Source organism: Temnothorax longispinosus, chromosome 10, assembly GCF_030848805.1.
Source record: "Temnothorax longispinosus isolate EJ_2023e chromosome 10, Tlon_JGU_v1, whole genome shotgun sequence".
Classification (NCBI taxonomy): domain Eukaryota; kingdom Metazoa; phylum Arthropoda; class Insecta; order Hymenoptera; family Formicidae; genus Temnothorax; species Temnothorax longispinosus.
In genome coordinates, this window is record NC_092367.1 from 1 (window position 1) to 120,189 (window position 120,189).

A 120,189-nucleotide genomic window follows, 5' to 3' on the forward strand; every position below is an offset into this window, starting at 1 on the left:
AGAAGTAGGTTTTTTTTCAAGAAAATTCTACTAGGAAACGTATATTCACGTATGAATACGAGAATTCTCTTCAATTTTATGTAAATTCAATCAGGTTGAAGCTTATATTCTTATAAAATAATATATATTCTTAATGATCACATAAATAATCTTATTTATAAAAATACAACTTATTTAAATTTCAGTTCTTTAAACGCAAACATAATGCGCATATCATGAAACACTGTATCATGTTTTTAAGTGATCACATTTAGGTATGTATGATATACTTTATTCTATCATTTTTTTTAGCACATATGGTAAGTTTGACATTTATTTTATACGTACTTTGACAATTAGGCGTCTTGAATGAAGAGTTCATGGGAAGAAAATGATAAATTCATAATTAATCCATTTTAAGCACAATTTTATGTTTAAAAGTAGAACTTATAAAACTTATACACCATGTTTCTTGATCTTTTCGCGATTTTCTGCCGATGTTAAGGTCCGTATTCATATGGCAGTTTTATAGATGTTAGCCTTAAATTGATAGAAATAAAGCTTAAGTCGTAGGCAAATAAACCAATCTTCGATTACTTTAATATTTGAGATAATTTTTCGTTTTTTTTTTCGTTTTTAAGACTAATAATAAACCAACAAACGCTAAAATTAGACCAACAATCATCAGCATACGATTACGCATCGATTAGGCTTTTTTGAAATTAAAAATAAAATTTTTCCGGCTAACTTAATGCTAATTTTTCTTTTTAAATTTAAAAAAAAATTAAGAACCAACAAACGTTGTAATTAGGCCAACAATCACCAACAAACAACCAACAAACGATAAAAAAATATGAAAATTAATAAAGTCGAAGTTGACCGGCTAAAGGCCTTCACACATAAAATGTCGTAAGGACGTAAAACGTAGGCGTAAGAAAATCGATCAATCCCAATCAAGTATTTCCCCCTACTGTGGTTACGAACAGCACAATACTTGATTGGGATTGGTCGATTTTCTTACGCTTACGTTTTACGTTCTTACGCGATTTATGTGTGAAGGCCTTTAGTTTCTCGACGTTGGCGACACTGAAACGAAGTTTCGTATTGTCACCGCGCGAGGTCTCCAACATCAATTCGGAGTTCGGCCGTGACTCCTGTCGACCCTTAAGGGGATCCTGCAGTGACTGGCGAACTTCCTCGATGTCGATAATGTCAACCTTTCTAATTTTGTTTTCCCTATATCTGTCTTTGTCTAACGAAATGACATCTGTCCTTTTTTCGATTGCTCGCCATCTCTCGCAAGATCCGGCAACTACTGTTGCTGCTCTTCTTGTCATTTGCATCCGTATTTGCATTACTAAAATAATTTTTCGATGGATCTTTTTTTGTACGCATTGAATCTTACTTCTACTTGCACGATATTATTCCTACATGTTTTCCCAAGGGCAGATGATAAAAATTATGTATGTATAAACTGCAGAATTTTTGTTTTGAGCAAATATTGTCGTCAGGTGACAGCTGCGTATGTGCCCAAATAAGTAACATTTTTAATTTTTTGGCGTTTTTGATATAAAATCGCGTTTTCTGCCCTAGATTTTTGTGCGTACTTTAATTCTAGACCAAAAACTTGCAATTCTGTAAAGCCAATTAAAAGATCCATCGAAAAACGATAATGTCGGTAAATCATACGGCTGCAGGATCCCCTTAAGGGGATGCTGGAGCCGTAGCCGAACTCGATCAGCGTCCATAAAGAATTAGTGCTCACCGATTCTTACATATACATACAGAGCGCAGCTGAACTCGATCAGCGTCGATAAAGAAGTGCTCACCGATTCTTACACATACATACAGAGCACCTAACCTTGCATCTTCCACTGGTCTAAGGTCTAAGTAATATCTTTTTTTTTAGGCTTCAAATCTTACTTCTAATTGCACGATATTATTCCTGACAGTTTTTTGTAGAGGGCTGTATCACTATTTTCTATAAAAAAAACTGCAGAATTTTTGTATAAAGCAAATATTGTCGTCAGGTTAGGACAATATTTATAAAAATAATTTTTTTTTAGTTTATCAGAAAAAATGATGTACAGCCCTCTACATCTTTGTGCGTACTTTAATCGTGTAAAAGGATTTTCCATTCTGTTCAGCCAATTCAAAGATATTGCTTAGACCGATAATGTCAGTGTCGCTGTCACTCCAGGATCCCCTTAGGCCCGGTCTACAATGGATGTCGGAAGTCGGAGTCGTAAGAAATTGACCAATCACAATCTATTATTCTCCTTGCAGTCGAAAAATAATGAACTGTGATTGGTCAATTTCTTACGACTCCGACTTCCGACATCCATTGTAGACCGGGCCTTAAGGCTTAGGGCTTAAAACACCTATTGTAGATGGGCACTAAGACCGTCTTAAGTATGATCTTAAGATGTTATGAACCAATCACAGAGCCGTATTAGCATCTTAAGACATTACTTAAGATAGTCTTGAAATAAGATTCGACTATGAATACGGGCCTAGATGCCTTCTAAATAAGGGCCCGGACACACACTTTTTCGTAACAGTAACCGGGAACGTACGGCCGTACGTTCCCAAATCGAGCAACGCGATTGGCCGAAACTTTACTGTTACTGTTACGAAAAGTGTGTGTCCGGGGCTTAAGGCCCGGTCTACAATCAGTCGTATGTTGGAGTCGGATGTCGGAACGTAGCCGATGGTCCAATGGAGAAAATTCGTTTCCGAAAAAGAAATTCTCTCATTGGACCATCGGCTACGTTGCGACATCCGACACCGACATACGACTGATCGTAAACCGGGCTTAAGGCCCGGTCTACAATGGATGTCGGAAGTCGGAGTCGTAAGAAATTGACCAATCACAATCTATTATTCTCCTTGCGGTCGAAGAATAATGAACTGTGATTGGTCAATTTCTTACGACTCCGACTTCCGACATCCATTGTAGACCGGGCATAAGAGCCACCGCACAGTCCATGGGACCGCACCCTAAAGGTGAAATTTCATGGGCAGTGAAAAGCAGCAGCAGTTCGTACTGATTGGCTACAAAATAGAGAAGTTCTAAAAACTCGAGAACTTTTCTATTTTGTAGCCAATCAGTACGATCTGCTGCTGCTTTTCACTGCCCATGAAACTTCACCTCAAGACAGCCAGTTTTGATTGGTCCGCCAGTTTTGTCAAAAGCAAGGGAACAGAAAAAGAAAGAGATATAAGAGAGAAAGAGAAAGCGATATGAATATATAGCCTTCTCTCTCGCACGATTTTGACAAAATTGGCCTTATGGCCAGTTTATTATTATAGGGTCTCTTTATAGTTATACTGTGATTCTGTGATTATATAGAGGTATACTCTCCCACCCACATGGGGACTCTATCTGCGATCGCTCGCTGCGCGGCGCCCGCGGCGGTCCGCGGTGGCGCCGGTGGCGGCGATGCGAATATTGCGAATGATGCGATATTGCGATCAGTCATCAGTCTTTCACGCACTTTCACGAGTTTCACGACTTTAGGTGCGTTTTCACTCATGTCGAGATGTAGGCGACATCATATATCGGAGTCGCCGACATCGTATATCGTAGCCGCCTACGTCGTGTAACGTGGTAGCCTACGTCGTGTAAGATGGTCGCCGACAACGTGTAACCATGGTCGCCGATACCATGTAATCATGGTCGCCGTCATCGCCGTTATCGTATATGTATTAACATAGCATATAAGAATTTTGTAAAGTGAAAGTTAATAAAGTAATAAGAGTATTAAAAAAGTATTGAAAAATATAAAATATAAAATATAAAAAAATATAGAATATAAAAAATATAAAAAATATGGAAAGGACAAGCGTAAGTAAAAAAGTAAATCTGTAAAGCGTAATAAATACATATAAATATAAATATAGATATAAATATAAATATAAATATAAATATAAATATAAATATAAATATAAATATATAAATAATTTTTTAAAATTAAAAAAGAATAATAAAATGTCGGTAATTGTTTAGGAAGACGAAATTCAGCAGTATTCCTGCGGTGTGTGGTGCTAAAAATCTGATCCCTAATGAAGAAAATGAAATCGATCACGAATGCTTAAATGGTCTTTCAGTATCTGTTGATTCAAATTTTGTTATGCGTCCACGAATAATAATAACGGGAGTTATTGCGGTAATGAAGGGAAGCAGTTCAGTACCTGGTGGTGGACGTGAAATCTCGAAAACAACTCCAACGATTTCTTTTAAAAATCTTTTATAGGTTGTTGAAACCATATCTAATAAGATATGTCGGAAACAGAATTTCGAAAAAAATTCTTTAAAAATATTTTTTAGTTGCAAAAAAGTATAAAATTGCATTTTCAATTTTATTAGAGAAAATGCAATTTTACACTTTTTTGCAAATAAAATATTTTCTTTTAACAATTTTTTTCGAAATTCTGTTTCCGACACATCCTTACAATTAGATATTGTTTTCAACAACTTATAAAAAATTTTTGAAAGAAATCGTTGGAGCCGTTTTTTCGAAATTTCATGTCCATTACCAGCTACTGAACTGCTTCTCTTCCATTACCAATAACTCTCCTGTTATTATTAATATTAATAATTTTTTTTAAATAATTATAAAAGAATATAGAATTATATGTGCCAAAGTTTCAAATACTCAGAATTCTTTATTTCTTAAATATTTAACTCAGAATTCTTTATTTCTTAAATATTTAACTTAAAAAAAATCTATTTTTTCGCTTGTCAAGGCCGGTTGTCTACCCCCTTAAATATTATTATTATTATACATATACCTATTCGTGGACGCATAACAAAATTTGAATCAACAGATACTGAAAGACCATTTAAGCATTCGTGATCGATTTCATTTTCTTCATTAGGGATCAGATTTTTAGCACCACACACTCCGCAGAAATACTGCTGAATTTCGTCTTCCTAAACAATTACCGACATTTTATTATTCTTTTTTAATTTTAAAAAATTATTTATATATTTATATTTATATTTATATTTATATTTATATTTATATCTATATTTATATTTATATATATTTATTACGCTTTACAGATTTACTTTTTTACTTACGCTTGTCCTTTCCATATTTTTTATATTTTTTATATATTCTATATTTTTTTATATTTTATATTTTATATTTTTCAATACTTTTTTAATACTCTTATTACTTTATTAACTTTCACTTTACAAAATTCTTATATGCTATGTTAATACATATACGATAACGGCGATGACGGCGACCATGATTACATGGTATCGGCGACCATGGTTACACGTTGTCGGCGACCATCTTACACGACGTAGGCTACCACGTTACACGACGTAGGCGGCTACGATATACGATGTCGGCGACTCCGATATATGATGTCGCCTACATCTCGACATGAGTGAAAACGCACCTTTTCACGCTTTCACGAAAGCCGGAGCGCCCGGAGCACGGAGCACGCTCGTCGGAGGACTCGGAGCTCGGACAGTCGGAGCTGTCCGACAGGTTATACACCGCAGCTATGAGTGATGTTCTCGTGATCGGTTTTGCGGGACGATAATTCGCACTTTCCTATGTTCTCGCGAACCGCCGCGATTGCGTCACCATGATCTCCAGCTCCACGGTCCCATTTGTTTCGCTGTTTCTCTTCCTGCTGAACGCTCGGGCGGGTCCCGTGCCGGATGCTCCGAAACTGTTGATCGTGTCTTACGATGCGTTCAGGTGTGAGAATATTCGTGGTAACATAAAGACATAAAAACGAAGTATAAGATTTAGAAAAATTATTGTTACACGAAAAGAACGGTTCTGCTGAAGTATATGTACAAATTAATGGCTGCAGATATAAATCTGAAAATAATTATAGACCATTAAATTAATTATATAGCACGCTCAAGCATGATCCCAATAAACGAATAAGTAAATTGTCCATAATAGTATGACAACAGATTTGCTCAGATATTGCAACAAATCAGTCTGTATTAAGGATGTATCACGTATACCTTCCCAGCAAAAAGCATAGTAATCTGAGAAATCTAATATATATCGGTTGTATGCATACTTTAACGGTTGACTATTATTGCATATCATAAACAAGGACTTAATATTACTGATATTTAAGTGATTTTAACCATTTTTTATCATTACTGGCAGCGTATTTGTAAATATTCTTAATAGAGGTTCAAAACTTTTGGCTGGGAATCTTGCCTGAATCCAACTGCTAGAAACAAAAGTCATACATATATAATCTGGATAAAGACAGAAAGTAACGGTTAAATATACGGTAAATAAATACGCTGAATAAAAAATAAAAAGAAAAAATATACGGCATTGATACACGGTTTCCGATAGATTAAAAATTTTATCGCTATCGCCTAGCATTGTGCAAGGGGCTTAAATATCGGAACATAACCATAATCTGACAGTATAGATTGTCAGCAGAAATGTGAACAGAATTTGTCAATTTATAAATATTTAAATGAAATACATTTTGGTAGATTCAAAAATATTGTAGAAATACAAAATGGTAGATTCTGATCAATTTCTGGAGTCAATCTGCTATGTGTCTGCTGAACACGCCCATTATATTCTGTTATAGAGTCTGACTGAAACAATCTTTTTTAATTTCGGCCGAAACTTTCATGGGAATTCTAGAAGGGCCATATGTATACACGCACACAGATATACTATACACTTTTTCTTTGTATAAATATCATAATTTAATTATTAAAATAATTACACATGTTATAACAATCCTACTATTACAATTCTATTATCACAACCTGTAGTATGTTATATATTATCCGTAGTATCACAGTCATATTATTGAAACAATAACAAAATTTCTAAACATAAAGTAAAAATATTTTTTAAACATGTCTGAAAAATATGGAAAATAAACAGTCTTGGCTACATCGCTGAAACTTTCTTCCAATTTCAGCCGAAACCAAAACCGAAACCGAGTTTTCGGACTCTATTCTGTTATATTTCTGTTGACATTCTATATATGTAAAATTTGTAGTGGACGCTTTCAATATTGGGATGATAATGGTGCAAAAAGTTTTGACATTCTAGTAACCAAACGTCATATATAAATATTTAGACGGTACCACATGATTATTTTTAAATCTATATCTAGCTAAATTTTTAGATATTTCAGCAACCATTCTTTTCATATAGGATCTTATTTGGATCTTACAGAATGACTGAAAGCATCAGTATTGATTTATTCTGTATTGCTATTTACTTATTGAAATGTGGAAGAATACATATGAAATGAAAATATATAGGATTTTATTTCATTTCTCTTTCTTCTGTATAGATATGACTATTTCGAGAGAAATTTGACACCTTTCATGAGCCACTTAAAGGTGGAAGGCACTTACACGGACTATATGATGAATATTTTCGTCACCAAGACCTTCCCCAATCATCATACGATGGCGACGGGATTTTACGCGGAAACACATGGGGTTATAGATAATGAATTTTTTGATTCTAGGAAAGATAATATTACTAAGTATTCTTACGAACTGTATCATTACAACGACAATATTCTGCCTATTTGGGTATGTAGCAAGATGATAATTATATTTTACTTATATACTTAAGCATGTTTTACATTTTATTAACACATTTTTCGGTTTAACGATTTCAGACGGTTAATGAAAAAAGTGGCAGACGTAGTGGCACGATGATGTGGCCGGGTTCTGTGTTCGAATATCAAGGAACGTCACCTACTTTCGCACAAGTGTGTTGAATTAACATACGGAATAATATACCTAGCCAACACACATATTTCAAATCAGGACATATGACGTCTTTAAGACGTCTTTATGATCCCAATTTGGGACATTGTGTTCACTGGGTAGATATACTTAGATCTTAGAGATATCTATCGATTATATTAATAAAATATTTTAGGCTTTTAATGACACGATTTCCTGGGAGAAACGAGTTGATGAATTATTGTCGTGGTTTGTACATCCCACAAACCCGATAAACTTGGGGATATTATATATTGAGGATCCAGATTACCATGGTCACGCTACAGGAATAAATAGTCCCGAATTTAATGAAATTCTCAGAAAATTGGATAATATTACAAAATATATGCACGACAAAATTGATTATTATGGTTTGACAGATGATCTTAATGTGATTCACTTAAGTGACCATGGCATGGCATCAGTCACGATGGAAAGAATAATAAATTTAACAAATTACATCAATGCTAGCGATTATATATTCGTGGGAACTTCTCCGGGATTACATATCTTTCCACATCCTGGTAAGGCTGGTTCACGATACGATTTGTGTGGAATTATTGTCTTTGTTAAAACTTTGTCTTTTTTAAAATACGTCACTTAGGGAAAGAAGAGATGATTTATCAGAAATTGAAGTTTGCCGCGGAACAAACGAAAACGTTCAAAGTATATAAAAGAGAAGATATTCCGAAGAAGTATCATTATGGCGATAACACTCGTGTAGGACCCATTTTTGTCATAGCTGAAGTTGGATATGCATTTCAGAACCTTTATGATACCATAGAATATTATAAACGGAAATTTAATATTACAGGTAATTTTGTACTGGCCACACACTTATTGCTATATATGTACTATTTTTATATAACTTTTAACGTTGTTTCCCATTCAGTTAACAATCAGACAGAGTTTGGGCTGCATGGTTATAATAATGAAGCTAAAGAAATGCATCCATTCTTCTTTGCGAATGGACCTGCTTTTATGCCAAAATGTAAATTGGAGCCTTTTAACAATACAGATCTATTTCCCTTATTTTGCGAAATACTTAATTTGAAGTGCCCCATAGTTAATGGCACTTTATCTCACATAACAAAGTGCCTTAGGACACAATCGAAAGATATATCAATATCTACATATAAAATGTTCAGTAAGTATTTCTTTTAACAATGTATGTAAATAATAAATAAATTATTCTTTTAATAAAAACATGGATTTTACAGAATCTTAATAATATTTTTGTTTAGTTGCAGTCATCATAACCACCATGTTAATAGGAATTTCAGTAGTGGCGACAATAATTTATAGGAAAAAACGAAGATTAGCATATAATTATAGGTAAAGAACAAATACATGATGATAAATATTAATGGATCGATTTTCTTGACTTGTAGCAGTTTTAAAAATTTGAATTTTTTTCTCTTTCTTTTTTATAATAAATTTGCTACTCTTTTATTTTGTTTTATCTAAATAACAAAACTCTTGTAGCATTAATAAGATTTAATAACAAAATTATTTTTATTTTTCAGGGAATCGTATTATACGTTGGGCGAATAAGATATTACAATTTATAATAAACATAACATTATACATCTTAGTTAGGTTTTAGTTAGTAAATTAATCTAATATATGACAGGGATATTATACACGAAAGTGATATCTATATAAATTATTATGTTTTCAACAATGAATAGTACAAATATAATTTTTTATCTCCTTTTGGATCTCCTCTATGTGTAAGGAAACATGTTCACTAGATATAATTTAGACATTAACGTAATTATTTAGTGTTGGTACAGATTTTTAGACATTTAAAACGTTAAGAATTTGTTAAATCATAAAATGGCATCATAGAATAGCAAATTCAAAATAATATTTCTCATTAGTATTTATAAATATAACTTACTAAACTACGATATGTGATCTTATTATTATAAATGTAACATTTCTGAGTAAATTACAATTATTAACTCCGTTTAACTTTTATTTTAGAACATTACTGGATGAATATGAAACTCAACAGCTTTGGGACGAAAGTTTAATACCTCATTTATGAAAAACTTTCTCTCAAATAAACACATAATTTTTAAAAAATAGGAACGGATTCATACTTTTTGAATTATTTTCTTCCTCTAAATAGTACACAATTTGTCCTTTTCTAAATATTGCATCACAAAATAGAAAACCTTCGCGTTGATTTACGTCAAGGATTAATTAAGCAGTTTTTAAATCTCCTTTTCCATTTATTATCCGATAATGACTCGTGTTGTCGAACGGATTTATCGCAGAATTGATCGCGAGCAAGACACGTAATGGAGGCAATTTGCATTGAGTTATTCCACGTGAAAGCTCTTACGATCCTATTTGCAAGATCTCCTGACAGGTGAAGCGAGATGTCATTACATATTTGAGGCAATGGCTTTGAGAAGATATAAATAGCGAATATTTTAATATACGTATATTTCATTTGTAGAATTGCATTAGATAATTTCCCAGCAAACACAGAATACACCGAGTGAGCAATTTGCTATCAAATTGCTCACTCGGTGTATTCTGTGTTTGCTGGGTTTGGGTTCTCAACAATCAATGATATTTTGCAATATTATTCTCCATTGTTATAGATTAATTCAAGTACATCGTAGCGAAAGTAAGCGAAACTATATCAGATGCTTTGTGTTAATAAAAATATATAAATTTAGAATTGTACTTGGAGAATTGGAATTATGCATTTACTGTATAAAATTATGCATACACTGAAATGTTCCCCGACTGTAAAACGTTCCCTGATGAATAAGATTAATTACGTATGCAGAACAACATAGTCGTATCGATTAGAATTATGTATGAAACATGTAGATATATAATGCTCGAGGCTCCGTTTGATTCATTTATTTCATGCCAAAGCGACTTTGTACAATCGTCATTAACGTGGATATGACGGAATTAATCGACGAAGAAGGATATACCTCGCATTCCAATTTTACTTTTCTTCAGCAGCGAATAACATATTATCATCTTGTCTGCCCAGCAATTTTTGTATAATTGTACACTATAATAAAATTTTCATTATTATACGTAAAATATTGTGTATGTGAATAAGACTTATTTGGCCTCGTAATATGAGTTGTTATTTAGCCATTTATGTCGTTCGAAATGTTTATATTAATTCCTTTCATGACACCAAAGTCTTAAGAATTAATTGATTTTTTGGTACGAGAAAGTTAAAATGCATATCTTTACGCCAGAAAAAAATTAAACCGCATTACCGAACATATAAAGAAGAATTATGACTTTGAAAATTCGATATTTATAAGTGACGTTATCGAAAAAGTCTATTTTCCACATTTCAATGTAATAATTTGTTTATCAAATATCTTAAGATATTAAATATTAACTGCGCTACATATTCGCTAAACTCTATACTTTCGATAGTGCCGATGAAAATACAGTCACCAAATATTTAAACAAAATGTTTATGTTAAAAGTTGACCTGAAATGTGGTTTATAGATGAATATTTTTAATGGCGACTTTCAAGGAATTATTTGGCAACGCTGCAAGTTAATTGTGCGCTCATGTCACATTTTAGTTCATCACGTACGGTTTATTATCAACTATTTATTATGTTTAAAAAAAAATAATCCAAAAAATTGCCCCTTATTTTTATCCACATTACTCCTCACTTTATGTTTCTTATATCACTCATTATTATTATAAAATCTCTCTTTGTGATAAAAATAAAAGAAAATGTCACAATATTCTTTGATTAATGAAATTGACACTTACATTATTGACACTTTTGTTATCAACTTCACATTTTACAATCGGCGCCCTGTAAAGCGCAGCGTTGCCATATTATTGTTCTGGCAGTAAAATTTACCAAAAAATGAAAAATTTCTAAATACACATAATATTTTCACTTTTTTCTTGTAATTAAACATAATAATTAATTATACCTTGATTTTATATAAGTTTAATGCAATATACAAGAGTTTGCTGAGGCCCTGCTTAAGCTATCCTACAAAATACGCTCCTCCGTGAAAGGAATACCTTAAACTATCATGTATTTTTTGCTTTAATTGGAAATTGTCATTACATTTATATACATAAGACAATTATTGGCAATTATTATTGCATTTATATCCAAAATTTATAAAATATATTTATAAAATATAATTTATTCACAATTATTGTAACTTATACCATACGCATTTCCAGTGCTTTTTCGAAAGAGTATTGTAAAATTAACGATGTTCTTTGTTCTTCAGAGTATAAGATCTCGAATGCTCAATCAAGGAAGCGGAAAGTTTTTTTATTAGCTCCCAGTCTTGTATATAATATTGCGATAAATTGCTCGCGCAAAACAGCGCGAAATATTAAAATGGAGAAATTTAATCGCATCATGACAATTACTATCGTATGTAGCTATAAGGCGTAAATTAAATTACCCATATTTTCAGCCTACTGAAAACGTTGTAATTACGATTAATAATCGCAAATGTAGTTACAATTACAAATTGAAAGAGTAAAAATTCTACGCGTCACTCTATAATATATGTGATGTCTTTGATGCATATACATATAATCGTTTCTTTGCAAAATTTTTTTATCTCTTATATCGCACAAAAACAATCCTATATCAATGATTTACCTGCCTAATATTATGGGTGTTAAAATCCCGTGATAAACAATATGCTACATGAGCTTTTTGAAATAAAATATCGAATTGTGCAGATATAAGGACTGCCTTTTTTAAATTGCTTTTGAGATTGCTATTGCTATTGATGACGTAAATGGAATATTTTTGTAGCTCTGAAAATATATGATACAAGAATATATATTATAGAAAACTATACAAAATGAAATTGTGCCAACCACGATTTGATCAAATCAAAATGCTGATTAATATCTTAAGTATAAGTGAGAACTTTGCGAACGTTATATATCTCTTCTGACTCACCGGGTCAATTACTTCATATTTCTCGACGCAAGCGGAAATATATGTTCCTCAGAATATAAGGTTTATACATGAAACCACGAATGGAGTTCTATGTCAGCGGATTTCATAAATCGTATCTTTATCAAGCGGGATTTACGAATCCGCATCATCAGGAGTGATTTAACGTTCGGGCGTTTGTATAAAAGTGACGTTTTCTCTTTATTTTCGTGCACACTCTCCATCGGCAGACAGATCTTAGGAATCGTAAAAAAAGTAAGGAAGTAATAATTTGGTCACGTTAATCGTCACGTAATTATGATATCCTTCACGTGGAACGTTAGCTAGATTTCAAACAAAGTCTTCTCTTTAACAAGAGTGATTATTTGACCAAACTGATGTTTAATATCGTCGAGTTACATTAATTTATTTGACGTTTCGACATTAGTTTTGTGTCCTTATCAAGAGTTTACTAAAACAACGAAGTCATTACATAAAAAATATATCGCACAAGGAACAAAGAACGTAGAAAGGGAAATAAATACCTGTCCCATATTAAAGATTCTTCTTCTTCTTCTTCTCTAGCCTGTTTTCATCCACTCCTGGACATAGGCCTCTTCCATTTCCTTCCATGTCTTTCTCTCTTTTTCTCCATTAAAGATTATAGCCGCACATATTTTTTGCAGTTTTAACACTTTGTCAAATTTTAATGTGAAGGATCCGCGACCCATCCCCCATCCTTAATTAATCGTGCGATGTAGCACAGAATACATAACCAGAAAGAGACGTGCGAGAAACGTCGTCGTTCCGAGTCGGAGGACGGAGTCTAACTTATTTGTAAATACCGAATACGCGATTGCCAGGTCACCGGAAGAAAAACATACACTCGAAAAGAAAACTATTATGTGGATCTTATAATTCGGTCATATAACGGGTTAAGATTTTCCGTGTTTTTTTTTTAGATTGATCGTATTGTCGTGTTTTTTAATGTAAAAGATCTCCGCTATCTCCCTCTTCCTTACATTTCTCTCTCTATGCAAAACCTCATATTATAAGATCCGCATATAATAGTTTTCTTTTCGAGTGTATGTTTTTCTTCCGGTGACCCAATCGCGTATCGGTATTTACAAATTAGTTAGACTCCGTCCTCCGACTCGGAACGACGTTTCTCGCACGTCTCTGTTCTGGTTATGTATTGTTTCTGTGCTACATCGCACGATTAATTAAGGATGAATCGCGGATCCTTCACATTGAAATTTGACAAAGTGTTAAAACTGTAAAAAATATGTGCGGCTAATCTTTAATATGGGACAGGTATTTATTTCCCTTTCTACGTTCTTTGTTCCTCGTGCGATATATTTTTTATGTAACATGACTTCGTTGTTTTAGTAAACTCTTGATAAGGACACAAAACTAGTGTCGAAACGTCGAATGAATTAATGTAACTCTACGATATTAAACGTCAGTTTGGTCAAATAATCACTCTTGTTAATTTTCACTGACGAAGAAAAGAATTTTATATCTTTTCTTTAAGTACAATAAAACAAATGGTATCTTTTATCAGCAACAATGTTATATAATTTTCTTCGTTTTTAATTTTAAATTGTAATTTATGCAAACAGTTTTTAATTGTACCTTTGGAATTCATAATTATTACTATTTTACATATTATTTTTGTCTAATAGGAAAAAGTTAGCAATACGCTAGCAGTTTATCTGTCGATTCAAACAGAATATCGTAGCAGATTGACATCAACTGTACCCATATATATTAAGAAGGTTGAGACGCGCAAAAGTTTAAAAAATTCTCTTTAAAAAAATCAACGTTATATATACAATTCTTTCGTTATACGATATATGTAGATATGTAGATATACGATATAGGGTGTAACAAGATCCATGAGATAAACTTTAGGGAATGGTAGGTCTTACCAAAAGAATCAATTTTTGTTAAGGAACCCTTGTCCTATATACGACGCGTCTTTGAGGGTTAAAGCTTTGGTGTACTACATCACTCCAGTCGATATTAATAGGAAGAAGCTAATTGAAAGGATCATGAAGGCTTTGATCAAATCAGGAATAATATTACAATATTTCAAGCAGTAAGAAATGCAATATGCTACACAGATATGATAAATATAATCAGGTGCAAGGCAGGTACTTTAAACACTTTTTGTAATATATATACGTTTATTGACTCCCCTCAGGGTTGCAAGGCGTTTTGAAGGGACGTTCCCAACAACTGCCCTTTACAAACTTACACAACTCTTATTCTACCTTATCACTAGTCCTTAACACTTTTTGTAATAAAATGTGTAAATAAAATTAAAAGAAAAACAGCAAAAAATACAAAAATAAAATTAAGGAACGTGTCGACTAATATACTAATATATTTAATTTTATTTTTGTATTTTTTACTTTTTTTTAAATTTTATTTACATTTTTTATTACAGAAGGTGTTTAAAGCCTGCCTTGCACCTGATTATATTTATCATATCAGTATGTAGCATTGAATTTCTTACTGTTTGGAATATCTGGAATATTTTAATATTAATTAAGAGCCAATCGATGTTGACGGTGCGAAATTATATTTATTCTTCATGGAATTAAACGACGTACGTTTCGGTCCCTAATCGGACCATCTTCAGCAACTAAACAGAGTATTATTACAAATTGAGTAATGGATAGAAATCGCAATGCTTTATACATGTAGATTTCAATACATACTGTGCTGTGTGAGTTGTAGAATGTAAATGTGTTTAATTTGACACGTCGGTGGGCACTCATTCACAGGTGACAAGACATTCTATGTGTGGTCTCCTCTAGGTGCCAGCCATAAAAAGGAGCACTGGAGTGAAAATAATCGTTGAATTTTATAAATGTGGGTCTAATTTTTTATGGAGGCCACTCACCTTCTCCATCCGTAAGAGACAACCGTCTGTCATGAGCGTTCGATAACGACTGACCGTTAGTGTAAAAGAACAATGTCACGGAAGTTTTGTATAAATAATAAGTTCTAAACAACACGTTACAGTTATACTTTTGGAAGCTTGTTTATAATGGGAAGGTACGCATGGTGGAGACTCTCTGCATCCGTTTGTAAATTAAGGCCGTTAGTCTGTCTTTTTATAAATATCATTTCGGAGACTAATCTTTTCCCATATGATATTGTTCTTCATCCAAGACTTCGACGTTATTCCAGTCAAATTCATGGTTGTTTAGTCTATGTTCTGTCACTACGGATTTCTGTGTAGTATTTTTGTTAATATGTTTCCGGTGTTCAGATAATCTCGTTTGTAAAAGCCTTTTTTGTTTGTCCGACATAAGGCGCATCGCAGTCTTTGCAAGAAATTTTATACACTACATTATTTCGTGATCCGGTAGGAATATGTACCCTTATAAATCTTCTAAGCTTATTTAAGCTTTTGTGTCAGCTATTTTTGTATCTAGATCGCGAATTATATTGGGAAATTGTTCTGATATTGTCGGGATGTACGGTACAACGAAATATGCTTGACGTGGTACGTCCTTCACTGTCGTTAGTTGTTATGTCAGTGTTAGTATGTTTATTCTGTAACGCGATTAAGCTTTTAATGCGTTCTTTTAGTATGTTGGAAATGAAAAGTAATGGATATCCGTTAGTTAACAAACAGTTAATCGCGAACTCGAGATTTTTTTTGGTGGAAGCTTGGATGAGACAAACGGAAGGCTCTCTATCTATAAGTGAAATGACTGTGCCTCTTTTTTGACAAAGGAGATGTCGAGAGTCGTAATTAAGGTATCTCCCCGAAAATGTAGGTTTATGAAACCAGTCAAAAATTATGTAGTTCTGTAAAATGAATGTAACGTCAAGGAAATTTAATCTAAACAACAATGGAAATATTAATCGACTCTACTGGCCAATATAATCGCCAAGACAATACGACCACAATTTGGTTCGATTATCATCATGTAATCTTTGATACTTATATATAAGCATCTCATTTAAATAATTAAATTTATTGCGAAAAATATTACCTCAGCCAGGGTTCGAAACTGGAACCTCTCTCATTCCGTGATGGATGTCGTACCAATTCGACCACTGAGGCATGTGGTAATATTTATCGCAATAACCTGTATTATATAAAGTAAACAATATTATTCCAAACATAGTTACTGCGCGCCGACAAATTGTCAGACTTGAAACACAATTTTGGTTAATATAAGTATCAAAGATTACATGACGATAATAATCGAACCAAATCGTGGTCGTATTGTCTTGACAATTATAATGGCCAGTAGAGTCGATTAATATTTCCATTGTTGTTCATTATTTGACTGGCGAAGTAAAAGTGATTTATTCAAGCATGTTGGATGGTGCCGCCATCGCAACGTCGTCCACATATCTACAGTAAAAAGGGAGAGATACCTTAAGAATCCCTAACGGTTTCTTTTCTAAATCTTGCAGCGTGGTATCTGCGATAGTCGGGGAAAGCGGAGAGCCCATCGGCATGTCGAATGTCTACCTATAAATTATTTTGTTAAACGTAAAGAATGTAGACTCTAAAACGAATTTAAGAGCATTCATAAATTCAGCGCGAGGAATATCTCAAATATATGAAGATATGGATTAATTCGCAAAGAACAATCTCGAAGATGCTTTTACGAGTGCAATTTCTTAAAAAATGCATAGGTGGTAGTATAATTTTACCACATTTGAATCGATTCTCACAATACAGTAGGAACTTACACTCTAATATTTCTGTTAAAAAATTTAAGTGCATTACCATTAGGTTTTACAAGAGTATGATGCGCAACGAAATTTATGATGCATATAGCTTGATACGTAACCTGCGCTCACAATGCTATAATAGATTATATAGACTCATTGCGCACACATTACCTAATTCTTATTGTAATACGTTTTTTTAACACACAACATAGATCAATGTATTTCCATTTTGTGAGAGAACGAGATAGACTTAATAACAAATTTGACTGGTTATTTAAAAAACATAACGATTCATTAAAACATAAGATACGTCCGGTTCATTACACATATAAGTCAAATCGACTTGGTGAAACGGTATTCAGACAACACAATGTAACACCCAACCTTGACATGACCCCCTCCCATGCAGTTTCGATTTATCCCTCTACATTTAGGGACCCCCCACGTTCACCTCTAAATATCCAAAACAATTGGTTTATTGTGAATCTTTCTTCGTATGACATTCCTCTCGAAGTACAATCAATTTTGCAACTGGGCGAGAATTTCAGCCTACCTACGGTGAACAGATGCGAGATTGTAACTGAGCTTATTAAGAATACGGAAAATAATATCCAAAAACTTCCGACTAACATGAGGACCGTAGTCCGTAATAGAATATCTCAAATCATGGACAACATTACGAATTATTCATTCAAGTTGTCACCACTAGATTATTCTTTTATCGATGCTTCACATTCGGTTAAAACTTTTACTTTTAAGACAATTCTAATGTGTTGTTCACCAGAGTTGATAAAGGCAATGTAACTGTAGCCCTTGATAAAGAAGATTATATGGAAAAAATGTCAAGTCTATTAGAAGATACGAACATCGGCATGCCGATGGGCTCTCCGCTTTCTCCAACTATCGCAGATACCACGCTGCAAGATTTAGAAAAGAAAGCGTTAGGGATTCTTAAGGTATCTCTCCCTTTTTACTGTAGATATGTGGACGACGGTTGCGATGGCGGCACCATCCAACGATCCAACATGCTTGACTTTATTTTACAAACGTTCAACTCCTTTCATCCCAGACTACAATTTACTCTAGAAGAAGGAGTTGACAACAGATTATATTTCCTTGACGTTACACTCATTTTACAGAGCAACTACATAAGGAGGATGTTAAAAAGAGGCTATTTTTGGCCCGCTAGTGCAACGTGAAAACGTACTAGAGAATTGTTATTTGGACCATTTAAGAAAGGAAAATAACATTTATTTCATTCTGAAGTGGTGGGAACATGCGGTTAGAATAAGCAAAGTTTAGCTCGTTTTACCCTTTGACGACAAAGCATGTACGCATAATTTCTGAACCAGATTAGTGTGGCAACGTGGGAACTTTGCAATTGCAGGTGTGTCCAATAATGGCATCAATTCCAGCCATTGTTTTATCGACAAGCAGGTAGACAAAATATATACTTAACAAAATTAGAGTGTCTAGAACGTAAGCGAGCTTTGAATAGATTGGCATTCAAAAAGTCTACATCTATTCCGTATTTACGGTAGTCAATGTGTGCAGTTTCCTTAGCTACTTCAAACTCAAAATCTCCCGCTTCATTCAAGTGATCGGCATAGTAACTCCGCGCCATTTTTATTTGATATGTGCCACATGTGTACAATTGAAGCTGAGAATCGTCAAGTTGTGGAAAGAAGTCTATTTTTAAAATATGAGAAGAAATTATGTGTACATGCTTTGCCGTCAAAGGGAAAAACGAGCTAAACTTCGCTTATTCTAACCATGTTCCCACCACTTCAAGATAAAATAAATGTTATTTTTTTTCTTAAATGGTCCAAATAACAATTCTCTAGTACGTTTTCACGTTGCACAAGCGGGCCAAAAATGGCCTCTTTTTAACATCCTCCAATTTTGACTGGTTTCATAAACCTACATTTTCGGGGAGATACCTTAATTACGACTCTCGACATCTCCTTTGTAAAAAAAGAGGCACAGTCATTTCACTTATAGATAGAGAGCCTTCCGTTTGTCTCATCCAAGCTTCCACCAAAAAAAATCTCGAGTTCGCGATTAACTGTTTGTTAACTAACGGATATCCATTACTTTTCATTTCCAACATACTAAAAGAACGCATTAAAAGCTTAATCGCGTTACAGAATAAACATACTAACACTGACATAACAACTAACGACAGTGAAGGACGTACCACGTCAAGCATATTTCGTTGTACCGTACATCCCGACAATATCAGAACAATTTCCCAATATAATTCGCGATCTAGATACAAAAATAGCTGACACAAAAGCTTAAATAAGCTTAGAAGATTTATAAGGGTACATTTCCTACCGGATCACGAAATAATGTAGTGTATAAAATTTCTTGCAAAGACTGCGATGCGCCTTATGTCGGACAAACAAAAAAGGCTTTTACAAACGAGATTATCTGAACACCGGAAACATATTAACAAAAATACTACACAGAAATCCGTAGTGACAGAACATAGACTAAACAACCATGAATTTGACTGGAATAACGTCGAAGTCTTGGATGAAGAACAATATCATATGGAAAAAGATTAGTTTCTGAAATGATATTTATAAAAAGACAGACTAACGGCCTTAATTTACAAACGGATGCAGAGAGTCTCCACCATGCGTACCTTCCCATTATAAACAAGCTTCCAAAAGTATAACTGTAACGTGTTGTTTAGAACTTATTATTTATACAAAACTTCCGTGACATTGTTCTTTTACACTAACGGTCAGTCGTTATCGAACGCTCATGACAGACGGTTGTCTCTTACGGATGGAGAAGGTGAGTGGCCTCCATAAAAAATTAGACCCACATTTATAAAATTCAACGATTATTTTCACTCCAGTGCTCCTTTTTATGGCTGGCACCTAGAGGAGACCACACATAGAATGTCTTGTCACCTGTGAATGAGTGCCCACCGACGTGTCAAATTAAACACATTTACATTCTACAACTCACACAGCACAGTATGTATTGAAATCTACATGTATAAAGCATTGCGATTTCTATTCATTACTCAATTTGTAATAATACTCTGTTTAGTTGCTGAAGATGGTCCGAATAGGAACCGAAACGTACGTCGTTTAATTCCATGAAGAATAAATATAATTTCGCACCGTCAACAGCGATTATTGGCTCTTAAGGTGATTGGGCCATGTACCATGTGAGTCAATATAAGGGCTAAATTTTATTTTAAGAAAAACCATTTTTATGGATGTATTCTAGACACTTGTATAATTACTGGTTTTATAATGTAACTTTTCATTCGATTACGTATCAATTTATCTACTGATAAATGTAAACAGTTCAAGATTTGACTTCAGTTGACATTCGTACAAGAGAAATGTCGCGACATTGCATCTCTTCGATGTAGGCAGCTATCATGCCAGTGCCATGTGTTTGAGTGAGGTTATGTATTGTGTTTATGTTAAAAAATAATGGAAGGTAACAAACAATTTCGATAACGGGAGATTTGCTTGCCAAAGAATAGTGCTGTGGAAAGAAAACACTACACGGCGCGGCGTTGCCACATGTTCACGTCGCGTACAGCTGATCGAAAGGCCGACAAGAAACGCGACGATTCATCAACTTTTGATTGAATTTTTGGCCTTATTACACGTCAACGTCGTTTTGTCTTATACTTAACAAGTGCTAGAAGAATCAAATGATGTTATTTTCAGTTTTTTGAACTTGTTTCTTTACAGACAGTGAGTGAAATTCTCGAAAAATGTATGTTTTCGGTACAATTTCCCATAAAACCTATTTAAAATTGCCAACTTTGAGATTTAATATCTTAAAAACTAGACGTCAGATCTTCTCAAAATTGCAAATTTAAGCGTATTTAGGTTTTTTTTATAACATATATTTAATTCGGATTTTTTTCTTTAACATGCTCTGATGGCCCAATCACCTTAAGGTAGTCGTCTCGTCAGGGCATGTATTAGATAAAGTTTTCGATTTCGGATTTTATATCAAATTATATGATCAGCTTTGCAGTCGATTTTTTCTGTGGCTCCTTACCGACTATTTACTCTAGAAAATCGATCTCGAAAATCACAAATTTTGCATTACTTCATACAGAAAAGAAGGCTCTATCACGGTTTCAATCACATATTTTCGTATTTTTCGATTAGATGAAGTGAGAAAAAAACATTGCTTTTTGTACATTAGATTTCGAAGAATCCGATGCAACCATAAAATATATAGGTTACCGGAGATTTCGCTGCTAATTTTTTAGTTTATTTTAGTGAAAATGCGGTAATCGAGCAGACATTTTTTGGTCGAGGTGAGGTTGGGAAGACTTGGCAACGCCGCTGGCTAATCACTGTAGTTGCAGGTTATGGGGCTCGTCTTTCTTAGCCGAATTGGATAGTGATTGACACCCCTGTCATGCGTTTTGAAACCCTTTCTGAGTAATTGTCAAAATTCAATCGAAAAGGAGATGTAACCTCACTTGTAACCTTTCTCGACGACTCGCATGATCAGCTGATCAAAACGGAGTCAAATGAGAAAAATCACATAATTTGGAAAAAGTAACATACTTTGTCACGTATGAAATTTTACACCATAATTCATAAAATTATTTTTTCCTTAGCAAAAATTGCCTGAAATATATTTCTGAACGTGAAAACCTACAAACAGTCACATGACTAGCACGTAGCGAGACGCCTACCTTAATTAGCCCGTTTCCTTCCACGTGTGGACATCCAACAGAGCCTTATCTCTCCAATTTTAATATTATTTCTGATTTGATCAAAAACCCTCATGATCCTTTTAATTTTAGCTCTTCCCTAGTATCGACTGGAATTATATACACCGGAGCGTAGCTCCTCAAGAACGCGTCGAAGGACAAAGATTCTTTAACAAAAGTCAATTTTTTTTTGTGGGACCTACCATCTCTTAAAGTTTGCTCTATGGATCTTGTTACATACTGTATATACGCGAGTTACTCATTTTATAATGTTACAGTTTTAATAAATAAATTGCTCATCCAAACGATCAACTACTGCACGATTGCAACGATTCAGGCAATTCGGCACGATCGATAAATCACAGTGATAAACTTTCAGATTTGTCTCCAAGATATTTATATAAAACTGATGCAATCCAGCGATCGCACGGAATCATTCAGCTAGATGAATTTACGATTATCTGAAGTCGCGATTGCTCTCCTGCTCGAAACTATAATACATACTCTGTATAAAACAATCATCTTATTAAGCATGTATATTCTGCTAGCAGAGTCTGCCGACATAATCTGATAGCAAATTTTATTAGCAGAAGTTAGGTAAAATTTGTTATTTCGTAATTTACGAGGATGTTTAAAATATAAACGGGAATTTGTTTTCTATATATGTTATGTATACAACACTATACCGAGTACCGGAATGTTTCACATACTACTTTTTATTATAATTCTCCTCGACTGCAGTGTCTTGTCCCATTATTCTCGAAACTTTCTAAATCAAAGAAAGTTTTAGGTAGCTTGTCAAAACAACTCTGCACAGTTTCAATGACCTCGTCATTATTGCGCATAGGTATCTTCGCACTGATCGGATACTTGTACTAACTATGATGACTAATTTTGTACTATTTCTCTTCATTTAATTTCTTTCTTTGTTTAGTTGCCACTAAGCTTGGTAAGTAAGCATAAGTTCCTTTTATCATTACAACATATAATCTACTGAACATTATAGTTCCTTTTACTTTTTAGACTTACAACATGTGCTTTTCAACGAAGAATGCATGCAGTGTTTGTTACTACAGTTATTTTTGATGAGTTCTCATCATAGAAGTGTACTTTACTTTTGACATCTCAGTTATTTTTAAATTCTTGACTTATCATGTTTGACTTTGACTTCGGCTTTCCGATTAATCATTCCAACGCTTTGAACGTAAACCTCATTTCGATTTTCTTTTGTCAATAGGATGTAATTATTTTATTTTTATTCTTTTTAATGTGATTCCTCTTGGTGTTTCGTTATAATGTTCTGAAGAAGTCCAAGTATGGTTCGAAACGTTAACAGTTTTATGCAACTTTTAAATTTTTAATAAACAACTAGGTTTTAATTTATTTTTTACCATCCTTATTTATTGCTCGAAAATTCGCCGTCTGTCACTTTTATTAGCTGTTATTTTTGTCGAGCGTAATATAATTCTTTTTATCATTGTGATATATATTTCTTGCTTCCTAAAAATTCCTTTAGTGGTCCGATTATCATCTGTTTGGCTCGATTACCTCCGTTATACTTATGTATGTGCAAAGTTGGTTTAAGGGTGTTCTAAAGAGTTAGTTAAAATGTAACGAAGTTGACGAAAATTTAATATCATATTGTGTATTCTCTTTCAAAGTTCGGGGCTAAATTTCAAATCAATTCACAATTTAGATAAAAAGTTATCAATTTTTGAATATCCGTTTTACAAAGGGTTTTACAGAGAAAAGTGTAAACATTAAAAAATGTAACCAATATAATAATATTTTACACACAAGCAGATCATCAACAAACAAAAATATAGCAACAAAATTTAAAACAATATACAATTTTTTTTGGAAAAAAAAAATAGTAGTAGGGAACAGTTATTTACAGTCACTAAATCTACGTCTTTTACGTTCTATTAGATGTTCCGTAACTATTTATATACATTTTTTTGTCTTTAGATCCCTGGAGAATTAATATCAGAGTTTTTAATATTTCCTGCATATACTTTTGGTTGGGACGGTACCTATAGAACATCCTTAACAAGCTACTTAAAAACATTATTTAATCTGTCTTCGACAGATTTGGCTATTATATCTAGGTAATTACCATTAGTTTTTCAAAGCATCTCTTTATGCTTTATCTGTATTGTTTTATGTTACGTATTATTTTTCTCAGTTATTCCGAATAGAACTAAACCCTAGAGTTTAACAAACAATCGTAATAATAAAAAGAAAGATTATCGCAACACGTACCCCGTACAATTAATTCGTAGTGTCTCTGGCGCGTAGTGTTTTAAAGCTATATTTCTAAGTGGACATTGCGCGTTAACCAGGGATATTCAATCGATATCCAAAAATACCCACCGCTTGTCCATGCTATATGGAACGTGCGCGATGCTGGAAAAGAGAAGAAGCCAACGCCGGTGGTTTGAGCATCAGCATCATCAGCAGCAACAGCAGCAGTAACGGACGAGGGCGATCGATGTGATCCGTGGCGCGTTCAATGCCACACTTGGAGAACATTGAATTGTGTTCAGTAACAGAGCCGCAGTAGCAGCAGAGAAAGAGAGAGAGAGAGAGAGAGAGAGAGAGAAAGAGTGAGAAAGAGAGAGGGGGTATACCCCACGGTCGATGCCTATATAGCCAGCTACGAACGCAACAGATCGTTCCAGTCGTTGTCTCTCGTCTCAGGATTTGCTAGCTTCCTTTTTTCGCCTATTATTATACATGTCCTCGGATTAGCCTCGATTCTTCCGAGGCCTCGCGCGATACATTCCCACAATGTACACAGTCACAGTTTAATCAAATGATCATCTAACTAGCCAATTAGTTTCGCCGTTTTGGTTATCGCGATCGAAGTGGTGCTCGTTGTGCTCGAAGAGTGGCCGGCGATAACAATTCGTACCGTCGCAACAAGCAAAGATTAGGGAATCTCCGATATGTTCTCCGTGACGTAGGACGGAGTCTGTTCGCCGTCGCCGAGCGGAAGCTGGGGAAGAGTTTCGTAATAAATAAAGTGCATCTGTTTAGCATAAGTATTTCGTTGCGCCGCGTCGCGCGAATTGGCCGTTTTAATTGTGCGCGCGTGGCGCAGCATCCTGAAGGCTGGATCCGAAACGCGCACGCAGCACGAAGAAACTGTTACCTCCCATCTTCTCCCGGGGAACATCGGAGGTCTCGGTCGACAGTGATATGCCGCCGCAGGAGAAGTTTCCAGTGTCCGCCGGGGTTTCCGGGAACTTGTCCCCGCAGGATGCGAGCCCCGACGGGGGCCTGTCAGCCTCGGCCTCATCCGACGGGCTTTCGTCCGTCAAGGGCCGCAAGAGCGGCGATGATCAGGATGACCAGGAGCAGCCTAAGGACATAGACTTCGACGACTTGCTGCCGCACGTAGGCGAGTTCGGCACCTATCAGAGAATCCTGTTCGTGCTAATGATACCGTTCGCCTTCTTTGTCGCCTGGGTGTACTTCTCGCAGATATTCATCACCCTCGTGCCGGAGAAGCACTGGTGTCGCGTGCCGGAATTGGAGAACCTCCCAGTCGAAGAAAGGTATAGAATGGAAATTGAAGTCATCGTCGCGTTTTTATGCTTTAGCGATGGAAGAGAAAAGTGTACTGATTATTTCGAGAGAAACAATAGAAAGCAACAAAAAAATTATAGTGATATTAGCGTTTCTCGCCGAATTAAATCTGAGAGGAAATAACGTACAGATCAAGAGACACGGTAGTGTCTCGCGCCAAGTACCTACACGCGCAGCGCGAAACACTACCTGTATATTTACGCGCGAGTATATTATTATTATAGTTTCGTCGGACAAATTTTCCTCTCACTTTCCTATTTTTGACACCAGAGTAAGAATTTACTCCAAAACAGATTTTGGATCGTTGAATGAATAGTATGACAACTCATTGTTTATATGATATTATCATATTAAATATTTGAAGTAATTACATGTTTTTTTTTATGAGAGAATATTATTACTTGAGATAGCATAATTTTTACACATGAACTATTTTGATATTTGAATATTTCTTTCACGCTTTGGCACATGATTATTTGAGCGTGTTATAAATTACTTATCTACCGCTTAAAATTCACAATTTTGCGTGAATATGGTTCGTAAATAAAGCGCAAAATGAATACAGCACTTAGCAGTATCAACGTGATCATTGAATGATAATTCATACTCTTATCACATCTCCTCTCTTATCACTACTTGCATTGCTTAACATAAAGCATGAAATCATTCAAGTTTATCGTGGTAATCGCCTCTTGTCGATTCATAGCAGATTAGAGCAACGGTAAAATATTTAAGAACCATTTTGATATGTGTTTGAATATTTCTTTCACGCCTTACTATTTGGCACGTGATTATTTGAGCATATTATATAAATTACTTATCTATTACGATATCCGCTTATTCACATTTTTACGCGAATATAATTCGTAAATAAACCACGGAATGGATGTAGCACTTAGCAGCTGTATCAACATGATCACCGAATGATAATTAACAGTCTTATATTTCCTCTCTTATCGCTACTTATTTGCTTAACACAAAACGTAAAGTACATCGTGATAATCATCTACTTGTCGATTAAAAATAGATTAGTGTGAGATATTAATTTGATAAGGTATTAAAACAAGAGATTTCGATAACGTTTCTTGTCTACCAGGCGACAAAGTTCTTGATTAGAATACAGGACAAATGTTTTTTTTTCGATATAACAATATGTTCACATTCTAACTTCGCTAAAGAATAATAGAGTTTGTTGTAAATGCATAACGATACAGATAGTCTCCTTACAGTGACCGCGCATGTATGTACGTTAACACAATAGGAGACGAAACTTTTCATCAGTTCATCAGAAACGCGAAGAGCGTTCGCGATAACTGGTTTTAGAATTTTTAAATACTGCTTTGTCTCTTCATTATGCTTATGCAACTGCATTTTCATAAACATTTCTCTCTTCCTTTTCCTGTTATTTTTCTTTTTAAAAAACTCGAGGACCGGTCTGTCATAGTTTATTCTCGCATTTTGATATACCATATATCTGTAACCACTTTTGCGGCAATTCGAGCGGATTTTATTCTGCGTTACGACTACCGGTATTCCGCAGAGACCGCGTTTTCCCGCGCGGTTAATTGTTCACGCGAACAAATATACCATGAACATTCGAATTACCCGGAATACGTAGAACCGGTGATTCACGGCTTGCGATTTACTATATATTTTCTTACTGCGAAAGCTTGGTCAGCGCGTTTTATGAATTATCGAACACAATGCTAGATGTAAATTATTTATTACATAATCGACTATGCATTTGCCTTGTTTGAAAGTATTCTTTAGCCATTTCCTAATTATTTAGAATCATTTTTTCAATTATAAAGAAAAAAATCTTTCTAAACGCTATGTGTAGAAGTGTCTAGAATGATTCCGAGATAAACAGAAAAACACGAATGGAACGCTATAGTTTCACTTAAACCCACTCTAGACGCGGTCTGTAATTTCCGTCAAATTTCAAGCAAAGTATATTTATAATTTATATTACATTTATAATATACTATATTATATTATATATTATATTATATTTAATTCTCCATATTTATATATGTAATTTCAAGATATATTTCATATGTGATTGTATTTTTGTCTTTTCAAATGTTTTACGTATTACGCGACAGATAAAACTGTAAGTCGAATTCCATCTTAAATTCTGTCACGAATTATAGATCGTCTAAAGAGTTTTGCGCGATATATTCACGGCGGATATGTTTAGCCGCTGCAGTGTATGCAAATCTGGGCTATAACGACATAATGTGAGACGCGCTAATAACTCGTAAAAGCGCTCCTAATGACCCGTTATGCTGCACTTCAAGTAAACACGCATATCTCGTGGATTTTTTAAATAAAAAAAAGTAAAAAAGAGAAACAAAAGAGGAAATAAACGCGGCGTATGTACAACGTGTAACGCTATTCTCGGCTATTGTCACTGATGCATGTGTTTTTCCACATTCGCTGACAGCAAGCGTCGGCGATTTTTCATCTCCGATGATCGCAAAAGAACGGATGGAAACTGTACGGCATGAAACGTATCGGTGTTTGTAGAAGTACGTGTCAGTCAGGGAAAGTATGGAAACGACGCGCGACGTCGAGACCTTCGCAGTCACAATTCGATTGCACGATTCGGCACGACAAGGATTGTGCGATTAGTAATACCTGCGTGTTGGTTTAATAGCCTCCTTTTATCTCTCTGACGTCAGTTTAATGACGAGATAAATGACCGGTTGATGCCAGTTATTTTTTTTTCTGCAGAAATCCATAAGAAGTATACAGACATCGGACGTGACCCGCGCTACTTATTATTATTACAGCACTTTCAACCGTTTTCAAATGGAGCAGCGATCATGCCACTTTATCCATCGATCCGCATAATTAATAGACCGATTGTAATGGTAGAATGACGTTTGTATTAAATGGAGTGGAAAAAATTTTTTAACGTGTCTGCGACGTGTACTTCGAGCGGAGAAGATTAGCGAGGGAGATATAATTCGCAATTATAAGCTATTATCTTTCTCCCACACATATAAGCCATAAATCGCGGCTAATACTTATTAGCTTAGCGCTTTAACGAGAATAAATTTATTACGAGTTATCGTCAAGTACACTCTTACCTCACTTGAAATTTTTCCGTCGTTATTATATTTGTGACGATCTTGGGCAAATTGCACGCACAATTTCGTTGTGCTCGTGCTAACGTTTTTGTAACTGTTAGTGGCAATTAGAAAATCAATAAGGCAAATATATAGATTTGCACAACGCCCCCGGCTGCCCGGAGGCCAGCACGAGTATTCGTGGATAATGAATGATAAATTTGCACGAAACCTTCGTATGAGCAATGAGAGCGTGAACGTGAAAACTACTTGTGTAAGCCTTTCGACATAACGCCGCGCTAAAACCACACTGATTGCACGTGAGCGACCAGAAAGACGGTCCTTAAACAGGATGCCTCTGCGATGCATATTTCGATATATGTTTAATTAATACATACCATACATTACATTGCAAGTAAATAAAATTTGTCTTCAAATATTTCTTGAAGAATCCATAGGTAAAACCTCTCTGTATATCAATATTACATGTGTTATTTATCTTTGGATAATAAATTATCGAATATTTTTTTATAATTATAAATATAAATTATAACATCCTTTAATTGCTCGAGTTTGGCCTCTCAATTCTCTTTGTATTTACATTCAACGAGCTTCTGTATTTTTAATAAAATAAATTCTAAATGGCACAAAAATTGATATTTGTTGATCTTATAGAAGTTTTTGTATGTAAAAAAATTATCTTACGACATTTAACCTGAAATAAAAAACTATTATAAGTATTTTCAAACAGAATATGTTGATACGCAATGACTTTAACTGTGTAATTTTTTTTCTCAATAATATGTGCCTCTTAGCGCGTATATTTGCAGATTTACGATCCAATGTCGTAACTTTAATATTTTCGCGCGGCCAGTTACTAACTCGTGCAGAATGCTAGAGAGATGCTCGCGCAAGGATATTTATCAAGGATGAAAAATGTTGTACGTGCATTGCAATCGATGTCGAATGCGTCCGTTCGTTCGTGCAACTCTCGCCTAAAGGTCAGATTGCATGCGTTTTATTAACCGAAGGTATATGCACGCACTCGATAATTGGGGACCTTTATACGCGATAATTATTGCCGGCTTATAATCGTTTTCGATTTCCCGTCAGGATAATCCCTTCTGACCTTTTTGTTGGGTCAATGCTTGACATTTACTGGACATTTTCTTATTATATCGACCGTCTTTTATCAGAACTTTCCACATCTGCGTTGATTTCTGCCCTTGAATGGTATTTTTATTTTGTCATTCGATTTTTCAGAATCGCCCTGGCGATACCGGTCGGCGAGGATGGCTATTCCAAATGCACCATGTACGATGTGAATTACACGGAACTCCTATTGAACGGGATCAGAGAGGCGGATCCGAACTGGCCGACGAAGGGTTGCTCGCACGGTTGGGAGTTCAATTTTACCGACATCCCCTACGAGACCGTGGCGACCGAGGTAAGAGGAAAAGGAGAAAGCAGCGGAGGATGAGGATTGTGTGGGATAAGAATCATGACGGAAGAACGACGCTCTCTTCTCAGGGAGCGACGATCCTTTCGTTAAGCGTCAAAAACGCTTGTTCGCTTAATTGTTGCGCGAATTAGATATTTCAAGGTGGCTCGAACGCGTAGCAACGTGGTAGCACTGGTAGCGAACAAGTAATGGAGTTAAATATACGATGTAACGACTAACAAGCATTCATCAGCCGTTCGACAGCCAAAGCAAAAGACAGCCGTATACTTGGCACGCATATCGCCGACGTGCAACAGATGTTTGCGTCGCGTTGTCACGCGAACTCGCGGCACGTGTGTGTATTCGCGCGGCAAGGACGGATCGAGAGTATATAAAGATATAAAGAGATACAATTTACACGCGCGATTGCACTGCGGAATTAAGGTAGTCCTTTCGCAGCACCTAGTCAAGTAACAGTCCGTCATGAGGTAATTGAAAACAAACATATTGCAACATCCCAATAATTATAATAATATAAAATATGATTTTACACGCACGATTTAATCGTATTTAATTATTTACTAATTAAAAAAATATTACAATAGTAGTGCGGTTGGACTCGATTCTAGGACTACATTAAGCAATTTCTCGCGCTTGTTGGACGGATTCTCGCGTTGCCTAGAAATGAGATCGCACTGCCGGTGCAGGTTTGAAAGCAATCGGCCTTTATCTCTTCCATAGAGAACGTACCCGCGCGGTTCCTCTTGCGTAGATCTTTGCACGTTGGACGCCTGCTTCCAAGCGCGGAAACGAACTAAGGACTAAGGAGATGTATGATTTAGGCTTTGCCGGCCAAGAGGCAAAATCGAGAGTATTACTAAGTACTCTCTTTATATGTATATGTATATATAACAGAAAAAAAACAAATTTTTCTATTGATAAAATATTCAATATTAAAATGTAAAAGAAACTAGACATTTCGACCTTTTTTGAGATCATCATCAGTGGTATTTAAATATTACGATATTTATATAATTAAAATGTATGGTGCTTGTTTGAACAGAAAGAGTCATTTGCGCAGCAATATTTCTTAGGCGTTGAAATGAGGGTACGGTGTTGATTTTGTAGGCATGCGCTGGATTTATTGCTCGCATAACTCATATACATCAATATGCATGTCACTGACGAACGGAATATGTTGAGATAACTGTCATCGACAAAAAAGGGAACACTCGTCAATAAATAATTATATTATGATACAACAACAACAACAACAATAATAATAATACATATAATCCTAATAATTGTAACATTATAATATTAATAAATAATAATAATATTGTACAAAAACAGGCAGGGGCCTATAATTTGCCGACGCCTGTCTTACATCTCCGAATAACAGAATTCATTTTCGAGCGTCGACGCCGGGAAGTAAATTATTCGATCATAGATCGAATTATTCATTGCAGTTGGGATGGGTGTGCGAACACAGCGCGCTGCCGACGACCGCTCAGAGCGTCTTCTTTGTCGGCGCGATCTTCGGCGGCCTGATCTTCGGATGGATCGCCGACAGATACGGCAGAATACCGGCGCTGGTCGGCGCAAATGTCACCGGCTTTCTAGCGGGCGTCGCGACCGTTTTGGCCGGAAGTTTCTGGGAGTTCGCGCTGTGCCGGTTCTTCGTCGGCTTCGCCTTCGACAATTGTTTCACCATGATGTACATACTGGGTACGTATGTGTCGCGAGATCTTCGTACACTCAACTCTCCTAGAAACGAAGATTTTAAACGTCGCAGAATTTAGACATTTTTTAAAAGCCCAAGCGGTGCTTTTTCAATTTAATCTATCGCACGTTAACCATGAAGATTTTTATTTTTTTCCGACGCGATAATTGCTTGCTTGTTGATGATAAGCGTTATCAATCCTTCCATGTAATTTGTGACCTCAGCTGGAGGCGGAAGAAATCGCAGAAACCGCGCTCGTCGCAACAGGACATGCACGATTAAAGGCTAATAGTCATGATTTTTCGTTAATCATTAAGACGGTGAATCATATTTGCGAATAATAGAAATGGTATAATGACCTTATCAAAGAAACGAGCCAATTAATATTTCCGAGCCGATCTGAAGACCTGATTTGCTAAATTCCGCGATTAACTTTTACGACTATATTACCTACTTAACTATGTAGACTAATTGCCTATGTATACTATAATTAAGAATCAATAAATTACCTTTTATTCGCAATATATCATTCGCTTAATTACTGCATGCCAAGACACAATCGTCGCATCGAGTCTCGAACTCTTGGCCGCCTGTTGAAACCTACAACTAAGTATGTAGATTTTTAGCGACGTACTGGCACGTTGTCGTCAAACAAGATCGGTGGGATTCCAGACCGGAATTGATCGTGATCAGTTTTCCTTTCCACCGCGCTTATTATTAATTAGCGATTAATGAGAAATTCCGCTCGCGCGTTCTTTCTCGTATAGGCGTTCTTCCCACGTACGTGGTTATCCCAATTCGAACGTAAAACAATGCCGTGCGCTAGAAACGCATCTCCTTGTATTCACTAAAGCGTTACGTCCAACCTTAACCCCATCAGCTATCGCGCTACAATCGTCGTTATTTCAGCGCAATTGTAATTAAGCTGATTAAATCGTGACATGATTAAATGTTTTCACAAGAGTTCTGGGATATGACTGATTTGCAGACAATTACATACGTTTATATATACATTCTAAATCGATATCGCTGTAAAAAGGGAAATACGATTCTCTTTGCCTTTCTTGTCCTTTCTTGCGTAATTATCTCGCGCCCGATTATCGCCGCCTGGCCTTGGCGATAGACCTGGCAATCCGGCCCGAGTGATTGTCGGTCTGCCCGAATCGATCTCTGGAGCGCCTGTTGAGTCACGACCGATTACGATCGCCGGATTCAGCTACCAGGTCAAGCTCGCCCGGTTTGACTCACGTAAGTCACGGTTATTGCACTCGCGCGTTTTGTCAGTTCCGTTTCGCCGATCTCGTCGGTCGGTGGAAGCGTAACCAATGTCAGAGGCACGTGCCGTTATCCACTCGTTAAAGAAGCATTAAGTCGATCGTGTCTCATTGTTTTTCGAGAAATGTATTCGTTACGGGAAGTTTGATATCAATTTGCCTTTTTGAAGGACGAAGGAGATCGTGAAATCGCTCGATTCGTGTTTCCGCCGAATTCCTTACGCGTTTTACACCGCAAGCTGTCGTCGCGAAAAGTGTGCAAGTCGACACAGGTTTCACGATATAGTTACGCAAACAATTTTGTTTTATAAAAAATAAACTTGATAATGATTAATGGCATTTGACTTGATAATGATTTGACGGCACGAACATTTGTAATTTAGCTTCCGTAAATCAGCTTGTTCGTAATAAGAGAGGAGATTCGAGCTTTCAGAAGTCTTGAATATTAATATACGTTTTTTCTTTGACTACAAAAGTAGTCACTACTATTACTCAAAGCGTTTTTTTTTTAATTATTCAAGGAATGTGCAATCGATACATTTTGAAATCTGCAAATCGGTTTATATTGAATCTTGTAGCCTTGCGACTGTCGCTAAACACGCATAGATCAGTTCACTGATAATTTTACGCTTCACAGATGGATGGTAGCGTGAAGGTAGTGCATTTGAAAAAATGACCGCTCGTCGATCTAATTAAGATAATGTAAGTCAACAATAATGCGTTATCCTCTTAGCAAACAGGAACCACATTTCGTGGTTTAATGTTCAAGCTGTTACATGACGAGAATGATAGGAGGTCACGTTTGTCGGCTGCAAGTATAACGAGAAGTTTGCGTTAACTATTAAGCTTCCTTGCGCTAACAACCAAGTATTATCTAAATTACAAGAAGCGAGAGATAGGCAGGTTTCTCGATGCATTCTCCGGGTTTCATCCTGAACGGCTCGCGCAAGGTCAGGGCGAAGGATACCATTATTCGCAGCATATAATAATTTAATATCATAAATCTATCCCGAGATTAGAGAAGCAACTGTCCGACTGTCCTCGAGAAAGCGTTCCCAGGTAGCAAACACAAGTCATTTTGATGTCAAATACTAGTCATGTTTGTACAAATGACGTCAAATGACCAAAAAGCGACTATGTCTTTAAAAATGACATTATACTGACGTTATTCCATAACGTCATTATAACGTCTATTTTTAGTCATTTTTGGTCTATGACATCGGCGACTAATAATGGACGTTTATAAGACGTCATTTCTTAGACCATCTAAAGACGTCATTTTAAAGACGTCTTAAAGTCGTCCAAATAAGGTCTTTTTGTAATATAACTATTTTTACTTCTTAATATTGTATAATAAAGTAATAATAAAATAAAAACCACAAAATTAACTACAATATGTTTGTTTCGCAACTTTATGATTGAAGTGGCGAATTTATGGTATAAGTGGATGTAGTTGCGTGTGATTATAGTTTTATGATAACTATTTCATGCAGTGTTATAGCTATCAAGAAGATTAATTATCATTACAAGATTTTTGAACACTTTAAAGATGTACCTGTTATAGACAAGTACAGTTAATAAGAAAGCATCAGGGTGAGAAGATCGTCACTGTCCACTGGATCATCGAAGTCAAGCGACTCGGGCGCGGTACTGTACTAGGATAGGTGACCGCCTTGAGAGCGGCTATACGCACATGGCATGTAACGAAACAGTTAAAAAAGCTTTTTTTTCTTAGATAAAGAAAAAGAACATTCTTTTATAAACGTTTATTAATTAGACATTTTAAAATTTTAATTTCATAAAAAACATTTCTGGAAACCGGTATGTTGTACAATGGACCTATTTTTGCCGTCAATAAGACGTCAGAAAATGACGTCAAAATAACGTATCCGCTATGACGTCAATTGTCTGTGACATTAGACCGTCATTTTAACGTCATTATGCCGCCAGTTAGTGACGTCAGGAATGGTTAGTAGGACCAAAATTTGACGTCAAAATGACTTGTGTTTGCTACCTAGGGGTTCAAGATGACTTTTATTTAGAAAGTAAATTGTTACGTAAAAAGACATCATTAATATATCATATACAGTGATTTAAATGCAGATTTTACTAGCATGATGTGCGTCACATGTTTTTTTTTAATAATTTGTGCGGTACATCTTCGATTTCGAGATCAGAGTTAGCGCATCGCAGGTCGAACGCGGCGTTCTAGATAAATTCTTCTTAAATATCTGATCTTTTCTTCTTCAGTACTGGAATACGTGGGACCGAAATGGCGCACTTTCGTGGCGAACATGTCGATAGCACTCTTCTTCACGTTCGCAGCCTGCATCTTACCTTGGATCGCGTACTTCCTAGCCAACTGGAGGCTGACTTGCATTACAATATCCGTCCCTCTGGCTCTGGCGGTGGCGGCACCCTGGTTAGTACCAGAAAGCGCGAGGTGGCTTGTCAGTCAAGGCCAAGTGGAGAAAGCCATTGGGATCTTGGGTAAATTCGAACGCATGAACGGCACGAAAGTACCCGAAAACGTCTATCAACAGTTCCGCGTAAGGATCGTTGCTCCCAGACAGCACGCATGTCTAAAAGATATCTTTACGATATTTTGGATATGCATGCTGTCTGGGCTCTTTTTTGTGAGGAGAAAAAAATTACGTCAAACTCATTGAAAAAAATTCACGTTGTAAATGACTGCTTTTGTTGGTGTAACAGGAAACCTGCGCCAGAGTATGCAAAGAGCAAGAAGCGGACAAGACTTACTCCGTGGTGGATCTATTTAAGAGTCCACGTTTGCGAAATGTTACGATTCTCCTCATTATTATCTGGTGAGTTATCCACATAATAAAAAATGCTTCTTCAATTTCAATAGATTCTGAGGCTGTCAAGTTGGAAATGCTTTAATAAATAGCGTTCAACAGACATTTCAGTATTATAGATTATAAGAGAAAATGTATGTAACATTGAATAAAAGATAATCATTTTTCGATATAACTATAAAGAATAAGAAGGTAAGGTTGTTCTTTATCTACATGTACCGATTATGTCCCGCAATGTAGGATGGTGATATCGCTGGTATTTGATGGCCACGTAAGAAACGTGAATAATCTCGGGCTCGACGTCTTTGTAACGTTTACCATAGCGGCGTTTACCGAACTACCCGCCGACACGTTCCTCACCCTCGTTCTCGATCGATGGGGTAGACGATGGTTGGCCTGCGGCACCATGGTAATTTCCGGAATTTTCAGCATTTGGGCAAGCGCGATTTCAAACAGTGAGTTATCTCTCTTTTTACCTAATAGATTATTAAAACGCCCGAAATAATAGCGTTCCAAAAAATTCATAAAATAGAACAGTCATAAAAAATTTTGGAAATTTTAAAATTAAGAAAGATTAAAATTAAAAATTAAAATTAAAGATTAAAATTAAAGATTAAAATTGAAGATTGGGATGACACATAGCTCAGAGCGAAAATGATCGACCCATAAGTCGCGACTGTAGCAAGTCGCGGGTTTGATCCCTTATCTCGCATGGATATTACATAGTGCTCTATAAAAAGAACGTTTCAAAAATCCCATTGCAAACGGCAATGGACGGTGATAAACTACTTAAAAAAAAAATAATTAAAAGTAAAGATTAAAATTACAGACTAGCTGTGGAAAATTACAGTTTTTCTTCTGATTTCCGTTTCAGATATTTATTCGGCTACCCTGGCGATCGTCGGTAGATTCTGGGTCAACATCTCATACAACATCGGTCTTCAGTATGCGGCCGAAGTGTTGCCGACAGTTGTAAGGGCTCAAGGGGTTGCCTTGATCCATATAATGGGATACGTAGCCAGCATCCTTGCACCCTTTGTCGTTTACCTGGACACTGTCTCGCCCATTTTGCCATTACTGGTTCTCGGCGTCATGGGCATTCTGGGCGGTCTTTTGACACTTCTGTTACCGGAGACACTCGATAAGGATCTGCCACAGACTTTGCAGGACGGTGAAGATTTCGGAAAGAATCAGAAGCTATGGGACATGCCGTGTCTCTCGAAGTAAGTGTCGAAGATGATTTTCTTTCACATTATTTCGTTACAACTTTTACAATACTCGGCACTTTTTTCCTTCGATAAAATAATTGCGTTAAAAATAATTATCTTAATTATATATAATATCTATATTAGTTATAGATATTATACTTTAAAAAATATCTTCTCTCTAATTTTTTTTAAATGTTTATTTCAAATTGAATATATTTCTTATTTCTTAATTTCTCCTTCTTACCAAATATAATTTTTTAAGAAAAAAGTAGCGCATATTATTTCCTGAGAGATATCGTATTCGTATATTCCTAGTTAGCTAAATCTGAAAAAAACATATTTTGTCAAGCGTCTGCAACAAAGAGTGGCCCCAAAATCGCACGTTTTTAGCCTATTTTGGTGGCCCTCGAAATTCGAATTGAATTGTATGCTAAACGATGCTATATGATGGGACATTAATCTAAAAAAAAATTTAAAGTTGAGCATAGGGCTAGTTTTGGAGATACGGGGGGTCAAAGTGGCCAAATTCCCAATATTGTCCAAATACAATAGACACAAAAAAGAAGTTAAAACTTCTTTGATAATAGTGGTATTTTGAATAAAATTAGTCCGAATGGTTCTCTGATCACTGTATTAAAAATTCACCTCTTCCATTCCTGTTGCATAATTTTTTAAAAGGGTAAAACTACCCTTAAAAAAAGTTTTTGCCGAATTTCTGGAAAACGGATAGAGATACAAAAAAATGTTTTCAATGGAAGTTGTTTGTCTAGGAATTCTGCACAAAAAAAGTCAACATAAATATTTATAAAAAAATCATGAAGTATCATAAAAAAATATTTCTTTATACTTCTCTTATTTTATAGCACAGCCATAGCTTCATGCATTAATATCTATAAAACTATTAATATATACCTAAACTAGATAGTGATGTAATAATTATTTGACACGTTTACGAGACAATGACTTGCTTATAATTTATAATGTGCTAACAAGGAAACCCACGAAAGTGTCCCTCTCTGATTTTGATGTTGACTTTTAGTATGTTGTTCTCTAAATGAAAATAAGGGACACGTATTTTTTTATACATGTCCATACGTGTGTTTAGGGGATAAAACACCCCTTTGAAGAAAATCAGTTTTTCTCTTTTGGGTCGAATACCTCCGAAACTATATAAAAGGTAGACAAAATTTTTTTGAACAAAAATTGAATGGTTTGAAAAGCACTTTAGAATAATGACAAAATAAATTTTTTTATTTTAGCTTTTCTTATTTTTATTAAAAAATAAAAATTAAAAAATTTTATGTCACACGTGCATGGAAAGTGGCCCATTACGCACGCGACGCGATAGGCCACTTTTCACGCACTTGCAACATAAAATAGGGTATGCAACACGTGCGTGAAGTTGAAAATTTCCGGGTGCGGAGTTGACGCACGAGCCGAAGGCGAGTTTTCATCTTCCAGCACTTGTTGCACAAATAACTATTTTGTCATTGTTTTAAAGTACTCTTTAAATCATTCAACTTTTATTAAAAAATTTTTTTCCATCTTTTATAATTTCGGAAATATTCAGCCCGAAAAAAAAGCCAATTTTTTTAAAGGGGTGTTTTACCCCTTAAACGCGCGTATAAGCACATATAAAAAAATATGTGTCTCTTATTTTTATCTAGAGAACAACATACTAAAAGCTCATCAAAATCGGAGGAGACACTTCTGTGGGTTACCTTGTTAAGTTATGTTTCCTTGACTTTAACATTGACTAGCAAACAGTAAGTAATCTAACATCAACATTAAAGTGATATAGTGACTGCTGACGTTTAAATCCCCCATCATCTTTAACTAATTTAATGGCATTCTTCATCGAATCAACTAGGTGTGAATGTGCCATTCGTCGTCTTTCTGACTCGGTTTCTGACCATGATTCCTGTAAGAGGATGTAACAATTACATTAATAACTTTAAATTTTTATCAAAAAATAGTGTTAAATTACTTAATGTATGACAGGAAAAAAATTACAGTGTCTCAACTTGCCCCACGAAAATTTGTCTCAACCGACCCCACTATACAAATATTTATAAATTTATTCAATACCGCTATAACTTGTCATTCAAGTGCGGATCTCAAAGACCTAAAATATGCAGAAATGTCCTGCCCTTTTAATAAAACTTAAGTTTTCACTGAAATGATAAGAATTATGACCAATACTAAAGAAGGCGTGACACTTAAAACTTATTTTAACTATACCTTTTGATGGTTCTTAAAATTGAAAGATTTTTGCGCCGCCATGCCCGGCCACAAACGTCAGTGTGAATATAAAAAATTTTGCGAACAATGGCCCTTATTTATCGGCGCTGGTATCGATCCGCTGGCGATCACCTTTTTCAAGATATCGATAAGTGTCTTAAATCTGCCCCATGTCTCAATCTGTCCCACCATACCCTACTTTTAAATATGTTATACTTAAGGTAATACTTAAAAGTATAAGCATGGTTGAATGACCAATTTGCCGTTGTGTTATGCCGTGCATATTTTTGCTCGGTTTTTACCGTCTGTTTGCTGTTAAATTATGCTAGCAAATTTTGTGCAGTTTTTGGCGCCAATTTGCTCTCATTTTATGAACAGCAAGTTCTTCAAACAAAACACTAGCCTAACGAGAACACATCAGATGGTACAGATAGTTTTGATGCAAAATTTTGATTGAATTTGTTGCTAATTTGCAAGCGTATTGTTATCACTTTGCTCAAGGGTGCTTTTTCTTTTTAGAAAAAAGCCTGACGTGGAGGCGCCGCCAGTGGCCGTCTTCCGGTCCTTCGAACGCAGCAGCTTCCGAAGTTCAATGAGAGCATCTATTCGCGGTGAGACCCTGAGGAGCAGCATGATACAAAGATCGAGCATAAGATCACGGAAAAGCGTAAATGCGGCCACGGAAGAGAGCAAGTGCGGAGAGCTGAAGAGAGCGAAGAGCAAGTGAATACTTCGAGACACGCTGCCCTGATTCTTTTTGTCTCTCTCTCTCTCTCTCTCTCTCTCTCTCTCTTTCTCTCTTTCTGTCTCTACCGTTGTTCTTTCCTTCAGAATTGTGTGATACCGCGGAGCTATCAAAATCAAATTATGCATACACCTGTATCTATAACCGTCAATGGCAGTTTTAAATCGACGAAAAGACAAAATGGAACGTTACTTTCTAACCCGTTACTCTATTAAAGTTTACTTAAATAGAGGAGGGGAAGGTTGTTGCAATTAATTTTAAATATTGACAGTAGAGAAGTATAGAAATGTCAATTAGAACTTAATCAGAATTCAACTAAAACGTTCTAATTGGCCGGTCTATTCCCACTCAGCAGATTATGCCCCTTACGATTTTCTTTATTATATTATTCTAAATTCTATATGTGTGACGTTCTTGAAATCTGACTTGGATTTCAAGTAAATAGATAGGGACTCTTACTCCCAGCCATGTAGTATTAACGCGAAGCTACAGATTTTTTTATTGCGATTCATACTTACATATATATTTTTACCACGCTTGTATTTAATAAGAGGAAGAAAAATCGGTGTCGTGAGAGCTTAGAAACACGTGACGTTTTGAAACTCTTATCTGTTCCTTACGAAATGCGCGTTCTTCGAGGGAAAAAGAAAGAAGAGAAACTTTCAGATGCGAGAATATTTTCAGACGGTGCGTTCCGATTAGATGAGAAACAGATGAAAGGCAAATGTGTACTCGAGACAATGCTGAGAACGGTTCGTGTGCATTTTACATAAATTGATCGCGTTGCTGCAGCTGCGACACATCACTGTTGCTCACGTACACACGTATAGTATGTAATACAACAATGTACATAGCGGATGGGAATCAAATTTTTGAGTTATATCAAACGAGTGCGATGGGCTGCGCATTGAATGCGAATTGTAGATCGCGCGTCCTGAATGGGAAATTTTCGGATATAGCAGCTTTATTGTGATAATGAACACGCGTATCGACGCCGACGTCTTCCCGCCGTTCAGGAACGCTCACCTAGAAATGTTTTTCGCTGAAATTCATCAGAGATCTCGAGATTTGTGTACATATACAGTATTTTATAATGTAAATATAAGAATATTAAATTAATTTGTATGTCCCGCTGATCTGTGTTAATAAATGTAAACTGATATTCAGTCGGATAGATAATTACCGCCATTACCGGTCGCCTTTGATTAAAAGGCGCTGGTATTGCTCTGTGACGAAGGTGCGATCATTAATGAACGGTAACAACTATCGACAGTTTCTCGATCGCAAATGAGAGAGTTATATATGTTATAGTTTAATTGTTCCATGCTATTGCATTGCAATTGACGATTATCGTCGACTCGGCAAATGTATACGCTAATGTAATATCGACGAAATGTTGAATACAGACATTGGGGTCATTCATAAGCCGTGTATGCGTATAATTTAAGTTATCTTATCTGCATTGCGGTCGCCCGACAATTCATCAGTGCGCGTGAAATTTCAGAATCTGTTCAACGAGACCACGATTCGTCACATTCTAACGCTTAGAACCCGAGAAGCGCGCAACTTTTCGTGCTATCTCGATTTTTGTGACCTTGAGATTGATAACGAATAACGATCTATATAACGCGCGTCTTATTAACGTTACAAGGTATTTGCGATAACGTGGATCGCTAATATCTGGCACAATTGGCATCGTTCAAGAAATTTACACAGTCGTACAGGATGGCTCGCGTAATCATATTAAGCCACAAAAAAAAACGAAAGAAATTATTTTGTTTCCGAGAGAAGCAAGTACTCAAATCGTATTTTGTTAAAATTTTTTTATCAAAATTAAATGGAAATTTAAATTACGAAAACCTTTTCATTTAAAGAGTATTTATTTTTTCTTTTCCTTCCTTTAAATGTACGATATTAACGTCGTGGGTTTCACTAACGTCGCATTGTACCCGACAAATTATAAATAAGGCTAGTGATATGCTACTTTTCTTCACATATAATAACAATAATCTTTAATACATTTATATAATCACTTCTCACAATTTTTTAATTTTAATTTATTAATTTAACTTATTAAGGAGGTATTCTGGTTTGAAAGGTCGTAAAAAAAGATACTTTTCAGGAATTTTTTATAGGAAAACGAAAAAAGCGAATAATGTTAAACTTTGCAGGTTCTTTTAGCCTTATTTTAAGAATGGTATATATTTATTTTTTAAGTAACAAAAATGCTCTTCTTTTTTGTTTGCTTATCCTGACCACTATCAGCTCGCAAAAAAGATGGCACGGTGTAAATGATTCTAGCTATTTCAGGTATTCAAAATGCAAAAACCAAAATTTTTTTATTCAGAAAAAGTGTGGCTACCGTCTAAACTAGAATAAACATTATACGTTTATTAGATTTTTTGTAATAAAATATTAACAAAATTTTTTTTTAGGAAAAACTAAAATATTTTTAATAAAAAAACCGCCATTTTGTCTAAAATAAAAATATTGGTTCAGTTCTAGTTTAAAATAGCCATATTTTTCCTAAATAAGAAAATTTTTTACGACCTTCCAAAATATGCCCTTAATGGAATTTATTAATTAAATTAATTAATAGTAATTTTTTAATTCTTTGTACTCCACTGCCGTCGCTACAGCAATATGCATAATTTAAATAAATAAATTCATAAACGTTTGTAATCTTTTTCTTTTAAAACAAAACTTTTGGTTTTTTAAAGTTTTGTACAAGTTTGTTAGAATTGCTGATTTGATCGGATCAAAAAATGCTCGAAGTGCAAAGAGTTAATATTAATTGTAATATTAATTTAACTAATTTTCTTATATTATTGATAGCAAAGATGGTTGCGAGAATGGTCAAAGTTAGATGAAACGTCCTGTACTTCTCGCGTTTCGCTGCAAATTCGCGGAAGGAATTTCCCATCAAATTTGTCCTAACGTTATTACAATTGGAATAGCGGTTTTATCAGTCAAGGTTTTATGCTTAAGTAGCAGGACGCCTATCGATCACCGGCCGCACGTAGTTTATTTCTGGCTTGCGAGTTTGGCTCATTCGAAACGTGAGTTCCAACAGCGCGCCAGATATTGTTGCGAATTCGTAGGTAGCGGAACAAGAATTGCGCGGTTGTCGACAACCGGTTTACGCGAGTGATATTCTACGCAGATTTTATTTGGCAGATAGTACAAATACGATAGTACAAATAAAAGTGATTAAAGTGCTTTCGACACCGCGATTAATAAAAACTCACGGTAAATATAGAACAATAAAGAAATTGTGCCATGGACTGTTTAATATTTATGGTAGAATTATTTGAATAAAATAAGAAATTTATTATTACATCGGAAATTATTCTTGGTGGTGTTACCTTATTTCGATGTTGCAATTTAACGTAGTTGTGCAAAACCGTCAACGTGTAATTTCATCCGTAACCAACAGTGGAAGCTAGATTTACCGGTAAGTCAATGAAGTTACAAAGCGGCTTATAATCCAATTTAATAACTATATCGTATACTATCCGATCAAAAATTTTTTTTTTTTTTATTATAACGATCATTTAAATATGAATTGAAACAGGACCTATTCTTTTACTAATAATTTACGCTAATTTACACTGTTGTTCATTAATTAATGTCTTTATCTTTTGTCTGGGACGTCAAGTTCCAAAGGCTTTTTTTCCTTTTAAAGACTAAAATTTATATAAACTAAAAAAAAGCCTCTCCAAAAAATATTAACTTCAAACTGTAGAAAATGTAGATCCATTGCTGACAGCAAACTCGTATGATCGCAAGTTTCCGCACTGTCGTGCGTAGAACTTCTATCACTCGCGTGTATATTACAAAGGTCGTATTGATTTTTTCCTCAGTGCTCGAACGGCAAATTTACATACAATTTCGCCCCGGGGAGAATGCAAGTTTTCTATGTACACATCATAAGTGTGTCGAGCGAATCCTGTTACGAATGAATCTTTTATGCAGCATGATTAACGGGAAGAAAGTTTGAGTTTATAGTTGCGAGACATGTGTAATGAGGCGATATATTTGTAAGGAATATATATATAGTGTGTTAAACTTGATTCTGTGAAACCGCGTATTTTCGCAACAGGATAAATTTTTATTTCTTGCACTTCTTCGTTTCGGCAAATCGTTTTTATCAGCGAGATTTTTTTCTGCGAAATTTGTTCCTTGCGTAATTACAATTTGGAGGAGGTGCAAAAGTCGCCATTTTTCGCCCTCAACGGGAACCTGTAAAACATTGCTTTGCTACCTTATGTGAGGTTGAAAGAAGAAGAAATAATATTCTTTTCACTAGAAAACTGCAGGAAATATTTTAGAAGCGATAATGAATGTCTTTAAAACGTGTGTCACTACATTTCCATTTAATAAATTCTACACCATGAAATTGTATAGAAATGCCTGTAGGGTAGGTAGTCCAACAATGAACCATGTAAATTTCAGAAGTTTATATCTCTCTCAATTATTGAGTTGGAGATCTGTGTTTTTGCATACAGTTTATGAATTTAGTTGGCTATATACTGTATAAGATAACTTATAAGTCATTTTTAAAGTTTAGCCACAATTTCGATTTTTTTAAAACAGTCAAATGGTTCATTGTGTACAGGGGTGTGTATATACACACAATGAACCTAGCCATTTTTAACAATAAACCACATGTTTTAAAATGTTTATTTAGAGAAGAGATAATTATAAGACATGATAAGTCAGATTAGGATATTGTATGACTTTAAATTAAAGCTAACTTAAATATATATGTTATGTTTTTATTATTTGAAGCTTACAATCAAAATTATTATTTTTAATCAGACTTTTTCTCACTTACAATTAGATTATTATTTATTGTAATAACTAGTCAGTTTAATCAGATTTATAACACAGATAACTGTAGTAAAAAGCAAAATGGTTCATTGTAGACCATATATAACATTTTTTATAATAATCTTAAAAAAATACGGTAAAATAATGCAAAAGAAAGTTTCTTACAGAATTATAAAGCCAAATATACACATAAAATTATAGAATAATGAAAAAAATAATAGATATAACAACAAAAACTTGAAAAATACGTAAAACTTACGAAAAAAACTAAGTTTGTCACCAAAGTATCACAAAATATGGTCTCAAACAGCCGTTTGAACGCTTCGCGCGATTTGCTGGCCGATTGGGGAGCCGAAGAGGGGTTCAAATGCGAGAAGTTGCATGACAACAAGCACAATCTAGCAACACTACATTTATGAAATATTGCAATGGTTCATAGTGTACAACTGGTTCATTGATGAACTACCTACCCTACATACAACACGAGCGCATGCACCATTGCTGATATCATATGTAAATACATTCATATATTGACTGGCGAGGTAAACGTTTCTTATTCTGTTTGAATATTTATATATATTTTTGTCAAAAATGATACATTTGTAAACACCGATTCTTACTATCTATACACAAATGTACACTCCCACCTCTACTCCTTACCTTCCCCCACATACACACACGAAGCACCAAGCTACGTCCTTAAAACATAGATACCTAAAGATAATCATGATGGTTCATCTGAATTAGAATCTGAAAACTAAATCTCCTAATCTTTGGTAATTATTTAGTATGGGGGATCCAGTCCCAATAACCTTGATCTTGACATATGTTATCAAAGGCATGACCCTGAGTGACTTTAATATACTAATAATTACCATATTGAGACAGGATTTTTTTTCGCCAAACCCTTTCACCCGACGCGGCTTGGGTCAGAGCTGTCGGGGCTCAAAATGCAATTAATATGTCTAATATGTTGGGCGCCAGTTAGTTTTATGAGAACTAACAAACTCTGATTTATTCAATAAAATGGTTCGATTGGGTGACCCAGGAAACAGGAGATACCAAGAAGTGGAAATAATTGACGGAACTGAAGATTACTACTTACGTTTTGATAAGAATTAGTTTCCTTTATTATTTTACCTGGCAATCACAACTCTCAGAGATCGACTCTCCGTGCGATCTTTCGACAACTTTCAACGACGCTTTACAAAATTGACCCTCCGTGCGATCGCTTCTTGACAAATTGACGACGTCTTACAATACAATTTGACGACGTCTTAACAGGTTAGATTTAGACCTTCTCGCACGATGCTCACACAGAGTGTTCGGTCGTGCTTTTCTAGGGGCCTCCTGTGGTGCGGCCGGTTCGGGAGAGGGGAAAATCGCCACCGGCGCGGCAAGGCCGACGCTCATTGGCCGCCGGACGATACATTGTTACCCTAGCGCTAAGTTTAATTCTAATGTTAGTTAAATATCGTCTTATTCTAACGCGAATCCCCGAGAGTTTAGACTGCGAGACGTTGAGTTCGGAATTTCCTGTCACAATATAAATATGAAAATATAAAAATATATAAAAATATATAAAAATATATAAAAATATATAAAAATATATATAAAAATATATAAAAATATATAAAAATATATAAAAATATATTTAAAAAAACTGAAAAATATAATAAAATTAGAAATAGATCGATATCTCCAAATTTTCGGAAATTAAAGCATAAACAAACATTTCTGCAAAAATTCAAAATTTTATTAAAAAAGAACCCCTTGATTATTAGCAATTTTTATTAATTCTATTATATTCTTCAGTTTTTTCTACCCCTATTTCATATATAATTCGTTAAGATTTGGTTGATTAGTTCTGGAGTTATAGAAATTTCGGTAAATTTGGCACATACACACACACATACACACATACACACATGCATACATACAGACATTTTTTAAATTGCAATTTTTCGACGTTTTAGAACATTCTGAACACATTCAGAAAAACAAAAAAAATTTTTTTTACGAAAACAAAGCTTCCTCTATGAGGAAGCAAAATATATAAAAATATATAAAAATATATAAAAATAAAAATAATGGAGGCAGCCATGTCCTCGTTCGTTGCCTCTGGGTTAGACGCGGTAGAGTTCTGACTTATGAATTAATTCTACAGTATTTTTTTAACGAGGGTTCGTGTAAATCTTCGAAATACACTAGAAAACTTGTACTTCGTGTTAGATTGTTATTCAATAATACCATCTTTATATAAATTATTATCTTACATATATGCAACACTTATTTTACACAAATGCACTTTAACTCTCATTCATGCGTTTCAAAACTTTTTATTTTTTATTAAACCGTTCAAACACAGCTATTTTGACACACGTTTTAAAGACATTCATTATCAATTCTAAAATATTTCCCGCAGTTTCCTGGTGAAAAGAATATTATTTCCTTCTTCTTTCAACCTCAAATAAGGTAGCTAAGCATGCTTTACAGGTTATTTCCGTTGAGGGTGAAAAATGCCGACTTTTGCACCCCCTCCTTTAGGTAACATGATAGCAGGATAACATAATTTCTTCGTGTTCACATACACGTGAAGAAGATGAAGAGACGTGAAGAAAACTCTGTATCCGATTCGCGAATGTAGAAAACAAAGAAAATAATATTTCAGACTCTCTTTTTCGAATTTTGGAAATGTCTTTTCTTCAAGATTTTGTCTTCAACCAAAGACAAAATTCAAGAAGCGTGGAGGTCTGTTTGATTCGTCCATCTCTCGTTATTCTTCCGCGACGCGGTGATCAGTTTTCTCTCACCGTTGTTCTTCCTTTCTTTCTCGCTACTGTTGACATATATATATATACGTGATATATCACGTTCTGCATGCCGAGCTCTCATATCAACGATACTCAATCGGGTTTCCTCCTCAGACAGCGAGTTGCACTTCGCGTGAGAGCCTCGTCATTACCGTCGCTTAACCACAATCGATCGTAAAAAATACCGCCGTAAGTGGTAAACATTAAAAATTATCACATAGTGTAGTGGCATCTGGATTTACAATTGTTGTAATTACGAATTACGAATTATTTATAGTCAATTTGCAATAATTTCTTTGACAGTTTGTGTAATGCTCACTGACTATAGTTTTTCTTCGCTAAGTTATTTTTCCTGCAACGAATTATACATTACGTAAACAAATTGTAAAATTTGCTGACGTTCGGTGATACAAATCAAAGATTAAATATACGAAAAGATTAAATATACGTAATTAGTGCAACAAAAAAATAACAGTGTAAGTATTAACAGTTTTAACACGAAGACTACATGCAATTAAGTTTTGGATACATGACGTATTAAAATTAGAAAATTTACAAGAATTCAAACAGTAGAAAAACTTATTGCAATAGGTTTAAAGGTATAGTGTCGAAAGATATTAAAGTTTTTCTAATTGTAAAAAATAAAAAAAGGAGAAAGATTGATCAAAGATACTATAAATCTGTAATAACTACAATTAAAGATTAAATATATTATGAAAAATGTAAATATCGAGAATAAGCTCTCCTTAGACACCCTGTGTTTAAGATGAAACTTGAGCTGCTTGCTGCTTGAGCAATGTTAAAAGTATGAATCATCGATCGGATATCAATGACCAACTTCGGGGAAGGCATATTAACATATAGGCTCATCGCGTTAATAATTAATTGCGGACGTTAATATGCAGACGTGACAACGACGCTTTCTACGCAAGAAAATGTTTATTTTAATAAGAAGACAAAATAGCGAATAATCACACAATCGCAACCGCGAAGTTGTTCTATATATATTCGCGGAATGCCTTGGCTAATTAACCTTAATGAATGGTCAGCCGCAAGATATTCGCAATGTGAGTACAATACAGTGTATATACGCGCGACAATTTCCTATCATCATTTTTTTTAATTCGGTCAAATGCTTATACGAGTACAAATTACGTACACGTATAAAATTGTAGATTTAAATCTATTCTTATATGACTATTATTCTCATGCTTGAGAATAGTGCAAAGTCGTGCAAAATTAAAAGCATAATGGTCTTGCAGAACGCATTGTTGCGTCTGCCTGTTAAAAATTATTTTTATCGCGTTATCAAGCTGCGTCGGACCATTTTGTGATCTGTCGCGCCGGTATTTACATTTGACATTGACCCTTTGCCGCAACTTTCGATATCTCATCGCTCTTGAACAGCAATTATTATGTATATTTCTTTTGGGGCGTTTGTCGCAGATACACACAATCATCAAGTTATCGCGGGCACGATATTTTTCGATTTTCAAGAATAAAAAGTAGTAGTCGTGTCAATCATCCATGAACAAAAATCTCAAGCGTTCTTTACAGTCAAAGCAAGCGTTAATTTTTTGGAGAGACGAAGTACTATACGTGCATGATATCGATTATCTATATGTTAAGGATTCCTGATTATCAAGTCTGCATTGACAGTACGCTTACAATTAGCGTCACACTTGGTAAAATTGTGAAACTAAAAGGCATGAAAAGTAACGTTAAAAAGCTAATTAGATACAGTTACCTATATAATAAGGAACCAAACGCCATTTTCGCGATTTTTAGTTCCGCATTGTAAAGTGATCATAAACAGGACAGGAGATTTTCTAAAAAAACGCGTATAACACATGGAATTGCACTTGAGGAAGATTATAGTTCGGTCATTATATTTGAGATAACGTTGGCACATAATTTTATTTCTAATATTTCGTAAAATTTACTTCAGCGAAAAGTAAAGTTTTGGAGTTGGTTCCGCATTGCAGAACTGCGTCCAATTATTCTTATAAGTTACGGCGTCATTTTTGTTTTAGTGTAGTGTAGTTTTATATTTAAAATAATTATCGTAGTGTAAAAATATACCGAAAACTCTCATTTCATTTTAATTTAATATGTAAAAGTAAATATTTTTATTTCAATTCGGCAGTTGTCAAACAGCCTATTTTTCATCCTTGATTTGATTATAATAGGCACAATTCAATTCGACATATGTGAGTTATTTATTGATTATTCGAACGAAACGAAAAGAGACTTTTCGATATATTTTACAAGTTTATTCGGTAATTCTTTTACAATAGGGTCTTTTCCGAATTTTGATATTTTCTTGCGGCTTTCTTGGTAAAAACTAAAAACCTTTGTTGTGACTCCGACATCCGACATAATCAATCGGGGGAGCCCGAAAAATATGTACCCTAGCTATTTTTTTAACCTATTTTTACCTTCTTTTTTTTCCTGTTTTTTTTCAACATGACTTTCCGGATTTTCCGACGTTATAAATATAGTGGCCCTTAAAAGGACCGATTATCTCCGTTCGTATACTGAAAGAAAGTGTCGTATATTCTCTATTATCCAAATACAGCAGTCAATGTCTTGTACTGTTGTTTTCATGAAGCCGAGTAGAAGCGGGAGGAAAGGAAGAAAGGCTATTCTATACAATTGCGTAAACGTAGAGTTGTAGGAGTAGAAGTAGTAGTAGTCGTGAATCTTATACAACGGATCAATCTACAATAGAGTAACGATACATTGTAAACTTGATTAAAGCAACCAATCAGAGTACAGTGTGTATTTCGAGTGCACTCTGATTGGTTGGCTTTTACGTTCACATCTGGCGTAGTCGTGAAAGATGAAGTTCAACCATCTTCCACAACACGCTTTACAACCGCAGTACCGCTTTACAACCACGCCGTACAACACTCTTACAACTACTTACGACCATGTTTACGCAATTGTAGAATAGCCTGAAACGAGGAATGTACTACGCGACGAATAAAATTATAACAAACAACGGTATTTATGCGTAAAAGGGGCACACACACATACATACACACACGCGCGCGCGCGCGGGGGGGGGATGGGAGTGCAAGGAGGGGCCTTCGGCCCCCTTATCGCACCCACCTCCACCGGTAGGCAGTGTGGACCTCGCTTTACAACTTAAAGTACATGCTAAGGCTGCCGTCCAATTCACGCTCACAGCATTGTAAATAAGAGCGAGCGATGCTTTCAGCGCTGTGAGCGTGAATCGGACCGCAGCCTTAGCATGTACTTTCAGTTGTAAAGCGAGGTCTACGCTGCCTACCGGCGGAAATGGGTGCGGGAGGGAGAGCCGAAGGCCCCCCTTGCACCCTTCCGCGCGCGCGCGCGCGTGTGTGTGTGTGTGTATTCCGGCATGTTGGAAAAAATAGGTATAAATGATTATCACTGTCGGAGTCACAACAAAAGTTTTTTACCAAGAGAACCGCAAGAAAATATCAAAATTCGGAAAACGCCCTATTGTAAAGAATTACCGTTTATTCTACCGATTACAAACAATTATTTTATTGGAAAACATTTTTATCTTAATGTACGTTGCAAGAATTTTTATGACAAATTTTCTCGGTTGTGATGTCACCAATCCAAGCTGTAATGAGTGGATAAGAGTCTTAATGGCATTTCAACGTTATATAAGCTATTTATAATTTGCTTACAGTGCCAATAAATGATAGGATATTAAGCATCTAAAAGCCATTTACATATTACATTTAAATTACTTAAATAAAAGGATTCGGGATTTAGCAAAATCCTATAACAGGTTTAACCCATTAAGTCCTAGAAGGTCTTTACACGCTTTTCTATTTCAAATCCTTGTAACTCGAGTTCTAATCAAAATTTTTAGACCGCAATTGATATTTAGAGGTAAAAAGAGTTGCTCTTTTCGAAAATCTAGTTAGAATATCTGAAGAAAAACATATAATGGTTGAAAGAGTAGAGGTAAAAAAAGTAAGTTACTCCTATCTACTGACCTATATGTATATACTGACAAATATTCAACTATAATAAATGATTTTGTCTACTTTTTTGAGCGGAATTTTTGTTATAGATCATTCAACTAATAATTATATCAATTTATTTTACTTAAAAAGGTAAACGAAATCATTTATTAGTTAAATATTTGTCATTAAAACCGTAGAGGTTACTTATTTTTTTACCTTTACTTTCAACCTTTACATCTTTTATCAGATATCCCACTTTATCACCGATTAGATTTTCGGAAAGAGTAAATTTTTTGCCCCTGAATATTAATTGTGCTCTAAAATTTTGATTAGGACTCACGTTACAAAGAATTAAAACAGAAAAGCGCGCAGGGGCCTCCTGGACTCTTAAACGAGTTAATTTAGTAGGTACTACGTTCCCGAAATTCTCAACGCCTAAATATTCTTATTATATATTTTCAACATCCTTCGATATGATGCCGATACATTTATCTACGTAATATCTGATATTATTTGCATTATCATTGTCATATTAAGTGGGTATAAAAGTGACGTTATCCAACATCGTTAATCGTGCCCTGGGTTGTCAAACTTGTGCTTGATCTTCATTATCTCGATCGAGACGCGCGTCACGAGCCACTTGATCCCGTCACGTTCGGACAACACTGGCTGCTCAGATCGCTCCCACTCAAGTTGTCATTTGACATTTCCACTAGGATACGCTTAAGCTGCATGGACAAGTTGATTGTAACAGAAGTACAGAGTCCGCTCATTTTTATATTCGATGTTTACTCGATTTAGTTAAGCCCTAGCTCGTCACCCTCGCCACATTCTAATCCAGTGGACCGCTGAACGTTTTTCTAATTTTCACATAATAACATAATTTTCTAGTTTCTTTGTAATAAATTCAGTTTAAACTCAAATCATTTTCTTGACCTTATATTATTATAAACATCTTATTTATCTCTGTATTTCAAATTTTACATTACAAGCTTAAGAATATTAATTAGAATGAAAATGATAAAACAACAAAGTCGAGTGATCTCACGGATCGTAACGTGGCAAATTAAGGTGGTTTGGTTAGTACCGTATAAGGCCTAAATTTTTATTTAAGAAAAACCATTTTCATGGATATATTCTAAACACTTATATAATTACTGGTTTTATAATGTAACTTTTCATTCAATTATGTATCAATTTATCCACTGATAAATGTAAACAGTTCAAGATTTGACTTCAGTTAACATTCGTACAAGAGAAATGTTGCGACATTGCATCTCTTCGCTATTAGGCTAGTCATATTAGACATCGAACCTTCCAATTAATCTTCCCAGGTTGCAACCACCATTAATCGCTTTGATTTGAGGTGCTATAAGTGGGATTTATTTTGCTTCGCAAAATTAACGTGCAATAAAAAGTTATTAACAATATTATCAACAAAAAACGCGATTTTTTTTATTTTTTTTCAAATATCTCGAAAACTAAGCAAGATAAGGTAACTAACTATACGTACCTTTTTTGTAGAGCGTAAAATTATCTACAATAATGATCTGAACAACATTTATCGTCAAGTCAGTCGTTTAGCTTGCACGCGCCGTCAAAGTCCGAGACTCGGATCCCGAAAACCCTCGATTTCATCGTTTTATTGATGTTGCGCCAGTGATTTTTTTCCGTCATTTAAAATAGAATTAAAAATCCCCAAAAAATCACACATCATCTGAAAACTACAAAGAATACTTTTCATGGTGTAACAGATTTTTTAGACCCTTTTTCTTTAGTTTGTAGGTATGTAAGCAAAAAATTTTGATTTTTTGGAATAGTCTTAGTTTTTCGCTGTTTTTAGGCCTTAGAATTTATTTGAGATGAATTTTATCGTATGCATCTTGTTGTGGACAAAATTTGCAACAAAAAAGGACCCTTGTATTTTTTTCGTACGACAAACGCTGATTTTTTTTATTGACGCAAAGTTATCCAATATTGCGCACAGGTCGGATAACGTTTGTTTTACACTAAAATAATTATTTTTTATTAAAATTCATGTAATTTTTTGCATTATTATTGAACCATATTGCAAAAAACGACTTGGTACCCAAGTCGTCTACAGACGATTCCGAGTCTCGACATCAAACTCGCGAAACTCATGTTCGACCGTTAGACGCCGGCGCCGCGCCGCCGCCGTGCCGTCGTAAGCGGTGAGATCCCGACGACGGGCAGAGGCGCCGTACGGCAAACCGGGCTCGTGCGACGACCGGCCCGCGAGGACCGGCCGCCTAGTAGTGTGTCACATTGTTTTGAGCCTTTCGACTCACGAGACTCCTAGAGATATCATTGCCACCTTTGACTAGAGAGGATACGGCCTTAGAGGCGTTCAGGCATAATCCTACGGAGCTTCGCACCACCAGCCGCTCGACCGAGTGCGTGAACCAAATGTCCGAACCTGTGGTTCCTCTCGTACTGAGCAGGATTAATATCATTTTAAGTCTTTAGTATTCTCTGTCAATTGTTTATATAGGTTTTTATAAATTATTTGTAATTTTTCTTTTACTTTATAATGTTGGATAATAAGGCTGCGTTCGAAAATTTCACTCGGATGCACACCAGCATCATTCTGTCCTTGTTCAACTTTTAGTAAATAACAAAGATAGAATGACGCGGTGTGCACCCAAGTAAAGTTTTCGAACGCAGGGTATGTATATACCTGACAACGATTCCCAAGTCGTTGACGCTCTCATACTTCGGCATATATTTGTTAATATTCTAAACACTAATAATTTACGAAAAATATAGCACATAACTAGCATCCACAATTCATTATACTAATATTGCATATAATTCGGAATCGCTGTAATGACATTATTATTCAATCGCATTTTTGACTTTAAAGTATAGTAGGCGAACCTCCTTAAATCGCGCGCACTTTGTTACTTATAAATAATATTATAGGAGAAGAACGCTAAATTGTGCCGGGTTTCTTTCGCCGGAACAACAAATATTGCGATCTTTTTGTAAAAAAAATACACTGTCTACCAGCTTCAACTTTGCATCTATAATTATATATTATATAGTTAGTTTATATTACTCTTTTCTTTATAGACATTTTTTGAACCATCAAGCCTTTCTCTGTAGTTTCAAATTAAAATATTCCGAGCGATTTTAAAAGTTTTTTCTTTTAGTTTGAGTTACTTTTGGTTGATAAAACCGACTCTATTTTCTTTTTTCTTTTCCTCAACTTGGTTTGCTGAGTGTAAATCTAGCGTATCAAATATTGGCATCCCTTAGAACGATGAAGAACTCAAACGGCATGAAGAACCCCACAGATACCGTAGATCCGAACGAAAACACCACACCGAGGCCGAAGTTGGAGACCTTCGACGATGTCTTGCCGTACGTCGGTGATTTTGGCAGATATCAGTGGCTGCTTCTATTGGCCTTGCTTCCCTACAGCGTGGCTTACGCCACTTTATACTTCTCGCAGTTCTTCCTCACCCTGGTGCCGCAGGAGCATTGGTGCAAGATAGAGGAACTGATCCCTTTAAACCTTACGCGGGAAGAAAGGTAAAATTTCCGCAACAATGTTACTTATTAAGATCCTATAAATCAAAATAATATATTTTATCATGCTCTAAATAACATATATCTATATATTTAAATTTATATTACATAACTTAAATATTATTATTATTATTATATTAAACATTATAAATCCTGTAATTTATCAAAATAATTTTGGATTGTAAAACAGTCGAGTTGTTGTAAAAGTCGATTAATTGTTTAAATCGTTTCCTTTTTCTCTTGACGTATTATTATCTTTTTGTTATCTTCTGTCTTTGAAGAGATATATTTCGTATATTTGGAGGTCAATGTTTTCAGAGTGAAGATCGGCGTACCAAAGTCGCAGAATTATCCGTACTATGACCAATGCCATCGGAGGGATTTGGATTTTTCCGTTATTCTAAGTCACGGGAAAGACATTCGTTCGGTCGAATTGAAGGCAAACAAATCCGTGGACTGCAGCCACTGGGAATACAATTTCACGCAGATCCCGTACGCCAGTATAGCAGCTGAGGTGAAGTATCCTTGAATGCATCGCTGTGCGTATAAAATATACAAAAGACACAGAGAAAGAGAGTCAAAATTCACGAGTACTCTTGTCTAAACGGTCGAGCGATTAACTGAGATTACGCGCGATTTCTTCCTCGTAATTTAATTCAATCGTAATCCGCAGACCGATAATATGCGAATAAACGACGAGAGATGAAGAAATAAAAGAAATCAATTTACGTAAATACACAAATATAGCGTTGCGTTTCTCGCATAATTTTAATCGTAATCCATTTCAGAATAATAATATGCGAATAAGTGACGAAAGATAGAGAAATAAGATAAAGATAAATCCGCATAACTCCCCGTATGCAAAAATGTGACAAACGTTGCGTTCCTCGCGCACTGATTCTGGATCCTTTGTGATTAGCTAGATTGGGTATGTGACCAGGAATACCTCATATCGACGGCACAGTCGATCTTCTTCTGCGGCTCCATTGTCGGCGGTTTGCTCTTCGGATGGATCGCCGACCACAGAGGTCGGATTCCCGCCTTGATCCTCTGCAACGGCATCGGGTTCCTGGCCTCGGCCGCAACTGCGAGTGCGAATACCTTCTTGTCTTTCGCCGTCTGCAGATTCTTTACCGGTCTGGCTTTCGACAACTGCATCAACATTCCGTTGATTATCGGTGAGCGATCGACAAGAGATGATCGGCCGTGCGAGGATCGTACGCGTCGCTCGCGGCACTAAATAAGAGAATCTATTCCGACGTTCCGTTCAAAATTACATGCAAAGATACGCGCGGTCACATTTTTCATTTTTTTAAATTTTTCTACATGTCACATAAATCTGGACTGCGGATCTTCTCTACGGCAATAACGCGCGCACGTGTCCATACATAGTTTTCATTACAAAGAATGGTATTACGTGCAGTAGGTACCCGGAAAGCTCGACGGAGATGAAAGATCATTGTATTCGATCGGTGACGCGTTTTATGAATATTTATAGGCGTGAATGTTACGGCGCACAATTCATTCTGTACGTAACTTTATTGTTAACTTTTACGTAAGCTATAAGCTATGAATTGAACGTACCACGTACTATTAATTAATCTGTTAAATAGAACTTCGGGACTTTTTTTAAATAAGTAATTTTTTATATAAGTAATAAATCAAATCCCGAATTTTAATCTCGCCAGTGCTCGAGTACATGGCTGTGAACAGGCGAACTCTCGTCGTTAACGTTGCCTTTGGCATATACTTCGCCGTTGGAAGCACAGTTCTACCATGGATCGCGTACTACGTCGCAAATTGGAAATTCTTCGCCTATGTCAGCGCGATCCCGATGGTGAGCGCTTTTATCACACCATGGATTCTTCCCGAAAGCGCTCGGTAAATAAATATTATGCGCATCTTCGATTTGTTCTACTCAATCATTCAAATCACACACACACACACACACACACAAACTTTACTATTACATATAATAATTATTTATGTAATTTTATAATTAGAGCGTTGTAAAAGGATTTCATATTTCTCCGAGTTGAATTAAATAAGCGCGGTATTTAAATAAAGTTTAAAGTTCTTAAGTGGGCAGTGTCGCAATATCTAGAAATTCATGTTGCTCTTAGAAATTCATACAGTTGTAAGCTCGTTTCACTGTTAGCCTCGTCCTCCAAACTTTCCGCTGAAATAGAAACACTGTTTCGCTATTAAGATGGTTCGTCGCCAACGGCAAGTTAGACAAAATGGTGCAGAAGCTGCAACGGATAGCGAAGATCAACAGAAAGAGCCCTGACACACGCATCTACGAAGTCTTTGTCGTAAGTAAGATTGATAACGAGACGCAAAGCTGTGAGACGTGTGAAACCGTGATGCAAACAGCGCATCACTCATTGTCCACCTTATCGTCTTTACAGAGAAACTTGACCGTGACCAATACCCAAACAGAAAGCGCGAACGTCTTCGATATTCTCAAGTCACCGCGTCTAGCGAAGAACACCATTCTGCTAATCTTGTTTTGGTGAGTGAGATGCAACTTTATATTTCCCGCTGTCGCTTTGTCGCGTCGTTTTTCCTTCCTTATTCGATATATTGCCTCTTCAGCTTGGCGGAACATTAGTTTTTTATGATCGCATTTCCATCTTGCGAGAGGATATATCTTGACTTAATTTCCTTTCTCGAAAATAGCTTCAGAATCTGATGACACATCTCAGATCTTATCTGCTGAACTAAATTTATACCGCGCTGTTGCTTTTGAAATCGGATATAACGTTATATTCCGCGTCGCGTACGGCAACGAAGTTACGGATGTACTTTCGGGTACTTTCTAGGTCCTTGACGATGATAGCTTTCGATGGCCACGTATACTCCCTCAAGCTGATCCAGAGCTCGGTGTTCGTGTCCTTCTCCCTCGCTTGCGCGACCGAGCTGCCGGCCGGGCTGTTGCTTACGTTGCTATTGGACCGCTGGGGTCGCCGATTCTGCGGATTTATCACTCTGGCCATGACTTGCCTCTTCAGCTTCGCCGAACTGCTGTTACAGTCGAGTGAGCACATATACACATGGGCTTTCAAATAATATATGTCTTTCGAATAAAATCAAGCGGTCCGCGACCGTGCCGCAATCCCTTATCTCATGCGTTTTTATTATTCAGTCGCAGCGAAACTGACGATGTCGGTGCTCTCGCGATTTTGCTTGAATATGGCAGCCAATGTAGGCCTCCAGTACGCCGCCGAGTTGTTGCCGACCCCCATTAGGACGCAGGGCGTCGCATTGATCCACATTTTTGGCATTGTGGCCCATTCCGTCGCGCCGTACGTGGTGGATAGCGTAAGTAACCTTTTGTATTCTTTACTTAGGAAAAAGACGATATTGTGGAACAATTGACACAACTATTCTGCATTATGCATGACAATGTAATTAGTAGTATTATTAGAAAACTATATTTTTGTAATGGAGATTCTAGCAGAGAAGTTTAATTACATTTAAAATATATCTTATTATAAATGGTCTATTATTGTCAATCACAAATAATTAAAAAACTTTAAGAAATTTAAGAAATTTTTCCCAATTCAATATAGACTTCGGCAGGCGAATATTGAACACCCTATATCGCATATTGCGTCCATTATTTAATTATTTTTTGGTGTATCGATTTAGAATGAACACATTAGAACTTTCGTCGAGGACAAAAATGCAAGCTTTATTCGCGTTGCTCGGTATTTTTAGTCAATCAATCGAAATTGTTTTAGGCCAAGGTTTGGGACGGGCTGCCGATGATGATCATCAGCGTCGTGTCATTTGCAGCCGCTACCCTGGTATTGTTCCTACCGGAGACGCTCGGTCGCGACCTCCCGCAGACCCTACGTCAGGGAGAGGACTTCGGCAAGGAACAAAGCTTCTGGACGATGCCCTGCTGCGGAAGACCGTGTCCGAATCGACATCGACATTATCGTCCACGCGAGCTTTAGTCTTTTCAACTCCGTTATATAATAATCTTCGGCGCGATCGTCGAAGAAATGTAATTAGAAAAAAAGATACTTGCGTCTCGCGCGGTACGTGATAATATGATAAGTAATTAAGCTTCTTTTTGTACGAATTAATAAAGTTCATAGATAAGATCGGAATAATAATCTTCCGATCTGAGGAGCATTTTCTAGGGAGATTTACTTTTTTTGAGAGTAAATACATTAGAACGGAATTTACACGATGATAAAACAATTTGTCTTTTTATTTTACACTGTTACTCAACCACTTTCAGATGACAATGAGCGAAAAAGTATGTTGACATCTTCCGCGATTTTCGAAGAAATTTCCAAGTTTTTGGCAGTGAAAGATGAGAAACATGTCTTTATGCGGTGAACGCGGTGCCCCAGCCTATATACATTAATTAAATTACTTAAAGTCTTCTATTTACATAATGAAAATTAATTCGTGATTGCCATCGCTGCTAACAATTTCGCAACAACTCTTGATGATACATCAAGAAAGCGATGACAGCCCTTTTATTCGTTCGCACAGTTTATCTAGGTTCGTTGTATCTTTTCGAGAGTATCAAGTGTAACAAGACGATCTCTGTATCTGTATCTCGGTACGGAAAATGAGCAGTTTTTTTATATACCGTGGGTCAAAAATATCGTTTGGGCAAGGCAAAAAACAATGAGCGATGGGATGTGGACATCCCTTTGTAATAGACATCTTAATCCCGCTGAATGTAGCGAACGCGTATATGAATATCTATTAGGTATATACGCGATATTTTTACTCGTGAGTAAATAAAATGCGACATTTGGAACACCAAGCTTCGCCACCCTATGCAATGTAAAAAAATCGAATACGTCGGATATTACACCGATCTCGAGCCTCGTGATATCTCGCGAACGGTATGAAAAAGTCAGCTGGCTCGTCAATCTAGTCTCGCTAAAACTACGCTTACAATTAATCAAATAGCTTTGTACACAGCTGCATCCTGAAAAAGAGCGGCGAAAGTCGAAGTCGCATCGCGAAGAAACGATTCGGAAAAATAATCTGGCACTCTCGAGATAGTCGCGTCGACTTCGAAGTTGCGCATTCACGTTTGCATTCATGTCTATCTGAGCGTGCACCTTGCCGGATGCATGGAATTGAATCCTGCATTCTTATTTCCTATTTATGTCCCTCTTCACCACCGTGCGTTGGTGCAACACCGCACTTGACGTGTCCATATCGCGTCACTTGTTATATTATAGTTTAACACCTAAGATCACACACACGCGGACGATATTGACCGCGATATTTACAACGATTTGGCAAATTATACGTAACCATGCGAATACGTTATAATCTTGTACAGTCCATAGTTTGAATACTGCCGTGATGGAAGGCCGCGTTCGTCATGCCCTCCTTCTTCTTCTTCTTCCTCAGCGATTTCTTCAATTTCGGGGTTCTGCAAAAATTTCGGGAATAAAGAGATAAGTTTACGTAATTATTACTAACAAGGAAACCTCGCGAACCAAAAAAATTCTAATTTTAAATCGAAATTTTTAAATTTAAATTTTTTTTCAAAAATTATTTCTTAAAAATATAATTAATATAGTTAAATAGAGGTGTTCTTGCCATAAAACTTTTGTATAAAACATTTTTTGATATCTCGAATACTTTTCGAGATATATCGAGAAAAATCGCTCTACACATGAGGGGTAGTTTTACCCCTTTAAACCACATATTTTTGGGCCGCAACTAAAAATTTCGAAATTCGTCTATTTACTAACTCTCTCCCCCTCCACACATATGTATAAAGTTTCATTAAGGTCAGAATTTTCAGATTTGCAAGATTTCTCTTGTAAGAAATACAGAGGGACTCTCTTCTTTTTTTTTACTTGAATCTAATACGAAAGAAGATGAGAGGAAACAAAAAAGGAGGAAAGATAGAAGAAGAGGGAAGAGAGAAAGAGAGAGAAAAGAAAAGAGATGTAATTATAGAGAACTTACGAAGATATGCAAGGAATCCACCAAAAGCTCTGATCCGTGCCGAAGTCGTTACCCTCCTGCAGAGTTTCAGGCAATTCTTGATCCAAGGTTTCCGGAAGCGCTAACGTTAAGAACGCATCGATAAACGACAGAAAGCCGAGCACTATCAGCGGTAAATGTTGATTGACGTCGGCCTGAAAACAACGATGACGATTGACTCAATTAATCGATCTGGCGACTGGATTTCGTTTAATCACGCGAATTTTCCTGATACTTTACCAAGTAGATCACGTAGGGTCCGATGATGTGAGCAATGTAGCCAATAATGTGAATCAGAGATACACCTTGCGCCCGCACTACGGTCGGCAACATCTCGGCCGCGTATTGGAAACCGATATTCGCGGCGATATTGACACCGAGGCGCGCCAAAATCGCCATGGTGACGGTTAGTGGACCTGAAACATCACGAGTTATGTAAATGTGGCGTGTTACAAGTACATACTATTCGCAATCCGACGAAACTTGGATCGCAGATCGCAGAGCGACAGATTGGAAAATCTTATCTTCACGCTCTTTCCCGTTTTATCTTTCATTTCTTATTTTTCGCACCCTTATGACAATTTTACGTTTCCCGTATTGTTCTGGTGATAAGGGCGAAAAAACCTGATGACAACAAAAATAATTAACGTCGCGAGTGATAATGTAATTTACCGGGAGGAGTGCTAATAGCGATGAGAGAGAAAACGCCACATATGAACATCGAAGCAAAGCCCATCCACCGCCTGCCCCATCTATCGAGGAAAAGTGCCAGCAGAATCGCCGCCGGAAGCTCGGTTAGCGCGGCTAAGGAGAACGATGTAAACACGTCCGGATCCAACAGCTTCATGTTCCAAACATGTCCGTCGAACACCAGAATGATCAACAGCCTGAAAGCGAACTGTTTGGATCAATAGTCGTTTCAAACGAGGGAAAATAGGTCGGATCTGAATTTTCCTGGCACTCACCAGTAAATAACGAGCATGACGGTGATACGAGCCAGTCGGGGCAGCTTGAAAAGATGCAGGACCGTGTACTGATTGTGCGATTGATCCTTTTCGATCATGTTATTGCAGCTCTTTTCGAATTCCTCGAACACCTCCTGCTTCACTTCCCTGCCGTTGACCTTTGCGAATTTCTTCAGCATGCCGATCGCCTTGTCAACCTTGCCGCTCATAATGTACCATCTAAGGAACAAAATAGGCCAATTATTATGCGCCTATCAGCATCTATACCCACATATGTGCAACATATAAAAGATAATTTTATTTCATGATATACCCAGACAACCAAGTCTGTCGAAAGCAAATCTTGTCAAGTATCTATTACAAATGTTGTCGGCAGAAAGACTACAGATTGATGCCGATTCTGATGTATCACGTGATGTCGGCAGAATGCCAAAAGTATAACATAATCAGACAGCAGATTGGCAGCCTAAATCGAGCAAATCCTGCTGGCACCGTTCAGGTTCTACGTGGTTTCTGTTATTGCCAATCTCACATTGCCTGTCAATAGGCTCTGTTATTTGTATGATTTCTGCTACCAATCTGATTATGTTAGCAGACTCTGCTGGAAGAACACAAGCTGAATGCGAACATAGTTGATGTTAGTCTGCTGACATATCTGATCAAATCTGTTACCAATCTGCCGACAGACTGCTATATCACTTTGTTCACTGGGTAATTTATATTACAAATTTGATACGAGACAATAAGAATGAAGGCAAATACCGTGCACTTTCTGGGACAAGCCATGGACCGAGGAAAGCGACGATCATCGGGAATGCGGTGACGACGCTTAAAATTCTCCAATCTGCGATCCAATATGCGATCCACGGTAGGAGACTAGCGGCGGCGGCAAAGTAAATCCCAAAGGACATGTTCGCCACCAGAGTTCGGTACTTCGGACCAACGTATTCGATCACTACGACCAAAGTTATCGTCAGTAACGACGACTGAGATGTCGCAATATAATAATTCCATTATAATTGCGTTAGAATTCTATTTCAGAATTCAATACTTTACTTTTAATTGAAACTACTGCGATTAATAAGAACAAAAATACCTATTTGTATCTCCTTAATAAGCTGCTTTATTCGGACAGAAAATTTATTTAAGTCCTTGGTGATATTTTTATTCGATCGTGACGATACGTACCTATAATGAAGAGTACGTTGAAGCAATTGTCAAACGACGAACCGACGATCAGCCTTGCAACGCAAAAGGACCAAAAGCTGTTGCAGAAGGCGGTTGCGATGGAGGCAAAGAATCCTACGGCATTGCAAGACACCAATGCCGGAATTCTGCCGTAGTGATCGGCTATGTAGCCGAATATCAGGCCGCCGATCATGCTGCCGACGAAGAAGGCCGACTGGGCTGCGGAACCGAGAAAGGTCTTTTCGCAAACCCATTCGAGCTGGCAAAATTAGTGCACATTATTACAATTGCGAAGAGGTTATTATTATTAATAATATTGTCGTCGATGACGTTAATTTGTTAGCATCTTTTGTATATGTATGGATATGCCGCGACTGAAGTAATTTTTATAAATAATTTCTATCATCTTTAGCCTTATAATATTGCAATGCTGAGGAGCTTGAATTGGACGTCAAATAGCATCAAATATTGATATACATACAACTGAAGCTTACGCTACTTTATATTGGTGACAAGTATTAATAAACGTTGCTCGACGACGTCACCAGTATGGTAATCAATTTTTATCTCGGATATTACGCAACACCAAAAAAATACCGGTGCGTGAACCGTATTTTCGGTTTCTCCGTACCGGTTTCTCTTTCGCTTCGTAAGAAGATACAATGAAGCTGCGCGCTTGGCAAGAAGAAGAAAAGAATAAAAAGCCGGTTGACGTTTCGCTGAGCGCGTCAGTCGGCAAATTTATTAATCAATTAGCTGCGGCGACAGTGATTCATGACGAGTGGTAATGGCGCGTTTTAGATAGGTACCTCGGCGGCGATTGAGGCGTACGGTATCATCGTGTAATTGAAAGTCCATCCTTCCTTGCATCGGACAATCGGCCACGACAAATTGGCCTGCCTGACACCTTGCTCCAAGAGTTCAGTGTAATTCACGTCGTACATGTAGCATCTCGAGAATGACGTGGCGCTCTCCAGCCTCAATTCCTCGTCAGTAGCTGGGGGTATCCCTACCGCGATCCTGTCATAACCCAGACGCAAACAAAATCGTTAGGAAAACAATAAATTTATATGATTTTTTATATCTTGAATATCTTTAATTCACTATCGCATATAACAAAAGATAAGAGTGACGCGCGTCAAAGAAATGGCATGCTCGTTGAAATCTACGGCGCGCGGCGTTATGCGCGAGTCACGCTAGTATATGACAGCAGATGGGTTCTCCGATTCTTCGGGGACGTGCCATTTTTGCTCGAGGAATGCGATTACGCGTTCTATACGGTTCATAAATCCAAAGACAGAGAAAATGACAATTTTATCCTAAAAAGATAGGCGCGTTTCTACTATTCCCCGGAGTATTTATATTTCGTGCGGCCTTTTATTCTCACCGGAGATTATCATTTTAAGTCATGTCGCGGCTAATTTTAATGATGCTTCGCATTTCCCAAAGAACTCTGCGGTTTCTCGAAGATGAGGGGGGAAAAGTCCATTCCTAGATAGTCTTTCAAAGAAGAAAAATATTTCTCCATCTCTCTCATTCTCTCATTCTCTCATTCTCTCATTCTCTCATTCTCTCATTCTCTCATTCTCTCTCTCTCTCTCTCTCTCTCTCTCTCTCTCTCTCTCTCTCTCTCTCTCTCTCAGAATTCCCGTGGAATCCCTTCGAGGTCGACAACCAAACTGGTTTTCTGTAACTTTGGATATACGACGAGAAGCCACTGATCGAACGATCTGAATCACGTACAACCGCAATGACGGATTTTCCTATGTGACAGTCATGCAGGAAACGTCTGGCACAATTATTTCCGCGCGACACGCGACACTTGCATGGGTAAAAACACTGTATACGATTAAATTATTCCGAAATGCTTGAAAGCACACCAAAAATCGTAGTCAACGAAATATCTCAACGAAAAACGTGTTTGGAAAAACCAGAATTTAGAAATTACGTTTGTCAAATGAATGGTCTCGCACGTCTGTTCGCAATTTTCATTGACGCGAAAAGTTTATGTTCCACTTAAGGAAAAAAGAGAAAGACGTAGGTAATTATGCACTTCTATTTGTGTAACACGCTTACGGCGGAAAGCCTACAAGAAATGTAACGTAATTAGACGTAATTATATTTCTAGCTTTAGAAAAATGTTCTTTTCGTGGGACAAAAACGAAAATTATTCAGACGTGAATTAAGTCATATGTTTAACGCGGAAGAAGAGATTTATCTTTGTCATCTCATACATTTTATTCCTTGAGCAATCACAAAATAACACCTTATTAATCCTACCTCCTATTTTAAACATCATGTATTCAACTTCGGGAAAACCCAACAGGAACGCCGCTGGCAATAATTTATTTTTCGCTTCAAGCGAAGTAAAAACTAAGATCGCACTAAATGAATCATTAGGAGCTTTTATGTAATGTGAATAATAAAATTTTATTCTGGAAAATAAATAAGAGATATGTAAATAGCTCACATATTCTCTAGTATTTTTGATTCAATTATTGTATTAAAATTTGGAAAAAATTTAATTGCAACAGTTTCAAAATATCTTCAAATAATACTTTCTCAAAAGAAAGTTGATTCATAAAAAATTTCACAAACGTTAACAATCTAAAAATTATCGTCATTCTTGTAAAGACGATGAAACGGTGCAGAGAATTTGAGACACACTATATGCATATAGGCAAAAAATCCAACACGCAAGGGTGAATCTATATATAAGCCAACCCGACCATGGCCCAAGGTCTCGGTCAGCTCGAACCGACTGGACTTGAACTGTCGTTATGAAATAAAGATGAAAAGAATTTCGCTATCTTCTCACTTTTTGTCATTGCAAAACTGTCTCGGACATTATTAAACTTACAAATCTCGGAAATTTTTTGTTTTTTGATCCCGCTCGCACAAAAATATCTTACAGATCCGCGGAAATTACTTCGTGTTAATTATTTAAATATCTCATTACTTTATTTTTTTATTTGTCACAATTATCTAAATGTGAAATATTATTTATCTGTTATTTTGATTTTCGAGTGTGCATATGTATAAAGTATCGAAAATATCAAAAGGCTTCAAGCTTACTTCTCGTAATCCGTGAGATTGTAATGATTCAATTCCGATATGGTGCACCAATGCTCAGCAGGCACGAGTGTGATGAAAAATTGCGTAAAATACAAAAAGGCGTAAACGAAGGTGAACGGTAAGAGGAGGATGAACAGGAACCACTGGTATCTGCTCGCCTCGCCGACGTACGGCAGAATATCGTCGAAGGTCTCGATCTTCGCGGGACCGTTGCCTTCCTCGACTTTCGTGGACTCGACCATGACCGTCATCGTGATATCTGAAAAGAATAACAAAAAATGCCTGTGATTTTCTTAATGAACGTTTATCGCGACTATATAACGGCGAAAAAAGCTCGTCGGTATCGTCGGTATACTCGGTATACACGTGGACGTGCGGTCCCGTTCGCTGGTATGTGAGACAACGGGTATGCGGGAACAAAGAACGAAATACATAATGCGATAACGATGCGAGACGCCTCGGTATCATTATGCCGCTAATGAGCCGAGCGGATCTCCGTAAATGACGACGAGCGTATGGGAAGAGGAAGCTAATAGGAACAAATAAAAGACTGTTATTGTGGCATAGCGAACGCAACAACGCGTGTAACTGGTCTTTTTCATTAATTACAATATTTTTACATTAAGCACTAAACTGACCGAACGTCAGAGTTGTATATTATTTGGAATAAGGGAATTTTCTGACTGTCAACGCGGAACAGATAGTTGGAATATCGAGTATGGTAATCAAGGGACCGTGAAAGGTCATGTAAGATTATTATACATACGTCAACATAATCAAAAAGTAAGTGACGTAATATTAAAACAAACAAATATTAAGGAATGTTTTCTCTAGTACTCTCTTTTCGAATTTTGTTCAGATCTGTAATTTCTATCGGCTCTGCGTCAGTTATATCTTTGCGAAAATCGCAGAATTGATCGGCACCTCTCATCCCCTCACTTCTTATTTTCCTTAAGAATCGGGACGTTATTTTTGAAAGTGACAGGAGCGCGCGACTTGGGATATGTTTCTCGCTCGTAATCCTGCAACGCTTTCTTCGAAGAGCGAATTCGGAAAAATATGCGCCTTTACGTAGTTTTATATACGAATATAAATAATTCCGTCACGTGCCACGAACGTTCATGTAATCATAACAGATATATCGTTGAAAATTTACAAGATATCGAAACGATGTTGCATGAATGACTTGAACGACGCATTAATTCAGTACAGAAGTAATTACACTGAGCAATTATATACCGTCCTCGACGATATATACGTAACGAAAAAGAAAAAAACGCTGCCGGTAAGTCATCAGCGCTAATAATCCGATCAGATATTCATAAAGTGCGATATATACTTGCGGGGATTGCCTTTAGTAGAAATTATAATTTGCACTGCGGAATAATGGAACCAAACAAAAAAAAGGTAAACAATATCAGCGAATTCGCAAAAGCAACGCAGTCTTGTTAATTATATTAATAATCCATTGCCGTCTCTCCACTGATTTAATCAGATCTAATTACCACCATATCTCGCTTATCAATCTGTAATATCTTGCCTCGTTAATTCAGCTTAATTCCATTATTCCTTCTATCCGCTTTTGTCCACTGAATCAATACTTGTGCCGTTTCGGATGATCTATCAACCGTGAATTCTGCGACGTGTGATATTTTCTTGTAACAGAAATAGGAAATTTCATATGGCAATGTAAGCATGAACGTTTAGTACTTCACAGTCTTCACGCAATTAAGTAATAATGTGAAAATCAGAAAATTACAAATTCAGAAAATAAAAGAACGACACGTCAGTTATTTCCACAAAGTGTTAGGTTTTGTGACACTTCTTATTGTAGCTTTATTGCATTCAGTTTTATCCGTTTTGGCGAAAAAGAAGATAAAAAAATTTTTCCCACATTTGTCTCAAAATCATTCCACATTATTTGAAAAAGAAAAAAGGAAAAAATATCTGATGGCACGATTGAAATTATAAGAGACAGACGAACATTTGTTTACCTATTTTGATTCTTCTCAAGTGGAGAACAAGGTAAAGAGTCACGATGGCGCGCACAAAGGTAATTATTAATAATCCACAAAACAAAAATCCACTTTATAAAGTCACAAGAAGTAAAACGGAAAACAGATATTTGGAACGCTCGAACAAAGTATATAAATATTTCTCTTTCGATTGATCACACGATCACGCGAAGAAGGCGTCGAGGAAATCTCGATTTTCTGATAGATCGCCGCGAATCGATATCTTTCAGACCTTTTCACGCACTACATCGTCTCGTTTCGAGAAGCGCGCGGACTGTCGGCAGCGTAACTGATTGGTGGGGCTTTATAGTCTTCCACTACAGATACAGAAAACCACGCGCTTCCCCACCTTGATGGGACCGGTAGCGACCGGTAAACACCGGGCGGCTCGGATAAACGCGATCTGTAGGCGCACGGAAAAGGTACGCGCTTTCCGTGACGTCACTGGAGCACGCACGAGCGAAAACGGGGATTTCGCGATTTTTTTTTGTACCGCGTTCCTGCACGCACAAGCGTGCAATTTTTCTGATCGCGTACGCACTCGCTTCACGAACGTCATCGCTTTCCTCCGCGGCGCGGCAAACCGCAACCTTTTGCGCGAGTCTTGCGCGCAGGTGAGTGCACCGATATAAAGAGCGCGGGAAGAGTGCGAATGTGTGTGCGTGACTCTCTGCGTTCACTTCGTCCGAAGGAACGAAATCTCTCGACGCTTGAAAAAATCCAAGCGACGTCAAGTCGGCAAAAAGATTAAGATTCTTCTACCTACTTTCTAAATTTCAAAGAATGGTTTTGTCACTAATATTGTATATTCGAGTCATTACGATAGTCTAAAACAGAGGATTGTCATTCTAATTTGAATAAATGCGGGCACTCACTCATATGGTAGAAGTTAATTTTTCAATCAAACTTTAGAGCGACTACTCTACCGGAGTGATACGATCTCAGTCTAAAAGCTATAGAGTGACAGAGAGAAATTTTCGGTAAATATGCATAAAACTGGTGCCACCTCCAATGACTTTGACCTTTTTTTTATAACGGGGGGAAAATCCACACGGATACCTCCTCTCCCGGGGTGGGGAAGGCGGTTATGTGGGATTTTAACCCACTAAAAACCCCCTCGAATGTCCCTCACGGCGCTTTTTGGGGAGGCCCCGGGAATCACATAAAAAGTATAGGGGAGAGTGGGCTCCCTTGAGCCACGGGGTCCAATGTGACAGTGCGAGTTTTCTGTATTAACGTTCTGCAAAATAGTGACGGTGGGTATGAAAACTTTCGTTTTTAAAACATATAACTTCCATCAAAAAATTATGCCGAAATAAGCATATATACTTTAGTTAAAGGCAGATATGTAATTGGAGCCTTGCAAAGTAAATTTTTACTTGTCATAACTTTTTGATATTTATGGATTTCTAAGGATTCTACAGTTAAAAAAAAATTCATAAGACGTTCGTCGGGATCTAGGTTCAATACCAAAGTGCGCACAAAAACGTTTAATTGTTTTGTATCTGAAATATTTACGATAAATAATATCAATGTTCAGTGGGGTCCAATGTGACGCAGGTTGATGGGGTCCTCTGTGCCACGCTTACAGAACTACACTTTTTCCTATAAAATGGAATAATTTCCATCGATATAATCATCTCCACACTTTTATTTTCTCTTTTTTTCACCCTTTAGTTACAGATCACATGTAATCGAGTCGCTATGAGGCAATATTCGTTGATTTCTACTAAAGTGAGGTTATATCGATGTTCAGTGGGGTCCAATGTGACGCAGGTTGATGGGGTCTTCTGTTCCACGCTTACAGAACTACGCTTATTTTCTCTTTTTTTCACCCTTTAGTTACAGATCACATGTAATCGAGTCGCTGTGAGGCTTTGTTTTCAGTTTTCCATTAGATCTCTTCTACGTGTCACAGAATACCCTACCTTTCACATTACATGTCACAGTGTACCCTACACTATGGCTCAATCGACCCCACGCTTTTGGTCCACTGTGAAAAACGCAGCATTTCGAAATATCATTATTTTTGCAAAATATTTCTGAAAATTTACTTCTTAAATCATTTACAAACAAGTTTATTATATTAAACATCGAATAGTCTCATTTATATTATAATAAAGTTATTAAAAATCATTTTTAATGTGATTTGAAAAAACGTGGTTCAAGGGTGCCCACTTTCCCCTACCTTCCGTGAGCTTCCCCACAATGACTTTGACCTTGACATATGTTGTCAAGGTCACCCTTCTGAGTAACCTTCAGAAGGTTTTAGTCGGCGGTCGTTTTTTATTAAAAAGTTATTAACAAAAGAAGTTTGAAAAATATAGCAGTTATTTTGAATATTGAAAGGCATAAATGACTAATATGTGAAAATAGCACATGTATAAACAAAAAAAGTCATTTAAAGCAGACATTGAACAGTTGTTTTGTTAAAGCAGAGAATAGTTGGTAGATTATAGAAATCAAAGTATATGTATACAATTGTATATACATATATAATTGCAAGAATACAAAAATAAGTATTCTCTGTTTTACCATAAAATTATATAATTATAATTGTAAATATTATTTATTAAATGTGTGGGCGGGAGAGGGACGGAGTCCTTCCCCCTGCGCCCCCACCCCAAAAAAATTAACCTAACCTAACCCAATATAGGCTGCTTTATCTCCACCGCCCTACACCTGGCGGTGTAGGATTAAATTCGCTTTTTTTTAATACTCAAAATAACTGCTATATTTTTCAAACTTTTTTGGTTAATAACTTTTTAATAAAAAACGACCGCCGGCTATAACGTTCTGAAGGTCGCGCATGAGAGTGATCTTGACAACATATGTCAAAGTCAATGTCATTGGGGTAGCACCAGTTTTATGCATATTTACCAAATTTTCTACTCAAAATTGTAAAATGACATAATTTACTCTTATGAACACTGATCTTCTGCACTCGAAAAGAGTGCCCTTTCACTCAAATGGGGTGCGATTTCGCTCCAACTTATAGAGCGCAATTTTATTCTTTCTTGGAGTGGCGAATCACTCGAAGTGCACAGGCTCAATTTTCACTTTTCGTTAGACTTGCATTTCACTCGTTTTGAGTGATATTTCACTCTTTGAGTTTTAGAGAGTATCATAAAAGATCATACCTATACATACATATTTTCAAATAAAATAACCATGTTTATCTTCCGATCAGTAGGACAGGTCTTAACTCTTCGATGATCCAAGTAATATCGAATCTCCGATCTCCGATAAAGATTAAGAAATCTAGAATCTTTTCAAGTAAAATATTTACGTCGTTATTTTCATAAACGGTCAAGTTCATCTATTATATAAAATACTTACTTTGATCTGTGTCTCTTCCGGTCAGTCGACCCCGGCCTCGGAGATGCCAAATAAAACCTTGAAATTTTTATTTTATTGCAATAACATTTAGTAATTAGTTTATTTTTTCTCCTTTATAATTTTTATAATTATATTAAATACATCTGAAAAAATCTAAACCTAATAAGTCATTAATTTATAGTAATGCTATATTAATGATTTAATTAGGATGTAATTAGTCATAATATTAAAGTCGGAAAATATGTGAAAATGTTTTGTTTAATCATGTGTTTCGGCAAGGTTTTAATATCTCGTTCGGCAAATATCGGAGAATTACATAGGTTGAGAAATCATTGATACAAAACACTACTTTTATCTATTTTTGATCGATATTATTAATCTGGTAATATTTTAATTCAAGAACAATTTATTATGTCTAAATAATATGAAAAATTAACTGCGTATCAAGCGATTCAGTTTCAATGATTTATAGTACTTGTTCAATCGCACAATATTCAATTAAACGTCAATAATTTAATTAGGTGGAGAATATTTCCTCTTCGAGCGTCTTTTTCTCTTAAATTATCTGTTATAATAGTTTCGCTAGTTTTGACTAACAACTCATAATGTATGCGGAAATTAACAAGTCAAGTATCAATTATAATTATAGAAAAACGTGCGTCACTAATCTCGTCGTACAAGAAAAAAAGGAAAAACTAATACGTGAATCATGAGGAAACTTGTCATTCATAAAAGAAGCTCTAATGATAGATCTTCATTCGACACGATTATATGTATCATCGTGCGGGGTACTCTCAAAGAGATTTACAATACAGTAATTTGCGAACGATGACATCCAAACTGGGAGAACTTACTATCATCCAGGCAAATGCGCGATGGCGCAACTATGGTTCACGCAAACACAAATCTGTTTGCGGGGGATTTTTGGAGATTATCCAAAAAACATAAAAATATGAACATAAAATGAACAACACGTTGTCACATCAATGATAAACTCATGATAACATAATGACAACATGATGAAGCTCTTTCTTCTATAATACCTATAATAATAAATGTCTTTTCTTGCTTCTGTTTTATGGTCTAAACGCTCCGAATATATTTATCTTAAAGGCAAAACCTGATTTCTTGACAAAATGTGAAGACTCTTCCTAAAATTTTTCGATAAATATCGAATTACGGGATAATATTGAGCAAAACGATCGCGATGGCGAAAGGAGGGAATTATTTGATTAAAAAATCGTGGATTTGAATTATTTCAATCTGAAAGTCACGAACGACGTCGAACATTCGCCAAAAGGTGAATTGCGTACGCAGTGCATCGATAAATATCATCGATCAGCGACGGTGCCTCAACTTCCGACGGCGATGCGTCGTGAGTTCTCGCAGAGTGCTCCTGACCCGAAGATGACGACCTTGATTGATGGCACATGCGCAGGGAAAACCCGAGATAACCGGAATAGAACGCCGGTTCGGACGAAATACCGAGGTGGAGATGTCGAGAAAGACGACGAAAGGTAAGGCCCGACGGGACGAAACCGGTTGACGAACGCGAACGACGACGTGACGGTGGAAGAGCGGCTACGCGGCGCGGCGTCGCGGAGAAGGAATGCCCGAGCGTCATCGTCTCGCAAGACTGAGGAAAACGCGCGAGTTCTTGCTTGTGCATGAAGGAAAAATTCGAGGAACGGCGGAGAGAAAATACTTGCGGAGCGTACGCGACGTCACGGGAATCCTGGCCTTCTTTTTTTTCCCTAAATGTCATCGCGCACGCACGTCACATATCTCGATGCTAGGCCAGTCATATTAGACATCGAACCTTCCAATTACTCTTTTCAGGTTGCAACCACCATGAATCGCTTTGATTTAAGGTGCTGTAAGTGGGATTAATTTTGTTTTGCATAATTAATGCGCATTAAAAAGTTATTAACAATATTATCAACAAAAAACGCGATTTTTTTTTATTTTTTCTCAAATATCTCGAAAACTAAGCAAGATAAGGGTAACTAACTATACGTACCTCTTTTGTAGAGCGTAAAATTATCTACAATAATGATCTGAACAACATTTATCGTCAAGTCAGTCGTTTAGCTTGCACGCGCCGTCAAAGTCCGAGACTCGGATCTCGAAAACCCTCGATTTCATCGTTTTTTTGATGTTGCGTCGGTGATTTTTTTCAGTCATTTAAAATGGAATTAAAAATTCCCAAAAAATCACACATCATCTGAGAACTACAAAGAATACTTTTTAGGGTGTAACCGATTTTTAGACCTTTTTTCTTTAGTTTGTAGCTATGTAAGCAAAAAATTTTGATTTTTTGGACTACTCTTAGTTTTTCGCTGTTTTCAGACCTTAGAATTTATTTGAGACGAATTTTATCGTATGCATCTTGTTGTGGACGAAATTTGCAACAAAAAAGGACCCTTGTATTTTCTTCGTACGACGAACGCTGATTTTTTTATTGACGCGCAAAGTTATCTAATATTGCGCATAGGTCGGATAACGCTTGTTTTACACTAAAATAATTATTTTTTATTAAAATTTACGTAATTTTTTGCATTATTATTGAACCATATTGCAAAGCCGTTTTCAACACATTCTCTCATGTTTACTTATTTATTAACAAATTGTTTATTTAAAAATTATTATAAACAATTAGAAAAACATGTTATAATCGTTGGATAACTTTGCGCGTCAATAAAAAAATCAGCGTTTGTCGTACGAAAAAAATACAAGGGTCCTTTTTTGTTGCAAATTTCGTCCACAACAAGATGCATACGATAAAATTCGTCTCAAATAAATTCTAAGGCCTGAAAACAGCGAAAAACTAAGAGTAGTCCAAAAAATCAAAATTTTTTGCTTACATAGCTACAAACTAAAGAAAAAAGGTCTAAAAAATCGGTTACACCCTGAAAAGTATTCTTTGTAGTTCTCAGATGATGTGTGATTTTTTGGCAATTTTTAATTCCATTTTAAATGACTGAAAAAAATCACCGACGCAACATCAAAAAACGATAAAATCGAGGGTTTTCGAGATCCGAGTCTCGGACTTTGACGGCATGTGCAAGCTAAACGACTGACTTGACGATAAATGTTGTTCAGATCATTATTGTAGATAATTTTACGCTCTACAAAAAAGGTACGTATAGTTAGTTACCCTATCTTGCTTAGTTTTCGAGATATTTGAGAAAAAAGAAAAAAAATTGCGTTTTTTGTTGATAATATTGTTAATAACTTTTTAATGCGCATTAATTATGCGAAGCAAAATTACTCCCACTTACAGCACCTTAAATCAAAGCGATTCATGGTAGTTGCAACCTGAAAAGAGTGATTGGAAGGTTACCTCCCTAAATTAGTCTAATATGACTGGCCTATTATCGTAGCATAGAGAATTACGAATTGCGTCGATCGACAATACCTTCAATGATAAACTCACTTCCAAAACCGACGATAAATATTTATAACTACATGAATCTTAATTTGTCTTTTAAATTAAAACTTTACTAAGAATGTTACTTCTAGTCAGGAATGACATTCCATGATTGGTGATTGATAAATGAAAATGTATTTATAATTCGCCTTTTAATTGAATCATAAATAAAAATTTATTTCTTATTTGGCCACTTGTGAATGACGAAGAAATTTGTAGATATTCATCATTCACAAAAGTGGCCAAATAACGAATACATTTTTATTTGTCATTTAATGGAAAGAAGAATAACAAATAAATTTTTATTTATTATTTAATGGAAAAAGAATAACAAATAAATTTTTATTCATTATTCAATTAAAAGGCGAATTATGAATACATTTTTATTCTTTCATTTTTTGTTATTTAAATAAAAAATTAGTAAATAATGCCGATTCACGCTTCTAGCATTCACATACATTAGCGTCTCAAAGATTTCGTTATAAAAGTTAAAATAGCTTTGTAGAGCTCTAGCTTATTTTTAGTCGCATTTTGCTATAACATAATAGGCTTTCGCAAATTCTTTTGATGCAAACCGATAGGTATTTCATAATCGTCTAAGCGCTAATCGATGGCATTCAATTTAGTTTTGACAGCGATATTTATCACACTAAAATGATAGATCGATTAGAGTGACGAAATCAGCATTGAAATCGCGTGAGCGACAATAGCGATACGATATTTAAATTGATCTGTATTATGACAATAAAAATTAAATGATTTTGGCGCCGCAAGCATTGTCGGTTTGAAACGATTAAATTGACACGGACGATATTAATTCCAGCGCTGCTCTGCTCAAATGTGATCGCCGCGAGAATGTTGTACGATAGAACTCTCGCGTGGCATCGTCCTTGAAAATTGCAATAATTGCATAAAACGTATATGAATCTAACGAGCTGTTAAGCGAGGACATGATAAAAGCGACACGAGAAACGACAGTATAGGTTGCGATAGAGTATTACGACAGCATATCGGAAGCGTGTCAGATACGAAATAAAGATGCAAACGAACGACGCGAGTCACTGTCGGTAGTAAAGTAGTAAGAGAAAATCCTAAAAATTTTTTATCAATGGTTGACATTTGCCGAATAGTGGATTTGACTTACAAAATTAGAATGAATATTGTAAGACGACTCGTCACAGTTTAAGTTTTAAGTAAACTGATAAATAAAACAGATCGATGGATAAGAAAAAACGTATCCTAACAGCAATAATATCCTGTACATCTATAGAATATAATAAGGATACTATACTTAATACTGAGAACATCCTTATAATATTTCATACTTTACGATATCCTCTGAACATTTTCAGAATATACATTTGCTGTTAAGGTATAATGTCGAAGTCTTTATATGATTAATTCTATATCGTTTAAAAATATGTTTGAATGGCATATATTACTTGATAAATCTAAGGCCGGTATTCATAATCAGATCTTATTTCAAGACCGTCTTAAGTAATATCTTAAGATGCTAATACGGCTCTGTGATTGGTTAAGCCTAGGCTACATCTATCGTAATGTTCACCGTAAGCTCGTCGTAACGGTCGTAACGCTCGTCGTAATCGCTATCGTAAGCTCATCGTATGGGCCAAAGCACATATGACAGTCGTAGTCGTGGACGTAAGTAACGCACAAGCTTTGGCGTATCCTGATCTGTCAGGTCGGGGACTACGACCGTCGTATATCGCTACGCCATGTTATGTGCTTTGACCCTTATGAGTTGATTCAGCTTGAACCATGGTGGAAGAACACCTTCCACCATGGCTTGAACTCTTTACAATTACGACGCTTGTCTGGCGTTACAACATAACCTAACCTGTCAGCTTTTTCGACGTGCAAATAAAAATGTGTTTATAGATAAATTGGCATAGATATACGGTTTACGACGACTTCATTGCTTACGACCACGATCAAAGCGTTACGATAGATGTAGCCTTACCCTTAATGGCATCTTAAGATTGTACTTAAGATGGTCTTAAATATAAGAACCGACTATGAATACCGGCCTAAGACTTGTTATTTTATTAAAATAGATTTCCTCGAGAGATCTGAAAAATCATTTGTCAATAGTCAATGTCTCGTGTCAGGGCCGTTTTCCGAATGATATGAATTTGACTAAAAATAAGAATAAATGTCGTAAAATTAAAACAAATCACACGGTTTAAATAAACGGATAAATAAAATAGATTAATAGATCAATAGATAAAGAAATAAATAAAGCCAAAGTCTTTATACAGTGTGAACTATTTATAATGTTAATGACAAATATCTGATAAAATATGCGTTGTATAAAAAAATGTTTTAGACAAAACTTGTTTGGAATCAAAGGGGACTACCATCAGAAACCATCGTCAAATTAAAGCGCCAGGGTTATCGGAATCTAACCGTTTTCATGATATTTTTATACTATCTATTAATTATTAAAAAGATTTCTGAATAAAAATGATAATTTTGTTAAATAATTTATTCTTTGATTCGAAAATATTTAATACTCATGAAGACAAGAGTAATTTTTTTTAAAGATATATAGTTTCTTATTGTTTATAATCTACATAATGCTTTATGTAGGTATATTTATTATATATATATTATATATATATATTGTTTTTAGTTTATTAACAAAATTAAATTTCAAAAATATAGAATTCTGTACCTAACGTAAAAAAAATAAAACATATTTAGTCTATCAAATGTTCAAAAAGTGATGGCCATTATAACTTCAATGCATTTTGCAATAAGTTTCCACAAACTCCATTCGGTGTTTTGCGAAGCTTGTGGAGTGGTAGAAGCGCAAGCTGCGCAAGCATCAACAAATATATATGCTGTTGCATAGTGTTGTCACAAGTGTTGTAGGTATCTCAGGGTCATTAAACATAACAAAGTTTTAGTCGTAACCGTAAAACCATAAGAAAATTACAAGTAATAAGAAAATTAATCAATCACATCACTAGATTATTTTTCGACCGCAAAGAGAATAATCGACTGTGATTGGTTATTAGTTATTTGTGTAACAAGTGCGGGAAGTTGAGAATTGGACACGAGTGCAGAGTGGACACACGAGCCGAAGGCGAGTGCGATCACCCGCACGAGTGTCCAATTCTCAACCCGCACGTGTTACACACACCCTATTTTATATTACAAAGTGCGTGGAAAGTGGCCCATTATTGCGCGCGCGCCATCTGTGCGACGGATGGCCGATTCCACACACGAGTCGAAACAGTGCGGTAATGTAACATTGGGCCACTTTCCACGCACGTGTGATATAAAATTTTTTACGGCCTTACATTTACGATTAAAACTTTGTTTATACGTGCAATTGTCTTTATCGTAGCATATATTTTTTAAAATAATCTCTAGAGACAAAAATCTAGAGATGTAAAAGATCCGGCGAACGAGCGAACCAAGTCGACAAGTCCTTCTATTATCCTATTCACCGGTTAGGAAAATCTTAGAAAAAACGTATTGCAAGATGCATTAAAGTTAATGTAGCCATCACTTTAAACATTCAATAAACTAAATATTTTTTTCTCGTTAGGCACAGAAATTTTTAAAATTTATTTTTGTTGATAAATATACTTATGTAAAGCAATACAAATTATTATAAACAATAAGAAGCTTATCTTAAAAAGAACTCCCCTTTGGCCTTTATTATTATTAAATATTTTCGAATCAAGAAATAAATTATTTAACAAAATTTTATTCAGAAATCTTTTTAATAATTAGTAATTTTATAGATACGTATGAAAACAATTAAATGTCCTTTTGTAAAGTCAATTATCTCGAAAAATTGCATTAAAAAAAAAAATGTTTTGAATGAAAAAATTTGTTTCTATCTCTATTTTTAAGGGAAATTTCCATTAGAAAAAAATTAAATTGACCTGTATTTGACGTATAGTTAGCGCCATCTATGATGAAACGGATAGTGCTCTCTTGTATCTTCTTTCATTCCAACCAAGTTTTGTCTATGGTTTACCCTGTATATTAACTGATTTTATATTACTGCAAAATATGTTTTAATGGCAGACATTTTTTGATAATTAAATATAAGACTCGTTTTTCGAGTATTTCACTAGATAGACTTCCTCGAAAAATATCAAGAATCATTCGTCAATAGATTTCGTCGATTCGCATCAGAACTGTTTGCCGAATGATGGATTTGACTACGGATTTGGGGGGGGGGGGTCATCACAAGCGGAAGTTTAGTACAATACAGTGAAATCATGCACGGCAGGCGGTCATCGCTAAAAATAGCGAAAACTGGAAATAAAGTTTTTTTATTCACTTTTTGTTGACTTGAAATACATTAAAACGGTAAGCAATATAAGCTGAAATATGCGTTAAGACATGGATTTTGCCATAATTGCCTCTCGAAGATAAAGACGCGGCCACGAGAAATTCGCTCGCGGGCTTCTGTGAAGTAGTAAATCGCCGAGCTGCAAATCCTCAGGCAACTTCTTATCGAGTTCAAGTATACCAAAACGACAATGATGCTCCTTAACAGTTTGAACGGGCAGGAAGTATGTACGCATGCTCGAACTTTGCTGTCTAATGATGTTTCGAATCTTATATATATGCTTTTCGAATATATCGTTAAGAATCGATAAACTGTCGCGTGGCAGAAAATCGGACGCCCGTTCATTTTTCTTGCGGTCGCACCTTCGGAAGTTGACGTTAATTAGCCTTCCTTTAACAAAATGCGAGGAAGTCTATTCTAATAAAGTTCACAGAAGCGAGTCTTACAAATTATATTTATCGAAAAATATCTGCCATTGAAAAATGCTCTTCAATATTTTCGATAATAGTAAAGTATATATACAATGAAAAAAAAAAAATATATATATATATATATATATATATATATGTATGTATAATATATATAATATATGTATTTAACATATATAATATATGTATTTAATTATATATAATTGAACTTATGGTAAATTTTTCTATTCTATTAACGTATTTTTTCGTTTGCCTTTAGAAGATATCCTGATAGCTTAAAAATATTTGAATAGTATAAAATGCGCTTTTACGAGCGATTTCACTCGTTTTTGATAAAATATAGGTTTTTGATCTGTCGACATATCGGTAAATTATATCCGACGGTTAGCTCTCTCATGTAGATACAAAAACCGACAAATTTTTTCATGCTTTTAATTTTAGTAAATGGATTGCTATATAATCTCTACTATTATATAAAGGGGAAAAGTTTGTTTATGTGCCATTGTTCAGGGTAATCTTAGAAACTATTGAATCAATTTCAAAAATTTTTACACCGGTGGATAGCTTATGTCTTTCTGAACATAGGCTATGTGCCATTGTGTTACAACCCAATTTGAAAAAAAATTCGGAATATCTAAAATTTTAAATTCTTTAAAAGAGTCGTACTTAATGACTTTTCCTGTTCAAATTTTCCTAATCAACCAAATTTTAAAGTATTATACATGAAATAGGGGTAGAAAAAACTGAAGAATATAATAGAATTCAAAAAATTGCTAATAATAAGAAAATTACCGATTTTTGTCTAAAAGAATCTACATAATTGCTCTAATTTCCGCAAATTTTTTTTTATGGATAGAGTATCATTAAAGGTAGGTTGGTATTGAATTTGGCGAGAATCGGTGAAATGGTTGCCGATTTTTGCCTAAAAAGTGTATAAGTTATATATGTTATATTTGTCATCTTATGTAGAGTATCATTACAGGAAGATTGTGTTTTGAATTTGGCGAAGATCGGTGAAGGCGTTACCGATTTCTGCCTAAAAAATGTATAAGTTATTTGATGGATAATACAGTAATCATTTAAGGAAGGTTGTTATTGAATTTGCCGAGGATCGGTGAAGGGGTTACCGATTTCTGCTTAAAAAGTGTATGAGCTATACATGTAATTTTATATAGAGTATTATTAAAGGAAGGTTGGTATTGACCACTAAAAAAAACGCGTTAATAATAGTACCTTATGGGTGACGTGGAAAGCTATTGAAAATATGTGTTTATGAATCATACATTGGTGGATAAGATTAGCTAGAACACAAACGTAATAACATAAATAAAGTCGTTAAAAAAAAGACGCCCGGGTGAAGCCCCGGATAACTATACCTATATCTCAAAAGCTAGTCTGAAATAAATGATCATTGTGTTGATCCCCGACATGCGGACAAAATTCGCATTTGTCAGTAAGGCCACCGACGCGTTTCAGTCTTCAGATAAAAATATTAACATATAATCGTTGGCAAAAAATTAGATCGAGGTTAACTATAGTCGGTCATGTAAAGACTTTGGCATAATTTATTTTCTTATCTGTCGATCTGTTTTATTTGACTATTTACTCAAAGTGCGACGCGTCGTCTTAAAACACTCTCGTTCTTATCACGCGTGGAGCAACGTTGCTCGCTATGCCGTACATTAAGAGCTTGTTTATGATATATGACTATACATGTATTAAATATAAAAACGCATCTTAAAAGCCGTAATGAACAGCGCTCGAGAAGGAGAGCGTTATAATTACTATCAGGCAAGGATGCATCGTGTATCAAAGATTTGATCGAGATTTTACTTGATCCACGTGCATAATTTACAACGACGGTGTGGTCGTTTCTGATTATCAATTCGTTCAACAATGGCATTTTCGGCTTAACCCGCCGCGAGGAAAGCAATTAACAACCAGACAAGTAAACCATAATTTATTAGCGGATTTAGATAGCAACAATACAAGACGGTCTTTGTGTGGAATGACAGTATGTAATTAATTTCGCCCTGGAGTATTAAAAAATTCCATTACGCGGAGATGGCATCCATAACATTCCGCAAAGTACTGGCACACATTAATTAACATAACGAACATAACAAACATAATCCATCGCGGCGGATAGAACGCCAAGAAAACCGAGTTTTCTTTAGAAACAAAATTAAAACGAATAACAGTTGGCTTATGGTATTAGAAAGTATTTAATTTTCACAGCAATTAAAATAGATATAGATAAATCCAAAAATATCCGATGTTGAAAATGAAGAGTTTATATCCGTATGAAACAACTAAATTGAATAATTTATTTATCTTAATTTATCTTAAATGAAATAAAATTAAATTTTCTTGTAAAATAAATTAACGTCAATCTTTCTTCTATAATTTTTCGCATCAGAAGTTCGAAATTGCACGTTCGATCGAGTGTTTTGCTCTGTTGTCGCAAATCACGGCGTGAGTCGGCCGTGTAAAAAAATCAGGAATAGCAGCGCAATGAAGTACAAATAACACATTCGCGTACACATTAACGATTAAAGTCAATGTCAGCCATCGTTCGAATCGATCGGAATAAAGGCGCGCGCGATCTTTTACACGGAGGTGCTTTACTTTTTTACCGAATCTAGGAAACATATCGCAGAACCATGTGCCTTTACAAATAAAATGCAACGCAGTTGGCGCGAACGCGCTTAAAAGAGCCGTACGTAATTGTTGCCGTGCACTCATGGAAGAAACGAATTTGCACGCCGCGGCGTTATCTTAATTTTATAAGCTCGGCGACACATGCCTCGCAGCAAAGCGCTAATTAACATTTTTAAGATGCGATCGTCGTTGACGATAGTCGTTTAGTGCCGGAGTATGCAAAATCGGCCAAACAGATGTTTCATCGAGATATCGATCGAACGTGGTCTCGAAGGTGGTCAGTTTTATTCCATGTCGTCATTTATCTCTGACACTCGAAGGTTTTAAGAAAATTTTCCGATCTTAATTATACCAAAGCGTTCTGACTGGCACGTGATCCGCGATATTTGCCGAGCATCCGAGTTTCTCCTTGGCGTTTTTGTCGAGCGCGCTGACGCGTATCATTATTAAATTTCTATAGCATGATAATCTTCCGAGTTGTATATATTGACACACGTTCCGACAAGCATGGCGGAAGCACGTGTTACTTTTCAGAGAACAAGGCGTCATTTTTCAGACTAATTAGCGTCTCTAGACGTGAAGCTCTGCTGTCCGATCGATAATAGTGTGGATTATTTTCTTATTTTTAGCGACAGTCGCACGTTCCACGTGACCTAATCTAATCCTCGCTCCTACTCCTTTAGTTCACTCTTTTAGGAAGTCCTTGGAAATGTCAATGCGGTCACGCTCGGGTGGTTTAATCAATAATAGATAGAATCTACTCGGTTTGAAAAACTGAATCGATTGTTTCATCGCCAGCATTGCCTGAACTGCCTGAACATAACAGCTACTTTCAGTATTATGTCACGGTACCTCTTCTGTTTTCTTTCTTTTGTTTTTAATGTTAGAGACTTATGAGAGATTTATATATTCTGTTACATTTTACATACTTTATATATAGATTTACAATCTTATATAGCTCATATAATAATAAATATGACATAAGATAATGTTATAATGATTATAATTATAAACAACTCAGTAGATATAATAAATAATACACTTAGCAAAAGAAATAATAGTTGCAGTTGCACAATTTCGCTATAATTTTTAGTTATTTTTTATGCCAACTATATTTTTATAGTTATTTTAACAATGCGAATTATGACTCAATTCTACATTATTGTTGTCATAGCTTTCATACGTTTATTTCAATCATACATTATACATGATTTTATACGCTATAACCTGTGATTTATGTATAGCAAGTACTATAATCGTACTATAAATATGATAAAAATGACCATAATTGAAAGATTTATGCATATAAAATTATTTTTACTAATATTAGGGGAAAGTGGGATAATAGTACGTACCTAAAGTAAATCTGTTAATACAAAATGGCTTTTATAGTTACAATTAATTTAAATGTAGCTATGGAACCTTTAAACGTTTGTCTACAAGTATGTGAACTCATACTTGATAATAATTTTGTTGTTGAATATTTATTGAGCAATATTTAGGACGATGCAAAATCAGGTAAAAATGAAAGTGGCGTGTAATAGTGCGCAGTTGATGGAAATTGCCAATTTGTGTCTGCAGCGAATAAATTTCGAACTTTTCTGCTTAAATCATTAGTTTTACGTATAATTAATGATGAGTGATGATAAATAATCGAAAATTAAACGCAAAACTTTAAAAATGAAAAGATATTTAAAAATTTTTTTTTTGCGAGTAGAACTGATTCATGGCTTCAACGCACGATTAATTTGACATAAATATATATAAATTTGAATATAAATAAATTATATATATAAAATTAACATAAATAAAAGCCGCGCGTTATTCCCCGATTTGTTATTTCGGGACAATTTTGTCAGTTACTCGCGCAAACCGCAAATAAAATTATGGGACCAACGCGGCAAAAGGTTCCCAAGGGATCGTATTTCACTATGTTATACCAATAACAGTAGCAAATAAAAATTGCCCACTTACAATTAAGCTTAACTTCTGTCGCTTCAAAAAATGGTAAGAAAACGGGCGGGTTTTCTTTTTCGCTTCCTATATTCAAATGAAGCTTTAAGCTGAGATAAAATGAAATAAAATGTATCTATACTATCTAGAATTGACGATAGCTTTGAAATTTTGCCATCACGTGTCGCAAGCTATCGTACAGTCTCAAACTTGAGGTGCGCACTATTACCCACTGCGTCCTATTCCCCTACTTTCCCTTATAGCAATAATAATTATAAAAATAAGAACCCCAATCATAATTATTTTACTATGCGATTATAATTGCAAATACCAAGCATTTTTCTCTTAGTGTACGATGATAAATGATAATAATTCTCTCGCTCTTTTTTAATATGAGAGATTCTGTTATATTTTACCTACTTTATAGATTTATGTTTTTACACGACTTATAATAAACGATATGAGATAATGTTATAATGACTATGATTACAAACAATTCATATAATAATAAATGATACGATGATAAATGAGATAATAATTTTCTTGCCTTTGTAACACGTTGGAGCATAAAAGAAACTACTTTAAAGTATGCTATGATGAAAGGCTCCCTATTACCTAATAGCTATCCAATTAACATTTTTTAGGATCGCAAATGTTTCGTCGCTATACATATTACGTATTGTATTTCCTGACGTGATGTTCGTGAAAATGCTCATCAGACCAGAAAGCAATAGGTACAATGATATTTCAGAGCTGTCAATGAATATTTTTTATTGATGTGTGATCTTGATGCTATCAAAATCGTTACTAGATTGCGCCGAGTATTTTTGCACACACAGTTTTTCAAAGAAAACAGATAGAAAAACTCGACCAAAATGTCATTCAATAAATAATTAAAATATATTTTGCTATATGTAGATGGAATTGCGTCTCTTAAAATCCACATATAAAACTATTTTTCAAAATCAAACACACATACACACACACACACACACACACATCTTGGTTTAGTTCTATTTCTTCGTCGAGTTGTATCAAGATATATGGATGTGAAAATGCATAGAAAACCAAATAGAAAAATATGTATATATATTTCCCTTTTTCTCTTTCACGCGCAAACCGAACTTTTAAGTATGGTCTCATTTTGCCAATCGGGATGCCGTCATTTTGTCGCAAACTCGAGGATTTCTGGGCAATTTCGTGCCATCGCATTCAAATGAATTCAAATGCATCATCAATAATTCATTAAGCGGCCTGTCAAGGGCAAGAATCTCGTGTATCGCGGAAACGTGATTCATGGTGAGAACGCGAGGAGTGAATCGAAATCGTGAAACGGCAGCCCGGCGTCAGTTCGTCAGGTAAACACCCGATCGATAGCTCTTACGAGTGTTCGCCGGCTGATGCGTAACTTCCACGAGGAAGAAGATTCTCTTCGTGAGGAGGAAGTTTGTTTCCCCGAGACGGTTGCGAAAGGTTGCGGTTTCGCTTTGACGCCAGCTAAATCATCTAACGAATGCATGCATGGCAAGAAGGCTCGAGAAACTTCGTCGTTCACAAATAAAGCTTTCCTCAAGGCTTTCCTCGATATTGAGGAAGCGTCAAATCCGCGAAGTCAGGATAAGGAGATAAAGACCCTCGCGGGTTGCGACAAATGACGCGGACGCCCTGAATACAGAAATCGTTAATCCGGCACGTTACATGGAGATTCGCGCCAAAAGGTACCAATAGGTACCGACGATAAATATCGCAATACCGCGAGATTTATCGTCGCGGAGATTTTGCTCCGCATGCGACGCTGTCCGTCAATTCAAATTAACGTTGCCAAGCTATATTTGGGAAAAGTTATATTTTCCATTTTTTGACACTATATAATTAAGTTTTTATTCTTACCTCAGAAGCTCACTGTCAATTTTATTTCCTAATACGAATCTCTTCGTAACTGCGATTTAATTGCAAGTCAGGCCAGTATGAGTTAACTCGTATATGTGGCGTCCTAGGCAAAATCGCCAAATACGAATTAACTCGTACTTGGCAGTCAACGTGTTAATAATAACAGAAGAGAGAAATCGCAACGCAGTTTTGTCATTAAAGTAAGAGACGTCGATCCGCGATTCTCCGCGCACCGCGTCCGTTTCGTATAGATGTATAACGAGCAAACCGCGAATTGTGCGTTTTCCGCCGCCGCGTACGCCTAAGTAAATCACGATGCATCTGCGTCATAGGCGACTTTTGATAAAAATCGCGACAACAACTCCGGCTTCTCCGTCGGGACGCGGGAAGGCCGGTTGTTTCAGGAATCGCGAATCGATCGACACATACGCGGGAAAAAAACGTTCCTCTCGAGTCTACGCGAATTTCATTTGAACACATGCGTTCTCACTCAACGAAAATACTCTAAGAATTGTTTCCTTTTTTATTGTCTTGGTCAGTATTAGGTTGATTATAATAACTGTTTTAACATCTTTTGTGGGAAATGCTTCACGATTTTCCGTGTCCCTAACAGTAAATGTATATTCTGAGAATGTTCAGAAGATATCATAAAGTATAAGATATTTATAAGGATGTTCTCAGTATATTGACATTCTTAGTATATTCTATGATGTACAAAATATTAATGCTATTAGGGATCATTCTTGCGCAGAGGTAGTGCTACTCTTATCTATACTTTGTTCTAATTTTAGTATATGCCGAAGTATAACAATAACTTCGGTATATGCAAGTATATGCTTTTGTATATTTAGTATATATACAAGTATAACTATAACTTTTGTACCCAGTTTCTGTATTAAAGCCGGAAAAAATCCGGCGAGAACAAGAAACAGATACAAACTTCTCACCGATTTAAAATGATCGAATCTTCGTAATTTTCCTATCGACTATTGCGTAACGAACTGATGGATACGATAAAACTGATAAATAGAACTGGTCATCCAATAAAGCCGATGAAACTGATAGATGTAGCAGACGTAATATGGAGCAAAAAAAGGGGAGCCGGGCCTGTCACGTGCAGCGGAGTTATAGACTGGTTGCCGCGGACACACCTCCTCCGCGCTTTCGTATATATTAATTCGCATATTCATAAATTCACATTTATTTATTCGCAATTCACGTAATAGTTGCCTAGTCATGCGTCTAAGCCATAGACACACCCGCGAGGCGCAAAAAATCCGAGATAAATTGGTCGCGTTACATCTCGCGACGTTACGATTCGAGATACAGATGTATCTTGGCGATTATTCACGGCTGATCGAATCTTTTCTCTCGATCGCGCGTCGTCTTGACACAACATGCATGCACAAAATGACGCGACTGCGAATCGCTGCTCCACCGTGTCTCGCTTCGTTCCGCCCGGGCGCTTTCGTTTAAAGCGCGGATCTCTCCGCGAAATGTAGAAGAGACATTCGTGGAAATTAACTGTCCACTTTTGCGAATCTCTGACAGCCTTAACGAGGAATTTAGTAGAAAAGAGAGAGATCCGGCGGTGCGGCTCGGACGGATTATAAACCGCGATGCAAAGGATTTATATTGCCTACTTTAGCAGCTACACGTGCGACAAGGACGATAACATCCGTGCAAACGTTCAATTGGAATTAATGACGTTCGTCGATTGAAATTGACGTCCCTGCTGGTACAACAATGACTTAATATAACAAGCACGATAACTATAATAATAACAATAATTTCGAAAGCGCTTATTTATCTACGTAACGGTTACTGTACCCTTGACAATAATCTTGCGTTTCGACATCGGCGTTGTATTTCCGACGTCAGTAGGTATCCCCCGCAAAATGAAAACATATCGGGGCACGTGACAGCGGACGCATGTATGTATCTCCGGCCGTCCGATCGATTATCTTTTGTACGCCCCAATTTTTTCTCTTCCGTCGCTATATTTTCAATCGGACGAAGGGGGCAGACGACGAATAGAACGCTTGGGGGATGCTACGAGAGAAATCAGGCCGCGGAAAAATCATGGCCTCGGCAGCCGAGATTGGGCCGTTTTTTGCCGACACACAAAAGCCGCGTTATGCGGATGCTCGACTCGTTTCCATCTCTCATGTCCGAGAAATGCTTTCTGGATCTTCGCATGATCACCGAAACTCACGGAAACTCGGCTCGGCTCAATCAGCGATATCGATCTGGAGAACCTGACGCGATAATGTACCCGAGTCGTGCAAGAGACATTCGAGAAGATCGTCTTCATTTATTTCGTTTCATGTACCACCGAGAGCTTCAGTCAATTTAGGGAACACGCACAATCGGTGAATCCGACCGGGTATAAATCGAATGTGTAAGCTTGCGAAAACAGTTGCACAAATATATGGTGGATTTTCTGAAAATTTTGGAGCAAAGTACTTGAATAAAACCCACTTTTGAAATTACCGGTTAAAAATGTGCTTTTATGTGCTCTTTTTTTATTTTTTTTTATTTTTATTTTTATTTTCTTATATTTATTTATTCTTCATTGACACCATTCCCGAAAAATTAGACAAATTTTGGCACCGGTTTCCAGAAAATCGATCCATTAATGTATTGAGTAGTTTGCAGTCAGACAGACAGAAAAATTTTGGAACCGGTTTCTCAAAAAATCATTTTCGTGAAAAATGAAACCAATCGTGGCCATCCCCAAAAAATAAAATAAATTTTGGGCCCGTTTTCAAGAAAATCGATTTATTTATGGAGTATTTTGCGATCTGAAAAATTAAAAAAAATTGGGCACCGGCTTCAAAAAAATCGGTCCATTAATAAAAAATTAAACCCATCGACACAATTCCCGAAAAAATTAGACAAATTTTGGCACCGGTTTGCAGAAAATCGGTCCATTAATGAGTGAATAGTTCGCAGTCAGACAGACAGACAGACAAACATTAGAAAAATTTTGGAACCGATTTCCCAAAAAATCGGTAATGATGCGGTCTCAAAATACGTCTACGGTCTAAGTTAGAGTATCATGAGATAGTATACCAAATTTGGTCGTTCTAATTTGAAAACTGTAGATTTGCATACTGGACAAACATATATATACATTCATTTTTACATATATATAGAGATATTATAATATTATTCAACTTCCTCGCTGTAGAAAATAACAAATTCATATATAGATTTTTTTTGAATATACAGAATTTTCCAGGTCAGGGGTCAATAAGCCTTCAGGGTCTTAAAGGACATTGAATTTGGAATAAAAAAGCTTCTATAAATATAGGTCCGGAAACGTTTAGTTAAAAAGTTAAACGCTAATAAACTTCAAAAAATCATATTTTTTTATTATTTTTAAAAGTATAAATAACTATTAATTGTTACACTAAAAAGCTATTAATTGTTACTAAAGCAAACGCTACGAATGTAGTGTTTACACAAAGATCATTGAAAGGTGGTTTCTTCACGTGTTTACTTTTTTCATTGTTTTGAACTTATTTTCTTTTGAATGCCTTATCAGACTTAAATAAAATTAATTTAGTTTGTTATTTAATTACTCATCAAATTTATTTCGTTACTTTTTTCAAATAAATAAAGGATTTTTAAGGATTATTTTTAAAAATCATCAAAGAAAACGTAATTTTTCGAAGTTCATTAGCTATAATTTTTTAACAAAGTGTTTCCGAACTTTTGTTTATAGGAACATTTTTGTTCTAAATTCAATTTCCTATAAGATTCTGGAAAATTTTATTGACCTGACCTGGAACATTCTGTATATTTCTTTTTTGGAATTACGCATTCATCAAATAAGACCCACTTTTATGGGCTTTGGGCCATTGGGCTTTATTAGAAGTATGTCACTTTACAAAATATCTTTTTTGGCAGGTGATATTTATGGCCAAAATTAACAATAAGAAAAAAAAGTAAAAAAATGTGCTAAGAACAATTGGGCCCAGATAGCTAGATATTTCCAAAAATGATTACCAAATTTAAGCTATAGATAATTGTGATATTTAAGAGTAGAGTAAACCTCCTTTCTTGTAATTAATAATTATTTTAATGATATAGAAAATAATGTTTAATTACTTTGTTATTACCAATTTATTTTTGATTGATTTTATTATATATAAAATCATATAATAAAGCCTAGTAAGAGTCTCAAAAACATTTTTTTTTGTTTTTTATAATTATTCTATGCGAAGGACATATTTTATTTTTGTTATTGATTGAAATAAAAATTTTATTCTCACTTAGTGTACTTCAATATTCCCATAAATACAGTTTTGAAAAAACAAAATAAATTAATTAAGCCTTATTCAGTCCAGGTAGCTTACTCGAGAGCTCAATCTCGTGAATTAACGATTTCGTTAATTTTATTGATGCGTAGAAACGCTTAATGCGATATAAGTCTCCTCACATCTCGAATAGCAGCGCGAAACTGATTAAAATTCTGAGGCGAATAATTAGTATCCTGTAACTTTATATAATCTTCTAAGAAAATAACGTTGTATAATATCACCACGGTAACAAATATCAAGTATTCCAATTTTACGATTCCTCATGAAGAAACGGGGAAAAGAGGTTCGACTTTTTTTTCTCGCGATTATTACTACTTCTCCAAAACCGTGGAAATATAGAAATAATGATGCACATTAACAGTGAATATCGTAGTTATGTGAGATCGCTTTCTTTTCCCCTTAGTAGAATACAAACATACTTTTCTACGATATCATAAACGTATCATTCCTAACAAAGCAAACAAGATAATGAGTAGCGAGTAATAAAAACGGCATTAATAAAGATGTTATCGAGAAATTGCTATTATATTATACATTTTTCATGAATACTCGTCAACGAACGTGTTCAAGTTTGCACATATCGCGATCGATGATATGCGTGATAACGCTAATAACCACAATTTTGCTTAAAGCAAGTCATTGTATTTGATTTCGTCATGTTTCGTCACGTACGATTGCGTGTAGCACGTATGGCTTCATTAAGGGGATGCTGGAGTCGTCTGTTTTACCGATAAAATTATCATTTTCTTTTTACTCATGTAGCGTCGTATTAATTTGACAGAATTAAAAATGCTGCTCCATAATTGCAGTACATACATCAATGATTCAGGGAAATTTCTATTTTATATAGAAAACGAAAAAAAATTACGGAATTACAGATTTCCTTATCTACTTTTATCCTAATATGGCATCTCGAGTTACAGCAATCGCTGTCAACTCATCACAAGATGTGCTTCATATAAAAGATATACCATTGATACGGATGTGAAAACGAGTTTCCCTGAATTGCATAACAAGAAAAACATCGATGAATCCTCCAAATCGAGATTAGAAGATTCTAATATAAGAGTATAGTATATCTATGACGATTCGTGCGTATGTGTGCGTGCAATGTAGGTGCTATCCTTGTCTATATATCCTTGTATACAAGGACATATATAATAGTCGATAACATAGAAAATGGTAATTTTGTCAGTTATACAGACGACTGCTCCAGCATCACCTTAAAAACAGAAATATTGTCGCCACTAATACATACGCCGATTGGAATTAATGTTGAATCTCAAAGCTCATGTATCAATGCCTAAGATCAATGTCTAGGATCGTTGGCCGAACCCAAATACAATGAGAAAGTGTTATTTATTCTTCATCGTTAATTACGCGATGAAAATGTAACGGGGGCAAATCGCGCCGATCACGCTTGGTTTGCCGCATAATTATCGATGCGTGAAATAACTTTATTTCCGTCCGCGTCGCGAATATCGCTCGGTGACTGTCAACCGCGCGTGCATTATCGCGGTTTTGCATCGCGGTGTCTTCTTCCCCGGCCAACAGTCCTGACCGGTCCTGACAATTGTATCGCATCCTCTGTCAACGGCACGACAGCTGTCCTTATTCGGAACGATTTGCGCGAATCATTTTTGCGCGTGCAATTCACGTGTTCGAATGTCGAAGGTAGCGCAAAGGTCGCTATATTTAAATGCGGAACGGAAGCTTCATAGACGGCGTCTAAAGATTGACGTCAATTTAAGCGATAGACGGCAATCGATCGTTCCGCCGAGTGGACGATCGTCCGACACCGCTAAAGTAAGTTTAAGCGCTTTTTAATTTGCCACCGAGTGGCCGACGTCGCCGGGCGGAAATCGAACGATCGTCTCCGCTCTCGGAATCGAATCGTTTATAGCCTCTCTGGAGGCTATAAACGAATGTCGGGACGATCGATTTTAATAGGACAGCCGATAAGCGAGTAGGTCCGTTCAAGGCGATATTCACGAATTTCCGTTGCCTGATTTCGGGCCTCTGGCACGAATTTTTTTTATTCGCGTTTACCGAACATGCTCCAAACCGTCGACGCTAGAGATGTGCAAACTATTCGAATTCGAATTTCTATTATTCGAATCCGAACTATTCAAAAATTTGAATCTAGATAGATGAATACGAATCATCTCTAACAGCAAATGTATATTCTGAGAATGTTCAGAGAATATCATAAAGTATAAGATATTATAAGGATGTTCTCAGTATATTAAGTGCATCCTTAGTATATTCTATAGATATATATGACATTATTGCTGTTAGGGATACACATTGTCAATTTTATAAAATTATATTTCCCGTTAATAAGCAAAAGTATGATTATGTTAATAGGTGCATTCAGTGAGTGCATTCAGTATTATAACCGTTCACTAAGCGGCTAAGTAGTAGTCAAAAGTTTATTTCTAATTTTTTTATGCCCTGTGACCCTATCAAATTATAAGTAAAAGTTTGAATATATATATGTAAAAAAAATCGTATAAGCTATGAGTATTGATAACGTATCTTAAACGAAATATTTACATTTCGGACTTTGCATCGTAATATCTCCGCTCGTAAGGCACGTAGAGGAAAAAAAACACTTTTCCTATATAAATCGATTCCAAGCTATCGATTGAGCCTACTTAGAACTTAATCCATTCACTCGTTATTGAGATCTCAAAATCTCGGGTACTCGTGCAACTTGTCGGCTCGCGTAAAGATACACGACGATCTCGTGCTATCCGTGCGTACTTGGCGCGAGACACTACCGTGTCTCTTGATAAAATAAACTATATTATTTTATTTTAATTTCTATACAAGATGTTTCCGAACATTTGCGATAAACTTAAAGGGGTGTTAGATCTTGGTAAATTGAACAATTTTTGTTAAGTAATCCGTATCCGGCGACGTCTCCTTAAGGCGCTAAGCGTCGTTTTTAGCCTTGTTGAACACTGTTTGATTTCTGTATGGTTAGATTAGAATTTAAAAGAAATCATATGGTTTTTAATTTTATTTTGTTTATTTTATTACAACAAATGTTTAAAATGGCCACCTGCAATCTCAATACAAGCATATTGCATCTAACTGTGTATTGATGCACCCTCTGGAAAATTCCAGGAGTATTGCGAATCACATCACATGCATTCATTATCCCGTCGATGAGCTTATTTTGGATATCGACAGGGGTCGTGTACACTAAACTTTTAACATGCCTCTATAAGAAAAAATCAAGGCACGTCAAATCCAGCAAACGCGCTGGCCAGGCACCAGGCCCGCCTCTTTCTAATCTTCCTTATCCACCTGTCGCCGAAACACCTTGTATATGTAATTGGATAATGTTATTGGATATTGATATTACATAAGAGTATTTTAATAATTTATCTATAATTTTTTGCCTAATTAGTTCAGTTATTGCAACATTAAATAAAGTATATTTTATTAGTTTCATATTAAGCATTTAAATGTTTTTTACTTTAAAAAGAATATATATTATATTATATAATTAAAATTATTTTTCCACATTAAAATATTCTCTTGTTATCTGCGTATTAAAATTCAATCTAATAATAATTATATTGTTAATTAAATATTATATTTTGATTCAATTTGAAAGTATTCGATTCGCTTCGATTCGAATGAAATTTTGTCGACTCGATTCGATTCGATTCGACATAAAAAATCCTTGATTCGCACATCTCTTGTAGTTGACGTCTCACCGAATAAATAGATAATAAATGTTCGCACGATCGCGATATGATAAAAAGAGATCCGATTAAGAGTAGCAGCTTTGTTTGCACCGCAGTCCTCCTCTCGGGCGTTTATCGAGCGTTTCTGTAAAATATGGAGATGGCACGAATACAAATATCGAGACCGCACAGATACTTCGTAACCCAGCGATGCGTGAATACGTTTGAATCTAAAATTGTCCCAACATTTTGATAAACATTTTTATTGTCAATTGTTACAAGCGCGTAGTTTATGAAACAAAAGTACTTGTAATTTTATCGCGGAGCACAAAACAGATTAGTCGAATACAAAAAGATTATAGAATTTTTTCCAGTAAAAATCAACGAAGTCTTCAGCTTCATATTTTGCTCGCTTAACTTTTTAATATTCGCTCAGTTTTAATTTGATTCATGTTAGAAAATAATATTAATGTATTTGGTAAATACATTTACACAACAACGCAACGTAATAAGAATTCCATTAATATAATTACTCCGATTTTTTTATATAAACTAAGAAATATTTTTTTCAGTGTTTTATAATCAAGTGTAAGTGTTGAAAATTTCTGCTTCACGGAAAGAGAAGAGGATATATCCGGATTGATAGAGACGGAGGCAACGATACGGTCGATGAGAGAACGGTCCTCGCTGAGCTATAGAGCTCAGCTTAATTACGCATCAACGACGTTTTCGGGGTAGTTAAAGGGTGGCAGACAGCGTTTGACGGGAGGATGGCAGAATTGTATCGTGCTCAGCGAAGTTTTAATCGTGTCGCTCATTAACGCCGGTAACTACACACATCGTCGATCTCCATCCCGTTAATCCATTATAATTTAGCGCGAGTTTCTCCCGACGGACGACGACTACAACGACGATGATGACGACGACGACGACGACGTGAATATGAATGCGGCAACGGATGCTCCGGCGCTCGGAGCAGTTTGCTAGCGATAGCAAAATGTTTATACAAAATGTTCCGCTGACGAAAATTAATCGCCGGAGCAACATCATCTTCCCGTAAACAAACGGCGTTTCTCGCAAGCGAAATTAACGTAGCGAAAGTTGCGAGAATTTCTGACGAAATGCGATGCGCGGAAACCGGATTTATTCTATTTACATTATATCTTCTTTTTCCGAACTCGCGAGACGCGAGATCTGTAGAAGAGACGGAAGAGAAAAGAAGAATACAGGAAGAAACTGACGATATTCGTTCGACTAATCTGACGAGATTGGACTGATCGTATTTCGAAGTTAGCTGCAACGGCCGTGATTCGCGCGCGGGTTCAGGGACTCAGGCAGCCGAATGAAAATCGAATGAGGGAGGAAATCAAGTGGCATTCACACGATGAATTCTTCAGCGTGATGTCCCGAGAGCGCGCTTGATGATACACGTCGCTCTCTCGCGCCATGCGCGGGCAACGGGCGTTCCTCCGCGCCGGCCGCGGCGTAAGCGCGCGAGAACGCGGCGCGAATCCGATTAAGGCGCATATTTTCTCCGGCAGAATCGACAGATAGACGCCTGCATTTCGATGCTGCCGAGGCTGCGATTCCAGGCTAACTAGCTGGCGTGACACGTATAGCTCTCGGCCGTTTCGAACCGTTATGCAACCCAGTTTCAGAAGTTCAGGAGGGAGGACGAGGCACGAGCGTTCGTCGGACAATGGTGCAACCCGAGCTACGTGGAGATTGCGATTAATCTTCTCAATTTATCCTACTTACCCTTCACCCTCCTCCGTCCACTTCCCGTCCCGATCGACCGGTGAAATACGCAAGACGCTGAGACGCGGAAAGGGGGAGGGAAAATCTCTACCCGGTTTCCAAAATTATTCCACGAGAAAATTCCGAGTCACATCTGAGGCGTATCATGGTTTATAATTTCAAAATTATGCTGTTTTAATTAAACGAACACTCGTGTATCAAACGGCATCTTAATAATTCCCGGATATATTAAAAGATCTTCTTTAACTACTGTTCTAGTTATTGGAACGACGTAGTTTAGCGAATTTTCTAGAATGATTATGATCTTCATACTCTTCGTCGCACTTTACGTGCCGATTGCAATTAATCTTACTCTATTTCGCCACGATCGTAAGTTTTGTTCAACGAACGTAATGACGTCAGGCTTCGAAAGTATTTTATTAACTTCGATATCTCGACAATTTGTACGTAAATGTCACAAGAAACGATGATGCATATAGTTTAGTCAAAAAGTTTCCAAGTTTTTCAAAAAACTCATTTCAATTTATACGGACATGAATATTACTGTGCGCATGTAAATGCGAAATGTTACTCTCTAAAAGTGGAAGAGTGAAATATCACTCAAAACGAGTGAAATGCAAGTGTAACGAAAAGTGAAAATTAACCCTGTGCACTTCGAGTGATTCGCCTCTTTAAGAAAGGGTAAAATTGCACTCTATTAGTTGGAGTGAAATCGTACTCCATTTGAGTAAAAGGGCATTCTTTTCGAGTACAGTAGATCAGTGTTCGTAGGAGTAAATTATATCACTCTACTAATTTTGAGTGGAAAATTTCATTCTGTTAGAGTCACTTATCAGTCGATCTTTAGTAAATTGTGATTATAGCTTTAGAGTGAGATCGTATCACTCTAAAGCTCCGGTAGAGTAACCGCTCTAATCTTAAAATTTGAGTGAAAAATTCACTCCTACCTTATGAGTACCCGTATTTACTCAAATTAGAGTGACTCTCTCTTTTGGAGTGACTATCGCAATCACTCTAATATATTAGTAGCGAAACCAATCTATGAGATTTAGAGAGTATGTAAGTGGCGTAAGCATCCACTAATATCGCGTTTTATTTGGATTAAGTGATTAGTGGTTTTATTGTATCGTACATTTCCCTATTTTCTATAAATAGCGAGATGTAAGAGCTTAAATACACAAGTGGCGGGAAGAAATTATGACTGGCGCTTAGGATGTTATCGCGCGTTTATTACAAAAATGCATCATATCACACGCAAGAATTGTCGACAAAAATGCGCAGTCATAAAAATTTTAATTAAGCCTGTGCCTTAAGCACGTCCTGATAAAGCAGTGATTAAGAATACAACAACGAGAATTGAGGAATGGAAAATTATAAGCCACACATACGCGCGTGCAAGTAAGCGCGCCCACGTCAAAATTCAGTTAGAAGGAAATAATTAGTCTTTTCTATCTAATTTGTCATTCCAATCGATAGTAAACGAAACCTTTGATTTCCAAAGGTTTTTTGCGTTCTTAATTAATTAAAAATACCTTAATTAAAAATACACGACAAAAAAATCGATAAATTATACATCTCGAAGATACCATATTGATGATTTGTACAAACAGTAATTTAATTTGTTATTGTCGCGAGTGCGAGATGTGAAACAGTTCCGCGCGAGAAAAAAACAAGAAAAATACCGCTCGGTTGTCACGGTGACGGATGTCCCGTGAAATTGCAATTTGCACGCGTTTTCAACGAGCCGCGCGCGTCAGATCCATTCGAGAATAATACCTAACGCAAAACGTTACGCTTTATAAACGGGCAGAGATTCTAAAATGCGACCGAATGACGGGAACTATTGTCCGTTTTAATTAAATTCAAGCAAATCTCACTGTATCTTGCATGATATTCGAGGCTTAATTGCTAAGGGATGATAAGCCCCAAATTCGTCGTGGGGTTTATCGTGGAAATAAAGACGGAGCTTTTCCCCGAGACATCATCCGCGTGCTAAATATACATTTTCTCGAGTCACTAGCACGCTTACTTCCTTATCGCACGTCGTAAATCTGCGTTTTAGGAGGAAAAAGTCTCACCGGGATACGCGGTCGCGCGAACGCGAAGAAAATAGAATCGCACTGATTTTCTTCAGACAGCTGATCGATCGTCGATACACTTACGTCAAGATACGTCCGTGCTTTCAAGACAGCGTCGTCTTCGGCCGTGGAGAACGTGCGGACGAGAGCCCCACTGTTGTCAGCTTCGCTCATCACCGGCTAGCCTTGCACTAAACTGTCATTTAATTCGCGTTCGCCACGATAACAAAATACTCGCGAGCGAGCTGGGTGGAACGCGTTTTAGAGGCCCTGCCGGAATTCATCAGGGCACGCGCGGCACTCACGGCCGGCAATTCTTTGCCACTTTACCGCGACCCATTAACGATGCCCCCAGTTATTCTTCTGTAGAAACGTCGGATTTACGTAATCCGCCGCGAGAGAAGTAACGCACCAATTCTACGTCGGTTCTATCTGACTTTTCCTCTTTAATTTTTCCTCTGCCTCTGATATTTTCCCAAATTAACGATCCTCGGATTTTCTTTGGATATTTAAATTAGAAAGAGACTTCAACAAAGTGAAAACGGATTTTTTTTCAGATTTTATCACAAAGTAAAGTCGCAAAATTGCTTTTATTTTACAAAAAATGCAAGAGGTAAATCTCTATGTATGCGATAACATATTGCATCCCGAGAAGAATACTGTGACAAATAAAAAATACACAATTTTCAGGAGAGAGAAAACACAGATTTAGTTCAATTTTTAAAAATTACGAGATATCTAACGTAATTACAATTACGATATTTTGTTATAATAAAACTTATACTGTTTTTAAAAAGATCCGCTGTAAATTACTTGTCAATTTACTTATAACACTATTCATCCAGAAACTGCAATATAACCGGTTTAAAAAAAATAACGATGCTTCTGCCTCGTGCAGCGGATGTCGCATAGACTTGTGTGATTATATTATACTCTCTAAATCTAGAGTAGTTTCGCCGCTAATATATTAGAGTGATTGCTATAGTTACTCCAAAAGAGAATGTTATTACTCTAATTTGAGTAAATGCGGGAACTCATGAGGTAGGAATGAATTTTTCTTTTAGAGCGGCTACTCTACCGGAATGATATGATCTCACTCTAAAGCTATAGTGAATCATGATTCATTAAAGATCGACTGATAAATGACTCTAACAAAGTGAAATTTTCCTCTCAAAACTGAGAGTGACATAATTCACTCCTATAGACACTGATCTACTGCCACTCGAAAAGAGTGCTCTTTCACTCAAATGAAGCGCAATTTTATACTCTTTCTTAGGTCAGTATTCATATAATCAGATCTTATATTTAAGACCGTCTTAAATACAATCTTAAGATGTCATAAACCAAATCACAGAGCCGAATTATCATCTTAAGACATTACTTAAGACGATCATAAAATAAGAATCGACTATAAATACCGGCCTTAGAGTGGCGAATCACTCGAAGTGCACAGGCTCAACTTTCACTTTTCGTTACTCGTTACACTTGCTCGTTTTGAGTAATATTTCACTCTTTGACTTTTGGAAAGTATATATTATAACATGTAGGGAACACCTTAGGCACACTTTTTATCGATTTAACTCAAAATTGAAATTTTTTAAGTTTTGACAATATTTTTGTGCGATATATTTAAATAATTTTCCAAATTTTCAAAGCATTTGATTAACTTATGAGAATCTTAGATATTTTACCTTATCGCTTTGTCGTAAAGATATAATATTTTTGTGCGCTGCGGTTTGAATGTGTGTCATTCGTAATTTGCTCGAAAATCTGCTGGAAAATTTCCTCGATTCCTCGACATTGGAATCTTTTTTTGTCTTGACTGTGATAACAGTAAACATTACGATAAAGAGGATTTAAGCTACGCGAGCAAACCTAGTGACCCCGATATTGGAAGAGGCGTCTATTGTGTGAAACTCACGAAGATAGAGATAACGTAATGAAACTAACTAGCTTGGTCTGACCAATTAACTGACCCAAGCACGACATAACATTTGACGTACAGTCGCCTGTTCACGTGACTATTTACATGCGTGTGCATGTGTGTGCGTGCGCGCGCGCGTGTGTGTGTTGGCGCGCGCGTCTGAGATTATATGAAAATTCGCTGCAAAAAAAGATTACTTTACAAATTAACCGCGCGGAGCAATTAATGATATTTCACAATATTGACGTTAAAGTCATACAACATTTTATTATTTAATGTAAACGTTATATAAGATATGGAGATACGCTAGCGCGTAATTTATTTCTACGTCTTCACTTTCTTCGGCGCGCGCTCAAGGTAACATCGTATCTCTGTCTGGCGAATCCAATTTGCGAATTCTTTGGCACTATTCCTGCTACATTATGCCGCAATTCTGGCCAGCACGTCTGACTATAAAGCTACAAATTTCACTGAAAGTAGAAGCAGGGATCTGTTATCGCGCGACCACTTCGGAAGCATTTACCTGCGATCCGACAAGAGTCGTCAAACGCATCGATTTTGATTCCACCGACGCCTTTTTCTGCGCGAACAATTTCCACGAGCGAGATTTCCACCGTAAAAATCATCCAGTCGAGGAGTCCAAGGATGGCCGGAGTTTCCAGGCCACCCCCGCCTGTGCAGCTCGCGAAGGGGGTGGAGAATCTGGCGGGTGGTATAAATTTTCTGAGGTTGCGCATCGTGCTCGTCGGAACCTGAAACTCGCAGTAGTGCCCAAGCACGAAGCAGAGCGCAAGTGGTGCCGAAGGAAACCGGTGGTCCTCTGCCGCGCAGGATTCCGGTACGACAGCTCAGTCGCGGTCCCGTGTTCGGCGCACGAGTGCACCTTATACTCGGGGTGGTAGCGGGATCATACGAGAGCGCCGGGGTGAGTTTGAAATTCGTTCAACGCGACGACCGAGTGATTCAACGTAATTCTCGCGCGGTTCGTTATTTGTTAGTGAGTTTATTTTTATATGCTTCACTTGGCGCGTAATATATAATGTTTAACGCGCCGAGTAGAAGATGTCAAGATGTCATTTATATTAGCAAGTAAATATTTAACTTTTACATTGTTAAATAATAGTTATCTTTCTTAACTATAAGTTTATTACATTCATAATTATATCTATATATTTTCTAATTCCAATTAATTTAAATAACTTTATGGATTAATATAAATTTATCACGCACCGCTCTCGCGTCCCATCGTGCACGGAATATAAAATTTTCAGATAGAACTAAAATCCCGCGATACATATTCATATCTCATTGTTTATTCACAATCCTCTCGCATGTACGTGCATATACGGTCGAGCAGTTTCTCTTATTTCGTTCAATCCATCTTTTCCCGACGTTAAACGTTCGATCCTCGTGCAACAACAGAGTTTTCTTTTACGCGTTAATTTTGGTTTCAAATATTCGAAATTTAAACTTCAATCTGGAGAATAATAAAAAGCTCGCTGTGTGGCCAAGGTGATAAATGTGGAAAAGGAGTATCACGGAATATACTTTCTCTCGCTTTATCTCCTTGTCATATTCCCGATATCGAATTTGGCGTCTCGCCAATGGATTAACAATTTCGTATTGAGGAGATTGTGCTTCCTTGAGAGGACCGAGTACCAAAGTATTTCGCAAAAGTAGTACTTCTGCAGGAATCGCAATATACGAACGTCGTTTTGTGTCTTGGGAGAATATCGCAGATACATATATCACGATCGTCGAAAATGGGAACAAATGTAGGTATTTCGCGAGTATTATTACCGGAGGATCTAGGAAAAGAAATGTTACTTTTTACTACTTACATGATTCTTTCAATGATTACCGTATCTCCGAGAAAATTGCGAATTGTAGACAACGAGAGGACTTTCATTGCTCTCGACGATACTAATATTGCGCGATACCGGAGTAATCTGAAACTACGTGTGTTCAACGAGCACAAAGGCGTTCCAGCGACTCCGACTGATTTAATGACAAATCCTTCAACGAACTTTAAATTTATTTTTTCTTGGGGGAAAAGATTGCGTGACTTCAAGAAGAAGATATAACATTCCGCTCGGGAGCTGAGAGAAAGCGGAGAGACGACGCGACCTCTAAATACTCGAGGAGTCATCAGGGCACGTTTATTATGGAACTTTTACGGAATGGATTCCAATCGTAATTGTTTAATTATTTCCTAGATTTCTATTGTGTTTTCTAGGGAAAACGGAGTAATTCCCATCTCGGAATCCATTCCGAAAAGTTCCATAATACGTGCCCGAAGAAGAACAAATTACGCGATCGCGGAATACAAACAATCCGGTCTTAGCCGACGCACGTTTACCGACTGTTATATGATTATATCGCGCTTTTTAATAAACTGAAAGGATTACAAGGCCGCGGGCGAGATGACACGGTGAAAAATACCGCGAGTAGGTTTCGATTCGCGAGAGTGTCAATATACATATAGATCACGTTGTGTATCTCGAACGTCGTGTGGTGGTGCGAAAACTCTGAGGTAGACATATTTTTCTTTCGCCGGATTTTCTGGCGAATATGATCGTTAAATGACTACCTTCCAGATAAAGCCGGCCCAAGGGAAGGATGGAGGGCACCGTATCAGGTCGATATTCCTGTCGAGATAATTTCACGGAGAGCTTTTCATATAATCTCGCTTTCACCCGAAACTCGAACGTCCGCGTCGAAATGGCCCGGCATGACTAATGAATTCGCGCCGCGCCGCGCCAAGGCGAACTTTCGCTGCGCGCGAACCCCTGAACCCCGAACCCCCGCGCGGAAAAAGCGGGGCAACGCGACGGTCCCGCCGGGGGGTCGGCACAACGTCAACATTATTAATACTCCTTCAGCCTTTGTACGATACCTTATACCATTCCAGTTGTCCGCCCACGCGCCGAATTAATGTTTTCGCAGATACGGGCCATTGATTTTACGTCAAATATGGTTAGCGGGGTTCGGCTATCGGCGCGACCTACGCCGACATTCGACTCGAACTGTCTGTTCGCACATGTTACGGCGCTAAATCGCTGGCTATCTCGGACGCCAAATCAGGACAGGCGTCGTTGGAAATCGTCGGATCTCGATGGAGTTTACGCGCGCGGTTTGGAGAGTGAAAGCGAGTCCTTTCTCATCATCACTTGTATAACAAGAAACAGCTGCTAAAGTAATATTTTTATCGCAGACATCCCAGACAACACCATATCCAAAATCTTAAAGACGTCTTAAAAATGTCTTTAAGACGTCTTACGTCCCGGTTTTGGACATGCGTGCTGTCTGGGATTCTTATTATGTCCTTCTTCGGCAGGAGAACAGAAACTAGTTGAATATTCTTCATTCCGATTCCGGAAAGCGAAAAGAAAAAAAAATAAAAGCAAATATTAATTGAGAACGGAGTCGAATGGTATAAATGCAGGATTCAATCGCCCTGAGAGATTACATCCACTCGATTCGCGCACGTTCAAACGCGCCTGCATCCATTGAATTAATGCGGTAGATTGTATCCGCTCTCTGCAATGGACACGTTGCACACCTCGCGCAACAACGTCGCTCGTCACGTGTTTCTCTCGATCGGTGGGTGGAAACCGTCGGGCATGGAGCATTCCATCCAAGCGATAATCAATAAACGCATCGTTTGTACGCACAAATCCCCCAGTTCCGTGGAACTGTAAATTATGTTACTCGTGTTACTCGTTAATTAGATGGATCCATTCTTTAAAAACTCCCCTCTCACGGGGGGTTGTTATTGTCGAGAGACGCGAAATTGGGTCACGCCCGTTTATTTCGGGGAGAAGGTATAGAAAGAAACAGAATTAAATGGTCGAATCCCGGGAAACGGAGTTTTCTCCTCAAAGCCCTCCTTCGCGATTTACATTTAACGTTTCTTATTTAGCGACCCTTGATGTTTAATTGCGAGTATCGTGTAATTTCCTACAGGCCGTTTCTTACACGTTTGCACATTTGCACGCGTGAGAAATGAAAGCTTTGCCTCTCGAATGAAAATGACCTTTCCTGCGATCGGAAGTAATCGGATTAGAGGCAATTTCCGAACCGTAAGAGAACACACCGTCGAAAGGAACAACTTTAATTGAATACCCGCGCTCTTTGCTGAATAATATTATTTTGTTCTTTTACACGATAACGATGATGGCTAGTTTGAACTTCGCCCAAGAACGCTTATTTGCGGTTCTCCACTCAAACGGTTCGGAAATCAATTTCATCAGAGGGAATAATTCTCCGCTGCGAGAGATAGAAAAAAATGGATATAATTAAAGTCGAATTATCAAATAATTATCGCCGCGGAGAGCTCTCTCTCCGCGGAGATACATGCGCGGAGAGGTATATATACGCCACCGCTGCGTGACCGGCAAATTCTTGCGAAGTTTTCTCATTTCGAGTTCGTTAACACGCTAAATCGCCGACTTACTAAGCACTCGAGTCGCGAGGGCGACTTACGCGTAACATGAATTATGTAGCGTTACCTCGGGATCGTGTCGCGTCCGTTAAATTACGTAATTCCGCCCGGACTTGGACTCGCGGACTGGAACCGATAATTACGGCGATGATACGGCGGTTATCGCGACGTAGGTAATAACGAGATCGACCGTGCGTCGAACTTTGGAGGTGGTAACGAGGACGCCAATTAAGTGGTTGACATGCAAAATATAAATGTGCATATGTATACGCATAGGATAGGTCAATAACGTTTAGATAGGGCGCGCGCGCGCGCATAATATGCTCCGATGTGCACACATATTGGCATATGTAAACACGTATACATGCATATACGCGTGACGCACGAAATTCCGCGAATTCGCCGAGGAAACTCACAGGAAGTACGCTCGCGTTTGCCAGTTCTGCCGCGGCTTATCTAATCCGGCGGGCGAGCCCTCGATCCCCGAAATTTGATAAAACTCCGCCGTTCACACGCACGTAATCACGCAACCCTATCGTTTATTCCCCGAAACAAGTCGACCGCCCGCGGTGAAGATACTCCAGATAGATCATATGTAGCATCCTCACGGAAACGGCCGGGATCTATAGGCAATACTGTGAATTACCACGTAGATTGCCCACAAAGATAGAGCGTCTTCGTTTGGGCGCGATAAAGGTTGAAGCGAAAATCAGCGGTATCAGGCGTGCAATACTGCGAGCACACAAAATACACTGTCATGCCTTTCAAGGAATTATTTATATCTTTATTGTGGGTTTTTGTGGGAAATTACGAGACTTCAAATGCTTGGATGAAAGTTTTAAATATAGTATGATAGAGTCCGACCGAAAATTTGATTTCAGTTTCGGTTTCGGCCAGTTTCGGCTACAAATCGGAGTGCCTGGATTTCGGTGTCGGCCGAAATTGAAAGGCAGTTTCGGCGATGTAGCCGAAACACTGTATTTTCCACAGATTTTCCACAAACTTGTTTAAAAAATATTTTCATTTTATGTGTAGAAATTTTATTATTATTGAAATAATATGATTGTGATACTATTATGGATAGTATTATATAATATACAGCTATACAGATTGGAATAATAGAATTGTAATATAGTAGGATTGTATGATAATGTATCTAATTATTATTTTAATAATTGAATTATGATATTTATAAAGAAAAAGTATAGTATATATGTGCACGCGTAGGCTTTCTTAGAATTCCTATAAAAGTTTCGATTTTGGTTTCGGTTTCGGCCGAAATTAAAAAAGGTTGTTTGAGCGGGACTCTGATAGTACGAAACAATATCGATGAATGATTACAATTGAAATTCCCTGAAATTACGATACTTTTTATTAATGCTGGCTGAGCGAAATGTCTCGTCTTGTTCTATTGTACGAATTTCGTTACGTTAGCCCTGTCTGACCATATCGAAGCCATTACTACTTGCTGCGTTAAAAGACTTAAAAGTAATTTAACGGCGATAATTAGCTTGAAATTAAAGTCGTAACTTTTCTGACACCTTCGGAAGTTTTCAGATCGCAAGTAAGAGAGATGGCTGAGGAACAGCCGAGGTACAAATTGATCTACTTTAATGCACGAGGTCGTGCCGAGCATATTCGCTACATATTCGCCTATGCGGGCATCGATTATATCGACGAGAGGATCTCCAACGACCGCTGGCCTGAGGTTAAAAAGTGTAAGTGCCAGAAATAGAGTTATAAAATAACTTGTTCGCGCAACATGTAAAATAATGCAACGCAAATCCTAGTTAAACTTCACGCAGGAGATTTAATTCTAATTTAATTGTAATTGAAAATTAAATTCGCATTTAACATAAAATATTCCAAGTATAACAAAACAAATATACCCGACTAAAAGCACGAAATAATTGTGCAACGTAACAACCTAAAATTAATCGGAGGCATATTGCGTACGCAGCAACATTTTTAATTTTTAACTCGAGCGAAGACAAATTGCTCCGAGTCCTTCGCTGCCACTTAAGCTCGCGCTTAAGCACGACCCGCCGATTGCTTTCTCTTGTTCCCAGCGATGCCTTACGGGATGCTGCCAGTTCTGGAGATAGACGGCAAGCCGATAGCGCAGAGCAACGCCGTGGCGCGTTACCTGGCCCGCGAGCATAATCTCGCGGGCAAGGACGAATGGGAATCGATGCTGTGCGACGTGCTGGTCGATACCTTGGGAGACCTGAAACAATGTAAGTGATACATATGCCCGGTGCAATCCATAACGGTTCCGGAAAGCCGCTTACGGCCGTCAGCCCCTCTCCACCCTCTCCATCTCTAATCGATATTCCTTTTCGGCCGCGAATCCGCCTTCAGGTCGCGATTTCCCGTTATACCGAAGGATTGCCACCACCCAGCGACAAAAGTTTTCGAATGTCGTTCGATGTCGCTGTGCAATTTAATCAAATCCCGTCAAAGGACTTTTAGTAAGTTCGCACGAGCGTCAGTCGATAACCGCGATCGATGATGCTCGAGCAGCTCGAGTTCGAAAAGAGACGTAGAAGATCGTACTATCGAAAATGAGACGGTCCAGCGAAGATGCTGCCCGAGATAGAGAGAAAAGTGCGCGACGCGGACGCGACCGAGGCTAAACATAAATCTCCGGGAAAACTCCGTGATGGGTGCGAAAGTAGTTCCGCTTTCGCTCCTCTGAAAGACACGCGCGATCTCGCGCGACCTATATTTCCAGGCTCTCCCCGAGGTCGTAACATAATCGAGCGGACGGCTATAGTCCCGGAAAAGCGTTCCTCGCGAAATCTGACGTGACGGTGCGATGGTGCGTTGCGCGCAATTGGATCGCCGCCAGCGTGTAATCCCCGCGAGTAATAATACGCGCGACTCCAATTAGACGCTATAACGAGACATTCTAGATTGCGGGATTGCGGGATTGTTCGCGGTATCGGAGATTTGGGAAATCTAGCTGATATATTCGGTCACTCGATAAACAGCGTTTGATAATATTCGGATATTCACGGGGCGTACGACGACGGACGCTTTTAATGTCGCGATGTGTCACTTTGACGTAAGCTTACACGATGGGGATGAGCCACTAAAGCATGCGCACAATTTGCCTTCCAGTTATCTTTCAATATCGCACGGAGGAAGATCATTTTAAGAAGGAGGAGAAGAAGGCGAAGCTCCTGAAGGAAACAATACCGTTCTACCTGAATAAGTTCGAGCAGACTGTTGCCGAGAACGGTGGTTACGCGGTCGGTTCCACGGTAAAGAGAATGTCTCAGTAACGATCTTCACACGAGTCTGTTTAATTACTCTCTAAAAGTCAAAGAGTGAAATATCACTCGAAATGAGTGAAATGCAAGTGTAACGAAAAGTGAAAATTGAGCCTGTGCACTTCGAGTGATTCACCACTCTAAGAGTAAAATTACGTTCAATAAATTGGAATGAAATCGCACTCCATTTGAGTGAAAGGGCACTCTTTTCGAGTGCAGTAGATCAGTGTTCATAGGAGTGAATTATGTCTCTCCAATTCACTCTACAATTTTGAAAATTTTCACTCTGTTAGAGCGACTTGTCAGTCGAGCTTAGTGAACCATATGATTCACTATAGCTTTAGAGATCGTATCACTCCGATAGAGTAGCCGCTCTAAAAATTTGAGTAAAAAATTTACTCCTACCTTATGAGTGCCCACATTTACTTAAATAAAAGTGACAACTCTCTCTTTTGAAGTAACTATCGCAATCTAATATATTAGTAGTAAAACCTCTCTATGAGATTTAGAGAGTAGAGAAATATAAAATGAGTGAAAATAGAATATTATTTGCCGTGTATTTTTATTTGTTCGATGTTCTCTCGTCGTTGAAGTCGAATAGAACGACATATATAGGAGCTTGAACGCTCAGATGTCGAGTGTCGCGTATCTTTCAAGTAAGGCAGCTCCTTTTAGAATCGCGATAAATTAAAATTTTCCGTCTCGATGATAAGTTGCTCGTTGCTTTGCAGACCACGTGGGCGGACTTCGTGTTCACGGTGGCGTTAGAGAACTTTGAGAACATTTTCGGTGCGACCGCCTTGGAGAATTACCCGGCGTTACGCGGCCTGAAGAAGCGAGTGCACGAAATTTCAGCGATCGCCGACTGGCTGTCCCGACGACCTCATTCGGAGTTCTGAAATGTCGCTCCAACGACGGCAATCGGAAGGCGACGTCGACGGCGCATCACAAACAAGCACATATTTGACGCTTGCAGCTCACTGTCCGACTGTCCTGCATCGCTCTGACGACGATCGATATATTAATCGCTGGGTAACACAATAAACACGATAGGGGTATTCAAATAAGTTAAAGTTTAACGGTTTGACAGGTTATGTCGGGTTAAAGTCGGGTAAAAAGTTAATTTTTACACTTTTAACCCAAAGATTAATGTGATAGGTTAATGTGTCACTTATGTATTTTGCATAACCTTAAAGAGTAGCGCGCCCAAAGTTAATTAATTAACTTTTTACTCGACTTTAACCCGACATAACCTGTCAAACCGTTAAACTTTAACTTATTTGAATACCCCTGATGCGTTTTGCGTCTGTTTCTTTAGAGCGCGCTTTTTTTTAGGCTATCTATATTTACAATAAAGTTCTCTAAATTTGAAATAAATATCCAGACAGCATGTCTAAAATTGGGACACGAGACATCTTAAAGACATTTTTAAGGCATCCTTAAGACATCTTTAAGACGTCTTATGATATGTCTAAAAAATGTCTTGTCCCGATTTTGAACATAGTGCTGTCTGGGTATTTATAATTAAGTTTTCTAAATTTTTCTGAACACTTTAAACTTCGAGATCGATTTGCTTGGAAAATGTTACGTCAACGCTTACTTTCAAGTGACGTTTTATTCACATGAAACAGTATACTGGTCCAGAGACGCAGGAAAGATTGATATTATTCGTATATCAATATAGTCACAAAAATGCAACCTTGTTCGTTATTGTTAAAACAAAAAGAAAATAAGACAGCGCTATTGTTCTTATCCCAGTCAGCTTAATTTTGTCACACGTATGCGAGTTACACGAACTTACATATCATAGATCGATCACAGATCGTTTGCGACACTTGTTTTCGCACAGCTATAGCAGATTATGCGAACAATGTGCGCATATAAGATTATTGTCGAATGGATGTCTAGGGTACAAATTAAGCTTGGTCAATGTGTTCATTTATCGCGCGTCGTGTGCGTCGTGTGATGCGTGAATGGTGCATCGTCACAATAATACGATTTCTGTCGCGATCGCCGAAAAAGACGAGATTAAGCGCGACAAGCGTGGTATTTCGAACGGATATCGTAATCGATCTCTTTTTTTTTTTAACGGATCCAAGCCGAACGAGCAAGCGCGAATGAATAAATCAATGAAGGCGAACGGTGCCGCTGTACCGGCGAAATTAAGGTAAGTCGTTTAATTGTTCGTGCTTGTTCGCGCTCGCTCGCTCGGTCCGTTTTTATTGATTGCGATATCACCCGTTGATTTCGATATCACGATCTTCATTACATAAGATCTTGATACTTCATAAAATCATCCTTACTTGTTTTGCACGAAATATATCTAGTCGAAGTTGAATGCGGTGTAATGTTACAGGGTAATACTAAATGTATGTACGAAGAATAAGAGGATCTATTGCACGAATGAACAGCAACTCGCTGTAAGTACAATTCCACATGAGTATTTTATGTATATAGAATTTTGCAGCCAGCAAAAGTGATGCAACAAATGCAACAAAATAGAATGCAGTCGATAAGATTAATTGTAACAAAGATTCAAAGATAATTTATGATATCCTTTGCTTTTATCAATAAGACCAGCGACTTAAACGTATTTCATAAGATCATCGTGTTTGAGCGAGATAATTGAACGAGAAAATGCGCTTGTAAAATACATCTTGTTAGAATAAGGCAGCGAAACGGTAGACTTTTTAATGTGCTACAATGAAGATGATAAAAAGCTTTGTCCTTTCGTCGGCGCTTGAAAACATACTCGCGGGTATGGTAACATAGTCAATTATAATTATCAAACGAGATCTTTAAGAGCGAGATTTGTGAATGTATACGTGAATGTACAATACATGTTGCAACGTTACGATGCGGTGTTATATATGTAATGTTAAGTGTATTATTAAGTGTTGAGATTACAGATGATGTAATATAAATATTATTGTGATTACACGATGGGACAGCATGACTGATAATAATAACGTAATGCAAACGAGCAGAGTCGCAATTGATGTCAATGTCACATATATATATATTCATATCAATAATGCCTCATCCATAAAGAAAAAAACATAAAATATATAAGCGCATTATTTGACTGGATCGTGAAATGCATTCGCATCAATTCCTTTATTCGTTTCTCTCGTGATGGAATTATTTTGTTTCAAGATTCGAATCGGTTTTTAACGATTACACAGGACTACAAAAAAAAATTTGTTTGAAAATTAACGGAGACCAGGCGACCAGGAGTAGGTATTTCTTATAGATTTTGGGTCACTGAATCCGAATTCGTAAACCGTTTCGTTCTATCACGTCTAGGTTTTTTTTAATAATCGAGAAAAATCTGTGAAATTGAAAGAAACGAAATTTGAAAAAAGAGCAAAAGTATGACATCAAAATGCGATTGTAGAACTGATTTAAATATATTTTGATAAGTTAAATAAAGAAATTTTACCTTATTGATGTTATAGGTATTTTGACATACAGGGTGTCTATAAAGTCAGTCTTCATCCCCTATATATTTCGGAAATAGTTCAAAATTATGAAAAATCGCGAAATATGTGTTCGATCATTTTGAGAAGCTCATTTAAGAAAATTGGAGGAGTTACGTCCTCCCATGCAAGGGAGGAGTTACATTCCCGTTTCCCTGAGACACTGAAAAATTTCAAATGGAATCGTCCATATTATAGCATATCATTTAAAAGGACAAAATATGAAAATTGCCCTATAAGATGTCTTGAAGACATCTTTAAGACATCTTTTAGATGTCTTACAAAATGATGTCATCGTAGCACAATATAGTGTCTGTAAAGTCAGTCCTCATCCCCTATATTTCGGAAATAGTTTAAAATTATGAAAAATTGCGAATAGAGGTCGATACGCTGATCCGTTCAAAAGTTATTTAAGATCAAAGTTCAAAAATATCTATTTTTATCCTAAATAACTCTTGAATTGATCAACGATCTCTGGTTTACGCCAAAAATTTTCTTTTTTTATGCCCTTTCAAACGATATGCTACAATATGGGGGGTTTTATTTGAAAGTTGGGGTTTCTTTGGGGCATTTCCTTGGGTGGGACAATCTTTTAAATAAATAGCCCTTCGAAATAATCAAACACGTATTTCGTGATTTTTCATAATTTTAAACTATTTCCGAAATATGGGGGATGAGGACTGATTTTACAGACACTATAATGTGCTACGATGGCATCATTTCGTAAGACGTCTAAAAAATGTCTTCAAGACATCTTATGTCCTGATTTTGGATATACGGTGCTGTCTGGGGCAATTATTCTATATTTTCGCGTTCGTATATTTCCATTTTTCTTTTAATTGTTTCGAGATTCGGATTGATTATGATGATCATCTGCGACTACAAGGAAATCTGGAACAAAAAATGAGTAAAAAGAGCTTAGATGTTATTACATATTTTTTGTAATTTGAGCAAAATTATAACATTCAAAATTCTTTAGTAATATAATTCCTCCTAGTAGGCAATATTTTATATCTTTATATTTTATACGCGGTGTCTTTTCATTTTCTTCGGCTGATGACAGAGAACGAGACGTCTGTCGTAACTGTGGACGTAAAGTAAAGCAGAGAGAAATGTAAGACGTAAAAAGACTATACAGGGTGTCCGAAAAATCGCCTACTCCACTTCGGGAGGTGATTCGGGACCCAAAAACAAGCAAAAAAGTTCATACAAACATAGGTCCGGAAATGAGCCGTTTCCGAGTTATAGCCACTTTTATGTTCAAAAATCGTAAATTTTTATTTTCAATTTTTTTAAATTACAATTACCAAATTCTCTCAAATTTCTGTCTACATTTCGAAAAGACGCTATTCCCGGTACATCTCGATTTGGAAAAGACTGGACGTATAATCTTCTTGCCTCGGCAGCATTACTTTGAGCAAGACCATACATAAGATGCATATCAGCTAATTCATTAAAACTTACACGATCCATTGATGAATACGGAAAGATTAGATACAACCTAAAAGTAAGGTGTTGTTAAATAATAATTTGAAACTTATTGAAAAGCCGTGATTTACTTACTGATTTTGAATAGGCGTAAAAACAACTGATTTTGAATAGCCGTGAAAACAACTGATTTCTTTTAAAAATAATGTAATCGTATTTACAAATATTGAAAAATTAAAAAAAAAAAATAAAAAAATTAAAATTAAAAAAATTAAAAATATTTAAAAATAAAAATTTTTAATTTAAGAAATAATTAAGAAAGAGGGATGCCAAGCGGATTCTAAATTACAATTTTTGAACATAAAAATGGCTATAACTCGGAAACGGCTCATTTCCGGACCTATGTTTGTATGAACTTTTTTGCTAGTTTTTGGGTCCCGAATCACCTCCCGAAGTGGAGTAGGCAATTTTTCGGACACCCTGTATATAATAATTATATAATATACAAATAGCCTGTTACGGACTTACGTTTTTCTTTGTCTTAGGACCTGAGCAGAATAATGGCTGACTTATAATTTTAAGACATTGTTTTATACTTTAAGTCTTTGTTTTTAGTAACGCACAATTATAATGTCTTGTGTTTCAATAAGTCTTGAACGTGTATATTAACGAAATGTCAACATTTTTAACACTTTGAGACAGATTGTACGTTACTAAAAACGAAAATTTAAAGCATAAAACGTTGATCTAAAATTATAAGTCGACCATTCTGCTCAGGCTCTTACTTTACATCCACAACAGATGTAAGCGCTTACGTCTCGTTCTTTTCTTGCGAATGAATTCAAGAATTGAGCTCCGCGGGTCTCTGCCATCAACCTTTTTACCATCGACTTGAGAAGTCGCAACAATCGAAATCGTGAATCGAATGTCGAGATAGAGCGAAAGGTTCGCTATTGAATATCGATCCGATAACGAAGTCGTCATACTCGTCATTGAGGTTAGGTTACCGTCACGTTACATGATCGCGTGTGCATAATGCGCTTTGCGATTTTGTATTAAAGTTACCGGAGAAGTTTCGCGCCGAGACGTCTCTCATGATCGACGGCCCCGATCGTAAATGACAGGTCTTCCCGACGAAGTGCTGCTATAAAGGAAACATGGCCGCGACAGCGAAGACGGTACTGCCGGAGGAGAGCGAGCTAACCGTTCAAGAGCTGAACGTCAGCTGGCCGGTGTTGCAAACCGCGTCCGTTTATATCGGCAAGGCCTGTGAATGGTACAACAATGTGAGTTAGAAGTCTGCGTGACAGCCGAACAATCCCCCTGGTCCCTACTGTGTTCATTGCGCGTCGAGTCGTCCCCCTCCAAGGGGTTACATAATGCTCGGAATCTCTGTAATAAATAACGTTTAACGTGTATGCACGCCTTATGTAAATAATAATAATAAAAATAAATTGCTAATAATATATCTTCAATTAATAACTATAATATCTATTAATTGTTAATATTAATAATTGATATTAAATAACTTGAAAAATTCTCATCTGAGACAGTATGTAATTTAAAACACCCTGTAGGATAAATTAGTAAGTTTTTAATTGAGTTGTTGTTGGGTTTAAATTGTTCGCATAGCCCGAAAAGAAGTTATATCTTGTTAAAGAGCTTCTAAATATAAGAGTCGTTTTTATAATCTGATAACGCTTGAAGATGTTCAAGATAAATGGTCGCTTTCGAATTGCAAGAGATTTATTTCTTCTGCAGGACTTTATGTTGTGCAGACAAGAAGAGCGTGACCCACGTCGCTGTATCGATGAAGGAAAAGCCGTGACCGCTTGCGCAATGAACGTTCTTAAAAATATGAAGAAACACTGCCTAGAAGATTTTAACGCTTATATGTCCTGCCTTGAGAGGTCAACGGGAAAATTGGAATTAGAGCCGTACGTTTATATATTACTTTATATCCCACCGTGTTAATTCCTCTTCTGATACTTTGTATTAATTACGACAATGATCATATAATATGACTGTCACTTAGATGTCGACTGACGCAAGCTGCCTTGGACGAATGTGTTCGTAAGAATTTGAACATAGAACGTCCGCCCTTCGGATACTTTTGCGAGGCTAAAGTGCATAACACATCGAGGCCGCGGCCGCCAAAAGAGGAGCCTACGGTGTTTCCAGATCCAACTCCTGGACTGTCAGCCGACATACCACGTGAGAAATCGAAATATAGCAATCGCTTGTGGTATAAATCCTAAATCTCTCAACGAACGTTGTTATAGTACTTTGATTGTGCTGCAAAGATTATGTTTTCGAGATTCGGGACGCGTCAGGTAACTAGACAATTATAGGGAATCGAGCGTGTGTAATTTTCAGTGCGCGCACTGAACGCATCTACAACGTAGAAACGTTCCTCTCATATGAAAACAGAATTGTACATGTTCTGTGAATATAAACATATTAACGACAAAATAAGTGATAATTTGCTTGTTGTTATACCTTGTACAAATATAAATACGAAACATACAAAATATACTCATTGTTTATCCACCTTAATTGTACATAACGTTTAATGTCAAAATCCATATAATTATCTATATATTAAAATACAAGCATTAATATATTATTAAACTCTGGAAAATATTTTATTTATAAACATTGTAAAAATAAGTTAAAAAATCAATTTAGATTAAGATAGATCTTTGGCAAAGAGTTAAGAAATATATAGCTCATGTAGGATAAATAATGCAGATGCAGAGTTTGATTGGGTTTTTCGATAAAATTATATACTTCATTTGTCACATGACTTCATAACAAAATTAATTCTCAAAAGCAGCATATGAGCAAAAATATATCAACACATTCGCGTTTTGGAAGATACATGATAATTAATCAGGAGTATTGCTTTATCAATATTACTACGGCATTTTATGTACATGAGATACGATCAATTTCAGCAATCATTTAAGTTTATATACTAAAAAACGACGAATGTAATTTTTAGAAACGCAGATATACAATACATGATGTATGTAAATGAATATATACATGTAATATTCATTTACACATAAATCACGTACATGTAAACTTATTGAAATATATCTGACGTGTTTCTGCAAGAAAAGATCACGTTCAAAACCGTTTACATGAGGAATGTAATACCGGCTTCTACTTAATTCTACGGAGCATAGCCGTACACTGTAGACATAAATACAGATTTCACTGTCAGCTTGCAATTGTTTTAGTATTCACATAGTCTGTTGAATACCAAAGAAGAAATACACGCAATATCGTGCAATCTATAAGTCTTTGTAGAGCATGATCATGTGTTAGCTCCATGTTATATCATAACCGCTCCAGTTTGCACTCGGTGCTAAATGCACGCGTCTCCTATTATAGAAAAATGTCACGACTCCGCGATATCCTGATCTCGGCACACCGCTCTGTAACACCGTATTATGGAACTTTAGGATACGACAGTTTAAGATAAATTACGAGAATATTAATGAAAAAGGTACATTACTCTGAAATCGTCCATTAAACCAAGCAATTTGGTGGTATTTTTAAACGATTGACGAGTGTAGTATGGTATCCGTACTGGACCAGGGGCAACTATATTCCCACTCTTCAATTCTGAATAACTAACCACTGTCGACTGATACACTTGGTTGACGAAAGCTATATCATAATTATCCTGGAAATGGATGCAACAATTACAAATACACGTTGCATTCAATATTTGTACTTGCCAATGAATTACGTCTGACATTTGCTCCCTTACTTTTAGTAAATAGGATAGATTCATTTTGGTGAAAGGCACAAATTGTTCATTCAGCTTGATATACTTCAAGTGTTTTTCAAAGAATAAGCCGCTAGAAATAACAAAACAAATTTTAGTGCTGATTAAATTTACTCAAACTATTTGATTAGTCTCGAGTTACAACATCTGTCTGCAGTATCTTTAAATCTTAAATAATATGCAAATAAAAAATACGGATAAGTACTTGCTGACTCCAAGTTTGCCGAATGTTCTGGTTCGCGAGATTTCCGGGCGGATGCAAGCTCTATTCTTGCGCTGTTCCGGTTGTCTTATCCAATCGTCCCAATATCTACAAGAGCAGATGTGTTGTTAAAAACACAGATATATTACAGATCGATAATATAAAATATAACTACAGTGAAATATAAAGTCAGACTTACGATTTGGGCCATTTTGGTGCAAGCTCCAACCATAAGTCGCGCGTGAGCATCCAACCTAAGCCAGGAAAGAAATCTGTCCTATAAAGTAAATGTGGCGCGTGTTCGTCCACCAAGCCAGCTTTACCATTATCATTCCACGCTGATACACACCATAGAGAGCTATCGTTCACTAATAGGGGGTAAGTCCCCAGGAAGTACTCATAAAAGTCTGGTGCGACGTCCAAGTCGTCTACGTAAAAATCATAAGAAATTTTAATCAAATTTTACATCCCGTAGAGATGTGTCGCATTTGTTATGTAATGCTTGTGCTTATAAAGATTTGGTCGCACTAATCGTACCTTCAACTATAATTGCTGTATTATAACCAAGCTTTAGAAATACTTGATTCAACGCCCATTTATAATGGCGTGCGATTTTGAAGTATCCTCTGAATTTTTTCTCTTTAGGTGGTATTTCAATATCGGATTGATCAGGTTGCTGAAATGATAAAGATTGTAATAATTCCATCATAAGAATACAAGTTATTGCGTAATCTCATTAAAAGAAATTGAAAGAGTCAAGAATTCATACAGATAACGATCAATAACAATACACTCAAATTACCTTTATATGTAGCAGCTGGTTTCCATATCTCGCTATGACATCAGCAGTTTGTCGATGATCACAGTCTTGCGATACAATTATTGGAAACTGTTCTTTACTAGGTCTTAACTTAATTAATTGGTTTAAACACCGCTCTACTGTAATACGATTACAAGAAACGACCAAAATAGCTATTATTGGAGATCCATCGGGAAGCTTTTGCCTCGAAGGAGTACTGTGTGTTGCCTCAGTCTACAAAATTGAAAACGCGAGATACTGTTGAGACTATAAGTTAAATAAAAGTTAAATAAAGATTATATTCATAAATTATATATTTAACAAATCATTGGAGTTAATAAGATGATCAAATAAAATTGTTATATGGATTAATATATTACAGATAAGATAGTATCCTGTGTCGGCCCCTGTTCATTTTGAGACACCTTCCACTTATTATTGTTTTCGATTTTTTGCAATAATATACTCTTCTTATTAGTCTCATGTTTTTTGTGTTTATCTTTCTCTGTATCGTCTATTGGCAATTGGGCAGCGCTTAATCTATCGTATTCTTCTAAAACGACAAATTATATATTACACTTGATTTATCTGTTCTCTCAAATGTGCGACACAACATAAACTCATTTCAACTGATCTTACTCTTAAGACGTTTGCTCTCCTTGATTCCTTCCAGAAGCTCCTGGTTTATGATTATCTGCTGTTTTACTTGCTTCTCCAACCTGCTTATTTGATTTGATAGCTTGTCCTTGTCCTAAAAACAAGGGTACAATTACAGTTATGGTCTTAAATTTTCGCACGACGGATCGTAACTTATTATAAGGATCTTCTCACCTTATCCTGATCCTTGCCGACTGATTGTTGATCCAAAAATAAAAAGTATGTAGCCACAGCCCATAAGATAAGGGACCCAAAGATGATACTGACTGATCTATTCCGCATGACAAAACCAAGTGTCACCTTAACTGCAACATAAAGAATATTGCTGCAAACGGGAGAGCGGGTGCGCGAGGTACGCGGAGCCGCGGAGAACAGAGCGAACAGATACTAACGGGGTTTCCACACGTTGCGGCGCACGTCAGTACATATTTGTTACACATGGATTCCTAAACGTGTCGTCCAAGTATCGTTCCTTCTGTGAAATTGCAACGGCCGTTAGAAACACAGGTATAGCGTATATCCCCCCGGTCGCGGCGTGGTGGTGCGATGCGCGAAGGCGTTTTTACTTACGGGCGTCGCAATCATATCCGCGATCTGGAGGGTCCTCGTGATCGCAAGTCATATGGAAGCGTCGTGTCCCGTGTCGCTTGTACGACCCGTATGAGTCATGGCAATTATTTACATCACACGTGGATACGACGGACCGGAGCTACGTTGCCACAGGCGGAAGAGAGTAATCTCAACGGCGATCGACGACGGCGACGGCGGCGCGCGAGCCGCGCTGAAAGTAGACGTTTTTTTTTTCTTTTTCTTCAAGCGGATGTTCGAGCGACTGGCTCTTTACGTCGGCAACGAGTCCGAGTCCACCCACGGGTTAGGTTTCCGCGGGACGGACGTCGACGAGATACCGCGGGCGCGCAGCGCAGGTACTTACCATTATGACAAACGGGAAGCGACACGGTGGCACGGTACCCCTCGGTGCCCCTTCACGCGGAGACTAAACTCGAGTCGAGGGTCCGTCCCGTCGTCCGTTGATCGAGCCACGTGCGATCGCCGCGGCGGTCCGCCCGAAGGACGAGCCAAGGAAGAAGGAGGCGGAAGATCCTGACGAAGATGCTTGGGACGGTGCTCACACGCTGTCTAGCTGGGACAGCTGTCAGTCTATGACAGTCTACAGTCTATGTTGGTAACGTGTGTCGGTAGACGAGCTTTACCTTGCGAGTGAGGCCACGGGCAGCTCTGCCGTAGCGGCGGCACGCTCGGCAAATCCGCGACGATAAAATTGATAATCCGTCGAGAGAGGCGATAATCACTGTGTCACTGATAATCACGGAGTGGGCAGCGCGGGATAATGTATTATATTTCTTATCATTCTCTATTCCCCGCACTCCCCGAATTATAGTGATTCCCCGTTTGATTCTACTGAATTCTGCTGGACGTAATGTGTAACCCCGCATATTGTATATTGTATGATAACCCGCGGACATTGAATGATATCAATCGGCGAACATGGAAGAGGGGAGTAGTATAGTGTATCATTCTATTTCATAGAATCGGCCTCCGATTAGATCTCTTCCTTCACCGATAAGCGATAAGAGTCCTTCACCATTTTGATATAAAAGTTTTATCAATTATATAATTATTAATTAAGTCACACATTACAATTAAAAATTAAAT

General features: G+C 36.8%; 7 protein-coding genes across 17 annotated transcripts; 5 read left to right on the plus strand and 2 right to left on the minus strand.

The window, feature by feature from the left end:
* The first annotated feature begins 3,466 nt into the window (after positions 1 to 3,466).
* LOC139820330 (ectonucleotide pyrophosphatase/phosphodiesterase family member 5) lies at positions 3,467 to 9,657 on the plus strand. 2 transcript variants are annotated; one of them, XM_071790501.1, is made up of 9 exons: positions 3,467 to 3,499; positions 5,416 to 5,702; positions 7,300 to 7,546; positions 7,636 to 7,728; positions 7,902 to 8,268; positions 8,349 to 8,558; positions 8,637 to 8,891; positions 8,989 to 9,079; positions 9,271 to 9,657. In XM_071790501.1, exons 2-9 carry the CDS (start codon positions 5,587 to 5,589, stop codon positions 9,296 to 9,298), a joined length of 1,407 nt encoding a protein of 468 aa, XP_071646602.1. In that variant the 5' UTR covers positions 3,467 to 3,499; positions 5,416 to 5,586; the 3' UTR covers positions 9,299 to 9,657. The 2 variants fall into 2 exon arrangements, with proteins under 2 accessions (XP_071646602.1, XP_071646601.1); XM_071790500.1 differs by lacking the exon at positions 3,467 to 3,499 and having other exon boundaries at positions 5,323 to 5,702.
* Positions 9,658 to 24,754: 15,097 nt separating this feature from the next.
* Positions 24,755 to 43,549, plus strand: LOC139819924 (organic cation transporter protein-like). Of its 2 annotated transcripts, none has more exons than XM_071789703.1 (8): positions 24,755 to 25,659; positions 30,028 to 30,211; positions 31,675 to 31,933; positions 35,528 to 35,751; positions 35,915 to 36,027; positions 36,259 to 36,473; positions 36,893 to 37,241; positions 39,987 to 43,549. In XM_071789703.1, exons 1-8 carry the CDS (start codon positions 25,301 to 25,303, stop codon positions 40,192 to 40,194), a joined length of 1,911 nt encoding a protein of 636 aa, XP_071645804.1. In that variant the 5' UTR covers positions 24,755 to 25,300; the 3' UTR covers positions 40,195 to 43,549. The 2 variants fall into 2 exon arrangements, with proteins under 2 accessions (XP_071645804.1, XP_071645803.1); XM_071789702.1 differs by having other exon boundaries at positions 24,756 to 25,659; positions 35,453 to 35,751.
* Positions 43,526 to 59,582, plus strand: LOC139819926 (carcinine transporter-like). Of its 4 annotated transcripts, none has more exons than XM_071789707.1 (10): positions 43,526 to 43,666; positions 55,106 to 55,381; positions 55,697 to 55,892; positions 56,298 to 56,556; positions 57,067 to 57,259; positions 57,588 to 57,693; positions 57,790 to 57,893; positions 58,204 to 58,418; positions 58,527 to 58,702; positions 59,125 to 59,582. In XM_071789707.1, exons 2-10 carry the CDS (start codon positions 55,110 to 55,112, stop codon positions 59,341 to 59,343), a joined length of 1,740 nt encoding a protein of 579 aa, XP_071645808.1. In that variant the 5' UTR covers positions 43,526 to 43,666; positions 55,106 to 55,109; the 3' UTR covers positions 59,344 to 59,582. The 4 variants fall into 4 exon arrangements, with proteins under 4 accessions (XP_071645808.1, XP_071645809.1, XP_071645810.1 ...); XM_071789708.1 differs by lacking the exon at positions 43,526 to 43,666 and adding an exon at positions 47,939 to 48,047; XM_071789709.1 differs by lacking the exon at positions 43,526 to 43,666 and adding an exon at positions 48,073 to 48,334.
* LOC139819925 (carcinine transporter) lies at positions 59,574 to 98,775 on the minus strand. Of its 3 annotated transcripts, XM_071789705.1 has the most exons (11): positions 68,583 to 68,898; positions 68,129 to 68,243; positions 66,589 to 66,847; positions 64,323 to 64,533; positions 63,514 to 63,772; positions 63,088 to 63,280; positions 62,326 to 62,544; positions 62,033 to 62,247; positions 61,601 to 61,776; positions 61,343 to 61,515; positions 59,574 to 60,797 (listed from the first exon to the last, which is right to left on the minus strand). In XM_071789705.1, exons 3-11 carry the CDS (start codon positions 66,837 to 66,839, stop codon positions 60,689 to 60,691), a joined length of 1,806 nt encoding a protein of 601 aa, XP_071645806.1. In that variant the 5' UTR covers positions 66,840 to 66,847; positions 68,129 to 68,243; positions 68,583 to 68,898; the 3' UTR covers positions 59,574 to 60,688. The 3 variants fall into 3 exon arrangements, with proteins under 3 accessions (XP_071645806.1, XP_071645807.1, XP_071645805.1); XM_071789706.1 differs by lacking the exons at positions 68,129 to 68,243; positions 68,583 to 68,898 and adding an exon at positions 98,590 to 98,775; XM_071789704.1 differs by lacking the exon at positions 68,129 to 68,243 and having other exon boundaries at positions 68,583 to 68,897.
* Positions 98,776 to 101,173: 2,398 nt separating this feature from the next.
* Positions 101,174 to 111,594, plus strand: LOC139820705 (glutathione S-transferase-like). Of its 4 annotated transcripts, XR_011734090.1 has the most exons (6): positions 101,378 to 101,518; positions 106,424 to 106,591; positions 106,943 to 107,110; positions 107,997 to 108,139; positions 108,880 to 109,180; positions 110,505 to 111,594. XR_011734090.1 is itself a non-coding variant. In XM_071791161.1 (5 exons), the coding sequence occupies exons 2-5, from the start codon at positions 106,447 to 106,449 to the stop codon at positions 109,045 to 109,047; spliced, it is 624 nt and encodes a 207-aa protein (XP_071647262.1). In that variant the 5' UTR covers positions 101,174 to 101,354; positions 106,431 to 106,446; the 3' UTR covers positions 109,048 to 111,594. The 4 variants fall into 4 exon arrangements, 3 of the variants coding, with proteins under 3 accessions (XP_071647262.1, XP_071647261.1, XP_071647260.1); XM_071791161.1 differs by lacking the exon at positions 101,378 to 101,518 and adding an exon at positions 101,174 to 101,354 and having other exon boundaries at positions 106,431 to 106,591; positions 108,880 to 111,594; XM_071791160.1 differs by lacking the exon at positions 101,378 to 101,518 and adding an exon at positions 101,176 to 101,354 and having other exon boundaries at positions 108,880 to 111,594.
* Positions 111,595 to 114,028: 2,434 nt separating this feature from the next.
* Positions 114,029 to 115,611, plus strand: Nd-19 (NADH dehydrogenase [ubiquinone] 1 alpha subcomplex subunit 8). Its single transcript, XM_071791163.1, has 3 exons — positions 114,029 to 114,341; positions 114,817 to 114,992; positions 115,091 to 115,611. The coding sequence occupies exons 1-3, from the start codon at positions 114,213 to 114,215 to the stop codon at positions 115,311 to 115,313; spliced, it is 528 nt and encodes a 175-aa protein (XP_071647264.1). The 5' UTR covers positions 114,029 to 114,212; the 3' UTR covers positions 115,314 to 115,611.
* Positions 115,612 to 115,814: 203 nt separating this feature from the next.
* On the minus strand, positions 115,815 to 119,719 carry Mgat1 (alpha-1,3-mannosyl-glycoprotein 2-beta-N-acetylglucosaminyltransferase). Its single transcript, XM_071791154.1, has 13 exons — positions 119,447 to 119,719; positions 119,083 to 119,293; positions 118,905 to 118,987; positions 118,687 to 118,817; positions 118,495 to 118,606; positions 118,236 to 118,408; positions 117,859 to 118,089; positions 117,594 to 117,732; positions 117,256 to 117,484; positions 117,060 to 117,164; positions 116,837 to 116,927; positions 116,579 to 116,749; positions 115,815 to 116,498 (listed from the first exon to the last, which is right to left on the minus strand). The coding sequence occupies exons 4-13, from the start codon at positions 118,792 to 118,794 to the stop codon at positions 116,385 to 116,387; spliced, it is 1,473 nt and encodes a 490-aa protein (XP_071647255.1). The 5' UTR covers positions 118,795 to 118,817; positions 118,905 to 118,987; positions 119,083 to 119,293; positions 119,447 to 119,719; the 3' UTR covers positions 115,815 to 116,384.
* Between the last annotated feature and the right edge of the window lie 470 nt (positions 119,720 to 120,189).

Coding starts and splice junctions, on each gene's coding strand:
- LOC139819926 (XM_071789707.1), top strand. CDS start 55,110: ATGAAGAACTCAAACGGCATGAAGAACCCCACAGATACCGTAGATCCG. Junction 57,694..57,789: donor GCATCTACGAAGTCTTTGTC/GTAAGTAAGATT, acceptor TCGTCTTTACAG/AGAAACTTGACCGTGACCAA. Junction 58,703..59,124: donor CGCCGTACGTGGTGGATAGC/GTAAGTAACCTT, acceptor AAATTGTTTTAG/GCCAAGGTTTGGGACGGGCT.
- LOC139820330 (XM_071790501.1), top strand. CDS start 5,587: ATGATCTCCAGCTCCACGGTCCCATTTGTTTCGCTGTTTCTCTTCCTG. Junction 5,703..7,299: donor GTGTCTTACGATGCGTTCAG/GTGTGAGAATAT, acceptor TCTTCTGTATAG/ATATGACTATTTCGAGAGAA. Junction 8,559..8,636: donor ACGGAAATTTAATATTACAG/GTAATTTTGTAC, acceptor TTTCCCATTCAG/TTAACAATCAGACAGAGTTT.
- Mgat1 (XM_071791154.1), bottom strand. CDS start 118,794: ATGCGGAATAGATCAGTCAGTATCATCTTTGGGTCCCTTATCTTATGG. Junction 118,090..118,235: donor CACAGGATACTATCTTATCT/GTAATATATTAA, acceptor TCAATTTTGTAG/ACTGAGGCAACACACAGTAC. Junction 116,750..116,836: donor ATCTATCCTATTTACTAAAA/GTAAGGGAGCAA, acceptor ATCCATTTCCAG/GATAATTATGATATAGCTTT.
- LOC139819925 (XM_071789706.1), bottom strand. CDS start 66,839: ATGACGGTCATGGTCGAGTCCACGAAAGTCGAGGAAGGCAACGGTCCC. Junction 62,545..63,087: donor CTTGTCCCAGAAAGTGCACG/GTATTTGCCTTC, acceptor TTTGTTCCTTAG/ATGGTACATTATGAGCGGCA. Junction 60,798..61,342: donor TGGATTCCTTGCATATCTTC/GTAAGTTCTCTA, acceptor AAATTTTTGCAG/AACCCCGAAATTGAAGAAAT.
- Nd-19 (XM_071791163.1), top strand. CDS start 114,213: ATGGCCGCGACAGCGAAGACGGTACTGCCGGAGGAGAGCGAGCTAACC. Junction 114,342..114,816: donor CCTGTGAATGGTACAACAAT/GTGAGTTAGAAG, acceptor TTTCTTCTGCAG/GACTTTATGTTGTGCAGACA. Junction 114,993..115,090: donor GGAAAATTGGAATTAGAGCC/GTACGTTTATAT, acceptor ACTGTCACTTAG/ATGTCGACTGACGCAAGCTG.
- LOC139820705 (XM_071791159.1), top strand. Junction 107,111..107,996: donor CTTGGGAGACCTGAAACAAT/GTAAGTGATACA, acceptor TTTGCCTTCCAG/TTATCTTTCAATATCGCACG. Junction 108,140..108,879: donor GTTACGCGGTCGGTTCCACG/GTAAAGAGAATG, acceptor GTTGCTTTGCAG/ACCACGTGGGCGGACTTCGT.
- LOC139819924 (XM_071789702.1), top strand. CDS start 25,301: ATGCCGCCGCAGGAGAAGTTTCCAGTGTCCGCCGGGGTTTCCGGGAAC. Junction 30,212..31,674: donor ACGAGACCGTGGCGACCGAG/GTAAGAGGAAAA, acceptor TATTCATTGCAG/TTGGGATGGGTGTGCGAACA. Junction 36,474..36,892: donor GGCAAGCGCGATTTCAAACA/GTGAGTTATCTC, acceptor TTTCCGTTTCAG/ATATTTATTCGGCTACCCTG.